Genomic DNA, 144,179 nt, shown 5'->3' with positions numbered 1-144,179 from the left:
AAGCATCTTTATTATGTCCTATATTTTTTAATTTGGGGAAGGAGGTTAGATTTTGAAGACTCTATCTGTATCTTTCTTCTTCACCTGCCATGGACAAATGTGTCCAATCACGAATTTGGTGACTTTGATTAGAGTTCACCTTGAAGAGTGGGTGGCTATGCTTAGGGTGTGATGAGGTGACAGAGACCTGACCTGCCACAACACTTTAGGACATAAATGGTATTTAGAGGGCTCTGGCCTGCAAGGGAGATGTTGATAATTTTACTGTCAGGGAACGCTTGTGAAAATTCTGAGAAAGGCTTGTATTAAGGCAATTTTTCAGATGGAAATTTTCCTCATCATCTTAGAATTTTACTTGAACTTCTTAAGACACATTCTCTAAATAGGTTCTGTGATCCACAATGCAACGAGTGTGATTTTTCCCAGATACAAAATACAACACTAAATGCCCTCTGCTTACAAAAATTGAAAAATAAAATTATTTAAACATCTGAAAGGAGCAAACACAAAATAGCAAAGAATATATCTCATAAACCAAAAATTTAAAGGAAAAGTATCTAGGCAATATTTGGAACCTCGTTGCTAATTCCTATATAGGACTTAACCATGATCTTATCCTTGACTGTCAAGCAGCATGTTCATTAACTCACCCTGAAACACGTCTTTGAGCCAAATTTTTGCCATGATTAGGATTTAGCTCCCAAATCTTTAGAGCAATTTAACATCAAACTCCCTTCAGATTGCTTCCCTTAGCTAGCATAGGCAGCTTATTTTCCTCCTTGGATTGTCTGAGTTATTTAAATGGATGGCATTTGTTCTTACTTCCAGGTATCTGATTTTAGGAAATTTCTACTGCTTTCTCAGTATCTTCTCTGTCCTTCTTCTCCTAAGAGCTGAAGGAAAAAATGAGAGGAAGGGACCATACGGGGTTTCTCTCTTCTTAAAATGAAGTTTTATTAGGTATGTATACTTGAAGTGAAGTAATTTTCATCTTAGTATTAAATAGGAGTTAAATATCCTTTCTTTTAAAAACAGTTATATCTAGTGAAGTATATTGGCTAGGGTAGCTCAAATTGTACAATAACAGTTCTCTTTAGTAAAAAGTATTAGCTCACAAACCAATTTTTATATAGCTATTTCCCGATTGACTCAGTTCTGTTTCTTATATACAAAGAGAAGACAAAATAATATCAGAATCCAATTTTATAAAACAGACATAACTAGCTTGGTGAATTAGATTATCAGAGAAATCAGAAGAGAGAGCCAGTTGAGAACAGGTTAAGAATAGACCTAAAGGTGGAACAGAAGTGCTGAATCTTAGATACTGTCTATCTCAGAAAGGGAAGGATGAAGAGGGTGCAACATGAGAGATGAAACTAAGATTTGGGGGACCAAAGGTGCTCAAAGTCTCTGAAGTAAAGTGGACATTAAAGACTGACTTACCTCTTGTCCAATCTTTTCAGTGTCTCTCCCTGGATCTATTTTATCAGAACATAATTACATAGTGACATGTGGAAAAGATATAAGAAATACCAATCTCTGTTGCTTATTTAACAGGGTTTATTATTTAAAACAATAGTGGTAGAGATAGTTTCCATTTATTGAGTGAAATCTCAATGATATATCCATCACTTAATTTCCTTATTAAAATCTTATTTTAAAAATCCTATGAATAAGGTATTTCCCCAGCATTAAAGATAAGGATATTGATGCTCAGAGAAGGTAAGTCTGTGCCTATGGCCATAGTGCAAGTAAGTGACAGACCGAGAACCTGAGACCAAATCCATCTGACTCCAATCTCATGACCTTAACCAAATGTTTGGTCACGCTCTCATTGACACTATGTCTAGGTCCACTCACAGCTTCTCTCTTGGGTTCCAGTGACATACTTATTGGAAAAGACAACAAAGACAATTGAAACCAAAAAATACCAACTGAATCTTTCCACTGATTGGTGTTGGCCAAAGCAGTTTTTCTTTCAATCCATTTTTAGACAGATCTTAACTTTAATGTTTTAATCACACAAATTTAGAGTTCAATTTAAATCTCTCCAAGATTAAAACAAATGAATAAATCAGGAAGCATAATGACTGGAAAACATCCAATTGTAATAAATCTGTCATGACCAACTAAAGGGTACATCACATTAAAGAAGCAAACTTTGATATTTTACCAAGTATTCAAATATGCAAATTGCCCATGTGCTGCATTATGTATATTTAAGAAATGTTGATAATAGGGCTATTTTAAAGACTCTGCAAATATCCTTTTTTGGCAATATTTGCCAAATATATGCCTATTTCAAAACACCTTTGGATAACACGGATAGGTTGAACTTCAAAATATAACTTGTGGAACATTTATTTTGGTGGGCAGAGAAGTAGGTCAGAATCCTGAATGTGACACTTTTAACTTGTGTGACCTGCAGCAAATTTTCTAATCTCTCTGAGCTTCAGTGTTATTGTTTGCATATTTGTCAAGATAATGCCTTTTTCATAAATTTCTTGAGAGGATTAAATGAAGTTATGAATGAAAGATGACTTGTACATTACAGGTATTCCATGATGTCTGTCTTAGAGAATTGCTGTGCAAGTTAAATGAGATAATGACGCTAAAGTGTTTGCACATTGTAAGCACTCAACAAAGTTATGTGACTCTCTTTCCTATACATTTTAAAAAATTATGTTAGCACATTGGATTTAAAATTCTTATACACAGACCCATGTTCTTATGGAACGCACATCACGTTGATATTCACCATCACTATAGCTCTCTGCTCATTAGTTTATTCATGCATTTATGTTTCAGGCACTATGCTGGCACTAGGGGTTGCATGTGCAGAGAGGAGTCAGATATTATTGTCACCATAAAAGAGATTCATTGTAGGCGTGTGATAAAGGTATGAAACATCAGCGAGAAGACGGAAAAGAGGAATGGTTAATTCTAACAGAAAAGAGTTTAAGAAATTTTTCACAGCAAAAGTCATAATGGAGCTGAGCTGTAAAAGATGAGCAGATGTTCTCCAGGCAAAAAAAGGAAGATAGGAAATTTGGAAAAAATGGAACAGCTTGATAAAATTCTCAGAGACATAAAACCCCCAATGGTACCCAGGGAACTTCAATGTCAGTATGGCCAGAACGAAAGTTAGAAGAAGGGTATTCAGTGCAATAAGTTTGGGAAGGTAGACATGGAGGATTGTGGAGGCTCTAATACACCAGCCTAAGAAGATTGTGTTTACCTTTTAGGATGGGGAGCCTGTGAAATCACAGTGGGTGTCATGAGCAGATTAATTTATCAGAAAATCTCATCAAAGCCAAGTAGAAGAGGGATTGGGTGTGCGTGTGAGGGGGTAAGTCGTGATGCATGGAGACCACTTGGGCTAAAATTGTCAGTCTATGAGAAAGATGAAGAGACTTGGCTTCCAATATTTGGAGAGGGGATGGACGGAGGTTGAGGAGGTCATTTATGACTCAGAATTCATAAGATGTGAGCTGAAGACAATCAGAAGAGGAGCCTAAAGGTCATTCTGGCATGGGTGCATATTGGTACTACTCATTAAGAGAGGAAGCCCGGAAATTTGTGGGGAAAGATGATGAGTTCAGTTTTGGACAAGTTTAATCTATGATGCCTGAGAGATATCCAAATGTGATGTCTGGTTGAAAACTGGAGGTGTGAGTCTGGAGCTCACGTCTTAGATGCAGATTCATGTTTGGGGGTTATCAGCATTAGGTTTGGGTGCTCTGATCCAGGCTGGGTATTGGGAGCGAGTGCAGAAGCCAGCCCACAAAAGACTGAGAAGAAATTGCCAAATGAGGTAGGAGATTCAGAGTAGCCCAGGGAGGGAAGAGATTCAAGAAGCAGCTCAGAGGTTCAGGATCATGGTAATTGAGAAGTCTACTGGATAAATTTTTGTTTGTTTTTAAATCCCTGTTGACACTCACAATTATTTCTAGAAGAAAAAAGCTTCCTAATAGAGAAGAGGTAATATAGTTGATTTGTCTATTCTCTGTTCTGAGGAAAATAAATATCTGGAAATGACCAGTATTTACAAGGAGACACAAGTGTTTAAATTGCACTGTTATCTCAATTGGTTGTTCTTTAATCTACATATTATCAAAATTCTTTTAGTGTTGTATCAAATAATGAATACTTGCATAATGTTCACAAGATTTTTTCACATTTGCTAGTTCATTTTTCTCACAACCACCTCATATCTATTTTATAGATGAGGAAATTTCTCTTAGGTTAAATGAGGGGGCATAGATCACAAGAATTGGGGTAGGAAAGCTGGAACAGAAGTGTCTTAGTCAGCTCAGGCTGCTAGAACAAGATACCATAGACCAGGTGGCTTAAACACCAACAGTTCTGGAGGCTGGAAGTCTGAGACGAGGGTGCCAGAGTGCTTGGGTTCTGGTGAGAGTTTTCTTCCTTACTCACAGATGGCTACTTTGTTACCAAATCCTCAGTTGGTGGGAAGAGAGAAAGAGAGAAAGCTCTGGTGTCTCTTCCTCTTCTTACAAGGGCACTATAATCCCATTACAGGGACTCTACTCTCACGACCTTATCTAAACCAAATTACCTACCAAAGGCCCCATCTCTAAGTACCATATCATTGAGGATTAGGGCTTCAATATATGAATGGCGGTGGGGGCACAAAATTCAGTGCATAATGAGAACAGTGGTTTAAAATTTTTAAAAAGGGATAAGAGATGTTAGTTATTGAAAATCTTCTAAGTATGGACAGTAGGACAGGGATAATTGTTTTGCTCTCTGTATTCCATTTGGCACATGATATATGCTTAATCAACATTTGTTGAACTAATGCTCAAATAAAGCAAAAACCTTCTTGGGAATACCAACGTAATTATATACAACAATATTTAGATTATAGAGCTGTAGGGTAAGTTCAATATTATTTTGCAATTTCATAAATATCCACAAAGAGAGATACAAGAATAGAAGACTTTCTCAATATTATGATGTAACTTGATACAATTTTAAGACCATTGCATAAAGTGCATCATTTCTGTCTGGTAACATTTACAAGAAAAGCCTGAAATAATATTATCTTACATTTATTAAGTGTTTCCAATGAACCAAGCCCTGTTTCTGGTGTTCTGTATTATCTCATTTAATCCTCACCACAACTCTGAGATGGCTAATTACAGATGAGGATTTCTGAGGAAAAGAGGTTAAATAACTTGCCCACGACTGTACAGAAATAAAGCTGATTTCAAAAACCAGGAAACCTGAGTCCAGAGCCCACACATTAGGCACTAGTTTATATATACTTCTCAGGTATGTCAAACAGGCTTTTCATAATATTTCCCCTTTTCTTTGATTAGATCACATTGCACAGATTAATCAGGGTGACAATTTGAATCATTTACAGTATTGTTTACAGGCCAATTGGCACCATCATACAAGGAATTAATAATTCACCCAATCATTAATGACTATATTTACCCATCTCTAACATCCAGATAAAAGCAAAGATATTAGTAAATTTTTTTCTATTACTCAAAGATGTCTAAATAGTTAGCAAGATGCTGACTCAAATCGGTGGAAAAAGGAAATTGAGAATTGAGGAATTTTCAGAAACACTATTATTAAGCAAACATTATTTGTTTTCTGAATTATACAAACTTTTTCTTAACACACTTGATTATTCTTAAATTATTTTATGCTAATTATATGAATAATAATAGTTCAGGAAGTATTATGCCTTTGCAAAGATCTGCCTAATACATTATAAATTGTTATTGCTAGTGTAAAAGTTCTTTCTTTGATGGAGATGGTTAGCCTGCCATTTAAGGCAATGTCAGTCTAAAATAGAAATCAATTCCTGACTTAAGCAATTGCTGCGTATTGTAGTTATTCCATTCTAGTTAAACACTCCTCCTTATCTTACAAAAGCTGTTCTTTGCCATAACTTCTCCAAAAATGTATAACACCCTGTCCTGTAGAGCAATATTTTGTTGTGTGGATATGATAATTGCAAACAGTGATTTCTCTAAATTATCTCTAGTATACAAATAGACTTGAACCTATTATACACATCTCATCATATTAAATATCCATGTACAGCCTCGACTATTGTTAAAATCCATGGCATTAAAGAAGTCTAACTGTATAGGGTAATCTCCATAACAATGGAGGTTTCTTATGTAATCATGGATTTCATCTTTCTATTTATAATCCATGGAACTTGTCTATTGCTTTACTGAAACTTTTCTTTAACCTATTTAATTTTTCCTGAGGCAGTTGTGAGGTAATTTTACCAGTTTAAATATTTCATAAATATTGCTGCTTTTGACTTCAATCAAACTTTGAAGAACGTTCTCTGGTTTTATTGTTCTAAAATTTAGTCAACCATGTTTGCTCTATTCAATAACTTAATGGTTTTATATACTTTAATCTCATCCTCCTCTAAGCCTTTATCATTCTGATTTATGAAATTTAATTATTTTTGGCCTTTCCTCATGAAAGCCTCAACTTCCCCTTCATTATCTTAGTTTCTCCGCCACAGATTTTTTAAGCTTCATTATTTATTTTATTGACTGCAGCAATCAGAAATATATCCATTATTCTGAGTCAGATACCATATTCCTGTTTTTTGAATAATTAAATAGATTTTTCTAGGAAGTTTCTAAAAATTCTTAAGAAAATTTTTTATAAAAAAAAAACTACCAGTGCTTTGCTAAATTTCTATAATATAATCCTTTTCTTTCACATTGAAATAAATTTGAGGAGACAAAGGACGTTTCAGAAAACCTGAGAAAGTGAAACCTTAACACTGGAGATGGTCAAGCTTGGGCTAAATGACCACTTAACAGAATCTATACAGAAGCTCATGCAACGATCTGTCTTATTTCACACTTAAACAGTCTAGGCCATAGACTGCAAAGTGAAATCTGTAAAATTTCAAACTCCCCGATTTTTTGGATATTAAAATGCCAGTTTTATGGGAATCAACTTTTGGAAGATTTACCAGGTTGTATGATTGGACAGAAAGATGGCCAATGAGCCTCAGCATGAGCAATAATATTTCAGGGGGAATATTACTCAAGGAGTACTAGAGAATTCTTGGTCCTAGATATTGAACGAATCTAAAGTCAGGGCCTGGGTATAAGTAGACTCCATTACCTGAATGCATCTATCTAATATGTTGTCTTGGACATGTGTGAGTCCTATCAACTCTGAGATTATATAATTCAATGAACAAACACAAACTTAATCTCCCTTCGTGCATTAGATTGACAAATTTTTACAATGTGTAAGGCACCATGTGTAAGCTGCATCTTGAAGTTAGAGCTCACTTATTAGAGGAGATAAAGTACGTGAACCTAAATTTAGATAAAACGCAGAATATGATCAGTGCATAATAGATGTGTAAATAAAGGGCTATGTGATTCAAAGACAGAAACTCATGTAGACTTGAGTCAATTCATGAAGTTGTTATCAAGAATTAAAAGATGAATAGAATTTCAAAAGGCAGAGTAGAGAGAGTAGTATTTCCAGGCAGCAGATGCAGCATGAATAAAGGTGTCCAGATATATTTTAATGAATAGCAAGTCATCCACTTTCCCTAGATATTAAAGGATTGGTGCTTGCAAGTTGGGTGGGGAGCCACTCCCAAAGATAGGATGAATTTAGCTTGACTACTAGATTGTGGGACTGGATTTAAAGTCAGTAATAAAATACTTTTGCTATATCTGCCCAGGGTAAAGAAGTGAAAGAGTTGGTAGGCTAAGGGTTGTGTTTGGTAGAGAAATTTGCAAGTGTGAGATCTTACAGGGGGTGCAGCTGTTAATTGACTGAGTGAATACCTTGCAGTTACTGTGAACTCAATGCTCTTTTTCTTAGAAGGGTGTTTAATTACACTGGGGGCTGTGGTAGTACTGTCCTGTGTTGATATCTTTGATCTCAAGGATTTATGGCTTTGTTGACTTGTGTGTGTGTGTGTATATTTTGTGTTTTTGTACAGCTGATTTTAATTTTTAGCTTTGAAAATATGCAGATCTTTTTTGCCATTGCTAACAAGAAACAAAAAAGCAAAAACCTCTAGGAAGATCTTGGGACAATTAGTTGGGCTCTTGTTGATTAAACAAACAAACAAATGCACCTATTTGCTGATTCCCAAGACAAGAATGCTGGACTTCAGGTTTCAGCTTCAACATTTTGTAAAGACCTTGGAGGTCATTACTACCATCCTTACAACAAGAAAAGTCCTAACAAATCGAAAATCAACAACTTTTCTTAGACCCATCAGAGAACTGAAATCACAGGGCAAACTGTCAAACCAAAATCTGGAGAGACAGGCAAATCCAGAAAGTTATAGCCAATATCTGCTTCCCTGGAATACAAGCCACATTAACTGGGCTCTCGTATAACAATAGTGTATTATAGCTGAAAGCTGCAAGACTCAGACTCTCTAAGGACTATTTATTCAAGAATACCAAGTCAACAGAGGAGACAAAAATCAAGAATACTAGAGGAATTTGAAGGCTCTGGAACCTGCAGCTACAGCAAATATTAACCACAGTCCAACTTCTAAAGACATGGATAGAAAACCTCACACTGAAGGTCTATTTCCCTCAGTTATTATCTGATATATTATGTCCAGCTTTCAACAAAATACTACAAGGCATTCAAAACCCAAGGAAAAAAAGCAATCTGAAGAGACAAAGCAGGCATCAGAACCAGACTCAGATATGACACAGCTGTTGGAATCATCAGAGGGAGACAGTCACGCTTTGCCGCTATTTGGCATCATTAGTCATTCCTTGAGATTTACGGTGTCACAAATCCTGACTCATGTCTGAAGCACTAATAATTACAAAACAAGACTCTCTTAAAAGCCACAAGTATCTGAACTATTATATACATGTAGAAACATCACAGAAACCAAATTCAGACGCTCTGCAGAGAAATTGCGCACCTGCTTATCTATACAACAGCTGTTATCTAAAGAAAAAGGCAAAAACGTCCTGGGATAAGCCAGACCAAAGTTCTGGAGTATAATCTTGTAGAGTTTGCTGCCCTCAGCTTTTTCCCAAAATCTTGGGGGAGGGGGAGGGTGCAGTGTAGAGGAGAGAGGGAAGGAAATGATTCATTTGGCATGTTGTAAAGCTAGATGTGTCATCACTTTCAATGGTTTAGAAACTTGAAGCAAATATACTTATCAACACATAGGAAAGGGTTTATGTTTAATATCTTTTCCTCTGGAAATAGCCAGTTTTTCCAGCTAAGATTTGTCCTACTGCTCAGTTGTTTTTGGTTCACTCTGATTTATTGTGGGGCTCATGAATCATTGGCCTCTCCTACATAAGAAAAAAATATCTCTTTTCCATTGATTTCAATTGTATCTCAGAGTCTGTGTGTGACACACTAGATGATAACCTCAGCCATAGGCCATAAGCCTGAGACTAGAGAGACTGATGGGTAGAGTACAATGACAGGAATTCAAGTTAGCATGTAACAGAGTTTTTATTTCCCTAGAGATAGTTGTGTGGAAGACAAGGGAAATACACTGACGTTATTAGTGATGTATTTATAACAGTCGGCACTCCCAGTCTCAGTTCCATTGTTGAACTGCCATTGTTGTTTCCATAAAAATCACAGTAGGCAGTTTCAAGTTTATACAAGTGATTTATTTCCACACTTGTAAGGGTGAGAAATGGTTCTTTAAAGCAAGCATTTACTTGAGAAAAGTTTCAAGCAAGTCCTATGGGGTTACAGGATGGAGAATGCTATCTAAGACCATACTTAAAAAGCCTTAACATAATTAAATAAGCTTTTCTAAGGAAAAAAGCATTTTATTAAATGTCAACATTGCTCACAACTCTGAGTGTAACAAATTAAAGAATGTGTATGTAAACTGGGGATTTATTTGAGCCCTTTATTATAATGACCAATGACCACGTGTATAGTAATAATAACATTAAAGACAATTTCATTGATTTTGTACTGTCTTTGCATTCATCTAAGAATAAAGAGTTTGGTTTTTATTGTATTTTCTGTTGGATGACCACCTCAAAAATTTTAACGTAAATCAAATTCATTTTTAGCTCTCTAAAACTTTCGAAAAATATCTTGGTCAAACATAACTGGTGAACTTCCTAACTTTCTTAATGGCAATTAGAAAAGAGTAGGTACTGGTCATGAGAGAATATTTAACTGCTTTTTTCTTAAAAGTACCTAAGCCTTAACTAGACTACTTAATGGTGTCTTGTAAGTCACATTTAATATTGCCTTCAGGGATCAACTAGTCTAATGTTCCCCAAAGTCTCTGATGTGCTAGAAAAAATCTTCTAGAAAGGTAGAAGGCAGATTTGCTTTTGATTGAACTAGATTTCTTTTGGGTTCAAAAAGAATTTTTAAAGCTCGAGTCAATGGTGTTATGGGAATAACATACTTGGGTTTGGGAGTCAAAGAAATTTGGCTTCAAATCTCTGCTCTAAAAATAGGATTTAACTTGGCTTTAGACACCCACATAGCCTCCCTGAACTCCATGTTTTTTTGAGCTTAGGGATAATTAAACAGTACAGTGCTTGGTACATGATAAGGTGCTCAATCCTGCTAATTCTGCAGTTCTCTATGCCTTCATATACTAGTAGTTTTTAATGAGCTTTTCAAATGGATGATAGATAATGAGAGAACCTAAAGGTGTTCATACCTGATATATGGTTTCTGTTTTCTCAATGAAGTGGGAGCTTTTCAAGACTGTCTAATGCATTGAAGACTGAAATGAAGGTTTAGAATAGCTATTGTGCCCCTGTCTACATGAACTTGATATCTTTATTATAAGAACATTGATGTTCTGGTTTCTTTTGTTCAAACTCGGGACTTGTAGCAGTTACACTTCCTTTTCAAAATTTTACTTTTTGAAGCACTTAATGGAGTAGGAAAAACAAGTAAACAATAAGTGACAATATTATGCAATCTGTGCTATTACAGGGTATACAGTCATATGGGTACATCGCTTAGATTTCTCTTCATGAGAAAACCTGAGACAAGGAGGGCATTTAGGTGACAATCTTCAATTGCAGCAACTTTAGGATCTGTTATAGCATTTGAGCTGATGCTACACTCTTTCTAGACAGCCTCCATCATTGACTGAACACAGCAGGAAAAGTAGGGCCTAGCCACTGCCCAATGGGAAGCTTTGCAATGGAGTCCCCTGTTGCACTGGCTGAAATCTCCCCGGAGCTGCACTGCAGTCTGAAAGTCTTCTTACCCAGTCTTCTGCATCCGTAGTCTGGATCTCCCTGCCTCTTCCTGCACCCTCTGCCCTTTATCTTCCAGAGACTTTTCCCCCAATAAATCTCTTACACTTCAACTTGGTCTTGAAGCTGAATTGACACACAGTGTTCTATGGGAACATGGAAACCAGAGCAGCCAGCTTTACTTGAGGAGGTAAGAGAAAGCTATTGAAATAATGTTTGAAGTCTTGAAGGCCAAGTGAGAGCCCACCTGGCAGACAAGGGAGAGATGGTGTTCCAGGCAGTTGGATCAGCGTATTAAAAGGCCAGATACAGAGCACATTTTCTGTGGGTAATTGTAGGTAACTTAAAGTATCAGGAAGTAAGAGTGCCTTTGGGCTAGCAGCCGCAACAGCAGATGAGACCAAAAGGAAGCAAAAGCTAAAGATAGAGATCTTTGTTAACCATGCTGAGAAATTAGAACATAATCCATCTTGTGCTAGAAGCCTTTTTGAGAAGACTTAAAGACTTAGTCCTTGACTTTTCTTGGGAATTGGTTGTTTCTAATTTCTCATCATTTTTTAGTACTGCTATACGGAACAATTTTATGCATAGTTTACATTGTATTTTTGGATGTAAAATGTAATTAAATTGTGGGAAATCTCTATGACACAGAAAAAAATAAAATAAAAAATAAAAATCACCTCCTCCTTAGCCATTTAGCAGTAACCACTATTAAATTTTTTATCTATTTCTCTTCATTTTTAAAATAAATATATCTATATTTATCCATGCCTTTTGAAATTTTTTTCTCCTGAGGTCTTAGTGCTTTCTTTATTAATTTTCAAGAGTTATTTATATATTGTGGATAGTAAGAGAGGGTCTGTTTTACATATTCCTCTAGTTTGTCATTTGCCTTTTAATATTTTTTGTTGAACTACCAAAAACTTAAACTATGACTCGATTAAATCTTTCAATGTTATCTTTTAAAATTTTAAAAATTAGTTTTATACTTAACCTCTTCAGAAATGTAACTACTCACTAACAAATTACTATTTTCCTCATTTTCCTTTGTTTTAAATTTTTTATACATCTTTCTAATTGCATCTGGGATTGATTTTTAGTGACTTTTAAAAAGTGAAGACGTAACTTGATTTTCAGCCTGAAAAGTCTTTTCAGGGAGAAAAGAAAAGTCTTTTCTCCCTGAAAACCATTTATTGAATAATCTATTCCTGTTGAACTGAATTTTGAAGGAAAATTAGGAGTTAGAAGAAAATCGGTGAAAAAAGGAGTAAAAGTGGAGAGGTTCTGTTCCCAGGGAGGAGACAGAGGCATGAAAACTGGAGTCAGTGACTATAGAGAGGGCAGGAGTAAAAGAGAGACAGAGAAGGTGAGTGGGGTCCAGACCACGAAGGGTACTGAACTCAGAAATTTGGATACTACATGGAAAACTATAGGGAGTGTACACAGATTTGGATCCTATTTCCATTTCGTAATATTCACCCTACTAGCAATGATAAAGATAAATTAAAGCAGAAAAGTATCAAACCAGAGTTAGTCATATGAAGCTATCCTAATAAGCTAGAGGGCTTTTATAGCTCAGAGATTAGTAAGGAAAGAGGAATTAACAGAGGAAAGGAAGCCTATAATACATAGAGTGGAAGACTTGCCTGAGATGAGATTCCAAGACCAGATGGTATCACATAAACCAGGGAGTGACTTTCAAGAAGAGGGGAGGGGCTATCAACAACGATAAACAATAAATGAGAGTTGCTGTATGCTAAGGAAAGAAAAGTTTTCCATTTTATCTAGTAATATAGAGGTGATGTTGTCCTTTTCAGAAGGATTTCAGTTGAGTGATGGGAAGGAAAGCCACATTTCAATGCAGGTTCCTCTAGTGGATATCTGTGATACTGTCTGCTGGTATTTCTCTCATCCTTCTCCTTGGAATCACCACCTTTCACGTGGCCACCATAGGGCTGCCACCATAGCATATGACCTCTTCCCTGACCTCAGTTGTCAGGCCCTTGACTGACCAGATCCATTCCCCCTGCCTCAGCAATTTGCCCATGTTGAGTACTGGGGCCAAGCTAAGCCAATGGGTGAATTTTCCAGGGATTTTAATGTGATATTCAGAGAACAGAGGTTAGTCTCTTATTGATAATAGAAGCTGTATGTGGTAAAATTCGAGAACCTGGTGCCCAAAGACATGAAGAAAGCTCCCTATTAAGAGAAAACGAAGCCAAATGCAGGGAGATGTAGAGCCAAGATTGAGAATCCAGGCAACAACCAAGTCTCTGAATGTACCTGAGTCTTGGCTTAATCTCTACCCTTCTTACACTTAGATGGTTCACCACTTCCTTGGGTTGTAGGAGTAATAAATTCCCCTTTTCATCTAAGCCAGTTCAAGTTGTGTTTTCTTTCACTTGCAACTAAAGTGTCCTGACCAGTACAACCAAACGACGCTTGTAGCTTGCCAATAAATGGAAGTGTGATGGGGTCAAGAGAGAGTTTACTTTAAGATGGGAAAGACTGGAGCATGTTTATGCTGATAGGGAAAGCCAGCTGAGAGAGGGAGAGATGAAGGATACAGTAGAAGAATATGTATGAGTGATAGAGGGGGGCCACTGGAGGCAAAAGGAATGAGAATCAAAAGCACAATGAAGAAGTTAACCTAGATAGAAGGAAGGACCTTTCTTCTACACAGACAGAAGGAATGAGGATGGAGTGGGAACAGATGCCAGCACATTTAGGGGTAGAGAGAAAGGAAGTTGACAAGATCTTACCGATTGACTTTCATTGTCTCAGGCAATACCATTTTATGGGTGAAAGGGGATGTGGGTAAGTAGGAAATTTTAACAGAAGTCAAAGTTTAACATAGCTGGGGAGATGAAAGTAAAAAGGAGTCCATCAGGGACTTGCAGATCAACAGTGGGTGCCCAGCGGGTGTGAGAGGATAAGTGTCTAGAGGCACCATTAACATGGCTGTTCTGGTTTTCCGGCAGTGCTAAGCAGCTCTCTGCTGCATTGATCCAGAGTTTTGCTTTTTTTGTTTTTGTTTTAATTAATAGACTATTTTTTAGAGCAGTCTTAGGTTCACAGCAAAATTGAGCCGAAAGGACACATATACCACCCCTTCCCCACACCACCTCCCTGGCACCATCAACATCCTCCACTAGGGTGGTACATTTGTTACAATTGATGCACGTATATTGATACGTCATTATCAACCAAAGTCCATAGTTCACATTAGGATTTACTCTTGGTATTTAACTTTCTATGAGTTTTGACAAATACGTAACAGTATGTATCACACAGAATAGTTTCCCTGCCCTAAAAATCCTCTGTGCTATACCTACTCATCCTTGTGCCCCCAACCACTGGCAGCCACTAATCTTTTTACTGTTTTCATGGTTTTGCTTTTTCCAGAATGTCATATCGCTGGAATGCATACAGTATGCAGCCTTTTCATATTGGCTTCTTTCAGTTAGCAATATGTATTTAAATTTCCTCCATGTCTTTTCAAAGCTTGATAATTCATTAGCTTTTATCACTTGTTAAAATGGAGAAAACAGGCTCAAAATGGAGTCACTTGTACTAATGCCCAAGTCAGCAAACCAAGACTTAATATCTAACCTACTTGCAGTTTCAGCTTCTCCCAGGAATGTAACCTTTAATTAGTCAATCTGGAATTACCTGGTCAGCACTAGTGAGGTAATTCGCCTGATACATAGATCCCTTCCCTCTCTCTTAGGAAAGTGACTTGCCTGAAACACGCACTCTTTGGAAATAACTTCTTTTTCCTGCCTCTTCCTGCCTTTATAAAGCTTTCCTTTTCTACAGCTCTTCAGAGTTCCTTTCTACTTGCTAGATGGGATGCTGCCCAATTCAGGAATCATTGAATAAAGCCAATTTGATCTTTAAATTTACTCAGTTGAATTTTGTTTCTTAATACACTGAATAATGTATCCATCGTCGCAGTTTGTTTATGCATTCACCTATTGAAAGATATCTTGGTTGCTTCCATGTTTTGGCAATTGTGCACAAGTGTGCTGTAAACATCCATGTGTAGGTTTTCATGTGGATGTAAGTTTTCACTTCATTTGGGTAAATATCAAAGAGCAATTGACTTGTCATATGGTAAAAGAATGTTTAATTTTGTAAGAAATTGCCGAACTGTCTTCTAAAGTGGCTGTGCCATTTTGCATTCCCTCCAGCAATGAATGAGAATTCCTGTTGCTCCACATCCTCTCCAGCAAGAGTTGGTAATTTGAGAAATAATTTGAAGGTGATAGAGTATCTCAGAGGTGCCCAGGCAGAACACCGCAGGGAATGAAACCAGGAGAGAGCTGGTTGGGAGAAAGTAGGGTGCTTGGTACCTGGACCAGGTAGAAAAGTAATTGAAAGCGAGCAAAGTGAGAGCTTGTTGGGCACATGTCAAGGACTATATTCTTTAAAAGTCAACAGGAATGTGTGGACTGAGAAAGGAGTTGAAAGTCAAAGAGATAGGAAAAGAACAAGAAGAGTAATGTCAAGGATGCCAAGGGAGGAGTTTACAAATAAAAGGGAGGTTAAGAAGGGGGGCTCATTAAATTGCATGTAGAAGTCACTCTAGGGCTAGATAGAGGTTTTCAAAGTAGCCTACTCACCCATAGAGCCCAAGGTTGTTCACAAATTTGGTAGATCTTTGTCTATTCAAGTAGCCAAATCCTCAAGAAAAGCAAAAAGAGTGGTAAAGCCCATATGCAAAAAGCGAATGTAAACAAATAGAAATTAAAGTACTATGATATTTTGTATTTCAAGAGTAGAAATATTGCGGGTAAAGCAAAATTTTTTAATGAGGACAGAGACCCTTTATTAGATAATGTGATTGTGTTTTTAAGTAGAAATCCAATTTTACCCTTAATCTCATGATGCCCTGGACCTAAGAAATTGTTTACCCTATCAAGGGGCCCTTGTACTGCTTTGTAGACTGATATTGTACACTCTGCTACATTGTTGATTTTCATGGATGTGCTGTAGAGGTCCTGGCCCCAGGCAAACTGCATTCCTTTGAGGTTAACCCAGGCAGGGCTTTATGGAAAGCATTGTACAAGGGACAATGGCCCAGAATAAATGAGCTTACTACTTTCTAGGCAGCCTCCATCCTCAGCAGGCAAAGGCATCTCAAAAAGGCACTAGATTCCAAACTGTAAAACAAAGAAGAACATGTATCTTATACTTTTCGTCATCTTTATCGTTTGGTTGTTTGTGCTTACAGACACTTTGAAACAACCAAAAGTAAACCTCTACCTCTAAGCAACACCTCAAAATGAAAGAATTTATCATGTTTGGTTTAGATTTAATGCCAAAAACTAATTTGAGGCAGCAATCTATTAGGTCCTTTCATTTTGAATATGCAAATGATCATTTCCTGAGTAATTGACACTATTAAGCTGGTCTAATTAAGTAAATATCATAGACCTATTAAGATGAAAAATATGTATGTTATGTATGTATTTTTAAGATTAAAATATATAAATATATATCTGTTATAATCTATTTATTTAAATATCTGGAAATAAAACAAATAGTCAGGGAAATGAATCAATCTTAAAAGGTCAGAATTGGAATACATGGAGACGAGAAGAATTGTCCATTTACAACAAGAATGAACATGGCATCTTTAGAAGAATGAGGACTCTGGACTTTCTAGTATTTGTTGGGTTAGAGAGAAGTTAAATAAATAGTTTGGGCCAAAGGGTGGAAAACTTTAAAAATAGGACAGAGGAATTTACATACAGAATGTCCTTGAAAAGTTTATGCATGTTGGAATGGCATAAAGACTATCATGGCAGTGGTGAGAGGAATGGATTTAGGGAGACGTTCAAGTAAGCAGTATTAGGTAGGAGTTGGTTGAAGGAATCTAGGGACCAAGTAATGCATATCTGAACTAGAGTGGCTGGGACAGGGAAAATGAAAAGGAGAGGACGGATTTAAGAATCAACGCATAGGAAAAAAATTAGTTATTTCCAACCTTCCTTTAAATTGGCATTAAGTAAAAAAATACATATAGTCATCCTTCCTAATGTGCGGTATTTTTTAAACTTCATATTGTGGAGAATTTCACACCTACACAAAAGCAGATAGAATATTATAATGAGCCCCAGTGCACCCATCAGCCCACGTCAGCAGGCAACCAGTCCTGCCCCTCCCTATCTATGGCCTCGTCTACTTCCGCTTATTGTTATATACCATTTGCCGTACTAATATTCAACAGGGATCATTTTATTAAACTTTTACTTCAAAATCTTGTTGCATTTTTATTATTTTCTGGAACTTAATGTTATAGAATAAGTTTATTTTATTCATGGTGCATATGCTCGTTTTAAATAAAGATTTGAGATGAAGAAACTAATAAACATGCCACAGTACTAGCTACATAAGTGAAAGTGAAAAATTCAAGAAAAGGGCTTAAGTTTCTCCTATTTGAGATCAAATATGTTATTTTACAGAATCTTAATTGGAAGTAAGAAGCCTCCATCTATATCTATTGAAAGTGTAGGCCCTCAGTAAACATTTATTCAATTGACAGTTGAAATGACAATGAAAATTGAATTCAAGTAGTGGCTGAATTTAAACAAATGACAATATGACTACTGACATTACCATTGATGACAGTTTTAAATGAGTATAAGGAATAGCATATAATTAACAAAAATCATCAGAACTAACAAAGGGATACATTTATTCCTGAAAAATGCTACATTATCTCTACTTAGAGTTGAAGGCATTGTGGTATGAAGACTTCTTCGGCAATTAAAGGTGTTATAGTGGCAGAACTAGGACTGTGTCTGTTAGATTTTATTGTTGCCACAACAAATTACCATGAATTTAGGGGCTTAAAAGAGTACAAATTTATTATTGTACAATAGATCAGAAGTCCAATACAGGTCTCATTGGGCTAAAATCAAGGTGTTGGCAGGGCTGTGTTCCTTTCTGGAGGCTCTAAGAGAAAATTATTTCCTCACCTTTACCAGCTTCTAGAGGCTGCCCACATTCCTTGGCTCATGTCCCCTTCCTCCACCTTCAAAATAAACGAAGCTGAGTAGAATCTTTTTCAAGCCACATCTCTCTGACTCCCTCTTTTGTCTCTTCTTTTAATGACTAGTGTCATTAGTCTGAGCCCACCCAGATAATTCGGGATGGTTTGCCATCTCAGAGTCCTTAGCCTTGACCACATCTACAAAATCTACAAAGTCTCTTTACCCAGGTAGGGTTATGGTACCAGGGATTAGGACATGGACATCTTTGGGAGGCCATTATTCTGCCTACAACAGTTCCTTTCTGATTTGAGTGAATGAACTTTTTCCAGTCAATATGGATTCAGCTGTAATAATAAAATATTGATTAATTGTTGAACCATGAATTCCATCACTGCAGAGTAGATCTTGTGTGTGTATGTCCTTTAAACATGAATCTACTACTCTGTAGAAATTTTGAGTCACTGTCTGTTTCCTTTGAACTCCATCTTAAGTCTTATCCACCAGCCCCACTGAGAGAACTAAGAAAATAATATACTTTGAGAAGGAAAGTTCTCACCATGGGCTTTGAGGTTTAGAAGGCAATGGATTTATGTGATACAAGAAATACAGTTAGATTGGTATTTTAACGTATTCACTAAAATGAAAGCAGTAAAATCTTGGCATTTATAGGCGTAAAGGTCATAATTCTGACTATTTTTGTTTTATCCTGAAAGTCAATGCCATGTAGTAATTTTTAATCTTATTTAAGCATCTAATTCTATGAAAATGATAAGTAGAAGTATCACTTAAATCTCTAAGCCTTATTTTCCTAGTCTTTAATGTGGAGATAATAATACTGTCTATCGCAGAAGGCTGTTGTGAGAATTAAATTTTATAATGCATATAAAGTTCCCAGGGAATCTTAAACACATAGTAATTGTTCAATAAATATTAGCTAATTTTTTTATTTGCTAATGAGAAATCCTGGATGAATGTCCTGAGGGTATGCTTTCTCATACTCTGTTATATATTTTACAGAAGAAAACATATATTTTGGCAGTATCCATGAATTTTGGTAATTTTGAAGGCCACAAAACAGGGCATATTGATCAGGAATATCTACTTATAATGAATGGAATGTTGGCCCCCCAAAAGAAATCACCTAGGAGGGTTATAAATGGATTCACACTAAAGCTACCTTTTTGTTTTTGCTATATTGTCAGGGTTTGGGAGAAATTTTTTAAAGTTCTGAAAGGTAGATTCAATTTTTGGAAAAGCCAAGATCCGTGTGGAGATCATTCCACTGAATAAGGCAGACTATTAATATTTTGGACCGATGATGAAGCATGAATGCAGAGTAGGGAATCTCAACCCCTTATTCTATGTTAGAATCACCTGAGAAGTTTTAGAAACTACAATTGTGCAGCTTTCGTCCCCAGAGATTCGTGTTCAGTTGTTTGGAGTTAGGGAATATGCGTATCTTTAAAAATACCCACAAATTATTCTGAGGCATGACCCAGAGTAAGAACCATTGCTTTAGCCCAATTAAATCAGAATCTTCATGTTGGAATACTGGTATTGGTAATTTTTAAAGCTCCCCAGCGTATTCCAAAGTTCAGCAAATGTAGAGAATCTTTGGTTTATACTAATGAGACTAAACCATTAGTCTCTTTGAAGATGTTCTACAAAGGTTTTGAGCAATGAGTCATCCTCATGTGAGTGCTATGGAGGAAGAACTTCATGTAAATGTGAAGGTTTATGTTCAAGTGTGCTTCGCCAAATATCACCATCTTCTTACTTCATCATTGTATTTGATCTGAGCGTTTTGAGTGGGATGTGGTATAGGATACGTATTTACAGGATGATTGTCCACTGCCTGCAGTTGAAACACAATATCTGTGGTGACAAAGCACTGTTCAGGGAGAAGGGGGGAGAGCGGAGGTGAGGAGGAGGGAACACACGATCTTCTACAGATATCCTGAATCATTGATGAAGGGAGATGAAGAAGGCCATGGATAATACAGGTCCTCCTATGCTCAAGTCTCTTCCCTTTTCCTCCATCATTACTGGAAAGTCATACAGATTTGGCAGTACCTCTGTGCCTGCTAATTTTCTAACTTTTTGGATTCTGGACTGCTCTCATGAATAATAGGAGACAAAGGACTAACATCAGAGAGAGAAAATAAATAAGTATTGAAAGAGAAAGGAGAACTTGATGAGAGATGGATCAGCATTGTCACCCATACAAATGATTAAGTGCCCTTAATTATGTGAGCATCATTACTTCTGATCAAATGATTCTTAACCTCTTTTCCTATGTCTTAGACCTCTCTGAGAATCTGATGAGAGCTATGGATCTCTCCTCCAAAAAATGCACATCCACAGACACAAAAAGGTTTGCATATCATTTTTTTTTACAATCCTCCTGGAGTCATTGCTAGATTACCCAATATTTCGCAACCCAAGTTGCTGGCTACTTCTTCTCAGTTTCATTACACTATTAGCTGTTGCTGTGCAAAGGATCAATACTCAAGAATATTTTGATCGTCGCTTTTGTGAAAGGTAAGCATCAGGGATGAGTATGAACATCAGTTACAATGATTTGTCTCATGTTTCCTTTACATTAATTAGTTCTTAAGGAGGTTAAGAAATGCCTGGGAGTACTGCAGTTGTGGTTTAGGCAGAGTGATGGAAACTTAGAACAGGAGGAGAAAACAATCAAGTGTGGAGAGAAGACAGAGATAGGAATGACTAGAGAACTGGATGGAGGCTCGGTAAATGTAATTCTGTTATTGTCCAGAACTCCAGGACCCTTTTAATTTGTTCTGGAGGTTCCAGCAACCTAAGTAACAATCAGAAGAGCCAAGACAAACCAAACATCTTCTGTTCCTTCAGATCCTTTTGTGAAAAGTAGGAGCAATGAAAGAACAGTCAGATTGTTGGTTTGCATGTGTTGGAAAAATTTTACCTGAATCCTGACACAGGTAAGAAAAACATGAGAAGGGGAAACGTGAAGATCTAAATATTGAGAATGACTTCTTAAAATGTAATCAAGAAAGGCTTTGGTACAGGAAGTAATGGGATTGCTTGATTGTAATGACTATCTAGGCTCAGTAAGAATCCGCCCTCCAGGACGTAGGGATGGAGCTCTTGCCCCAGGAGTCATTCCTTGATCTGCTCAGTCAGGTGGCGTTGAAGTGGTGCTCCTCCCCTGTGCCCCCCAGAAGCATCCTATCCTTCCTTTAATGTTGCGCAAACTATACTGTCCCAACATCGAGTGCATGTCTTTCTCCCCACTACAGCATGAGCTTCGTGCTGCCCCCTACACTTGTCTAGAGCAGCACTTACTCAATAAATATGTCTTTTGAATGGAACGGAATTGATCTGAACTAGATTTTAAGGACAAAATATGACTAATTCTAACAAGCAATTCTCAAAATGATATTATTTAGGATGCGCAAAATAACTAAACTCTTAAGAAATGAAATGCTAATTTTAAATAAAAACGTGGGAGAAATGTCCCATGGATGTCCTTTTGGATGCTTTTCTCATAGTGTTCTAAAAATAAAATTTGGAACTTCTTTTACGCAATTGGTCTTTCAACATAGATAAGGATGGGTCTGGCTGGGGTTGTTGCAGCAATAAAATTATTTTTCTATCGCTTATATTTATGTTTGTTTCTGAGAATGTCTAGCTGAACTGGTGACATTTGTGCCGTTTATTAGCAGCCAGCTACATATGTATTGAAGTAGTATTATGTAACCCTAAATAGTTTGAATTCCCAAAGGGACAGCAAAGATTTTTTTGGATGACATGTCGTATTATTCAAGACTCTTAGGAAATTCTCTAAATAGTGCACCCACTAAAAACTGTGGCTGAAAAATCCTGGTTTGTATTTTAAATGTCTTTCCTTTTCAAAGAGATACTGAATTAAAGTTTAACACCTTGTTTTCCATAAGAAAAGCATCCAAATGCCTTTTTATATAAATTTGAGACAAAAAGACGGGTGTGTCACAAACAGTTCAAGTTTATTGCCTCAATTCATGAAGAATTGTGTCTGAACTCAGATAAAAGATTGCCTTGTAAGTGGTATTACATTATATTAAATCAAATATTATATCAATGAAAGTCTTAAAATACAAAATAGATAATTTTCTCCCATCTATTTGTCTACTGTAATGAAATTATCTATTTTTTTTAATTGAAGGTTAGTTTACCAGAAACCTGTGTTCGACAACTCTGTTACATTAAGCAACATCGAGAATATTTGTCTGTTGGTTATACTAACAACAGCTCATTTTAATTATACATTTGCTTCATAAAATGCTTTAAATATATGATCTCATTTGATATTAAAATAACCTTGTAAAGTAGATAGTATTCCTCCCCAATTCACAGTTGAGAAAAACAAGTTCAAAGACTCATTCACTCCTTCCTTCAATAGATATTTACTAAATTTTTATTTTGTACCAGACAAGATCTAGGTCCTGGGGAACAGAAAGTTGAACAAAGCAAATGTGTTTTCTGCCCTTATGTAACTTATATATTTGAGATGGAAACAGTAAATAAAAAAGAAAATAAAAATAATTATGTTTTATTTAGTGCTGTGAAGGAAATAAAGAGAATGCATGAATGAGGGCGAGCAGGGAATGATCTTAAATGCAGCAATTAGCTGACGCCTTTGGTCACAAAGTCAGCTGGTCATTGGGGAGTCAGGTCCATCCTTGAGTCTGCTGTCTCCTGAGCTGGTGCTGTGTTAACTGCTTTATACCGATATTTAGACAAAATTGTGAACTGCTCCAGAAAAGACGTTAGGCACTTTGGGAAATGACATTAATTTTTTTCAGGTCCCAGATTGCCCTTGAAGTTGAACAAGCAGGCAAGAGTAACACGAAGCAGCCTTCACTCGCCTTCCACAACTTGGGACACCCTTAGAGTCACTTCAGCCCTTGATGTTGTAAAGTGACATCTCACTGGACTCTAAAGTAGGAGAGTTTGACACCTGTCTCATAAGAAGCACTGAGTTCCGTTTCTGCCCTGGGGTACCAGAGTCCCCATTAATTACATAGCTGCAACGTAATTGGACCTTCTGTGTCATTACCTCTCTTTAGTAAATATTACATTTCACTACGCATTTTTAATATTACGGAAATATTTTCAGGTAAGTGAGAATAAAAGATAAAGTATTTATTTCAAAAGTTAATTCTGCAGTCAGGTCTATGGTTGAACCGTAAAATTAGAAGCTAAATTTGCGTGCTTAGGATTGCCATTTGCAAAGACCATTTATTCTTTCCCGGCAGTCAGAGAAGCAGCTGAGCAAAATGGAATTCCAGTTTTTCTAGAGGGTTGTTAGAATGACAGGAGTTCGGTACAATAATGTCTATTTACTCGTCCCAACTCTTGGTTACCTCCCTCGTGACCCTGTGGAGCCTGAGGTAATGCATTCTGCATGGTAGCTTGGGTCTGAGAAGGTTCTAAGAGCTTGCTGACAATTCTGCATTGTGTTTCATTATTTATCACACTGGGGTAACGTGAATCTCTCTGATGTCCACTGCAGCCTGCTCTGAGGCCCCTGCTCACAAGGAAAGTCATGAGGAATCCTTTCCCTGCTTTCAAAGCCTCCCTCGCCTCTACCATTTTCATTTTATTCAGTAGGGATAATAAGAGTAGTTTTTATGACTGAAAACTACCGTCTTTTTTCCAAGAGCTTGACTCTGTTTTAACCTAGTGCATTTGCTGTACGTAAAGTATCTCGTCTTATCAGAAATTTGGGATTTTTGCTCTGGAAAATTTTAACAACTTCAAAGTGTAACTGAGCAGCCAGAAATGTTTCTACGAGGTCAGCTGCATTCCACCAACACCAGAAGCCTGCGCATATCTGGCGTTGTAAATAAATAAGGGACATGATGTTTGAAAAAATGTGGTTTTCCCTGACCTGTGCAATATCGATTGGAATGTTTCTGTAACATTCCTGCTTGCCTTTTCAGACTATGGATGAAGGCAAAATTCCAAGACTTTTCAGGAACTGGTGTATCCATTTTCTGGTGGATTTGTGGCACTCATTAAGATTGTTTGATGTAGAAGTTCAGAAAAGAATGTTTGCTTTATTTAAAACTTTTCTAAAATCGATAGCAGAACAAAATTGCCTTTATGTGCCTGCTGGTTGAGCTTGGGTGGTTTCAACAGAATTCTAGGCCGACTGAAAAACAAGGAATGTTAAATGTAAGAAATAAACAAAGATTCTAGAATATTCCTGTGCCCTGGTGGTATTTTCTGGGTAAAAGGGGGAGCTATAGAGTGTATTCCCATAAGTGTAAATCGGTATGGGGGTGTGGATTGCTCCCCAGGAGCAGGGACCAGCTGAGGAGTGCCCTGCTGAGGCAGAAGGAGAATGGCAGAGTGTTGGGTGTGAGTCAGGCAGGAGAGGTGAGGCAGGAGGCTGTCATTTAAGGTGGCCAGAGAGAGAACTGCTAACATGGAGTGTTGGAGCCACATCTGAGAAACATCAGAGGCTGTGTGACCAGGAGAGACAGGGCTGCCTTGAGAGATCTTCCTGCACTCTCGCTGCTCCTACAGTCAATTCTTCACACCCTAGCCAGGGAGACCAAATAAATATCTAAGTCGGTTCAAGTCATTCCCTAGCTTTAGACTTTCCAATACCTTCCAGTAACTGGTAAAGTCAAATATTAATTACCAAATAAGATCTTAACTCCTTGCCACTGCCTAAATAGATCTAAATGATCTGTCCTGGTGAACTCTCCAACCTCCTTTCCTAACCTCCCCTAACCCACTCCAGCCACACTGACCTCCTCGCTGATCCTTGAACATGCCAAACTTCATCCTTTTGGGGGCCTTCTTCCTCCTGAACCACCCTCTACCCCCTAGACTGAAACGCACTACCCCAAGGTTTTTGACTGTCTTGATCCCCAACTTCATTAAAGTCTCTCTTCTCATCTTCTCCTTAGAGAGGTCTTCCCTATGACACTCTCTAATATGGTCTCTCCACCTGTTAGCTCTCTATTCCCTTTTATCAATTTATTTGTTTTCAATTTTATCACTTTCTGATATTATGTTATATATTTATTAGTATGACTCTTTCTTAATTATCTTGCTTAAATTTTTAGCCCTAAGACCTAAAACAATGCTTGCTACATGGTAGGTTTCTTTTTCTTTGGTGAGGAAGATTGGCCCTGAACTAACATCATTGCCAATCGTCCTCTTTCTGCTTGAGAAAGATTGTCCCTGAGCTAACATCTGTGCCAGTCTTCCTCTACTTTGTATGTGGGTCACTGCCACAGCATGGCTTGATGAGCGGTGTAGGTCTGCACCCAGGATCTGAACCTACAAACCCCAGGATGCCAAAGTGGAGCACGCCAAACTTAACCACTACACCATCGGGCCAGCCCCAATAGGTAGATTTTTGATAAAAATTTGATGATTCACTGTGGAAATGGATATCTACTGATATAAACAGTAAGGGTAAACAACACAGCAATTTGGGCCATGACATTTGTAGCAAAAAAGTCATGAGAAATGGGGTAAGGAAGGAAGTGTAGAACTTCATGAAGTGTAGAACTATGAAGTGTAGAGTGATTCGAGAAGTTAATTTTGGAACAGTGAGTTAGAATGGGTTTTAGAATGAGCTAGAAGTAAGAGACCCATAGATTATGGCCCCTGATGGTCAAGAGTAAGCGATCCCACCTAAGACTTGCATAATGCCTGGTTTAGCTAGGTTTTTTTTTTTTTTTTTTTTTTTAATGCAATGCATTTACTTTTCCCACATGAAAATCCATTTTTTCCATGCATCCCAAGGCAAAAATAAAAAGGTATGTCTTGTATAATTTTGGTCAAATTTGGAAAATATCATATGTTTGGGTTTTTCTAATTTTGTATGCAATTGTTTTTCCAAAAGTTATGTGGGAGAGAGAGAGACAGAGGGATGGATTTTATTTTCCTTCTTTGATCAGCAGGAACAAGATGATTTGCAGCAGCAGCATTTGGAAAAAGGGACAGGAGGCTGGATGTGCAGAAGCTGAGAGAGGATACGTGGAAATGACTGTCTTTTCTGAGAATGTGGCGGAGAGGCACGTATGACTATTGACAACAAAATACTGGTAAGAAGGTAGCAAAGAAGCAGAAAAACTGACTCAGCAAATTCTGACGTTTGAAATTTTTCTTCCAAACAGAGAACTGGTAAAGTGAGATAATATAATAGAAAATAAGGAAAAAAAGATACAAATATACGATTTTGTTTACCAAGAGTTTTGGTTATATTTCTTTCTTTTAGTTATATTTCCTTCAAGGTAAAATAGTTATAAGGTAATGTACATTTAGAAATTGGGACAATTGATAATCAATGAAAATACATCAAAGACTTTGACTTGAACACTTCTGGGGTTTAATTAATTTTAAATGAATAAACGGAAAATCTATGGACATGGGAGCTTTCCCGTGGTTTGTGCCACATTTGAAAAATATGCCTCAGATGACTTTATCATGGGAAAAAAAATTGGTTAGATCAAAAGGAAAATTGTTAAGTGAAAGGGTAAATACTTGGGAGATTTAAATGGAAAGAAACGAGCTAAAAGTAACAGGAGAAAATCCATGTAGTACATCTTGCCATACGTTAGAATCTGAATGTGTTTGATAAACTGGAGCTTAAATAGTCTCTGAGAACTTTTCAAGCCATGCTCTGCAATATTCCCAGGATGACTCAGCATGGGAAACTTCAAGTCAGTGTAAGCAAGCAGGGCGTTTTGTGAGGGGCAAAACCTTTCCTTCTTCTGAACTTCATGGGAGAAAACATTAAGTATAGAAGATACTTGCTCTCTGAACTGGTGAGAACAAAAATATTCTGAAAGAAAAAATAAAGTGGGCTTCAATGAAGTGAACCTTATTACAGGGAGCTATATAATCAGAGCAAAAGTTCTAGAAGATCTTTAATGATATGAATGGTCAGTATAGACTATGGAACAACACACACAGATATCTAAGATTACTTGATATAATTGGAATATAAAACCATTTAAAAATGTAATGAGATAGCAAGAGATTTGGAGCCTGGCAGCCAGAGTTTGAATCCCAGACCTACCATTTGCTAGTTGTTGTTGAAGTATAACATACATACAAAAAACTGAGTAAATAATGATACAATTTAATGACTTTTCACAAAAAACACATATCCATGTAAACAGCACTCACTAAAGTTGAGAATCAGAATAACTACAAGTATCTCAGAAAGCCCCCTTGCACTCACTTCCTGTTACTGTCCGCAAGGGTAACCACTCTCCTGGTTTTTAACACCACAGAGTCGTTTGGACTAATTAGTCATATCTTTATAGGAATAGAATCATTCAATATGTATTCTTTGGTACTGGGTTTCTTTTACTCAACATTATGTTTATATGATTCATTCATGTTGCTGTGTCTAGCTGTAATCTATTGGTTTCCACTGCCTAATTATATTCTATTGTATACATTACCATAATTTATACAATTTACACTTGATGGGCATCTGGGCTGTTTCTAGGTTTTGGTTATTTTCAGCAGTGTTGCTAGGAACGTTCTTATACATGTCCTTTTTGTGAACATCTGAATATATTTGTATTAGTCTGAAATTTTATTTTCTCACAGTTCTGGAGGTTGGAATTCCAAGATCAAGGTGCCAGCAGATTCAGAAACCTCTCTCCTTCACTTGCAGACAACTGCCTCCTCTCTATGTCCTCACATAACATTTCTTCTGTGCATACACTCCTGGTATCGCTTCCTCTTCTTATAAGGACATCAGTTGTATTGGATTAAGGCCTCCCTCTATGACCACATTGAACATTAATTACTTCCTTAAAGATCTGATCTCCAAATACAGTCACGTTGGTGGTTGGGACTTCAACTTCGGAATTTTGGAGAGACAGAATTAAAGTCCATAACAGCATTTCTGTGGGTTGTATACTTAGCAGTAAACACTAGGTCATTCGATATGGGTACATTCAGGTTTATTAGATACTGACAGTTTTCCAAATTGGTTGAACTGATTTGCATTCCCAACAGCAGTATATGAGGGTTCCAGTTGCTTCATGATTTCGGTAAACTTGGTGTTGTCTTTTTTGTTTTAGCCATTCTGGTGGGTATGTAAATGGTATATCACTATAGTTTAATTAGCATTTCTTTGATGACTGTTGAAGTTGAATATCTTTCAGATGTTGGTTCGCCACTTGGATATTCTCATTTGTGAAATGTCTGTTTAAATTTAGATTTAATTTAAATTTAAATTTCATCATCTGCTGTTTTCTTATTGATTTGTAGAAGTTCTCATATAATCTGGAAATCAGTTCTTTGTTAAATAAATGTCTAGCAAATATCTTCTGCCACTCTGTGTCATGTTTTTTCAGTCATTAATCACGCTTTGATAAACATGTTCTTAATTTTAAGAGAAGTTTAATTTATAACTTTTTCTTTTGTGGCTAGCACATTTCATGTCTTATTTTAGTAATCTTTACTTAGTCTGAGGTCATAAAGATTTTCTATATTTTCTTTTAATAGTTTTATTATTTTCTCTTACATTTAGATCTCCTCTACATCTAGAACTGATTTTTGTGTATTGTGTGAGGTTGGAGATGGGATTGTGATTTACCTTTTTCCATGTGGATATTCAACTGACCCAAAACCATTTATTTAAAAAGACCATCTTTCCCACTGCACTGCATTGCCACCTTTGTCATAAATCGGATGACAGCTCCAATTATGGGTCAGTTTCTAGGCGTGCTATTCTTTTTCACTGGTCTCTATGTTTATCCTTGGGCCAATATCACACTGCCTTAAATACTATAGATTGGTAATAAGACTTGACTTCTTATAATAATCTTGTCAAGGGCTATTCTTGGCCCTTTGCATCTTCAAACATGTTTTAGAATTAGCTTGTCAATTTCCATAAAATACCTACTGGGACTTTGGTTAGGATTACACTCAATATATAGATCAATTTAAGAAAAACTGATATTTTAAAAATATCAAGCCTTCAATTTATGAACATAGTATACCCCATTATTTATTTAAGTTTACTTTGATTTCTGTCACTGATTTTTTGTAGTTTCTAGTGTAGAGGTCTTGCACATCTTTCATTAGACTTATTCCTGGATATTTTATGAATTTTTGTCTTATTGTAAACTAATCAAGTGTTTTAATTTAAGATATTTCCATCTATGCCTCTACGTATGGGTATTTTGAGAATTATGAATAATATTGATCCAAAGATGATCTAGACAAATCATAATGATCAAGCAATGTCTTCATTGCTTCCCTCATGGATTTGTTCATTGAATAATTGTTTATTGCATGTCTCTTCAATACCAGGTTCAGTGCTAGATGCTAGGCACACAAAAATAAGGCAGTCTTTAATCCAAAGGGGTTAACTGTTTGTAGTTAAGCAAATAATAATAATACAAGGCGACAAGCTATAATAGAGGGAGTTACAACGTGTTACAGAAGTACTGAGGAGATGAGACTACTATGAAACCAAGAATACTATGGAAAAGTTATCAGAATAATCACAGAAACCATGTTGAGAGGGAGTATCAGAAGAAGTCAATCACTTCACATGGGGACAATAAATCAAACTGGGCCACTTGAGTAAACTGAAGGATAGTGTGAAAGAAAATAATCTGTTAATATTATGTTTGAACTTTCAGTTGTAGCAAATAAAGAAAAACTATAAAAACTCATAGAATCACATCACACCAACTTGGTGCTCAGTTAAACTCAAGCAAGAAAGTAGGAGCTGGGGAATACTGTGTAATCAGCGTGGTCTCGATATAAGGGGTTTACAAACAGTAGGAGCGATAAACATAAATATAATCAGGGGTCTCCTCCAGGTGAGGTCACAGATGAAGGGGCCTGTTTAAGTCACTAGGAGACATTTTATCTGGAAACAGTGGGAGAGGGACTGAGACCAACCCAGCTCCAAAGTTTATTTATGAGGCTGCTGTAGGAAGTATGGATCCTTTTGTTTTCCAGAAGGACTATAAACAATTTCTGTTGTGTTTGTTTGTATAAAGGATACCATTGAATTTTTTTTTAAGTAGACTGTTAGGAGTAAAGATTAATTTGATTTAGGGTATGTGTCCATATCATACATTATATAAAAGGAGTTATGTTGCCCATTGACATGGGCAAAGTCAAGACATTTAAGCAAATGTAAGAACAATGAAAATTAAAAAATGAAAGTACAAAGAGTTGAGTAACAAGGATTTTGAGCTCCAGAGAGTTCTGAAAAGTATGTCCAACCTAAGCCAGAAATAAATGGATATAGTGGTAGGAGCTTTAATCTAGGAGTCAGAACTAGTCTCAGTTCTCATACATACTAGCAGAGTTATCTTCTAAAGTTACTTAATCTCTCTGACTCAGTTTCCTGACTTACCTAGCTCAAATGATTTGATGTATATGAGAGCCCTTTTAAATGATAAGGCATTATGTGTAAACGTAAGAGATAGTTTAGCACCACCTTCATCGTATCACGAAATTTATATAATGATCTTTTAGTAACTATCGTCTATAGCAGTAGTTCTCAAACTTTTAGGTATCAGGATCCCTTTACACACTTAAAATATTGAGGATCTCAAAGAGCTTTTGTTTGCATGGGTTGTATAATGGGATATGCTGTATTAGGAATTAAAACTGAGGACAATTTTTAAAATATTCATTTATTTAAAATAAAATAAAACCATTACATCATAACATAAATAACATATTCACATAAAATAACTATATTTTCTGAACAAATTTTTCCAAAACAAAACCACATTTAGTGAGAAGATTGGCGTTACTTTACATTTTTGCATATCTCTTTAATGTCTGTCTAAAACGAAGAGAACTGGATTCTCATCTGCTTCTACATTCAATTTGTTGAAATATGCTGTTTTGGTTGAAATATATAAAGAAAATCTGGCCTCACACAGATATGTATTAGAAAAAGAGAGAGCATATTAATAGATTTTTAGGATACTTGTGGATATTCTTCTTTGATTCATAACCTAACCTCTTAAAGGTTAGGTGCAATGTGGAATCTGAACTCATATCAATGAACTTTTCATGCCTGTTATATTAAGTTTGTTAGACAGTCTTGCTTTTTGAATGGATCTTTACCCACGCATGATTTGGTAACATCATTTATTAGTCAGTTTTAAAGATTTGCCAAACGTTGGCACATTTCATTATACAATATTTTAAAAAATCACATTTGTTGATATTACGACTATCTCATCAGAAAATCTTGAAGTATTATAAAACTATCTAATTCGAGGTTATGGAGACAAGTTTTCCAAAATTCTAATTTTCACTTGAAATCTTGAATTCAGTCACTGGCAACAAATATTGTCAGTTGTGTTTTGAAGCGATGGACTTACTTCATTCATTTTTAAGAAAATGTCTGCCAAATACTCAAGTCTGAATAACCATGGTTTGTCTGTTAAATGTTTTTCAAGTAAAAATGGTGTTCCATGAAACAGCTAGTTCAACTCAAAACTCAAACCATCACACCAGCGCTTTTCTCCAAGACCGTCAGCCTTCTGTAGGCTGCAGAAGTGCTTTGCTTGTACTTCCCATTTCATCCCACTTCTTAAAGATACAAACTCAAAAATCAAGATTTAACAAGATTAATTATTTTACTGCTTCATCAAGGATATTCTTAAGTTAAACTGGCTTTTCATTTTCCTCTCTATGAGTGCACGGGGGTCAAGACTTCAATGGTCCCGGTAGTTTGGTTCCATTGCCTGGATTTGTGCTAAGGCGCCAGCAGTTTTCCTTTCAGTGCAAATGTCAATACAGTGAAAAGGAAAATGATGTCTTTTTATTGTTATGAAAATAGTTTGATCTTGCAGACTTCCTGAAAGGGTAGCAAGGGACCCCAGGGGTCTGCAGATCCCTCTTTGAGAACTCCTGACCAAGAGCAGTGTTAGAGAGGACACTGAGGCAGTGTCTTCTGTCCTCAGCAGGAAAGAATGCTTTCCTTCCTCGGCCGCATCTTCCTTGGGTGTGTAAGGTAGATAAGCAATAGTTCACAGTCTGGTCCCACTCTTTTTCAACCGCATCTCTCCTTATTCCTCTTCTGGGTCTTCATTTCCAGCCATGCTGCTCTCAAGCTCTCTCGAACACTCTTTGGCATTCTCAGCTTTGTGTAGATACTTTCTCTGCCACTTTTACCCAGATTTCAGAAGCAAGCTCAGGGCTCGGAAGCTTCATCAGCTGTCTCAATGTGCTACATTCCACAAAAGTTTATCTCTTGTCTGAACATCACACCTTCGGTGAGTCCTACTCGTTTGACACTGTATGATATTTGCATTTATTACAAAATAAAATTGTGATGATGCAATATTAACATACTATAACAGAAATTTATTTATTTTTTATTTTATTTATTTATTTTTTTGTGAGGAGATCAGCCCTGTGCTAACATCTGCCAATCCTCCTCTGTTTTTTCTGAGGAAGACTGGCCCTGGGCTAACATCTGTGCCCATCCTCCCCTACTTTATATGGGACGCCGCCACAGCATGGCTTGACAAGCGGTGCGTCGGTGCGCGCCTGGGATCCGAACCTGCGAACCCCGGCCGCAGCGGAGCGCGCGCACTTAACTGCTTGCGCCACCGGGCCAGCCCCTATAATAGAAATTTAAATAAAATGTCATAGAGGCGGAGACAATAAAGAGTTTAAATTTAACTGCGGGGGCATGGAGAAAAAGTCACCCTGGGGACACTTCAGAGAGGTGCATTTTTGTATGTCATCAGAAAACAACAGATGAACTTTTCCTGTGGGATTTTGGGAATGAACCAGAGCACGGCCTTCTCACTGATGCTGCTATGATATATGCCCTAGAGACAATGATGAGAGCTGCGACATGGAAAAATTTGGGGACTTTTGGGAAAATATCTTGAAATTTGGGGTGTTACACAAGAGGATATGACTTGTCCAGTGAATAAAGCTTTACAGAAAACTTTTAAAAGGAGGCTCTGTCTGCTTTGACAATTTGAGACAACCTTCTAATATTGGCATGCACGTTCGACAAGCATCGTTTTCTCCAAATAGAGCATTTGAAAACAAAGTTTTCTAATTCACTATGTTTACCCAGGTATTGCTAGATGGGAGGAAGTGTGGAGAAGCAGGAAGCACTCAAGACCAAGTAGAAACAAAGGAAAGACTTGCTTGCGAGTTTCTTTTATTTCTAATTTAGGGCTAGAGTGTAGAAAGGTCTTTGTGATTAATAAGAAAACTGTTTTCCTCCCCTGAAAAGCGAAATTTACCATTAAAAAGAAGGCACTGATTGGGGCTGGCCCTGTGACGTAGTGGTTAAGTTCGAGCTCTCCCCTTTGGCGGCCCAGGGTTCACAGGTTCGCATCCCAGGCGTGGACCTATGCCCTTGCTCATCCAGCCATGCTGCGGTGGCATCCAATATACAAAAAATAGAGGAAAATGGGCACAGATGTTAAGCTCAGGGCTAATCTTCCTCAGCAAAATGAGGAAGATTGGCAATGGATGTTAGCTCAGGGCCCAATCTTCCTCATCAAATTAAAAAAAGAAGGCACTGATTATAAACACAGTGGTTATTCTGCTTCCCAGGAGAAGGGAGAGCTCTTCTTACTTTTTTTCCTTCATTTTTATCTGGCAGGATGGAAATTTTTCTAAGATGTATTGGGCCCTATCTTCCTCACACACAAAAAAAGAAGGCATTGATTATAAACACAGTGTTTACTTATTTATTTTTTTTGTGAGGAAGATCAGTCCTGAGCTAACATCTGATGCCAACCCTCCTCTTTTTTTGCTGAGGAAGACTGGCCCTGGGCTAACATCCATGCCCATCTTCTTCTACTTTATATGGGACGCTGCCACAGCATGGCTTGACAAGCAGTGTGTTGGTGTGCACCTGGGATCCGAACCTGGGAATCCCGGGCCGCCGAAGCAGAGAGCAGCACTTAACCACTGCTCCGCCAAGCCAGCCCCTAAACACAGTGTTTATTACGCTTCCCAGGAAAAGGGAGAGTTCTTCTTACCTGTTTAAGCAGTTACCTTTTTTTCTTCAATTTTATCCCTTAGAATGGAAAGTTTTCTGAGATGTATTAATAAATTCTCTGTCTTCCAGATGATCTAATTGAAACATACTCATCTCGAAGATACAGTGTCATTTAAAAAAGGAACCTGTCTGCTCTAATGTATGGTAGCACAGGCCTGGGCTTTTCCTTTTTCTGCCTCGTATATTTCAATATGACTTCTCTGTCTTGTCTCTAACAACCTACTTCCATCTGTGTCCCAACACTATTATTCTAGTTCCCCAGCTAATTGGGTGAATAAAGCAGATAAACAAATTAAGAGTTTAAGAATCAGCGAATTGCATGGTTAAGAGAACCTATTCTGAGCACAACATTTACCACATATGGGCAAATCGCTTAACTTCTCTGTGTGTCAGTTTTCTTATCTGTAAAATGGGTATAATAAGAATATGAACCTCATCATTTTGTCACCGACTAGGTGCCCCGGGGAACTCAAGGGTGGGTTTGGAAGCATTTAACTGTTGTTATGTTAAGGAGACAACCAGTAGCCACCCTGAAGCTAACCAAGCCTCCCTACAAGAGCTATGCCCATGACCTTGCCTTAATTTTAATATGAGGATCTCTTCAGGAGGAGATAAGCCTCATTCCCGTAATCTGCAGCATATATGGAAGCATGTTCTCCAACTGAGCCTGCGCAAGCAAATACCTGCCTCTCCGTTTTGAATATTCATTCCCCAACCAAATAAAATTTCCTCCTTCCCTTTGTTCGGGGACGCCATGACTTTGGAAATGATTCCTCATGGCCTCCTATTTGCTGCAAATACACTTTACTTTGTGAGACAACTTCCACTGGTGTAGAGTCTTATTTAACTGGCCAGGAGGCGAGCCCACTTGGTTCGGTATCAATTTTACTATGAGGGTTAAATGAGAGCTCTTAGAATGGGCCTGGCACACAATAATACTAGATAAGTGTTTACTATTATAATTGATGTTGTTCTTAATTTAGCACTAATGGCTAACAAAGTGAGAGGTCTTATTGTGGTGGATCTGCAGAGGTAATCTGTGCTCTCAGAGGCCTTTCCGAGTCTCCTTGGCATATAGGAGTCTTAGGATGAGGTTCATGCAGTCTAGCCTTGGGAGAGGCAACGTGCCGTCTTCTCCCGCAGCCCCCAGTACAGTATCTGAATCTTTCTGTCGTTCAGGGTCTTCTATATGGGACTGAGCAGTCTAAATGGAAATCGCTAAGTGTGGAAGAAATGTTACCACATCAAGTCGGAATGGAAACTGTACGTTGAGGAGAGAAACCGAGATCTCTCTTCCAGGTGAAGGTTAACTGAGGGATGAATGCAGAGCTCTTGCTGTGGGCCGCCTCTGCCCTGGTTCTGCAGCGGGATCTTTAACTTTTGTCCTGCTCCATTAGCCTTCAGTATCCGTGCCATGGTAGGCAAACTGGACCGCAGGCCACTCAGAGACCACACAGCGACAGCTGGCACGCTGACACACTTTGGGGATCGCTGCCACTGCTCTGGGCCCTCTGGGGCGCTGCAGGGCACAAACAAACCCTCGGTCTTAGATGCTCATCAGAAATTTGGATCCAACCCACACAAATCCTAGTCAGGTAGACAGCCGATCTCCTGCCACCTGTTGCTTGGCAGGAGAAAGCCCTTCCAGAAGGGCTTTCATAGCACTTTTGGGGTGCTCCCAGGTCATATGAGAGGTCTAGCAATGGCGGAGGCAGACAGTTTCCCCACTGGATCTGAGTGAACGAAAGCGGTCCCCTAAGGCTGGGTGCAGAAACGAGCGTGCCTGGCCTGTGCTTTGAGCAGCCTCGTTCTCCTCTCCGCCTGCTCCTGCAGGTGGCATGAAAAGGAGCAGAGTTCCTCTCAGACACTGACCAATGTTGGAAATTGGGCTTGTGGTACTTTATGAAAGTGCAGAATTTTAACCCTGAGTGTGTAAGCTTGCGTATTGTAAAACACCTTCACCTATTAAAAAAACAACCTAAAAGCAATTTCATTTTATTGAACACCTGAAACTATCTACATATACATAAAGAAATCTTTTTAAATTAAAAGACAGTATTTCCAAGAACTAAGAATTGAGTGTAAACATACTAACTAGGATTCAGTCTATTAGCTATCCCTTCTAGACACTATTGCTGGCATCATCATAATTGCTTGGGAATTTTAATAAATGTATATGTATTCATGTACACGTCATATACATAGTCATAGTTTGTGTGTATATATATGATTACATCATAAATATATATTTTTGATATCTCTCATATTTTTCTTTTAAAAAATCATTTCATCATGCTAGTACTAATACCTAGACAAAGCATGTATTTAAGGTTTAGGCTAATGTTTAAGAGTAGCAGAAAGCTATAACTCTGAAATACTGATTACGAAATAAAAATTAGTGGCTCTGCAGCTAGCCTTTGGCTTTATTTCAATACTGAGTTACTAGTGTTCTTCTGCTTGCTGGGTTTGAAAAATTACCTAAAAGTGTATCCCTTGTTACTTATTAAATTCATCTGTATGTTACTGTCACAGCTGTTACAGGAGAAACTTAATTTGCTATCTTTAATTCAGTTCAATTTTTTGACATGTCACTAGACTGTACTTTCTTGAACAGGAGCTGTTTTTCTATCTTCCTTACTCCAGTGCCTGTTAGATATAAGGGCTTAGTGCATGTTTCCTGAAGAAATATCCCTAAATCCTGCTTCTTGGTGTTAGTTTCCAGCCTTGGGAAGGATGACAGCCTCGGAAAAGTAAATTTAAAAATTAGAAATCGTTAAAAAGCATGTGAAACATCCCCAAGTAAGTTTCCCATGTACTCCTACCATAAGGCTTATCTTTCTCCATCTTTATGGTTTGTCTCTAGATGCCCCATAGAAGCTACCCTAACTGTACACTCCTATCTTTCACCCTTTTATAACCCTTTTGCTAAGTTGATGAAGAGTCCCCACCTCTTAGAAATAGGAAATGACTGTTGCACATATTAGAATTTTCGAAAGCCAGCAAACTCCCATGATATGCCAGAGAAATGTATCCATGAGAGTGGAATTAGTAGACTCCCCTTCCCCAGCCCCCACCACCATGGCTGCTCTGTCATCACTAGTGTACTGTAACCCCTGCCAAGGCAGGACAGGGGAAGATGAGTATCAACTGGGTGCCAGTCCATCCCCTCAGGCGTGAATGAGAATGCTCTATTACCAGGAATGGATCAGGGCTGTTCAAGGCCACAGTAGGCAGTGGGCTCTTCAGTCATTGTGGCTACGTGGTCCAAACTCCCAGCACTCTAGGGACACTCAGAAGAACACAAGCAAAACATCACAGTAATGGGTGCACACGACTCCGACAGAACAGGAACATTTAAGGGCCTCTCCATTTAGCCTTCCTAAAGGGCTGGGTCATGTGGCATGATAACAAAACTGTCATCAATAGTTTGTGATAGGTGTGGGTAGAAAACAGAATGGATATTTTCAAATTTATCAAATGGAGTAAACGCAGGAAAATTTGTTTTGCAGTTGCTAAAGATTAGCTTCAGAGAAAAAAGCCTCTGGTAGTCACATCTATTATGCTCTAAAGGCCATTGTCTATTTATATACTTACTAGAGCTATTGTCTGCTGAATTTAAACAGTAAAAACACCAAAAAAATGTTTCTCTGTTGAAAATGTGAACGATTTGCAACACTTTCTTACGTTCATGACATTATAGCACAAACATATTCCCCTCTCTTTCTCTCTCTGTCTCTCTTGAATTTATAGCAGAAAGGAACAATAATCACATGTATAATTTATATTAGATTATGTTCTAACTTAGATGACTGAATTACGTGCAATTTAATGTTTAGAAAGTACCCAAAGTGCTACTAAAGTCAAGTCTCTATATGTAAGTTGTTAACCCTCATTCATCTTTCATGGTGGTCCAACTAGATATTGCCCATTGTGACTGTTGACAGAAGTTTCTTCCATTTTCCGAGAAACCACAGTTACTAGTTTTAGCTGTAAGAGCGCCTTCTCTTCCTCATCAGCAAGCCTAGGCAAGTTTCCACAGACAGTATTTTTTCCTGTTTGTCCTCACCCAGAAGTCCTTAATCTATTCAAGGAATAAGAAAAATGCAGGGGTCCCCTTTGTGAATTGCTTGGAATCAATAAAAAATCCTTTTAAAACTGTGATCAGCACAGGAGTGAGAGCTGTAAAGAGAATGAAGCAAACTTGTGGGAACTGGAAATAGCAAGGAATTGAGTTTTTCTTCTTCTTCAATGCAAAATTCTGAAAATTGTAATTTTCAAAAAAAATTGCACTTTTTAAAATCATATCCAATTTAAAAAACATGAAGAGTCATAAAATAAAAGAAGAGGAACACAAGATATGCATGCAACTGAAACATTTTGAAAAAAAAATTGGCAACTATTACTTAACAGCAAATATAAGATCTCATCAGCAAGGTAGAAAAATGAGGAATTATCTTTTAAAAGTCATAGGCAAACCAGCACAGTGGTTAAGAGAATGGATGTTAGAGTCAAACTGTCTGGTTCCGAAGTCTGACTTTGCTACTGAGCTCTCCCTGTAATCTTGGGCAAGTTGCCTCAGTTTCCTTACGTGTAAAATGCCAAATACTCATTGTACCTACTTTACCAGGTTTTGATGACACTTTGATGAGTTAATAATAGGGAGTACTTAAAAATGAGCCAAGAATATAATAGTATTTAATAAAATTATTGGCACTATTCTTCAGTTTCTAGTATTGTTTTAATAAATACTGATCCACAGGGAAGAATAATTGTATTTCTAGTCTCTGAAAGTTTCATTAAATAATAATGAATAATGTATTCCTTTTTCAATTTGGAAACCAACTTTAGCAAATCTCAGATCATTATGGTAAACTGTGTTTCAGAATTAAAACCCTTCCCCACAAATGAGGATATGCTTTTCTGTGCTATCGTTTGAAAGGAGGATGCTACTGCACCAGGTGTTGAGAGCTCCGCACTCAGAAAGTCCATCCATGCTGAGCCAAATGTTACCAGTGGGAGGAAAATTCTAGTGTATCTAATTTCATCACTGATAAATCTGTGAGTGACAACAGATCCACCTGGGGATTAGATCTAAGAAATTCTCTTCTCATAGGCAAATGTTTTTGTTTAATTTTATGGTTAACAGCTTGAGGGCCATTTCTTATAGTTTAGAATTGACAAGTCATCCAGTTTCTTGCCCTAGAGATTTCATCAGATAAAATCAGGTTTTGTCAGATTTCATCTTATTTTATCAGATAAAACTCAGGTTTCCCTTCAACTTAAGTCCTGCTTATAATCTTCCCTGTGCAAGAAGAAGGGAGTATTCTTACTACATCATCTGTGGTAAAATTTGTGACTAGTTTCTCTGGAAAAATTTTTAAGTGTTGAAATTATTTCCTTTATCCTTCAGGAGAGTATAAATAAACTTTTCTTAAGAAACTATCTGGTTTTCTTCAAGATATATTAGACCATAGTTATCACGGCCGTATTCTCTATTTCAAACAGTGAAGGTGCCACGTATCTCTTAATAGCAGCACTTGTTCTGATTTGCAGAGAAGACTCAATATAGGCTTTAAAGATAAAAAGGGTAGGCTGTTTCCCACAGAGCACACCGGTGTTCATAGGATGAGAAACCGGCCCTCGTGCTGTTTGATAAAAAAGGAATTCCTAGCATGGAGATATTTTTAGCACATCTGATGGAACATCAGTTCCATCCACATTTCCTTAACGTGTTGTGCTATATTCTCCTTCTAACATTCCAGGATTGGTTCATTACCCGAAGTAACAGGGAGAAGTCATTTAAGATTTTTCTTTCACCACAAGGAGAAAATGAAAAGCTGTTGTTATTACTATATTAAAATATGTTACCGTTTCTTCATCAAATACACAGCAGCATTTGTGCCTCTACTAAAAATTGTCACATACACCAAGAGATGGACCAGGCCCTCCTGAAATGTTTTATTTTGTGACTGTAACATCAATATGTTTAAATTGCCTTTGTTTCTGTCTACATTTTGGAGATGGCTGCTAATGACTAAACATTACATTTTATTTACTTTGCAGCATCTATTTCTTTTCCTTAGCAATTGACTAACTATTAGCAGTTGACTTCTTTATACGCTGAGATCTGATAAAAACAATATTTTCTCTCTTTTTAAAATAGAACATAAAAACAAGTAAAGAAAGAAATTTTTTAAAAAATCTGTTAAGCAAACCTTGGTCAAAATATAAGCTGATTGCCCATATATAGAAAGCTTAGGTTATTATTATAATTGTTCTTGAGCATGATTTGTAACATCTCTCCCCCTTCCCAAATATGCAATTTTGATTTAATACCAGGTTGATAATCACCTGACCAAAATTAGAAATTATAATTTCTAAGACATTCTTAAAGAGATTTGTCAGACAGAAAATCTGCGTTATAGGTAAGAATATTTGGAGATACATATATCTAGAAGTTGGAGTTGTCCATGCCTGCATGTGTATGTGTGTGTAATAGTATATAGGATCACACAATAAAACATTTTTCTAAAGTTAAGAATTTGAAGAGTGAATATTATATAAGGCCCCAGCATCTGAGTTACAAAAAATGTCACTGAATTTTATAGATTTAAAGCTTAACATTTTCAGTTGCATTTTTTTTCATTCTAAAAGAGTTGACCACCTGGTTTTAAAAAGAAGGGTTTAAAAACATTGCAAAAGTGAAATGACTCATAAAACAAAATCTAGACAAAGTAGAAATAAATAAAAAAATTTAAAATTCAAGTTTATTCTAAAAGTGTGTATGTTTTGCATTAAGGAGAAGGTGTAGCCCTGCCAACCATCTTTTCCTCTCAAATAGTCAGAGGACATTTTTAGGACATTGTGCCAACACTTAGATGCTAGTGGTTCACTACTTTAAAAAGATCATCTCTTTTAAATGACTAGTATTGAAATATAGATTCTATTCTTAGGGCCTTGGACACAAAGCCTCTTTTATGGCTTAATAGAATCATTGCTAGGAAGATTTTAAGTGTTCTCTTTGGAATTCTGGGAGGCAAGACAATTAAACGTTTTTTTTTTTTTTTTTTTTCTGCTGGAGAAATGTTACCTGAGAGGGAAGCACTTTTTCAACTATTGTGACTCCTTAAAATATGTTTCTTCCCTTTTGTTTATAATACCCTTCCCAGCATCTCTCAATATCAAATGTCTCCTTTATGATTCACAGAGGATTACCATTATATTAAAATGAGGACCATAGTTGGTTCCCAGTAAGAACGGCCTGTCCCGGGGATATATTCACACCTTGTCAGATGTATTAACCACAACAAGGACATAACGAGGGACACAGGGATGAATAACACACTTGAGTCCTTTCTGAGGGTTAGAAAAACATCCTGGCATGTTCGTTTGTGGCTCATTGGCTTCCTGAGCTAAGTTAAGGATTAGAACGAGAGGCGTGGCTGGAATCTCTTCCTGAAGATTGTGATTCTGAGACTCAGAGGAATCGAGACCCAAGGTTCCCACAGCAGAGCCAGAAAAATAAATAAATAATAATTATGCCTGCACCTCTGACATTTTAGCCACTCCCATGCGTATTGTTTCTTGGGCCTGATATATTTTGTTTTCCTAGTTTAGGCAGTAACTGTTTAGAGCAAAGAGCAAATATTTTGTTCTTGCTAAATACATTTTTTCTGAAGTCTTCAGATAATAAATAAGAATAATAACCATATCCTTAAAGTCTACTGAAGATGCATTGCCTCTCTCCCTTGCTAGATAATCTATATGGCAAGGTGTTCTTATAAATTGCTTCAAAAGAGATTAGAATGATAAACTTGTGGATTATGTCAGAATGAGAATTGGTGCTAAAGATTTAATTAACCCAACCATTTCGGGGAATCTGTTTTTATCACAGCAGAGTCAGGAAGCGCTTCAAGTTGGCCAGAAGTTTACCTATTAATTCAAAAAATAAACAGGCGCCTATGATGTGCTAGGCTGGATAGCAGCTGCTGGAGAGTTTAGAAATTTATTCTAGTCTCTCATTTCTCTCTATAGCTGGATCTCAACTTATTTCAAAAATAAAAACGCCCACACCCTTGAGGAAAATATTCCAGGGGCTCTGGAATCAGATAGATTTGTCTAACTCCACCACTACTAGTTGTGCAAACTTTTCATTCATCAAGGCTGGAACCAGTGTCCACATCCCAAAATAGAAGGAACTCAAATTCTCTATACATCTTGAATAGCTACAAAAGTCATTCTTTTTTAAAGATATGGTTAACACTCTGAGCAGAGCTGAACATTGACTAAAATAAACTAGACTAGTAGTTATCATAGCAATTCTGAAAAGATTACTTGGTATTCGTTGTATTTACAAGCAGGACCTGTCCTAGATAGAATTGAGAACTTACTTAACTCTGTTTTTGTCACTTTCTCATCTCCCATTCAGGTTTCCTTCACTACTTACTCCCTGACTTGCCAGAAACTTCTTTCTCTGGCCTGACATTGTGAGGTGGCATATTTCAGTAGGAAGCAGAGTCTCTGAAGTGTTGGCTGATGCTGGTTAAATCCCTGTTAGCTCCCCAACTGCTCTGCATTTTAATAGGGGTCTCTAGAATACTCAGCAGTTTTCAAAGCCAGGGGAATCTTGCTGTCTTGTGAGGCAGACTTTCTTTTCTATACCCCCTCTCTCCCCTAGAAAGCTCATCCGTTCTTATGACGTTAACTTTCATTTCTTTCTTTATGATTCTTAAAAATATGGGTCTAGGTTGCCCCTCTCTCCCAAGTTCAGGTTATACAACTTCTTATCGGACACTTCAATTGATCAACAGATATTTGTGAGTCATCTCTTATGTGTCAGGCTGGGATCTATACCTGATATGTATTTAAAATAGAACACTGTCTCCCTGTGTCTGCCAAGGGATCTGTTTACTCTATTCTCCCTCATCATTGTGTGGTATGATTTGTCACCAAATCCTATCAATTCTTCCTTGAAAGAATTACCATCACCTTATACTCAGAAGATGCACTAGCTGGCTGTCTCAGAAACAAGAATCCTACAGCTCCAATGTGTTCCATGCAGCATACTGGTGTCCTTCACTTTCCCCTCATCACTTCACTGCAGTGGCTCCGGGCTCAGCCACTTTATAGCCCTGTGACCTAAAACAACTCATTAACTTTAACCTTGGTTTACTCATCTGCAAAATAGATACAGTAATACCTGTTCTACCTCCTTCTCAGGATTATTGTAATGATCAGTTGAAATGTTGCATAAGAAATAATGTTATAGTATATCATATATTTTTTATATTACACTGATAAGAATATAAAGTCTTCTGGTTTTCTCCCTCTTCTTGACTTGAGTCAGACAGATTTGAGTCAAATCTTGAATCCTCCACTTATTAGTCATGTGACCATTAGGTAAGTTACCTAACCTTTCAGTTTTCTCATTTATGAAATGGAGATGCTAATCTCCCTGCAGTTTAGTCTAAGGATTAAATGGAGGAACACTTGGGAAAGTACCAAGGACTGTGCTCAGTGCCAACTTGTGTGCCTTAATGCTGGTTTTTCTTTCTCGTTTCATTGATTCTGTTCTTTGTCTGCACAGGTCTTTCTTAAGCCTACCTATATAATTTTATTGTTTTTTTTAACCAACCTTGTATTTGCTTGGAAGACTGATCAGTGAATTAATTTTCTGTGGCTGCCGTAACAGATTACCACAAACTTAGTGGCTTAAAACAATACAAATTTATTTTCTTACAGTTCTGGAGGTCTGAAGTCTGATATCAGTTTCGCCAGGCTAAAGTCAAGGTGTTTACTTCTGGATGTTCTGGAGGGTAATCTGTTTCCATGCCTTTTTCAGCTTCTAAAGGCTGCCTGTGTTCTTTGGCCCTTCCTGACATCATTCCAGACTCACGCTTCTCTCATCGCGTTTATTACTCTGAAATCTCGTCTTCCTCTTCTAAGGACCTTTGTGATTACATCACTAGCCCATCTGGATAACCCAGGATAGTTTCCCCATCTCAAGATCCTTAACTTTATCACATCTGCAAAGTCCCTTTTGCTGTATAAGGCAACATTCACAGGTTCTAGGGTGGGGGCATGGATGTTTTTGGGCAGGGAGGTCATTATTCAGCATACCATAGTCAGCTTCCTGAAATCCACACAGGTCTACTATGATCATTGTTACCCTTTTTCCTTTACCCATTTAAATTCTCCTTTCTCTAATTTTTCCTTTTCCCCTTCGTTCAAATTCTACTCATTCTCTCTGTAGCGTACCATTAAATCTGTAGATCTCCATCTATTAAAGTTAATCACATAAATCAATACCACATAGATCAATGCTTAGTTATGTGCTTTCTGCCTAATGTTTACTGTTTCTAACTGGATTTAGGCTTCTCAGGCAGGGACATGCCTTATACTATTTTTTTTTAAAATCACACAACACTCCTTCATTCATACATTCATTCATCAAGGGATTATCAAGCACCTACTAATTTACTGAAAGCCAGGCCTTACATTCTGTTCAGGAGGTACAGAGTTGAACATATCTTTTGAGAACTCATTGAGTGGTGGTGGTGTGGTAAAGAATGTAAAGCTTACTGAGTATTTCCCTAAAGCTGTCAGCCTCCTTACAGGTAGGCAGGCCCATGTGATATGATCTGGCCATGAAATGCGGGCACCAGTGATATGTGCCTCTTCTGGATCGAGGCAGTAAATCACCCACGTGTGTTTCTTTGCTGTTGCTCTCTGCCATTGTGTGCAACTGCAAGATGGTGGGACTTCCAACAGCCTGACTTCCTGAAAGACTATGTGCAGCAGAGCCTCCTGCAAATTCATGTGGAACATGGAACCCGTCTGAGAAGCAGAATATCGTCGTGTTAAGCCACTGGGATTTGGGGGTTATTCGTTATTACCGCATAGACTAGTCTATCCTAACTGATATAGAAAAAGCAATATGTGATCCTTTATGGTATAGCATGATAGTATGTACTAATAGTAGGAAGTAGAAAACTCTTTGGAAAAAGGGCAGGGGGAACATTTGAGTTGGTTCTTAAAGGGGGACTAGAAGGCCTGAGATGGATAAGGTGTGAGAACAAGCATTTCCCTACAGAGCAACTAGCACATGCGAAGGCTTGGAAGCCTGAAAGAGAAGGCAGTTGACCAAGAAGGGACACAATTTCTGAGGAAGTGAGAGGGAGACTGAAGGCTGAGACTAGAAGGTGGAGGGTCTTGTATGACATTGCAAGGCATTTTATTTTCATTCTGTGAGCTAGAGTTTCCTGAAAAGCCTTTTTTAAATTTGTTCGTTTATTTCTACTTAAAACAGTAATACAAGTGCATTATATAAAATTGGAAACACATAGGAAAGCAAACGGAAACATTATCATTACTGCTAATATTATCACATTGAGCAACTATTAATGCTGCTTTTGTTTTTTCTTCCAGATATTTTTCTATGGATATGTGTGTGTGTATATATATATATATATATATATATATATATATATAAAATATGATTTTTTTCTTAAAATTGGCATCATATTGTATAGGCATTATTTTGTTTGTTTTTTCACCTTTCCAATTAAAAGCCTTCAAAACAAATCTCTTTGAGCTGGTAAAATTTCAGTGACTAAAAGATATATAATAATTTATTTAGCTATTTAGCATATAGGATATAGTCATTGTTATAGAGACTGTCTTTCTAAGTAGATATTTAAAAATCAGTTTTATTGAGAAAATAATTTTTATGGAACAAAGTGTACCTATTTTAAGTGTAAATTTGAGGGGTTTTGACAAATGTATGCAGTTGCATAACCACCACCAAAATCAAGATATAGAAGATATTTATCACCACCAAAAGGTGCCCTTGTGTTCCTCCACAGTCAATTCCTTTCTGGCATCTCCTGCCCCTGGCAATCATTGATCTACATTCTGTCACTAGAGCTTTGCCTTACCTAGAATTTCAGATAAATGGAATCAAGCTATACATAGTCTTTTGTGTCTGGCTTTTTTCACATAGCATAATGTTTTGGAAATTCATTCATGTTGTTGACTGGATGTTCCATAGTTTGTTTATCCATTCAGCATTTGAGGGAGATTTGACTTCTTTCTAGTTTTTGGCTATTATGAATAAATATGCGATGAACATTCATGTAAAAGTCTTTGGCCACATGGTTACATTTCTCTTACGTAAATACCTAGAAGTGTGATCCCTGGGTCTTATAAGCATATATTTAACTCTATAAGAAACTGCCAAACTGTTTTCTACAGTGGTTGTACCATTTTGCATTCCCACCAGCAATGTGTGAGACTTCTTGTTGTTTCATATCCTCACCAAAACTTGTTACTTGCAATCTTTTTAATGTTAGCCGTTCTAGTATGTGGGCAGTGCTATCTCCCTGTGGTTTTAATCACTTTCCAAATAATTAATGATAGTGAGCATCTTTTCATGTGCTTATCTCTCATTTGCATATCTTCTGTGGTAAAGCATCTTTCTAATTTTTGACAATTTTTTATTGAGATGTTGTGTCTTCTTGTTGATGTGTTAAAAATTTTTTATTTATTTTAGATTCAAATCCTTTATCATATATATATATTGCAAATATTCTGTATTGCTTAGGAAAACCATTAACAATCATAAATTCTAACTACTCACCTAAAGCATGGTAGTTAGCATCACCTATTTGAGAAGCAGCTCATTGTCAAATAAAATATCATGATTTATTACAACTTCTATTTCGGAACATATTCGAAACCACTATTTGCTATCTCTTTCCATGGTATTTTAATGTTCATGACATGTCTTTTCCAATCTGCAGTCACTTAGGCCTCTTGTACCTCCTTCCATCTCAAGTGCTCTGGGAAATGAATGCCTAACTCAGTGATGTGCTCAATATGGCATCCACACATTTAATTTTGTGAGTGCCATGGAGACTACATGTTTTTTTTGTACATTTTTTACAATTGATGAACCTATGTTCACACATTATAATCACCCAAATTCCATAGTTTACCTTAGGGTTCACTTTTGTTGTACATTTTACGGAGACTACATGCTTTTTTAATTCGGTGAAACTCTGTCAAGCCATTTTTTGCATAGTGCAAGAGTAGACAAAGATAAAAGCACTATTTTATTCACATAAATCTTTATTTTTCTGTTTCAAAACTCACTGATAATTATCTTACCCTACTTTGCCTTAGCGTTCCGTTTTTTTCCCTTTTGTAACTTCTTGCATTGAATACTTAGCTCATTAACTTTTCATTTTTAGTAATGAAAACATTTAAAATTATACATTTACTTTTGTTATTAATTTCTAGCTTTATTTTGCGTTGTGGTGAAAGAATGTGTTCTTCATATATTCTTGTTTAGGGAATTAGGGAGGCAGTTTCTTGATGGTTTCATTGTGACCTTATATAAAATTAATGCTTGAAAATATTCAAATAATACTTTAAAAGGAGATGAATTCTAAATATGTGTAAGATACAATTCTCCATATGTGTCCTTTTTGTTAATAGAATCAAATATTAAATTAACATTTTAACATTAAATTAAATCATTTAAATTCTTATTTTGCTATTTACTTTTCTATCCGTTTTATGTATTTTTTAATAAATTTTATTTAAAGCGTAAAATATATAGAGAAAAGTACATAAATAGTAAGTATATGTTTCCATAATTATTATGAATAGAACATAGCAAAGTAACCTCTATCGTCTATGGGGTTGAGACTGCAAGTGACTCTATCCAGGTCAAGAAATTGCTCCCCGTGTCTTTCCTATCTATGTGATCTGTGAGACCCTGAGCAATGTATGCAATTATTGTTCCCAAACCATTGTTCAAAATGGAAACCCAGGTCCCTCTCAGGAGCTACTCATCCGAATCTTGGTGGTACATCCCAGCACCTGGGAAATTCTGGGATAGCCTATCAAGTGACAGAATTTGGGAACATGTGTTTTTCTCCCTGAATTTTAACTGTTTTGATTTATAGTGATAATCAAACCTTCACCAAATGATGCATATTTTACTGAAGCTGTATTTATGCTACTGCTGTCTTAGTCTGAGGGCTTATTATTTTTTGCCAGAACTGAAATGCAAACTCATCACACTGTCTCCAAAGTTATCTTCCAAAAAGAGAGTTAAGTTCCATTAGTCCCCTCTTGAATATTTAATGCTGACTGGTCCCTGTAGAATAAAGTTTAAATTTCTCAGAATGGCACCCAAAGCATGTCTTTATTTGGGCCCATTCTGCTTCCACGGATTTCTCCTTTCACTCTTTGCTTGCTTGTCATTCTTCAAACACAACTTTGTCAAATTCCTCAAAATGGTACCCAGGGCCTATCACCATTTGGGTCCATCCTTCTTCTACTCATCTCTCCTCTCACCCGTTGCTCAACCACATACTAAAACTTGTCATTCCTCAATAACAACTCATCATTTCATTGCTTATTAGTCATTCCACCTGGAATGCCCTTTCCCTATCTTCCTTTCTTATCTCAATTCCACTCATCCTGAAAAACTTCCCCCCAACACCATCTTTCCCATTCCTGGGTGAGAGTTATACTTTTATCTAAGTTTCCGCTGTCAGACCTTAACAAGTTTCCAACATTACACCTGCCTCTTCCCATGGTTGGGGCCCCCTAGTTGTCACTTGCAGTCTCAATTCCATTCAAGTTTCTAAGATTTATCTTAATCTTGTTGAGGAAGAATTTCAGAGGGTCTGGTCTATAAAGGCATTCTTGTTGACATTCAATATAATTCTTTGACCCAGTACTGGAAACTAGGTTTTGGCCTCATTCTGGGAAGCATGGTTTCCATTTATGAGAATTCGATTCCAATCTTGTTACTGATATTCTGGGTCCTATTACCTCTCTCTACCTATATCTCTCTCCTTGCTATTGCCAAACTCACTCCCACCTAAAAAGGTCCTAGAGGCTCATCCCCAAATCCCACCCAGAGGTTTGGTCTTTTGTTTTGAGAGACCTCCCTGTTGCTCATGACAGCTCTCCTAGTTTTCCAGGTTTTCTAGCTTTCTGAGGATTGGATCCTTCAGCTGTGGCCAGCTGTTGCTAGTCCTGCAGCTGTACTCTGGATTGTCACATTGGTATAAAGTAATATCCTTCCAGAACTCATATTGAGCATTGTCATGTGTTTCAAAGCACCACACATTTTTTTGTAATTTAGGGAAATGCTATAATGCAATGCTAAACGGAAATTTTTTGAAAGCTTTATTTTGCTTTAAGGAGTCAAAGCTGTGAGCTCTCTATTTTTTTTTTTTTTTTTGTGAGGAGATCAGCCCTGTGCTAACATCCGCCAATCCTCCTCTTTTTTTTTTTGCTGAGGAAGACAGCCCTGGGCTAACATCTGTGCCCATCTTCCTCCACTTTATATGGGACGCCGCCACAGCATGGCTTGCCAAGCAGTGCGTCGGTGCGCGCCCGGGATCCGAACCAGCGAACCCCGGGCCGCCGCAGCGGAGCGCGCGCACTTAACCGCTTGCGCCACCGGGCCGGCCCCTGTGAGCTCTCTATTTAACTATGGCTATTGAACGTCATAGTTCATAACGTCAGGTTTTTTGTTTTTGTTTTTTTTTTTAAATATTTCTTTCCTTATTTCACACATCTCTTTTTAAGAGGGAAAGTTGAGAGCATAAAGAATTTACAAGAATAAAGTATTTAAAATTAACGGTTTCAAAATAAGTTTTTTTCCTAAAACGCTATTAGTCATAGACACACAGCTTTATATTCTTTTCAAAAATATCTGTATTTTAACATATATTAGAATTTTTAAAATATATCAAAATTTGTATTCTTCCTTAAGCAGAATCCTTGAAAGAGAATTTGATGAGTTATAGATTTTGTTTTTAAAAATCTGCCTCTATTAAATAAAATAGAAAAACAAATTAAAGATGAAACTTTAATATACTGTAAGTTAAAAATTATATGACCATTATCCAGATACAACAACTACAAAGACAGAAAAGTATGAGCTTCTCTTTCCTTTTTTAAAGCAATATAGGCAAAGTTTTTCACAACAAAATACACCTAAAGACATGCTAGATAATAATCAGAGCCCCTCCCCACTCCAGCCCATCCCGAACTACTGCATGTATGAAGCACATCCTCTTCTCACACCTCTCATTAGAGGAGAAAGAAACATTTTATGTGTAGTAAGCAAAAAATAAAATCCTCTTTCTCTCCTATTTTTTTCTCTCCTGTTTCTTCATCCTCTCAGAAGTTGTCACCAGCCCAGTCTTCACCGGAACAGATGACGGAGGAAGCCATCATAGTGATCTCAGGGTGTCCCTTCCCTAAAATAGCTTTCCCACTACCTGCCACATGCCGGATTTCTACCACTAGAGATTAATTCCTCGGGTAAGGCATTGTATTTCCAGGAATTATCTATAGTAATTATATTTTTAAATTTTTATCTGTCATAGTATAAGACCTTGAGGTCCTAAAACGTGAGAGAGAGGAACTTTAAATGGGCTAAGAGATAGAGCTGAAGCAGAAAGGAAAAGAAGACCCAGATAATATTCCATTGAGAAGGGCTACACAGAGAACATGCAGGCAGCAGGGGACTCAGAAGGACAAAAGAGTCTCTTTCCTTCTTTTCTTTCCTTTCTTTCCCCTTCAGTATGAACTGAGTGGGTGGTCCTCACGACCACCCAATCACTCCACGACATTCAGGCTTTTCACAGCCAGATAGTCGCAAGTGAATTTCTATCCTTAAAACTCTTTTGCTCTATTTTCCATCTTTAAAGCAAAAGTCCAGAGATTACAAAGAAACTCAATCTGATTATTTATGGTTTATGGCTTGATATTTTAAATTACACTAATGGAAAAGAAGTTGGAATTCATAATTATTTGAAAAAAAATGAGGGGAGGGCAGCGAGATCTTTACCAGGCTCATGTCAAGACATAACTTGCTTTGAAATTTCTAAAAATGGAAAATTACAAGTGCATTGCACATATCTTTATATCATTATAATAGCTAGCTCTTTTCAGAATATGCTTTCTAAACATTTATTTCTTTTAAAGCACTTGAAAGTAGTGTCCTTTCAGAGCTCATGTTGAGCATTATGTATAGTTTACAGCACCTGGCATACCTTCTGTCTCAGAAAATATAATCGATGTAACACGAAGTGGAAATTAAACACTAAGTGAAAATTGTGGGAAAGCGCTCATTTATCTTGAAATGTCACAGCAGTGAGCTAGTTGAGGGCATGCATGCACTTAATGCCACGGTTAGTGCCATATATGATTCTGAGGGCTTTACGTTTATAATCATGACAATGACCAATGAGGCAGGCACCGTTACTGTTCCCATTTTACATGTAGGGACACAGAGGATTGAACTATTCATCAAGAGTCCCAGAGCTGGGGTTTGAACACAGGCAGCCCAGAATCATAATCAGGAGCAGTACTTTATGTCACCTCTTTTGCGGCAATCTTGTGACCATGGAGGAAGGAATATTCGAAAATGATTCTTATTTCATAATGAACTTCCTCTGAAGTGAATAGAAATGTACTCTTGTATTCAACTCTATAGAAAAAGGAAAAAGGCAAGAAAAATGGACCAAAGTTTATCATCACATTTTCTGATGTATATGCACATTTACCACATTTCCCTGATGTTTTTCTAGTCGTTACATATATGTGTGTGTGTATCATAGTGGTCTCCAAGTTCAGCCCAGCCTTGTGATGCGGTTGTGTCGAGATCTGACTGTGGAGGGGGTGGGGGACTAGTTGCATAGCAGACTGGACAACTTCCTGGAGAAGGACTTCCCACAGGCAGACAAGATAGCCAGTGAAAACCAAAATGAAACAAAAAGCCTCAGCTCTTGGCAGAGAGGGACAATTGCAAATACAGTGTGAGGTTTGCCCCAACTTCATTCATTTATCTCCTGGCCCAGACCCTCCTGGAATCGTGTCCGCATCCTCTGAGGGCAGTGGGGCTGTTTCATTAGGAACTTTATAAGACTTCAGGGCACCAGGAGCGCTGCTTTGATTCTCCTCCCTTTCTGAGAAAGGCATTCTCTCCCCACTGGGTGCAGAACCCCATGTGATGTGCTGACGCAGGATGAGTCAGGCAGCACGTGCTATTGGTACCGAGAGGCAAGCACACTGGTGGTGGCTGCCCCAGGATGATGGCAGGCTGCCCAGTCAGAGTTGGGATGGAGAAAGAACCACATCTTGCTTCAAATTACATTTCATCTATTAAAAGATATACGCTCTTGGCTGCAGGCATGGCGATAGAGGCGTTGTATAGTAAGATGGTTAGGAGTGGTGGCTTTGGACTGAGAAAATGCAGGTTGGAATCCTGAATTTGCCACTTTCCACCTGTGTGACCTTAGAAAATTCACTTAACTACTCCAAGCCTCAGTCTTGTCATCTGTAAAATGGGGGTAATGACAGTTTCTACTTCACAAATTGTTGATTAAATCAGCCATATGCCAAGAGACAGAATTGAGGCTATTACATAAATACCCATGTAACCATCTAAAATGTAACTATTTAAAAATTTCAAAACCGTTCTTATATATGGCTTATGGGTCATACATAAACAGGCAAACGACCAGATTTGGCCTGTAGACTGTAGTTTGCTGACCCTTGTAATAAATGAATGAATTACCTCAATACCTGGCGTGTAATGAGTAGTAGCTTATATGACTATCATTATTACTTAAGGCTCTTGCACTCAGGTAGAACAAATCTTAAAAGCTTATTCAGTGGCTGGTTAAATTATGTATGTGTCAATGATAGAGAATTTTTATTTTCTCAGCAATAGAACCTTCCCTTATTTCCCTATTCCCTCAATCCTATGAAGATTTTTTCTTTTTTTTTGAATGAAGACTTTGATAAAATAAAGTTCTGAGACAGAAACTCCCACGAGGCAGACTTAAGAAACAATAGGTGACATGCTTTTTAAGGTGGAAAGGAACAGCTAACTTCTGATTTCCTTTCCTTTCCTTTTCTTTTTTTTCCCCCCACTTGTTGGGTTTTGCCAGCTGCAAGTGAAAGCTGAATCACTCAGTACAACAGAAGAAATGATAGAGGTTTTGTGTGTGTTGGGCATATGGATGTAGAGTTAAGGAGGTGGAGAGAAACTTGGATTGGAAAAGGGCATTGAGGAAAGACCAAATATGGTTTAAATGAAATTTTAAAAATATTACAGTGAAAATTTTTCTCTATTTTCCCATAAACTGTGTTACATGCTTATGTTTTATTGAGCCAGATAACTTTTAAGACGAGAGGATAGGGAATGTGAAGCCACAGTCAACTGCAGAGGCTGGTCACCTGTCTGAGTTGCATGCAGTTTAGTTCCTTGATTGAGAGCGCAGTTTAAGGGTCAGCTGGAACTGGTTCTAACCTAAAACTCCCGTTTTCTTTAAAGAGCAGTACAAATTGGGAAAGATATCTGACTCTGTCAGTGTCAACAGCTTTACTGGTAAAATAAGGAAAACATTGTTTTGCTCTAGGAATAAATAAAATAATGTCTGTAAAACACTTAGAACAGAATCTGGTAAGGAATACAAGCCCTTGAAGGGCTGATTATTATTGTACAACTTAACAAAGCGTACTTGGAGACATTGCTGGTGGGAACTGCAGGTATTTGGGGCAAAGCACCTCCTCTGGAGGCAAAGGCTGTGGACTCTACTGGAGGAAGTCAGAGGCAAGAAGACTACGATGCATAAGCTATCAGTGATGAATGTTTCTTAAACTCTTCCATTAAAGTGCACACAAGAGCAAATGAGGGGAAGCCTGTAGCCCTGGGTCTGGAGGAGTAGCTCCAAATGGCTCCATAGATGGATGTCAGATAAGAAGAGGTCCCATGTTGAGACTTGTCTGATCACTCCAGAAGTACCAGTGGTGGCTGACAGCGCTTGTCTATTGACACTTTGGACTGGATAATTCTTTGTGGTGGAAGCTGTCCTATGCATAAAGAGCATTTAGCAGCATCCCTGGCTTCTACCCAATGGATGCTAGTAGCACCCCGTCCAGGTATGAAAAATGAAAATGTCTTATTATCAACATAGCGAAATGTGCCCTGGGGAGCAACTCATCTCTGGTTGACAGCCACTGATCCGTGAGGACAGTTTTAATTTCTTCTGAGGACCTCAGAAATAACTGCACAGGGTGGACTTGATGGAAAACTAGAAGCCCTTCAGTAGCAGGTAGGGGACAAGCTGGTGAAACACAAGTTGCACATGTAGGATACAAAAGCTGAAGGACATGCACACATGAGTAGGATGTATGGGCCCTTTCAGAATGAGTGATTCCTGTTCTCAGTCTTAGCACATAATGGAATATTCTGAAGTATAGGTTGGTGGATGTTACCTTCTGAATCCTAAAAGTCTAGAAGACTCCCAGTGCCATCTCTGGCCCTTAGGCCCTTTATACTTGCTGTTGTGTTGCTTGCAAACTTCCTCCCTGAGGACCAGTGCCCCCACAGCCATTCTTTTTTGCTCTGCCTGTACACCTCCTGTGACAGTTAATTGTATGTGTCAACTTGACTGGGCCATGTGGTCAACATTTGGTCAAATATTATTCTGGGTGCATCTGTGAGGATGTTTTTGGATGAAATTATCATTCGAGTTTGTAGAGTGAGTAAAGCAGACTGCTCTCCCTAATGTGGGGTGGGGTGGGGAGCTTACCCAATCAATTGAAGACCTGAATAGAGCAAAAAATCTGACCCTCTTTTAAATAAGAGGGAGCTCCTCCTGCAGGAATGGGTGAGTTGGGACACCAGTCTTTTCCCGCCTTTGGACTCAAACTGAAATATCACTTCTTCTTGGGTCCAGAACCTGCCAGCTTTTGGAGTAGTACTTATACCATTGGCTCTCCTGGTTCTCCGGCCTTCAGACTTGGACCGGAACTACACTATTGGCCCTCTTGGGTCTCTAGCTGCTCAATTGCAGATCTTGGAACTTGTCAGCCTCCATAATCACATGAGCCAATTCCTTATAATAAACCTCTCTACACACACACACACACACACACACACACACATACATATGTATTTAGTTCTGTTTCTCTGGAGAATCCTAATATACCCTCCTCCCCTTTCCTTGACCAACTCCTTTGCATCATTTCTATCTCAGCCTAAATACTATCTCTGAGTATCCTTCTCTGAACCTTTAGATTGACTGGATACAACTTCTTTGGACTCTAGCCTACTTAGTGGTCTATTGTCTCCTTTAGACTAAAGTTTCCTGTGGGCAGAAACCATATCTTGTTCACTCACGTGTTCCCAGGACCTAGCATGGTGTCTGGCATATAGTCAGCAATTACAAGGTATTTGTTGAATAAAGGTGTAATTGCTTATCGGGAAATAAGCATGGCTAGAGTAATCATATGTATATTTGGTTTAAATCTGTTTATATTTCAGATACTACTTAGGAACAAATACTATTTTATTAATAAAGCATCATTGAAATCATTGCTATTTCTTGAAACTAAAGAAAGTGATATCAGATTTAGAAGTAACCCGGTTGTTGGGAAAGGATCAGGTAGTGAAGCTAAAACCTACTGTATAGTGTGAAAGGTGAAGAGAGACTTTCCCTCACTTCGAGTAGAATATTGTTTTGTTCTGTTTGTTTTAAATATTGTACTTGGAAACTGTTTTCCCCATTTTATGCCCTGTTATTTGTTGTCCTGCTCTGTGGATTTTTTCATTAGAGGTCTATTTGCGCCTTGTTTCCCCTGAGGGGAAGGATGATTCAGAACTCTCATCTGTCTCTGTTACTATGTATTATTACTTGGGAAACGTCAAGGCAAATGCCATATAAATAAATAAAATTCTCCAGAAGCTTTAGCTTTCACTCTTAGGCAGTGGGGAGAAAGAGCAAATGTTTAAGTTTTAAGAGATAGACATAATAAAAAGGTGCCATTTTCCATAGTGTGGCAGAAAAAGGATATTCTTCTCAAGCATATGTAATTTGGCACAGAGGATTAATAATACATTATTGAGTCTGGGTTTGTTATCTGTTTGTAACAATGGTTATTTTTGGTTTTATCACAGCTTGGCAATCAGTTCTATTGGGCTTAGTGTACATATTCAGCTATCAAGTAATAAATTAATCTACTGAATGGCATATAATCTTTTATTAGGGGAGGCTAGGCAAAGCTGATTCATTTTCCATTGCTCTGGGGATTCATTTTTAGTTAATCTTTTTTTGATTTCCCCAATCATGTGGAGTATCAGCAAAATCCACGTGAGGACTTACTTTCCTCTAAACTCCACGTGAGGAAACTCAATTATTATCAGACACTGGTGAATCTCCTACCAGGTACTCTCTTTGGGATAGGGTATGAGGAGGCTCAGTCCATTTATATCTTCTGCACAGGTGATGGCTGACACATAAATGTGGAGATTGTCAGCACAAAGAAGAGAGTGTAGTTATTTGAAGAAAATTACTGAGTCCACTTTCTTTTTTTCCCCCGGAATTGAGTGTTCAAGTCACATACTATGTGGTAGTGTTACCACACTCACCAAAGATGGCCCCTAATGAGCCTCCCAATACCCATGCTCTTGTGCTGTCCACTTCACACTGAAGCTGGGCTAATCCTTCGACTTTCTTTCCCGACAGAATGGGGTAGAAGTGGCAATGTGTTGCATCCTACGAGCTGAGCTGTCATGTAAGAAGTCCTGTTGTTCTGAAGGAGACACCACATTGAGATACGATGTAGAGAGGTTAGATGAAGAGGAGATACCTTAAGTGTATACAGAGAGAGAGAGAGAAACCCAGCTGCCCCAGCATCCTAGCTAAGCCCAGCTGTCCCTGCCAAGGTGCCAGATGCATGAGAGAAGCCATTTTGGACATTCTATCTTGAACACTGAATATGCAGCCTGAAGCTGCCTAAGGAATACAAGCAAAACCAGCAGAAGAACCATACAGCTGAGCCCCAGTTGCCCCACAGAATCAGGAGAAATAACAGAATGAGTGTTGTTTTAGGCCACCAGGTTTTGAGATAATTTGTTATTCAGTCATAGATAATCAAAGCAGTTACCCTGAAATAATTTAGTTTAGTCATCATATACTATAGGTGAGGAAACTGAAGACCAGAGCAGTGAACTCATTTGACCAATGTTACAAAGTAATTTAGAAAAAATGCTGGATTTCAGTTAAGATGTCTGTTCACCTTACTATGCTGAGTTACTTTGAACACATGAACCCTCAAAACATCTCTGTGACCCAGTAATTTCACTTTTTTTTTTTTTTTTTTTTTTTGCTTAGGAAGATTTGCCCTGAACTAACTTCTGTTGCCAATCTTCCTCTATTTTGTATGTGGGTTGCCGCCACAGCATGGCCGCCAATAAGTGGTGAAGATGCGCACTTAGGAACCAAACCTGGGCCTCCAAAGTGGAGTGTGCTGAACTTAACCACTAGGCCATGGGGCCGGCCCAGTAATTCCACTTTTGAGAATGTATCACTAGGAAATAATAAAGAGAGAATATTGTGTCTAAAGATGTTCATCACAGTATTATTTGTAATAACAAACAATTGCAAACAAAACAAACTGTAAGTCAAAATATAGAGGCACAGTTAAGAAATCCGTCTTCACGCTTCAAAAATAACATATAGCCATTAAAAATAATGCTTAGGAATAGCATGAAAAATACATGATATAATGATCAGTGATAAAAGTAGAGCACAATGAAACCAAGACACAGAATGCTTTATGTAGGATCTCTAAAAATTAGGGTTTTCTCTTCCGAAGACTGGATAGAGAAAGCAGATTGAAAAGATACTGCCAAAAAATTAACCATAATTATTAAGAAGTAGTAAGATTAAAGGACATTAATTTTTTCCATGTTTTTTCTGTATTAATTCTATATTTTCATAATAGGCACATATATTGGAAAAAATAAATGTGTACTGGAGTGTGAAACTATACTGACTTTAATTTAAAGCTTTTTGACTATTTAAAAGGCACTTTTGGGTGTTCAATGTCCTTTGAACAATGCTTGTCATTTTACAGTGCTGTGTGCTGACAGAGGAGAGAAGGAATAGTTTCTGTGCACTTTATTACCTCTCCTATGAGTTCTTTTCTTAACATGATCCTGATGTTAGCTTAATTTAATTTGCATTTTTCATGCAAAATAATGGAACAAAATAAAATTACATTCTAGTTATTTATATTCTTTGCTTTTTTAAAAAAAATTCTACATATCAGAATTATAAATAGTATTTAAAAATGTCATTCATTGTATGAGAAAATTAAGATATTAAATGATTACTTTAACTTGATATTCCTCTTCCTATTTTCCATTTCCAGTTTCTAACTTTAGAATGGATTAGTTCAAAAATGAAAACTGCCTGGATCCTTAGAGAAGAAGTTACTGCTGTTGAAAGCTGTTACTAGCCTCTTATTCATTCAACTAATTTATAGGTAAAGCTTCACTTAAATACCCACACAACAAACCTATTTCTCAAATGGTTTATTTTTATGTCTAAAATATTATAGTTGGTATGATATATTGGATAATAAAATATCAAAAGTAAAGCTACTTTTATTTTTTAGCAATTATTTTAACGTGAACTATGATAAAGACTTTCAAAAATATAATTTAAATGTTCTAAATCAACTTTTTAATATGGATTCTCAAGTCCCATCTTTTACTGCTTTTACTACACTTTTAACTTCTCCAGTGCCTGCTTGTAACCCCGAACAAGTTCAAATACAGTTCAAATATCTGAAAAGGCTGATAACTTGAAACATAACACTAAGGGGTAGTAAGTAAAACAGGGGAAGATTACCTCCATTCATCTCCAATGAAACAAAGCACATTAAATTTATGTACTTTATTAATTTTATGTGTCACCAAAACTGGCAAGTGTGTTTTTTCCTCCCTGACTTTCAGACTCATAACTATCATAGATGGCTGAGATGCTGGATACTTTCACCTGTAGATAAACAAGGAATAACACAAAGTAATTTGGAAAAAGTAAACAAATCTATATAAACCAGCATAATTACTTATCTCCAGTTAATTCTTTTTTTTTTTTGCTTGAGAAAGATTGGCCCTGAGCTAACATCTGTGCCAATCTTCCTCTATTTTGTATGTGGGTCACCGCCACAGCATGGCGGCCAACGAGGGATGTAGGTCCATGCCCAGAAACCGAACTTAGGCTGCTGAAACGGATTGCACCAAGCTTAACCACTAGGCCACAGGGCCAGCCCCTATAGTTAACTTATTTTAAAGGTCACAGGCACTATTCTCAAGAAGGTTACATACTAGTGAGAGAAAATATACATACACAAAAATAAGTCATAATATTTTGATAATCTGTGATAAATACTTTATTCAGATATGTTCAAATTAATGGTTTACAGGGATACAAAATATGTCAGCATATGTCATCAAGGTATTCAAGAGAAAAAATCTCTTTGTTATAGAACATATGAAAATATTTTGAGTTTGAAACAATAGCAAACTCATCTTTGTTAGTTGTTAATCTTATGTTTAAACATAATCTAATCTTTTAGAATGAACTTGTTTCCATTAATAGCTTATGAGATGTATGAGATCTTTGGAAGATTTCAAGTTTAATCAGCAGCCTGAAAAATTATATAATGAGGAAATTAAATATACTTTGTTTTAAACAATTTACAGCTTAGATATATTCTCTTCTCTTTGTAGCCTAAAGCAACCCTGTATATCACTACATATATAATAAGAGTTATTTATCAAAGAAAATATTTGCTAAAAGTGTGGAGACTGGACATGATACTTCAACAACTTCTTGTGCCTCTCTAGTTCTTTTTCCTTCCAGGAGAACTGCCATCCACACGGGAGGTGGGGGGTGGGGTCCCTGTAGCTGCATTTGTAATACATGACTCTACCCCTCAATACAGATGATTGGAATATAGGGAAACATGCTCAGCTGGGCCAATTATGTTCTCTCCTCTGATTTTGGAATTGGAACACAACAATTCAGATCAATTATGGGTGTCAGACATTGAAGGATATGAAACTTAATGAATATCCTGGGGCTGAATCGGAGACTGAGGCAGCCATTTGGGAACCCACTTTGGGATGATATGCACTGAGAGATTAGCAGAGAGAACTGACCTTCAGCCAGAAGCAGGATAACTAGGAACAATTGGAAAAAGGTAGCTAGATTTTCAATTCTAGAGAACAACCTTTGTTCCTGAAAGCTTCCAATTTCTAGCTCTAGCTCTTGGTCAGCCCTGGCTATGTTCCTGTTACCATGGCCTCAGAAATTACGCTGATCTTTATAATATTTTCTATTCTTCTTCTTAACTTACTATGAGTGAGCCTCTGATTCTTGTCACCCAAAAGCCTCTTCTAAGTCAATAGTCTTTTTCTAATTTATAGCAAAGTGTAAAGGCCAGTTTCACCAGTGGTATTCCATAGGAGACATTAGGCTCTTTGGTAGATTGTAAGCTTTTAAGAACAGGGTGCTTATCTTACCAATTATTCATAGGTCATTGCAGAGTGCATAATATAGAATAAATGCTCCATAAAAGTGTGATTATTTAAATCAATGTGGAAGATTAAATGAGAATTTGGTATATTTGCACCATTCATTTTGTGATTTGCCCAATGACTTTTGATACTGTTGGGGAAGAGGGAGAATCCCCCTCTGCCCTTTCCCTTAAGGTTCTTATGGCTGGCTAAATAATTAGCAGACAGGTTAGCAGGATAAAGTAATACCAAGTTTAATAACATGTATACATGGGAGAAACCAGGGAAACTGAGTTTCCCAACACAATAGCAGCGATTCTCATCTTAAATACTATCTTCAGCTAAAGACAAAGGAGGAGGGGGTGGGGAGGGAGACAGAAGGGAGACAGAAATTACAGTAATCAAGGGTATGTAGATTTAAGCCTTCTCCTTCCGTACTGATAAGAGTTTCCACAGATAAGGCCATCCTCCCCTCTTTTTAATACAGAGAGGGAGATACATTTACAAATGGAGATTTCCCTTATAAACGTAAATGTTTGTCTGGAAACTCTCTGTAGGGCCACTTAGAGAATGTGGCCTGGAAGAGACAGAATTTTTGATAGGATGGGCTCGTTGGTGCCTTTCCTATTGTAACATCTATTTTACATTATATTACAGTCATCGTATGATAGTAACTCCTTCCTGAAACAGGCATTCTATGTTAAATTATTTAGGCAGTTTGGGGGAGGTCAGATGTCCATCAGAGAAAATAATCAAGGTAAAGAGACATATTTCAGGGTGGCCAATTTTGATCTCCCACAATACCAATGGATTGCTTTCACATTTTTTTACTTGTTTCTTTACATTTGTAGAAGCACAATACTTACTCTTAGCTTCAAGGAAAAACATCAAGCCTGCTGGCAAATGAACTGTGGGTAAGGCTAAATATCTGACAATTATTAAGTACTGGCTTGAACTTGGTCTAGGGCATCAGCCAAATAGCAGCTGACCAATTTTTGATGCTTTAAGAGAATCTGGTTATTGATTGTTCTTTCTATGTTTCATTCTTGGTTTTGTTCTGTATTTTTTCAGGTGATTGGATTCTAGGAATTTCTAGAATGACTATACAACTGACTTGTGCCAGCCATCTCTTAAGTGTAGATTAAATCACACATGAGGGAGAGTTTATGTTCTCATTTAACTTCCAATCTAGACATTTTTAAATGTCCTGAAACACAAAGAACCCTAAAGGCTACTGCAGTATTCACAGCCTTTCCCCACCTTGCAGGTTTTCATAGATTCCTCAATTGAAGTTTGTTGTAGATCAAATGAACTGAATGGATGAGATTTTCTTTCTCCCAGAATGAGAAATCACTATCTTCTATAGAGAATTCAGTCAGTAACAACCGGAATTGAAGGTTCTGCAATATTACTTGCCACACCCTTTTTCTTTTAGGTTGAATAAATCATGGTCATGATAATTCACCCATTTTTACTTTGATCCAGATCTTCATTGAATCATGCTATACTGTTTCCTACAAATACTGATTTTTCTGCAGCCAGGGGTAGAAATAGTGGCCATAGGAAAGGAGAGGGAAGTGGACAAGGTCAGGGGAGGAGAGGTTATTATTGAACTTTACTTCTTTTTTTTTTTTGTGAGGAAGATTAGCCCTGAGCTAACATGCAATGCCAATCCTCCTCTTTTTGCTGAGGAATATTGGCCCTGGGCTGACATCCATGCCCATCTTCCTCCACTTTATATGGGACATCGCCACAGCACGGCTTGACAAGCAGTGCACCCATGTGTGCCGGGATCCAAACCTGAGAACCCAGGGCCGCCAAAGCGGAGTGCGTGCACTTAACCGCTATGCCACTAGGCCGGCCCCCATGAACTTCATTTCTTGAAATGTAAAGAATCACTAGAGAAGAGCAATGGAGATCAGTGGAGGGAAGTTTTAAAATTAAGAAATCAATTTTTTTTTACTTTTCCTCTGCTCTCAAACAGTTATTGTGATCAGCTATCTTTATACAGTCATATGTTTTGATAAGTATTCAGGAAAGGATGCATTAACATTGATAATTCAGCACTGAACAAGAAGGAAGATGTTTGTTAACTTGTGCTGAATCAATTCTGGGTCATTTTGTCCATGAAAGTCACAAAATTAAAGACAAAATTTTGGAGCTGGAAGAGACTTTAGTAATTATATAATAATTATTAATTTTGTCATTAATATTAACATTTGTTTCAATTCCATCTTATCCAAACATCTCATTTCATTTTGTATATGAGAAATACAAGGAAGACTTCAAGACAAAATGATGTTAAAGTCAATTGAAAGAAATACAAGACTTCACAATGAAGTAATGTAAAAGTCAATTGAAAGTTAGTGGTTAAACCCAGATCTTCTGAATCAGTGCCATTCCCAGTACATGACAATAATATTTCCTCAGATTTTTTGAGGTTTATTGGCCATAGCTAGTATACACAGTATATTTTCATGTTTACCTGAATGTATAACATTAAATACTCATGAGTCTTGGACTTTGCTCCATTAAGGATGAATTTATTGCTCTGGAATCAGTCTATGAATTAATTCTGCTAGTTGGCATATTTGTTCATGTTAGACATTTACTCTGGTTTCTTGAAGAAGAAATCTGGTTGAAAAAGAATGTGTGTGAGGAAGTTGAATAACAGATCACTAGAAAATTCTACATGTACTTTTCTTTTACCGCTTCCTGTCATTAAAAATAAGTTTTGAGATTTTTGGCTAAAGAACTATAAGTGAGAATATATATTTAGGAAAAAAAGTCTAAACTAACTCAAACTTCTCGTAAGGATATTTATTTCAAACATATGAACTAGACACTTATTCCAGGCAAGATCTGGAATGGATATTTAAAGGACTATGAATATTTAACAAATAATTAATAATCCATAATTATCACATGGATTCCCTAAACCATTTGGAAAAGTCATATCAGACTAAACTCATGTCCATCTTTCATGGGCTTACCTGACTGAATAATCAGGAATATATAGCAGATATATGACAAATATGTAGAGGTATTAGCCAGGCATTTGATAAGTTTTCCTATGAGATTTTACTGGAAGAGATTGTAAAATATGGACTACATTTAAAACAATTAAATAGATTTGAAAAGAATTGAATTATTTTATTCAAAAGTTGCTCACATAATAATAATCTAGTAGCTATCATTTATTGAACACTTACCATGTGCCACACATTGTACTAAACATATGTATTATCTCATTTAATATTTGATGTAACCTATGAGAGATACATTCCAATTTTACAGACCAGGAAACTGTGGGTTAGAGAGTAAGTACACTTTTCCACGGTCGCTCAATACACAAAAGGAGATGTCAATATATGAGCACAAGATGTTTGACTCCAAGACCATACTTCCTACCACTAGATTAATATAATCTTAGTGGAATAGTCTAGTGTTGACCTTGGCTCTATTTAGTTCAGTTGAATTATCCTCCTTGAATGAAATATGGAGGACATGCCTCAATGATGAGATTGTACTGTCATATAATTTTAACCTACTGATATAAAATTATGAATCATTTATTTGTATTGCTGGTAGTTTTGCTTAATTTATTCCATTAATAACATTTTATTGGGCACTTATACTTTGAATGACAGAATAGAGATCTAGAATGATATTGAAAACTGGCATTATTCAGTTGAAATGAACAAGATGAAATTTAACTAAGATAAAAGTAAGAACTGGCATTTGGGTCCAAGAAAGAAAGGTAAGAACACCTGAGAGAAGCAATGTATGTGGCTTAACACGTGTGACATTGTGATTTATAATGAGAAATATACATTTGGTTTTCGTCCCAGGTGCCCCAGGTACAGAGCTCCTAATACCCTTGGAATTTCATAAGTAGTGAGAGTGACAAAAGTGTCTTTTGTTATGGCAATGAGGTGACTTTTTGGAAAGCCCCTAGACAACCTAAGAATGGGGAGCTGGTTGCCAGGGGAACCAATGGAGTGATTAGAGGGTCAGAACTTACAGTCCAATCCCCTTGACCTCCTGGGAGGGGAGAGGGGCTGAAGGCTGAATCAGTCGCCAACGGCCAATGATTTAATCAGTCTTGCCTATGTAATGAAACCTCCATAAAAACGCAAAAGGACGGGGTTTGGAGAACTTCCAGGTTCGTGAACGCGTGGAGCTGCTGGGAGAGGGATGTGCCCGGAGAGGGCATGGAAGCTCCTCGTCCCTTTCCCCATACCTTGTCCTATGCATCTCCTCCATCTGGCTGTTCCTGAGTTATATCCTTTTATAATAAACTAAAATGTTTCTCTGAGTTCTGTGTGCTGCTCTAGACAATTAATCCAACCCCACGGGGGAGTCGTGGGGACCTCCGATTTACAGCCAATGGGTCAGAAGCACAGGTAACAACTTGGACTTGCTTTTGGTGCCTGAAGTGGGTGCAGTCTTGTGGAACTCAGCTTTTAACCTGTGGGATCTGATGCTATCTCCAGGTAGACAGTGTCAGAATTAATTACTTGGTCAGAGTTAATTGTTTGGTGGTGTGCAAAAAAACACACATTGGAGAATGTGTGAAAAAGACTTTGAGGTTTTTGGTTTATAGTAAATTCCAAGAGAGGCAACACTTTGATGTGGGTGCTCAGAGAACTCTGTGATCACAGCCTATTAATAGAACAATAGAACAATGAAGGGGACAGTGCCAGACTGTTTTGCATTAATCAGAACACCTCTGGAATTTTGTTTTAAGTTCTAGGTGCCATAAAGCATAAGGATATGTGTCTATATGAGATTGCTAAAAGAGTTAAAATCATGTCATAGAGAAAATAAACAAGGAATGTTCGGTTGGGGAGGGTAGCAGTATAACTATCCTTAAATATTAAAAGATTTTCCAAGTGGAATGAGGCCAGAGACTGCTATACAAAACATAGAGTTAGGGCCAACGCATAATAACTGGAACAAAGCTTTTTGTTTTAACATGAAGAAGATATTTTTAATGGCCTCGGCTGCCTCAGCTGGAGGTGGATGTTTAGCCGTAGAGTCATTTAAACAGACATAGAACAAGCAAATGTCAGAAATTTGGTAAGCAAATACAAGTCATCTCATCCCTGAGAAAACTCTAAATTGTGTGGTAAATCTACAACTTCGGATAGGGAGAGCGGAAGGTGCTAATAATTTTGCAGACCATCTTAAAGGCAGCCAGGGCAGACCAACTTCCATGGGCAGTTCTGTGCTGTTCAGCCTACTTAATTTGCTGTTGTAAAACATTTTGTATGTTTAAAAATGGGCTTTAGAAATATTTGCCCAGAATAACTGTGGTTTGCTCTAGTGAACAGTTCCTCCTTCCTAGACTGCAAAGTAGTCGGTCGATCTGGTAAAACATATTGAAAAATATAACTGCATGTCATATTTCTCCCAGTCCCAATCTGGTCCGTAATTATTATTGTTTATTTATTTTTTGTTTAATTAAAATGAATCAGTAACAGTAAACAGCATCTGCACAAGAACTTCTGGGAACCATAGTTTCCTTCCTTTTATTTATTAGATAGTCACATAGCCTTTGGTGTATCTATCTACTAGAGTCTATGAAATTAATGTCTTCATGGAATTTTGAATAAGAGGATGGTTGCTCTCCAGTGTAGTTTGATCACCTTATTAGGGAGCACACATTACAGCCATGCTTTTTTAGAGAAAAATATCAAAAAGCAGTTTGTCTTGTGACTTTTTGACTTCTCCTTATCCCCTTCCAGCCGAAATCATCTCCCTCCTTCCAGACTCTGGGACTTGAATGTATAATTGCAGTCTGTTGTCTGCAGAGTAATTATAGCCTAATTTGACTTGTTGCACAGCAGATGACAAGAGTGCTGGCTGTCAGGCGGGGTCAGAGGTCAGCCATTACCCCATGGACTGTGGCAGCAGGCTCATAGGATTCTCTGGAAGGCTCTTCTCAGCTGTGGGATGGGTCTGCAGCTGTCTGTGTGTCTCTTCAGATGATTCTTTGGATGAAAACATGGACTGTTTTCAAGACACAACATCCCAGCATGCAGTTTGGCTTCTTGTTTTCTTATCAAAGACATGACACTCATTCTGAAGTGAAAGGAGCTGTTTTCTTGTGCTTTCCATATCAATTTCAAGTGGAATATGTACATAAACCAGGAGTAAAATATTACATCTATTTTCCTTTATATACTTGAGATTTTAAAATTATATTTAAAAAGAATATTAAATCAGTATGCTACATTAGGATGGAAACTCCTGTGTATAAATAGGAGAATAACTTGGGTGCAAACAAATGAATTGCATTCAGACTGAAAATCCTATAGATCCTATAAATAAAAGATCGTAAAATCACAAAGTGAAAAAAAGCACATCGTATGTCAGTTAACTTAATCCTATAGCTGATAAAAGAATATTCCTTAAATAACATTTCTTATGTTTTGTCTAGTCTAGATTTAAGTTTTTGATGGGATGTAAATTCAGATATATTTCTAGAGATAGAACATTTTACTATTATTCAAAGGTTCTCCAATCCCATTTTCAAATATTTGAAATATTTGACATAATTGATTTTCTCCAAACTTTAGGCAGACATACTGATTTAATTCATGGTAATTTCAGTGCATAAATCTAATAGAAAATATAATCGAGAATTTGCTCATTAAATTTGCAGATATTACTAAACTAAGTGACAATCTTAACGTTATAGAAACCAGAAATAAAATATAAGATAATTTTAATAAAATTGGTTAATCTAAAAATGATGACATTTAGTAGAGGTCAGTATAAGGTGGATAGGGGATAAAAAAGTCTAAACACAAATATACTGGGGGGAAAAAACCCTAGAAATTTTGTTGTCAATGCACTAAATAAAAGGTATGGACGAAATGCTTTTGTGAAATATGCTGGTGTGATATTGTGACCTACCAAATGGATTAGACACCAGGAAGCATTCCTACTGCTGCTCTATTTTACAAAAGGAGAATGTTGTGTTTCATTTCTATTACTCCACTTCATTATATTATTCAAGTCTGGGAGCTGTAGTGTACTTATTAATCAGAGTTTAGGGCAGAATTTTAAACCCTAGAAAGCTAGGAGGGCATCAGAGAAAGGTTATTTTTAGGTTATCAGGCTGAGGTGAAGACATAGAAATCAGGATGTGGTACAATACTGAGTAAGCAAACAGGAAGTGAGAGCAGTAAGAAACAGAGGCAGGCTGAGTTAGATTGCCATGACAAGGTCAGAGATGGAGGAAATGAGAATCAGGCTGTCAAACCAGAGGTGTTAACACCAGCAGTCAGAGTGGATGTGTGGGAAGCCCCCAGTCCAGTTCCTTGCCTGCACTGGGGGGATTGAGACTCATGACAATTTCAGATATCTAGTTGTATGGCTTTCTTCACCTGATCCTTCTGGTTAGTCCTAAGAAAACTACCACTATTTTTATCATTATAAAAAAAGTTTCCTTTATTGAGGATTTGCTATATGCCAGGACATAGTATAGGGATTCATTTGCTCATTCCTTTATTATATAAATATTATTGAGCTAGAATGTGCCTGGTACTGTGATAGTTACTAGGATACAGTTGTGAATAAAACAAACATGACTCTCACTCTCACAGCAAGGGTGAGGCAGATATTAATCATGTAGTATATGCAACTTAAATATAAATATATGTATAATTAAAAATATGATAAGTGCTATTAACAATAGAAAGGGACAGTAGGAGACCTAGAGGCCCAACTTCATCTGAGAAAGTGCTGCAGTGTGAAGGATGAGCAGGAGAGAACTGGAGGAAGGGGAGAGAATAGGTGAACAATTCTTGAAGGATGTGAGAACTAGTGAGGTCCTGGGAAGAGTTCCATCAAGGGGGCTGGGGACGTGGAAGGAGGCCAGATCACACAGGGCCTAGCAGAGTATCTTAAGGAGCAACAGGAAGCTGTTAAAGGTTTTCAAGTACCAATATAACATGATCTAATTTTTCTTAAAATAACCCTGGCTACAGTGTGAAGAATGGATTGGAACAAATGTACAAACTAGTTAAGGGGCCAGTTGCTTTGACCATCATGAGAAAGATAGCGGATAATAATTCATTCAATGCTCACAACCTAGTAGGATCCTCATTTTACAGAAGAATAGACAGAGGCTTAGAGAGGCTAATTCCCAAAGAAGTCATACACGTACAACACGAGAGATTAACTCTATCATGCTCTGTCTTCCTAGTCACATACTCATTGAAGCAAGAGTTATACAAATATAGAACAGGAACAGAAATTTAAATCCTATGTAAATTAATTCATTGATTTATTCAAATATTATTTGTTGAATGGCAATTCTAGGCACAGGAGATTCAATATTGAAAAAGATAGAAAAAGTCCCTCTTCTAATAAGGCTTACATTTTTGTGGATGAGAATGATGATAGATTAACAAACTAGCTACCTAAATATCAGTGATAAAATGATAGCAATGAAACAGGGCATGTAATAGGCAAGGATGGAATGGGTCTTCTTGTTCAGTGGCACCAGGAAAGGCCTCCTAAAACTAGAATAAGCCAGCCTGGCAGAGGGCAGTGGGAAGAGCCTTTCAGGCAGAGGGGATTGCTGGGACAAAGACCCTGAGGTGAGGACAAGTATGGCTTCAAATATGAACAAGCATATTTGAAGGACAGAAAGAACCTCAGGGTGGTTGGAGAACTGTGAGCATGAGAGAGAGTAGTACAGGATGCCTTTGAATAGAGCATCAGGGTCCAGGTTACAAAGGACCTTGTAGTCGTAGGGTTTAGATGTTATTCCAATTGAATGAGAAGCAGTGGGAAGGTTATTAAAGGAGCCAAGGTGAAGAAGACAGGATATGATTCCAGTTTTAACGATCACTGTGACTGCCACAAGGAAGGTGGATTGAAGGGGGCAACACTGGCTGCTGGGAATGCCATCAGGAGGCTGCCTCACAGGCCTCTTGGGTAAGAGATGGTGGTGGCACTGGCTAGGTGACAGCAGTGGAATTGGAAAGAAGTGAATGTTTGAAGCCCCTTTTATTATGGAAAACTTCAAATATATACAACATTAGAGAAAATGGTAAAGTAAAATCTAATATACTCATGACCCACATTTAACCATTAGCAACTCATTGCCAATTTTGTTTCTTCTATACCTCATCAACTTCTTTGGATTATTTTGCAGCAAATATATTATGCCATTTTATCTATACACATTATAATATACACCTCTAATAGACAAGGATTTATATTTTCAACACAATACTAATTTATATATAAAAGTGAACAATAATTCCTAATGTTATCAAATATTCAAATATTCCTATCAGTGTTCAAATTTCTTTGTCTTATAAATTTTTTTTTTACAGTTTGAGTCAAGGTCCTTATGTTCATATATTGCTTTTGGTTGATGTGTCTTTTATCTCTCTTTCTCTCTGAGCGTATATATATAGATATACATTTATATCTATATATATCTTTTATATGTTTGCTTTTCCCTATAATTTATTTATTAAAGAATTTGGGTCACTTCCTGAAGGGTGTTGATCAATTTGGATTTTCCTAATTGCTCACAGTGTTGTGATTTTACATCTTCATCTACCCCCTATTTTCCTCTGAAAATTGGCATTTACAGCTAGAAGTTTAATTGGATTTAAGTTTGGTCTTTTTCTTTTCTTAGGCAAGCGTCCTTCCATCAGGAGGCATATAATACCTGATTGTCTCTTTTCTTGATGTTAACAAAGCAGTTGTTGATAATCATTGCTCAGATACCTTAATTAGTGATAGCGATAGTATAATAGTGATAATATAATTCAATTATTCAGAAGTCGATTGTTTTGAAATATATTTTAGAGATAATGTGGACAAGGCTTGCTTATGGACTTTCAATAGCAAGGAGAGAAAGAGATAAATTGGGAATGATTCTAATATTTTTGGCTTGAGAAATTATATTGATGATGTTGACAATTATTGAGTTGGGGAAGGCTGAGACAACAGGTTTGGAGTATGTGAAAAGTGAAGAGTGAAGGATTACATACATTTTAAATATCGAAGTGTGTCTCAAGAAGACAGTCTAGAATTCAGAAAAGGGATCAGAACTGTATAGCATAGTCATAGTGTTTACTGATAGTCAAAGCTGAGGGACAGATTGAGATTGCCTAGGAGGAAAACTGAAGGAGAAGAAAAAAAGTTTTGAAGACTTTTAAGGAATGCTGAGCAATTAATTCCTATGTAGAACCATGTTGAGAATTGAAAAGAAATACCAACCTGTCTCAGGAGGTCTCTTCACGTTCACCAGTGTAAACTGGAGAAACGTATGTCTCCTATTCACCACAGAGTAGGAGCACACTAATTTATGCTTACTCGGGGAGGATAAGTAGTACTAATCCACAAAAGACAGAACAAGCACTTGTGGAATAAACCTGAAACTTGAACACCAGGAAGAATTTTTTGTTTGTCTGGAAGGTAATAACCACTAGGAAGCTCTACGGTGAGAGGAGTCATAAATCCAATTCCTACTGTGGTAAGCAGAATTCTAACATGGCCACCATGACTTTTGCTTTTGGTGTTACTCCTGTGATTATGTTTCATGGTGAAAGCCATTTTGCAAATGTAACTAAGGTTACTAATCTGTTGACCTTACATTAGAGAGATTCCTGAGTAAGCCTGACCTAATCACAGGAGCCCTTTAAAAGCAGAGTTTTCTCCTGGGGGCAGAAGAAGTCAGGGAGATTCTCAGTGTGAGAAGGGTCTGAGAAGGTATTGCTTGCTGGAAGATGGAGGGGGCCCCATGGCAAGGAATACAGGCCACCAAGAAAATGATGACCTCGGTCTGATAACCACAAGGGACCAAATTATGCCAACAACCTGAATGAGCTTGCAATTGTGTTCTCTGTGGAAAGAGAAGAGGTGTAACTAGACCGCATGTCTTGAGAGTTCAAGCAGCTCTTCTCTTCTATGTGCAAACAAGCAGCCACAGTCCCCGTTCCTTCGTCTTCTCTTCCTCTGTACTGAAAGGACACATTCTTGGAAGCTACATGACTATCTGACATATATCACTTAAATTTGTTGTCTCTATCGATATAGAATCGTTGACTTAAGCTAGAATGTTGTATGAAGAACAATATCTAACATTAAATCATAATTTTAAAAAAAGTATCCAAAATCTACAATAAGCACACCATCATCCAGATACGATATTTTGGTGTTCTCTTCTCGATGTACAAATATGAACATGAGGTGAAAAGGTATGCCTGTCTGGGTCTTACTTAGCATTTAGTTGAGCATAGCGTACTGGGATGTGGTAATGTTCTTGGGTACACTATTTTAAGTCAGTAAATGTGTGTGGTTTTAAATTTTTTTAAAAAAGAACCAATGCAGAGCTATGGACTTTGTAATCAATGACATAATATTCGCCCACTGATTGTTTCTAATATATTAGGATTTGGTATATAACACACTTGAGTGGGCAGTCTACATTAAGTACTTTCAAAATCTCTTTCTGGAGGAAGCACGATCATACCATCAAGAAGTGACGCAAACTTGTTACTGGTAGAATAAAGTCACATTCTTTAACAGCACATCAAAAGAAATATATGTGTCCATGGCCTCTTCCTGCCCCTTCTCCCCAGCAGAAATGGCAACTATCTACCAAATATTCATGCTTCCTCTTCCAAACTTGTCAGTAAGAGGCAGCTACCTAGCCAAGAACTACATTTCCCAACCCCCTTGTATCCAGGTGTGGCCATATGACTTTTTCTTACCTGTGGACAGTATGCCTCCTCTGATTTCTTTTCTTCATCTGCCAGCCACAGGCAGAGGACCCTTGGGCCCTAGAGTGGATGGGACAGCCACAAGATAGAAACAACCTGAGTCCCTGAATCACCACAGCAGGCTGACCAGGTACACCCACAGTGGATAATTCGGAAGTGTCAAGTAGATTTCATTGTGTGAAGCTAAGAAGTGTGTGTGTGTGTGTGTGTGTGTGTGTGTGTGTGTAAAGCATAAATGGTAATAATTCTGCAACATTTGATCTTTACAATCTGAAAGTTTCGTATATTTGTTCAAAATCTTATATAACGTTAGGATGTCACTAGTACTTCAAACCCGTGTTATAAAGAGAAAAATATAGCAAAAATTGCATTCAATATGGCTTTTTATTTTGGAGAAATAAAGTATATCTTTACTTGCAGTGTGTCATTTTCAGATCATTGTTTGCACCTCTTTATTTTGTTATAAAAAAATTAACCAGATAATTTTTTTAGCTCTAAGTAAAGAACTTCCAAGTTTATTGAAAGCAGTTTTTATCTGTTTTTGATGCCATAACACATAGTTAAATTTAAATATACTTTAACAAGTATTTGGTCTCCCAAACCAAACGTGAAATAACAAGTAATTAAACAAAATTTGTAGTCAACAGGTAATGTTTTCTCCTTACATAATTAATTTATATTAAATCAGTAAACATACATCACTTAAATGGAAAAAAATCAAGAATTTTCTTTAATTGTAATGAGTATTATGAAAGGTCCTAAATAAACTCTATAATAAATCTTTAATAATGAACTAACCTAAATGAAATATTTTATTTTCTTACCAAAGGTCACTTCTTTCCCATATACCACACAAAAATATGAAATGACTTAAAAAAACTTTTAAGTGAATTCACAAGATTATATATTATCATGAAAGAGGCTTAAGAACCAGAAAAAGTGAAGTATGATAGTCTGATAAATTCAAATGTATTTTATTAGACAAGAACATCAATGATAAGAATTGATAATAGTATAGTACAATAGTATAATGATATACTACTATTTGATTTTCCTTAGGATTTTATTTCCTGATTCATTTGAGCCTTCTCTGAAAGGGTAGGCATCTCCTTAACATGATTTGACTTTGGTTTCTCTAGGCCGGCCTGCCATACTCCCTCCTTCCCATCCTTCCATATTTAATGAGCACCCACTACAGATCAGGCACTGTTCTAAGCCTTGTCATTACCACAGTGGATGTGGACTGTGACCACAAAGAACTTTAGGTCTCGTGGGTAAAACAGACAAGTAATAACTAAAGTGGCAATTATAATGCGGTGCGATGATAGAGACACCATGTCTCACCACAGGCACCATGATAGACAGCAAAAAGAATGATAAGGAAATATACATGGCAGGTGCAGCTAACTCAGACTGAGGTCAGAAAGTCTCCCCTAAAAGACTGTCTATGTTGAAGCCTAGGTACTGATGAAGAGTTGGCCAAGCACAGAGCTGAGGAAGGAATTTTCCAGATGAGAGTACAACAGGGGCTGCAGGGGCAGTGTAGAGCATCAAAGCTGAGTTATTAGCAGGAGCCAGTTCACACAAGACCTTATAAGCCATGTTAAGAAATTTAGACTTCATCCTAGAGGCAATGAGAGCTAAGAAAGGATTTTAAGCAGGAGACCAACACGTTTTGTGTTGTAGGAAGATTACTCCTGCGGTAGGTAGCAAAAGTGGAGATGGGCTGTCTGGTTAACAGCCCATGTTTGCATTTCGAATAATGCTGTTTGTGGTAGTGTATGATTGTTCCTCATTCTTGTTAGGTACTAGAAGTTTAAAAGTTACTCGTAATCTGAGATGGTGGATATGATGCATCCTGACAGACGGAGGTTTTGTGCAAACTTTCTCCTACTCGTTTCTGACTCATTCTGTGCTCTCCGATACTCCATGTAACAGCAACTACATTTTAATGCAGTGACAGCTATGAAAAAATAAAACTATCAGTCATTGTCAAATACTTTATAAATGGAGACAGAGGAGGGGCTCAGTTCTCTGTGTAACGAGGACAGAGGAGAAAGGTCACTGTTATATCATGTGGTATAGGATTTCCCCTTAAGCAATCCTCTGCTAAGACGTGCTCATAGTGTGGAAGCTTTTGTCTGGTCAGGGCCTCTTAAGACTGCTCCTCAACTTAAGGTTAAAAATATTCAAGTGTCTGCTTCTGTGTAGTATTAGAGAAAAGAAAGACGGCATCTCAAATGGATTTTGGGAAAGAATTAATTTTTGCCATTTATGAAGGCCAGGCACTAATATTAACAGTTGTTTAACTTATGAAAAATTAATTAGATGACTTATAAATTATGTATGTGGGAAAAAGAAAGTCTATCAATGGGTGGTTTGTGGATTCAAAAAGAGCACTCATGTTGATAACAAAAGGTATTTTGTGCAGCAGGTCACGTTCGGGGTGGGCTTTTGTTCTTGCTTTGTGCCTGCAAATGGTGAATACAGAATTGTTCTTATGTAATTCCCTGGTAGTGAGGGAACTAGTTACTTCAATAGAGTTTATCACTGTGTGCTTGTCTGCTGTTTGGAAGCATAGAAGGCAATTGACAAAAATTTAATAGGAAAGTCAGAGAACTGAAAAGCGTCTAGAAGAACTGGAATGTCTGAACACTGAACCCATGTGCCTAGCAACATGGTGCAACCTCATAATGAGCCCTTTTCCAAGATCTCTTGAGAAAAGAATAAACACAGTGCCTCTGAAAATCAAACCTATACATGTAATGTAAAAAGTAAACAACAGATCTGTTATCAAAACAAGTTTAGATTTACTTTTAATTTTTTTATTTTTTTTGTGAGGAAGATCAGCACTGAGCTAACATCCATGCCAATCCTCCTCTTTTTGCTGAGGAAGACCGGCCCTGAGCTAACATCTGTTGCCAATCCTCCTCCTTTTTTCTGCTTTTTCTCCCCAAAGCCCCAGTAGATAGTTGTATGTCATAGTTTCACATCCTTCTAGTTGTTGTATGTGGGACGCTGTCTCAGTGTGGCTGGACAAGCGATGCATCTCTGCGTGCCTGGGATCCGAACCCGGGCTGCCAGTAGTGGAGCGCGCGCACTTAACCGCCAAGCCATGAGGCCAGCCCCTAGATTTATTTTTTAAAATCTTACAGAGTAGTAAAACATATTTTCTTATGTAGTATCAGTCTGACTTTTAGACAAATATTTAATTTACTATACTTTGTTCTGATTAATTTTATCTTTTCCATACCAAGACATATAAGCAGTTGCAACATCCATGCATAGTTGCAAATTAGAGCACAATGTGTTAGAACTGTTTGATCTCACTTTGAAAGACACGTTAAAATATGACTATCAATTATGTACGACTATCAATTATGTTTTTTTTTTAAGTTCCATAAATCTATTTTTGGAACAATGTGGGGCTATAATAATTAAATATAAATGAATATAGTTTAAAATCAAAATAATTTATTCTAGTTTACACTCTATAATGAAATAAAAAATGACCAACTATAACTCAGGAAATAGTAGCTGTTCTGAATTAGTGATACATTTGTCTTTGGCTCCAATCTTGGTAAGTATGACTGAAACCTTTAGTATAAATTAAATCATATTCTTCAATTAGTATACTATAGATGATTAAGCATTGATTGAAAAAAAATCAAATTCCTGGTACTATCTGGTATTTTCTACATCTGTTTTCCGTTTACTCTTTTCCCTAGTCTTTCTTGAAAAAAGATATAGTGTTTTTTTATTTAAAGAAAATAGCTTAACACTAAGCAGCAGTCTGTAGTAAAACTGGAAGAAATTAATGTTTGGCCTGGAATTAGAGAGATTTCTTTTTTTTTTTTTAATAATTTTATTTATTTATTTTTTCCCCCAAAGCCCCAGTAGATAGTTGTATGTCATAGCTGCACATCCTTCCAGTTGCTGCATGTGGGACGCGGACTCAGCATGGCCGGAGAAGCGGTGCGTAGGTGCGTGCCCGGGATCCGAACCCGGGCCGCCAGCAGCGGAGCGCGCACACTTAACCACCAAGCCACGGGGCCGGCCCTAGAGAGATTTCTAAAAGGAAAGTACAACTATATATTATGGGCAGTCTAAAATCAAGAGAAGAATTTCCTCCACATATTTTAGCAATCAGGTAGGTATTTACAATCTCAGCTGAGTGCGGCATCTTTTATTTTGGGGAGAATTTTCCAAGGGCTTCACAGTAGTATGAAATGTACTGTGGTATGCCACTGATTTTCATGGTGATATTACCCTTGAGATTTTATTTTATCCTAATGGTTCTACAGAAGAAAAATTATGATAAAAATATTAATTGCAACTTATTTTCAATTCTAAAGGCATCTTTTAATTCAAAGATGCGCATATATTAACTTAAAACTGAGTGACTGAAATGTGTCTCATTATATTCTAGGTATTTGCAGTGTCAAATCTACAGAGGTGAGGGTACCTGGAGACAAATGACCAGACTACCATAAAACAGAAGCTTAATTATGTTCACTTACATTTTCAAATTATTCTCAACAAATTATCTTGGGTACGTGACACATCCATCAAGACAAGACTCTAATTTCATATTCACAGTAATGTGCTCCTGTAATCTGCTCTAATAAGGCTTTAACTAAGTTTTCCTTGTGACCTCACTGAGCTGAAATATTGCAGGCTGTGTGTTTTGCAGTGTCTCCAATTAATTTCTGACCTTGGTGCTGCCTGGGCACAATGAGGCAAGTGAAGGGTGGAGATCAGATTTAATTTTGAATTTCCTGACTGCTGCTGGTTTGTATCTCAACTTGAACATTACTTAAACATGTTATTTTTGGTCAATGACTTTTTATGCAGCACTCTGGGCAAATGTAATTAAGTGAGCTAAGTTTTGTTCTCAGCTGTCTTCTGAGTTCTTGTATGGGAACTTGAAGTCTCAACAGGAAACACCTGTATGGTAGTTGTATACCAAGCCTTCCCAGAGAATTAATATGTAACATTGTTCCTGAACCTCACAGGCTCTTCCCCAACTAGAAATACCCAGCTGTATTTGAGGGCTGTATTTTTAATTACTAGTGAAAATCCAACCTCTTGGCTTGGAAGTGAACCTTGTTATAAGAGTCTATTAGGCTTAGCTATATCAAGGGTCAAACACATCATTCGTTTATTTCATCATTCAATTTTAGAAAATTTTTCTCAACCAACCTTTGTTGAATACCTACTCTGTGTGAGGATTGTGGGGGTATACAAAGAGAAATCAGATGTAGATCCTACCCTCAAGAGAGATTAACGAGAAAAATGTTATTGTCTTGAATGGAACCCAATTAATTCCTTCTTAGAGACTACCAGCAGACATTTGGATAGGCTGTTTGCTTTGTGAAAAAAAAAAAAAAGTTAAAATCCCATATGACATTTTGTTTTTGGGAATATATGAATTACACATAATTGAAAAAACAATAAAAAATCTAGAAATGAAGGATAAATATAACAAAATTACTTTGAATTTCATAGCTGAGCTCCTGATGAAGTTGGAGAAATTCTCAGAGACAAAAATGTAAGAGGGTGTTGAAAACAAAAGTGGTAACTGGAATTGAACATGAGGATGTAGTCATCCTGGTAAAACTTGCCAATTTGCCTCACTCAGAGGTTTGGGTTTTATTAGCTTAGTGGGCTCAGGAAATAAGGCCTTGAGCCCAATAAGATGAGGCTTTGGAACTGAAATCCCAGCATAAAGCTGAAGGTCTTAAAGAGTTGCCTCCCTAGTGAAAGGGAGAAAGCTCATCTGCTGCGGGAGGGAAATGGCAGGGATATTTATCAGAGTCAGCCTCAGCTCAGGATAGGGAAAAATAAGTTTTCTCCAAGAACCTGCAAGTACAGATTGCCCTCCTTCGAGTTTAGAATTTGAATTTACTATGACAGAGATATCTAGATAACATCAAGCTAAGAAATCAATTTAAAGTGATGAGGAATCGATAGTGCTCCATTGGAGTATAACAGAAGCAAACACAATTCCAGCCCATACTAATAATTGTTCAACCTAGACCTCACAGCATCCCCACAGATAAAGCATCAAGTTATAATAAAAAGAATTAATATTTTTATCCAAAATACACAAAGAACTGTTAAAACTCAACAATAATAAACAACCAATGCAATTAAAAAATGGGCAAAAGATCTGAACAGGTGCCTAGCCAAGGAAAATATCCAGATGGCAAAAGAGCTATGAAGAGATGCTCTATATCATATGTATTACGGAATTGCAAATTAAAACAACAGAGAGATACCATTACACATCTAATAGATCAGCAAAAATCCAAACACTGACAGCACCAAATGCTGATGAGGATGTGGAGCAACAGGAACTCTCATTCACTGTCGGTGGGAATGCAAAGTGGTACCGCCATTTTGGAAGATAGTTTGGCAATTTCTTACAACACTAGACATAGTCTTGCCATGTGATCCAGCAATTGTACTGATGTCCATAGTGGGCTGAGAATAGTGTCTGTCCCCTTAGGCAGACTGGAAAATCTCAAGTTTCACAGGGCACTTGGTAAAGTATACAGAAGAGTCTCACCGCAGTAGTGTGGAATAAACAGCCCTAAACTGAGTGCTGCTGTATTTCTACCCAACAAATCTTTAAAGTGAGACCAAAATGATCAAACTGTTTCCAAGTAACCTAACTGTATCCCAGCTAGAGCTCAAGAATATTTATAGTAATACAAAATATCCAGCATCCAATAAAGCAAAATTCAAAGTGCCTTGAATCAAATAAAAATATACCAACCATGCAAAGCAGCAGGAAAATCTCATTCATAATGAAGAGATAAATCAATCAGTTGAAACTAACCCAGAACTGACACAATGTTAGAATTAGTAGACAAGAACTTTAAAATAATTATTATAACTGTATCCCAGGTGTTCAAAAAGTTATATAGAGACATAGAATGGACCTAAATCAAACTTCTAGAGACGAAACTTACAACATATTGAGCAAAAAATATATTGGATGGGATTAATAGTGATTAGACATTGTAAAAGAAAATATGAGCAAACTTGAAGTGATATAAACTATGCAAAATGAAACCCAGAGAGAAGAGAGAATTCAAAACAAACAAAAACAAAACAATGAACAGAGTCTTAGTGAGCTGTGGGAATTCAAGTGGCTTAATATACGTATAATTGGAGTCCTTTAAGAAGAGGATCAAGCAGGAGACAGAGCACATATTTGAAGAAATAATGGCCAAAACTTTCCCAAACTTGATGATAATTATAAACTCATAGATCCAAGGAGCTCAATAAACCCCAGGCATTAAAGAAAACTGCACCAATGCACATCACAATAAAATTGCTCAAAATCACTCATAAAGAAAAATCTTAAAAGTAGGCAAAGAGAAAAAAGCACCTCTATCTAGAGGTACAAAGATTAGAGTGACAGCAGATTAATGTCATAAACAATGCAAATGAGAAGAAAGTGGGGAAATATGTTTAAAGTACTGAAGGGAAATAAAAAACCTGTCAGCCTAGAATTCTATATCAAATCAAAATATCTTTCAAAAATGAATGAAAAAAAAGACTTTTTCAGATATAAAAAGCTGAGGGAACTCATTGTCAACAGAGTCTCACTACAATAGATGTAAAAGGGAATCCTGAAGGCAAAGGGAAATGACAGAACAAGATCTATGAGGAGTGAAAAGCACTAGAAATGGTAACTGAATAGTTCAATACATAACCAATTTTTCTTATTACTTAAATCTCTTTAAAAGATAATTGACAGATTAAACAAAGATACAGTGTTGTGTGGGCTTTACATCATAAGTGAAAAATACAAAGGGGAAAAACTGACTATACTATTGTATGTTTCTTATACTACATGTTCGGTGGCATAATATCACTTGTGGGTAAACTGTGAGATTTAAAAATGTATACTACAAATAAAGACAACAGTAAAATAGCAAAACCAAAAGAAGATAAAATAAAATCATTAATAATGTTCAATTAATGAAAAAGAAGATAGAAAAAGAGAGAAAAGGGAACAAAGAACAGATTGGGACAAATAGAAGACACTTAACAGGATGAATGATTTGAAATTAACCATTTAGATAATCACAAAATAAGTGTAGAGAGATACATCGTGTTCATGAGTCAGAAACCGAATATTGTTAGGATGTTAATTCTCCCTCAACTGATCTCTAGATTGAATACAATCCAAATAGAATTCCCAACAGGCTATTTCATAGAAATTGACAAAATGATTTTAAAATTAATATGGAAATGCAAAGGATCTAGAATAGCCTAAATAACTTTGAAAAAGAAGGACAAAGTTTGAGGACTAAAACTAACAGATTTTAAGACTTATTAGAAGTCTACACAAATCAGGACAGTATTGTAGCAAGATAGAAAAATAGATTAATGGAACATAATAACATAGACCCCAGAAATAGAACCACACGTATATGGACATCGGTTTTTGACAAAGGCACAAAGGGAATTCAGTGGAGAAAGTACAGTCTTTTCAACAAGTGGTGCTGTAACAATTGGATATCCATATACAAACAAAGGAAAAAAAGGAAAGAAAAGAAAGAACTTTGATCCATAATTCACACCATATATAAAACTTAAAATGGGTCATAAACTAAATATAAACCATGACCTATAAAACTATTGGAAGAAAACATAAGAGGAAACCTATGTGACCCTGGGTTAAGCAAAAATTTCTTGGTTACAACACCTAAAGCACAATCCATAAACAAACACATTGATAAACTGAACTTGACCCATATTAAAAACTTCTAATCTTTGAAAGACACCACTAAGACAATGAAAAGATAAGCCACAAACTGGGAGAAAATATTTGCAAATCATATGACTGATAATGAACTTGTATCCAAAATATGTAAACAAACTCCTAAAATTCAATTAAAACAAAACTACCCATTTTAAAAAACGGACAATGTATTTGAATAGACACTTCACCAAAGAAGATATACATATGACAGATAAGCATGTTTAAGCTTGCTCAACATTATCAAATAAATGCAACCTAAAACCACAAAGACATACTACTACACACCTGTAAGAATGGCTAAAATTGCAAAAGACTGACTGCGCCAAGAATTTGCAAGGGTGCAGAGGAACTGGAATTCAAATATGTTGGAAAACATTTTGGCAGTCTCTTAAAATGCCAGACATGTAAGTATTGAAATCACTCAAAATGATGACAATCATATAGAATAGAGTGACACTGATCTGCTAAAAAAGAAACTTTTAAGGAATGACAGGAAGAGCCCAGAGATTTGTAGGTGTGTTTAACAAAAGCACAGTGACAAATCATCTAATCTGATGACAAGAGCTTCAAAAATGAGGCTTTTTTAGGAAGTAAGGAAGGACAAGCATCTGGAAATAGCAAGGAGGAGCAAGAAGCACACGTAATCGTCTCCAGATCCAAAGACGAGAAGATTGTGGGGAAAAATCTCCACTTGAGAGGGCTGTGAGGGGAGAGAATCTTAGAGAGAGCCAGGTTTCCCTTTGAGCAGAAAGGTGAAGGGAATGTTCTGGACAGAGGCTGAGTGTCCAGAGATTTTCGATAATGACATCGTGAGTTCCAAGAAATGTTGATAAAATTGTTGAGGAAGAAACCTTGTTTATCTGAGGACTATGAATAGATTTTATTTTGTAAACTGTGTGAAGGCAGTTGTTTATATGTGGACGGTACTCATGGTTGCCTCCCCATTCAATAAAGACATTTTCTAAAACGCTTATCTAAAACATTGAAAGGAAGAGGGTTCTGTCAGAGCACTTATACATAGCCCCACCCCATAGCAACTGTATGCCTGTAATGTGTATTTTGATTGCCCAAAGAGAACATTGAATAGAGTCCTGATATCTGTTGTTAAAAGCCAGGCTATGAAATTGAAGTGTATTTGTGAAAATCAAACATTTTCTTTGATTTAAGGGGGCTATTTTAATCAGTGCAGCAAATGCTAATAAAACAAATGACTAGCCTTGCCTGAAAAAAAATAAAGACTTTTTAAATAATAAATATCATCATTTACAAACATGAAAGATCTCTTTTTTCTTCCAGTATAACGTCTGCATGTACATATGTATAGCTAAAATCTTTAGCCTGGCTAAAATTAACTCAATTTAAGACTAATATATAAATCATCGCATAGAGAACAGAAGTGTCAACATAGGCACAATATAATTGGCATACCTCAGATGGGAAATAGGCAATCCATCTTACAGAACTTGTAAGAACATTCGTTTCCATAGTTTTCTGTTTGCCTCAATTTTACCAGTATAGCATCTCTATACTGACATTTCTCAATACACAGAATAGGATATGTTCATTATGATTTACTGGAAGGTACCATTCCCTGTTAGTGAATCTCAGTCCCCTGTTGCCTCATTTTACACACTGCGATGTACACTGCAGGTAGAAAGAAAGTTTGAGGGGTGGGGTTAGGATTGAGGTCCACTCTGCCAGGACACTGCTCACTCAACTTTTCCTGAGATTTAAGTAAGGCAAAGGGCGCTGCCGGTACCAGGAGCTAGCTCCCACATCAACAGCCCACCACTCACACAGGCGTGCTCTGAAGAGGAGAAAGTTCATTGCTCTCTAACCGTAGCCATGGCTGGGCAAATTCACTTTCAGGCAGGCCATGGAGGCAATGAGCTTCTGTATGTCTTCCCACACGACTGCATTCACAGTGGGATGGTTTTCTATGGTTTTGGAAATCTATGAGGATCAAGAATCCCACTATCTTATTCTACATATGCTCAATACACTCTAAAAATTCCTGCATTACATAAATTAAATACTAGAGCTTATTTCATTGAACTCTATATAAAGCAGCCTTTGTATAGGTATAGGATCTAAAAATTCCAGCATCACATGTCCCAAATTTTAATGTGACTAGATCAAGTCAGCATATTGAAAACTTTAAGGAATTATTTCAAATATATATCCTTTCATGAAACTTTAAAAGTGACCAACAAAGCAGTTCACTGAATCAATTTTCTACATAAGTTCTTTTGGAGTGCACCTGTTTTTTTAGAGACAGCTCTTGAATTTCACTATTTTACAGAGAGAAAAAATGCAACTCTAATATTAAAGAGTTGTTCTGAGTTTTACACTTTCAGAATATCTTTATACACTATAAGATGAAGCTATATTCAGAACAATACATCAAGCCCTTCTAAGTAGCTGCTAAAACTAATAGTAAAAAAATAGTAGTCGTGGCTGTGTCATTTAATTGTGCGTATTATTCTGTCATTCGGTCAATTTATGCTTTATCATTATGATTCTCCTCAAAATCATAGCAAATGTTTAAGAATTTTTTTTACCAACCTTTGAGCAATAATCATGGTTTTACACATGCTTTTATTATGCAAATTATTGTTTGAGGTTCTTAGAATAAATATGTGTGTTGTTATTTTTTTACCACCTCTATCACCATAGGTATCACAGTAATGAGTGAAACTTAAGACATCTTTAAAACTGTTCTGAGTTTTAATAACACTTTGTAAGAGAAACTTCTTTTTAGGGAAAATAAAAGAAACATTCATGTTTGAAGCCTAAATTCATTCAACAGACAATAGGGGTGCAGTATATGCCTGGTACTCTACTAGGCAATGAGAATGTGGAGATGAGAAACAAAATCCTTAAGGGCCAGAAGACCTCCCTCTGGTGGTAGTGATGGCAGTGAAGGGGAACAAAGAAGTCAACAGTTAACATAAAATTAATTAAATGTCATAATTGAGATATGTACAAAGAACCAGGAGAACCCAGAGAGGAGCGGTAGAGAGGTAGAGAGAGAGAGATACATAGAAAGAGAGATTCCTACTCAAGGAAAGCTCCTCAATGAGAAGGGATATTATAAATTGAACTAAATTTTTAATGTTACTTTTGCCATGTAGAAAAATCGGAGTGGGGAGAAGGTATTCCAAATGAAGTGAATGGTATGTGGAAAGGTGATATGCAGTGATGAGGTACGAGAATAGTGGTTCAGTATGGCTGGAATATGTGGTTAATACGGGGAGAAATGGTAAATGAGGCTCAAAAGGAAGATACCAATCAATCATGAGGGGCCCTGCATGCTATGGGCTTTGTTCTTCATCTCTTGATGTTGGAGAGACATTGAAGGATATTTTTTAAACAAGAAAGGGGCAGGACCAGATTCATATTTCAGAAGATCATTTTGGCATACATCATCATCACCACCAAGTTATTGACTGAGTACTTGCTTTAATTATATAGTTAATCCTGAAAATCATACTGTGAATGAAATACTATTATTATCCACATTTTACAAATAAATGAGTTAAGGAACTTGTCCAAGTTCACTCATCTGTTAAGCTGCAAAGCAGATATTCAAGTCAGGGTAGTTTGAACTAAGACCCTTCATTCTTAACCACTACATTTCACTGCCTCCGAGTAAATTCTAGTGTAGTGTGGGGGATCAGGAGCTGGGCAAACAGACTATTGAAATAGAATGGGTGAGGAAATGGTTGATGAGGAACAAACAAATTCAAGAATTATTTAAGAGTGGAGTCTGCCAACATTGGTTTTGAACTGGATCCATCCAATTTTCCCAGGATTTGAAATGTCTGGGGAATACGTTGAGAAATATTTTATATTTTTAATTAAAAAGTATTATTATTCTGTTATGCTAGAACTTGTATGCGAGTCTTCTTGCTCAATCTCTGGGGCCACATTGTGAGTAACTCAGATTCTTTGCTGTCTGGTTAGCTTGAGTCTTATTGTACACTCAGTGCAGGTCACTACGGCCAGCTGTGTTATTCTGAATTTATATGAGCTTGTCTAACATGAGGCAATATACAGACACACTATATTGCTAAAATTTTTATTTTCATAAATATAATATTCATGTTTTTTGTTCAGCTTTCATCTTTCTCATATCTGTATGTGCTCCTTTTGGGAAAGAAATATGTGCTGGCTTTAATGGCTGGCTGCCTTAAATCAAGCATTTTGTTTGATACTTGCTTGTGATCATTAGGAAAAAATGTAATCGTTTGTTGTTATGAAAGTTTACATTTCCATTGTAGGAGGACTTTTTCTAGTTTTTTATAGTCAATAAGTGTAATTGTAAATTTACATCTTAAACACTAAATGTATACCCAAGAGTGTTCAAATAGCTGGTGATCTGGTTTCCTTCTGATAATTCACTATAGCATGCCCTAAATAACTGTCTCTGGCTCCCAGATAGATTCCCACCTACCTTAGTGAAAAGGCGTTGTTCTTACAAAGGCTTACATGCCTTACATGACTGACCTAGCCATTCCAGCCCACCTGTTACCCATTATCTACCCAATCTCTTCTTCTACCCCACCTCCCCTTCCTCATTCTTCCTGGCCACACTGACTGCCTTGGTTTTCCTCAAACGTGCCAAACACCAAGGGCCTTTGAACTTGCTATTCTCACCATCTGGGTTGCTCTTTCCTCCAATATCCATATGGCTGGTTCCCTCACTTCTTTCAAGCCTTTTCTTAAAATATCCCTTGATCAGACAGGCCTCCTAAACCAGTCTATACATAGTACTTTTCTCAAAATTCTCGTTCTTACCCTGTTTCATTTTCGTTCATTGCACTTATCCTCCCGGGATATGTTGTATATGTGTTTGTATATTTGTCTCATAGCACTAAGATGTTGAAGAGAAAAAATTCACTTCTCCTGTGTGTCTCTCCTTTACTTCTCACACAGAACATTTCATTTCGGATGCTTCTGGTCACCAAATGTGTGCGGGGTTTTCCTCCACCAAGCAATTCTCGTGACACCAGCTGGGTGTCCTACAATTCAATTCAATTCTGATACTATCTACCTGGAGATAACATCAGGTTCCAGAGGATAAGGGCTCAGTCCTACAAGACTGCTGCCTCCTCTTCCCCCACTTTAGATGCCACTCACAAGTCCAAGTTTTTACCTGGGCTTCTGAGCTGGCTATGATTTGGAGGTTCCCAAGACCCCCTCCTCAGGTTTGATTCATTTGCTGGAGGGGCTCACAAAACTCAGGAACACATTTTACTTACTAGATTACTGGTTTATTATAAAAGGATATAACTCAGGTACAGCCAGATGGAAGAGATGCAGAGAGCAAGGTATGCGGGAAGGAGCTCGGAGCTTCCATACCCTCTCTGAGTGAGCCACTGTCCCCGCACCACTACATGTCCACCAACCTGGAAGCTCTTGGAGGCTTCATCACATAGGCATGATCAATCATTAACTCAATTTCCAGTCCCTCTTTAGAGAATATGGGGGTAGAGCTGAAAGTTCCCAGCTTCCAAGTTCCAGGCTTGGTCTTCCTGGTGACCAGCCCCTACCCAGATGCCCACCAAGAGTCACCTCATTAGAACAAAAGATATTCCTATCACCCAGGAAATTCTAAGGGATTTAGGAGCTCAGTGTCAGGAACCAGGGTCAACGTTCAAACATTAGAACAAAAGATGCTCCTAATGTTCTTATCACTTAGGAAATTACTCCAGTTTTAGGAGCTCTATGCCAGGAACTGGGGGCAGAGACCAATATATATATTTTCTATGATCTCACAGATGTAATCTTCTTTAAGTCAATATCTAAAACATAATATTCATTGACTTTGAATGGAAAAAACATCTATTAATAAATGAACAACAGGAAATCTTTTTATCCTTAAAAACACTACTCCTCTAAGTTTATTTAAACTGGTTCGATATTCTTTTTCAATTGCTGTATCCTGGCAATATAGAAGGGTTATGAATAATCTATGAAGGGATAATTGCAAATATTCGAGGTTAAGTTAGCAAGGCATGGACTTCATGTTGTTTAGTTTTTAGTATACCATTCGCCTCTTTGAAAGCAAAATGGAGTATTTTTGAAAAATAAAAACCAGAATAAATCTATAATATCTAACAAAACATAAAGAAACTGTAGGCTATCAAGAAACTTCTCATATTGCCAGCACATATTTTGTGCAATATAGTTTATTAAGTATTGAGTATTTTTTCTTGATAGCTAGTGGAAGAATCCACAGAACCAAATTACCAATTTGATGGAGGCCGGGTGAGAGAAAGAATTAATTAAAGTTTCATCTATAGGTATCTGGGCATGGGACCATTTCATTAACCCAGACTGAAACTCAGAGAGAAAATTCAAGAAATGATTGGTGGAATGGAGAGTAGAGATGGTATAATATGTTGGTTTTGAGATACTGTTGTGCGTCCAATGATAGTTGTCCAGTAAGAGGTAATCAGAATTATAGGTCTACATCTTAGGAGTGTGTTCTGGAAATAAAAGTTTGACGCCTTTCAGAATATATACAATTATTGAAATTATGTGCATAAGGGAGATTGCTTATGGAGGGTGTATATGTCAAGTTAAGAAGGTGGAGAATATTATTTCATAAATGTTTAATCCGCCAACTGAATTATTTTTATCCCCTTATTGCAATAATTTATTTTTCTTTATTGTACCTACATTCATATTCCTCTGTTCTTTGTTATATGTTTTTAATTAATTCATTTTTTTCTCAACCAGTGATGGTAGATGTTTTTATTTTATTAATTTATTCAAATAATCAACTTTTAGTTTTTAGTTAACATCTCAATTGATTTTTCTTTTGCTTTCTATTTCTTTTTACACTTATTTTATAATTTTATTCCTTCTACTTTCTTTGTGTTTATTCTGTTATTCTTTTTCTAGATTATTGAGGTGAATACTATGGAAAGAGAAAATTATAAGTCCCATTTTCTTTAATGTGGAAATTATAAACTCTGTGTTCCTTCATTCAGTTTTTAGTTTGTTAAATTCTGTTCGGTTACTAAATCATGATTGAGGCCAAAGACTGGGAGCCTCTAATTAACGGTTGTCAGTGAAAAGCTTTGGCAGAATAAAAGATTGTTGAAAATAGGGCAGTGTATATTGGTTAGCTGTTGCCACAAAAATGCTGTATAACCAGCTACCTGCTTAACTCAGGGACTTAAAACAACCATCACCTATTTTCATAGATTTGTGGGTTCATTGATTTACGCGCTCTGCTGAGTGGCTCTGTTGGTCTTAGCTGGGTTTGCTCTTGTGTCGAGGGTTCAGCCGGAGGTTAGCTGATCTAGGCTGTGTGTGGCTGGGGTGGTTGAACTCTGCTCAACCAGGCGTGTTCTTTTCATAGCAATGGCAAAGGTGCAAGAGAGCTAGTGCAAAAATATGAGCACTTTCCAAGTCTTTGGGCATGAGATGATAACATGCAATGCAAGTCATGTGACCAATGCAAGTCACATGACGCACCCAAAATCTAAAGGTGAGAACACATACTCCCCTTTCGTCAGACTGCAAAACCTCTTGTCACAGGTCATGGATACAGGGAGGGATGGAGAACCAACAGCCATTTGCCTTTACTGCAATCAATCTAAAACACAATGCAACCATATATAGTTTTGAGAAAAATAAAAGCTTGACAATATGAAAAAAATAAACCTAATCTATGCTAAAATAAAGGACATTTTGTATCAAATTTTAAAATGCTTTAAATGTTGTAACTATCTGTTTTTATGTCCCTATCATCATGAGTGTCTTTGCTCCTTTTTTCTCAGAAGTCTTCTTGAAATGCACATCAAAAGTTTAATCTTACCTTCTATGAAATTAACAGTACATCTCAAAGCCATACATGTGAATTGCTGGTGAAGAAAACACCATTAAATCAGTATCTGTAGTTGGACGTAGAAAATTGGTATTCCATTGTCAGAAAGAAATACGTTAGACGCTGTCTGTGATGTTAATATTGATAATTCAACTCTTGTTTCTTGGTATTTGCCAGGTGTATTGTTTTCCTTTTCTTTTTTCTACTTTTTGAGTCATTTTATTTTAGAAATGTATTCTTTTTTTTAGTCTGATCTGATAAACTTTTAATCAGAAAATTTAATCTACCAATTTGTATTGAGGTTACTCATTTATTTGGAATTCTATCTACCTTCTAATTTTTCTATTTTCTCTTTGCCTTCTTTTTTTGTTTATTTGATTTTTTTTCCCCTCTTCTTTCTTGCTTTGTATTAGATTGGTAATTTTTGCCCCTTTATTTCCTCTGCTAGTTTGGAAGGCATAGATTGTATTTCCAGTCTATTCTCACATACATACTTGACTACAACTTTCTCTAACTCAAAAGCTATTCTCTATTTCTTGCTTCTTTTTTTTAAGCTTCAGTGCGTGGTTGTGTATTCTAGTTTTAGTTTAGTTCTCTATGTGAGCTGCCACCACTGTATGACAACTGACAGTCAGGTGGTGTGGTTCCCCCACCGGGAAACAAACCCAGGCTGCAGTGGTGAGAACGCCGGATCCTAACCGCTAGACCATCCCGGCTGGCTCTCTCTTGCTTCCCTTGAGCAAGACAAGGTTCCCCATCCTTACCTCCATCTGATTCGTGTGCCTTTGAATGTCATCCGTCTCTATCACTTTACGAGATTTCTCTCTTCATCTTTGATAACCTGCATTTTCACCATGTGTATTACATTTGAGCTGCTTGATACTCAGTGTTCATGGTCTAAATACTCATATCTTTCTAAATATCTTAAAAATTATTAGCCACTCACTCTCTAAAGATTGTTTTCCTGCCATTACCTCTAATCTCTTTTTCTGGAGTCCCAGTTAGCACATATAGAGCCCTCTCAAACCATTTTCCATCATGATTAACTACTATTCTTTTATATTTTTAATCTCTTTATGTCTCTGCAATGCTCTGATAGAACGCCTCAGTATTTTCTCCTTGTTCACTAATTGTCTCTATTTCTAGGTCCAGTGTAGAGATTTTCTGGCTTTGTTTTTTTTATTTCAATCACTCAATTATTTATTTGTAGTATTTTTACTTCATTATTTTTCATTTTCTGTTCTCTTTGTCTTTATTTTACATATTTTTAATTTTTTTCCAGTGGACTTATGTTTTCTTATATCTTTTTGAGGATCCTTGACATATGTACGTTCAATAGATTTTCCTATTGCTCTAAGATATTTTCATTTTTTCTGGATTGAATTCATCTCACGGCTGTTGTTCCTAAGTTGGTTTTCCTCATGAATTTTGGAATATTGATTTCCAGGTTCATCTTGACTGGAAATCTGTCATGTTTTGTAGTGTGGCTTGGGGCCTCTGTCTCACAGTGATACTGTAAATTTTATAAATCTAAAGCCAAGCTAGTGGGTGGTGTAGTCTCTGGGCCTTATCTACTTCCTCTTGTCCCACGAGGAGTGCAGTTTTTTAAAAGCTCTAACCATCAGTTCACAGAAATGGTGACGGTCCTTATTCTGAGCTCCCACTCATGGCAGGGAGAGCCCCACAGCAGCTCCTAGTTTTAGGCTGTGAGTTCTGGCTTAGTCCCATCTCCTACAGGGCACTTTTAGTTTTTACTACCCATTGGAGCCAAAACTGCCAGCGGTCTCTACCCCCTTCCAGTTCTGGAACCAGCAAATCCCACCTACTGCTTTGTATTTCTTTTCCATTTCTGATCACGAAGATGTATACCTTGTCTTTGAGAGTAATTTTTTACTTTCCAATTTTTAAAATTTTGTTTCAGTTAAAATTCGTATGGGAGATAGCTATGAATTTATCACACGTGGACTTAACATTGTTCATTTTGTGATAAGATGGAAATGGCAGATATATTTAATTAAACTAATTTGTATTCTGAACATCACAGTTGCTCTTATTTAGGCAAATGTTCAGTGGCCGCTGGATAGGCAATAAAATAGAGTTTGGTGCAATTCCTCTACTTAATAAAAATAGGCTAGCTGAGTTACTTTTTGAAATATATAGTTTATTGCATATACCCTGTTCAATTCAAATATATGTTTACTGAATTTAATGACATTCTCTCTCATGTTATTCATTGGAAACCCGGGCTTAATACTCATCATCTCCCAAAGACTAGATGGTCTCAATGTAACGTTCAGGGAGCAGGACCAAAATACGCTTTGAAACGTTGTTATAAAAGATTAACGATCTTTCATTCAACAGGTTCTTTTTTTTGGTCTTCCTTCAAATGTTCACGTGACCGATAGCTTATCCATGTGCATTGTACGTTACAAATGAACTTGTCAGAAAAGGAATTATAGATGTCCGGGAGCCGGAGATAACTTAACCTCAGGGCCCATTTCCCATGCCCCACCCCTGGATAATGTGCAGAGTTTTCTTTCCTTAGGAAGAAAAAAGTTTTCATTATTGTTAGACAATGATTACTATGGTAAGTTGGTCCCAAAATTATAGAGATTTTATGTATTTTAAGGTCTACTTTGCTTTTTGCTGGGAGGAATACAATTGCAATAAATGCAATGTAAGAAGTTGTCATTATACTCCTAATGTTGTGAGAATAACATGTTTAAGGACATGTTTGCAATAGAAAACTAAGGAACACGGTTTGGATTGTTCTCCAAAGGGGGCTGAAAGGTGAGGTGGTGGGTCAATTCTTATTACACTATGCAAACATCTTCCACCCAGAGCAACTTCATGTATATTATTTTAAAATGTCTCTTGTTTCTCTGAAGTTGACAGCTAACATTTTACATAGCAGAAAAGTCATCTTTTCTTTAAACAAGAATTCAAATTGTTAAACAGCTGTCATTATTGTACAGAATTTTTAGCAACAAAACCAGGGAAAAAAGTATTTCATGGGAATAAAATAGGAAGGACAAAATTTACCAAAACTCAGATTAAGTTAAACTAGGACACTTTCCTTTCATTCAATGAGCTCAAACTTTAGATGCTCAAAAAAGGAGAAGAAAATGAGACATTCAGAAAATGCATATAGCTCTCTACACGTAACATTAGTCAGGGAGAGAATTGTCAGACGGGGGATAAAAGAATCAGAAAAAGGGAGCCTGGGATTTCAGTTCTCCTAAACATAGTGTTTGCATCACAATTTCTGAAAAGCCGGATTCAAAGCTATTTTTCTAACACTTCTCTTCCAATATAGAAAAACGTCAATTATCCATATCAAAGATTGTGGGGAAGGAGGCAGTTAGAGATTACAAGCAGACTATCTCTCACTCTCTTCCCCCATCTAATGCTACCAGGTGCTGCTAGGTCTAAACACAGCCGAGCCCAGAATAGAGTGTATATACTTTGTGTCCTATAAGCTGCCCTTCAACCTCACACACTGAGTGGTAAGAAAATGCAAACCGTGTGTTGAGAGTTGAACACTCCAGAGCCATTCTATGAAACAAGACAAGAGAAAAGATCCCGACTTGGGGCATCTGAAATATGTTTTTGGGAAGATTAAACCAGAATACGTCAAGCCAAAGGCTGTGTGGGCCACCACCAGTGCCAAATAAGCAGATGTGGGGCCTCCTAGTCCTAAGTTGCTATAATAGAGGAGGTCGGCCTGGAAAGCAATAAGTCCATTTCATGAATATTCACATGTACCAACCACAACCAAAAGTGTGGGAGGAAAAATATCTAAAAGACTTTTTTGGATTATGGGAGAAGGACTACATTGTTTAAATTTGGACTAGATGAAAATCGAAGTGTTCTCCTGACTAAATGGGAAAGGTTTCAAAATAAATTTGGTTACTCAAAAATAAAGATTTTTACATTAGACATGAGATAACTCTTAGGTAACAAATGAAATAACTTTCTAGTAAGTATAGATTTAAAAAAAATTATCAGCATTCGTGACTACTTGCAGGAAATTTTTGTTTGTCCTAAATGAATGATTGCTTGGAAGGCAGCTACAAAAAGTATCCACAAAAAGCTCATAGATTCCTGCCATTAATGAATAATTTTGAAAATAAATATGAAAGAACTATTAAGATTTACACTCTGTTAGAAAGTTGGTGGGCTTATTTTAATAGCCAAGGATGCTGGATATGTCAAAATATTATAATCTTTTTAGTATCTTTCACTACTTATAATTTACTGTGTTTAATTAATTACTCTTCTCTCTTTTTCGAGGTCCCCCTATGTCCAAGGCACTGTATTAGAGGACATATAGCCTCATGGTCAAAAGCACAGGCTCTGTAGCTAGACCACTGCTCTGTGACCTTCAGCAAGTTACTTAACCTCTCTGTGCTTTATTTCCTCATCCATAAAATGAGGATAATAGTACTTATTTCAAAAAGTTGTTGTAAATAGTCAAAGTTTTAATATACTTAAAGTGCCTGGCACATACATAAGCTTTAAATAAATAAGAGCTACAAAGATAATTGCATTTTACCTTCATATATAATTTTTTAGTTTTTAATGAATATTTTATGTGTACTATTAATTGCAATATTCCTGTGAAATATCCATTGTTAACTATTTTTCAAAGATGAGGACTGAGCCAAACAGACCACTCAAGGCCACTCAGCCAATAAGAGCCAAATTTGGAAGCCGAGTTCATGTCCCATGGCTCCCGCATCAAGATGCAACCCACTGTGTCCCACTGTCCCCTGACAACTGAGTTTTAATTATCTGTGGATAAGTTACACACAGACACACACACACACAGGTAATGTGAGACAGAACTTTAGATATGCATGGAAAATAATCTCACTGAGAACGTACTTCAGAGAAGGGAAGTAGTAATTTAAACACGGCCCAAGTGGTGAACGGAGCACAAGGAGGAGGCAATTAATCAGGAGTCCACCAGCTTGTTTCGTTTTATTTCTCAGTATCTTGAGCACAGTGTCAATCAGTGGCTAGGGAAGAAACCTAGCCCTAGAGTCTGTGCTGAGGGGAACCTGGAAGTCCAGGATCTCAGGTGCATCCAGTGGAGCTGGGACACTGCTGTGAGGCAGGCGGAGCCACAGACCCTACACCCACTGGAGAAGGCAAGGCAGTGACTATCCACAATTAAATCATCTAGAACACTTTATCTTGCTTGAAATCTCAGAAACAAATCAAGGACACACAAACAGAATGTAAATTGGCCTTTGTAGTCTTGCCCTCAGGTATAGTGAAATATGCTATTTCCATGTTCTCTGGAAACTACTTCTTCAAGTTCATGTGTTCTTCTTGTTGGGATGACTTGGACAGGTGTGCTTTACCATGTTGATCCCTGGCATAGAATTCCTTCACCTGGAGTCCTCAAAATATAAAGAAACATTTAAAATATGTCAATAAGTACCAAAACCAGACAAGGATGCCACAAGAAAAGAAAATTAAAAGCCAATATCCCTGATGAACATAGATGCAAAAGTCCTCAACAAAATATTAGCAAACCGAATTCAACAATACATTAAAAGGATGATACATCATGATCAAATGGGATTTATTCCAGGGACGTGAGGATGGTTCAACATTCACAAATCAGTCAGTGTGATACACCACATTAACAAAACGAAGGGTAAAAATCGTATGATCATTTCAATAGATGCAGAAAAAGCATTTGACAGAATTGAACACTTATTTATGATAAAAAAAAAACTCTCAACAAAGCAGACATAGAGGGAATGTACCTCAACATAATAAAAGTTATATATGACAAGCCCACAGCCAACATTATACTCAATGGTGAAAATCTGAAAGCTTTTCCAACTAAGATCAGGAACGAGACATGGGTATTCACTCTTGCCACTTTATTCAACATAGTATCGGAAGTCCTAGCCAGAGTAATTAGCCAAGAAAACAAATAAAAGGCATCCAAATTGGAAAGAAAGAAGTAAAACTGTCACTATTTGCAAATGACATGATACTATAAATAGAAAACCCTAAAGACTCGATCAAAAAACTGTTAGAACTAATAAACAAGTTCAAGTTGCAGGATACAAAATCAGTACACAAAAATCTGCTGTGTTTCTATACTCTACTAATGAATTAGCAGAAAGAGAAATTAAGAAAACAATACCATGAACAGTTGTGTAAAAAAAATACCTAGGAACAAATTTATCCAAGGAAGTAAAAACCCTATATACTGAAAACTACAAGATATTAATGAAAGAAATTGAAGAAGACACAAATAAATGGAAAGATATTTTGTGCTCATGGATTGGAAGAATTAAAACTGATAAAATGTCCATACAACCCAAAGCAATATACAGATTCAATGCAATCCTTATCAAATTCCAATGGCATTTCCACAGAAAAAAACAAAAAATCCTAAAATTAATATGGAACCATAAAAGATCCCATATAGCCAAAGCAAACTGGAGAAAGAACAAAGCTGGAGGTATCACCCTCTCTGATTTCAAACCATATTGCAAAGTTGTAGTAATTAAAACAGTATGGCATTGGTATAAAAACAGACACACAGATCAATGGAACAGAATACGCAGCCTAGAAATAAATCCACACACATATGGCCAATTAATTTATAACAAAGGAGCCAAGAATATACAATGAGGAAAGGATGATATCTTCAATAAATGGTGTTGGGAAAACTGGACAGCCACATGCAAAAGAATGAAACTGGACCACTATCTTACAACACACATAAAAATTGACTCAAAATGGTTTAAAGACTTGAATGTAAGACCTGAAACCATAAAACTCCTAGAAAATAAAACATAGGCAGTGAGCTCCTTGACATAGGTCTTGGCAATGATGATTGTTTGAATTTGACACCAAAAGCAAAAATAAACAAGTAGGACTATAACTGAAAAGCTTCTGCACATCGCTGCTCAGCCTTTTGGCTAAGATCAAGTGTAAAAACCTTCTGCAAAGCAAAGGAAACCATCAAAAAAATAAAAGGGCAACCTACTGAATGAGAAAAAATATTTGCATATCATATATCTGATAAAGGGCTAATATCCAAAATATATAAAGAACTCATACAACTCGACAGCAGAAAACAAACAATCTGATTTAAAAATGGGCAAAGAATCTGAATAGATATTTTTCCAAAGAAGACATGGCCAACAGGTACATGAAAAGATGCTCTATATCATCAATCACCAGGGAAACGCAAATCAAAACGACAGTAAGATATCACCTCACACCTGTTAGAATGGCTATCATTAAAAAGACTAGAAATTACAAGTGTTGGTGAGGATGTGGAGAAAAGGGAATACTTGTGCACAATTGGTGGGAATGTAAATTGGTGCAGCCACTATGGAAAATAGTATGGAGGTTCCTCAAAAAATTAAAAATAGAACTACCATATGATCCAGCAATTCCACTTCTGGGTATATCCAAAGAAATCAAAAACACTAGTTCAAAAAGATATATGCATCCCATATTCATTGCAGCATTATTTACAATAGCCAAGATATGTAAAGAACCTAAATGTCCAGTGATAGATGAATGGATAAACAAATTCAACCATAAAAAAATTCAATCATAAAAAAGAATGAAATCTTGCCATTTGCGACAACATAGATGGACCTTGAGGGCATTGTGCTAAGTGAAATAAGTTAGAGAAAGAAAGACAAATTCTGTATGACCTCTCTTACACGTGGAATCTTAAAAAAAAAAAAAAAAAATGAGCCCATAGATACAGAGAACAGATTGGTGGTTGCCAGAGGTGTGGGGTGGGTGTGGGAGAAACTGGTGAAATCTTTGTTTTTTTTTTTTTATTTTAAATAAGTTGAAAAAAAATCAACCAATGAAAAAGAAATGTAATAAGTGTTGTAATCCTAAAGCTTCTTTCCTTTGATTCACAATCACAAAACAGTGACAGCATGGATGAAAAACAATGTAATTTCAATATTTAATAAATATACTATCTTTTGAGAGAGAAAATGTTTCAAAAGTTGAGGTACATAGAGGAGAGAAGGAGAGAGAGACTTTATACTGAAAATGTTGGGAATCTTTCCCTCGTAAATAGACCAAAGGAGGTCATTTTCAGATGGAAGAGAAAAAGAGATGAAGGTTCAGGGAATCATAAAGGAGGAAAGACTAGAAGAATAAACTCTGTTGGCATTGTCGCGAGGTCTTCCCTTGCTTCATATGCCAAAGTACACATCATTGAAAAAGATGGAAGAGATTTCTAGCAAGTATTTTGTAGGATTTCTTTGTAATAAAAATGTTCAGGAGTACAAGGCATAGCCATCTGTAATTTGGCAATCTGCCAGTTAATGGAAAGTTTATAAGCAAATTTAGCTATACATAAAACAGTAAAATTTAAAATGCAATATATTAAAGCTAAGAACATAAAACTAATAATTTTTAAAAATAGCAGCAGGCTGGCCTGGTGGCGTAGTGGTTAAGTTCACGCGCTCTGCTTCGGTGGCCCGGGGATCAAAGGTTCGGATCCTGGGTGCAGACTGACGCACCGCTTGTCAGGCCATGCTGTGGCAGCGTCCCATATAAAGTAGAGGAAGATGGGCATGGATGTTAGCCCAGGGCCAATCTTCCTCAGCAAAAAGAGGAGGATTGGCAACGGATGTTAGCTCAGGGCTGATCTTCCTCACACACACACAAAAAAAACATAGCAGCTGTGCAGAGAGTATCACAGCCCAGGTGGTAGTACTGAAATATCAAGAGTAAAGATTTGTGTCCATGTTCAGTCTTGCTTACAGTATGATTAAATAAAAAACTCCAGACAGATTTTTTTTAAACTTGGATAAAATGGGTAATTTTATAGAATAATACTCCTTACTCAAATTGATCCCAGTTGTGAGACAGTCTAGAGACCAATTGCCGTAGAATAAAGGGGAAAGTAGTTAAAAAGCACCAGACCTCAATGGCTGCACAGAAGACTTGCTTCATCTTCCAAAGTACACTTTAAAAATCATATAATCTCATTTTTCCTTAATTATTCCAGTGCAGGGAAAAATCGGTAAAATTTTATTTTCTGAAGTGAGTAAAAAATTTTTTCCTCAAACTTGACAGATTCCACCAAAAAAAAAACACAACAGAACGCAGACCAATCTTACCTATTAATATCTTTGTAAAAATTTTAGATCAATTACTAGCAAATAGAATTCAACAATGCATTAAAAAACTATACATCCTGACCAAGTAAGATTTATTCTAGAAATTGGAGGAGTTAAATACTAGAAAATCCATTAATAAAATCTAACACATTAATAGAGTTAAGATAAAAAATATTTTATGGGCATTTCTGTGCTTCATAGATGCAAGAAAGACATTGGACAAAATTCAACACCTATCATGCTTTAAAAATAATTACTCAATAAAGTTAGAATTGATGGATAATTCCTTAATATGGTAATATATATTATGTGCCTTTGTTGAGCTGGGCTGAGTTACATATGCTTCTCAATATTTCATAAACTTATTTTTAAAAATCAGGTGAAAGTATCACATGGATTTAAAAAAATGGAAAGCAATATTTTAAAAAATATTTTTTAATATTAAAAAAAGATGTTCAGCAACAAATCTTTAAGATCTTTTAAAAGTGCACTGGTGATCAGGCAGGGCCTGGAGAGTGAGATAGACCCCAAGAGAATTTGAAGTGACATCAACAGGGCCTGGAGGCCTTCACCAGAGTTAGTCCCAGACGGTGTGTTCATAACGAGTAAAGGGGAGCAAGGGGTGCTCTCTGCCAATTTAAACTCCAACAACAGTGTGGAGATTCTTTCTGGTTTTTTTCCCTCCAGTTTTCGATCATTTGGATGTCTCTAGAGTGATATCAGTAATTTTTGATATATTACTTTTGACAAGAAACGGCTTCTGAAATGCAATATAATGAAAAATCCACACATTTTTAATCTGATTACCCTGTCAATAAGATCCAGGTTTGCCTCTCCCAACTCTACTTAAATCTTTTTTCCCAATTATTTTGCTCTGATTTACATATTACTCTGAAACTTTTGTCTTCCTGGAATTCTTTTTAAAATGACAACCTCTTATCAATAACTTCTAAATATCACAATTTTATTTTGCAATGAGGAACTATAAGAGTATTTTTTTTTTTTTGGTGAGGAAGATTAGCCCTGAGCTAACATCTGTTGCCAATCCTCCTCTTTTTTCTGCTGAGGAAGATTGTCCCTGAGCTAACATCTCTACCCATCTTCCTCCATTTTATATGTGGGACGCCTGCCACAGCATGGTTTGATAAGCGGTGCATAGGTCTGTGCCTAGGATCCAAACTTTCGAACCCTGGGCCAATGAAGCAGAGTGCGTGAACTTAACCACTACATCACAGGGCCGGCCCCTGTAAGAGTATTTTGAGAATTTGAAAGTGGTATATAGGAAAAATACTTTTGTAACTGTATTTCAATTTCACATACAATACACGGTAGAGGACAGCAAGGATGTTGGTAATTTTGCATCAGAGTATATTCTATTTGTCATGATTGTGTAAACACCTATAATCCATGACTTCATTTTTCTAGCCTATTTTGGCCAGACATATAGAGAAATGAGGATGAACATTTCTCTGAATATAAAGACTTTTGATATTCTTTCCCTTCAGTTGAGACAGAGAAAAGCAAACTGCACAGGCACAGAACAATAATCTGCAAACAGACATCTGGTCAGGGTGACAGTTTAGTTGGCCGTAAGGGCAATGTCCCTGGACAGTGCAATCCCTGAGTGTGGGCACCATGTCTATCTTAGGCACTGCCATGTTCCCAAGGCCGAGCACTCTACCTGGCACATGTGAAATTAATGATGTTGGATGATTGAATTAATGTCATCTCCATGATTGTTACTGATTTGCCTACGTTGATAACATGTTCCTCCTAAATACTCCCCATAAGCCACACTGAGTATCACCCTGAAAAATATCGCCTTTGCAGAGGAATAGCTTTCCTCAGTCAAGGCTAAATAAGCAATGGGGACAGACTACAAACCTCTAATTTAAATTAGAAGGAATTTCACCAAGGCCATTTGCCTCAGCCGTATCAAAGTTGGGAGCCAGACAAGAGGTTTCCATTTTGAGGAAGCAAATCAATGAGGATTTAAAGAAAATGCCTACTTAATACACTCAAAACTGTAATCAAAAGCTGAGCATCACCTGAAAGTTGCAAGCTTTTTAAACAAATGAAAGGACATGGAGGTAAAATGAGGGATCTAATTAGATTCACTTATCTAAAATCTTTCACTTTCCTTACTAGTCTGATGTTCACAGGCATAAGGTCACTGTGAGATTAGTGATAAGATATACAGGGCTGTAGAGTTCATAACACAGCTGACTTGGGAAGATTTCACATGTCCAGTGCACGGCCCACAGGCAGGAGTGTTTATTTCTGCCAGTAACAAACATGACTAATGGTGTGCCACTCTGACATCATAACTACTGGTCACTGGAAATGCTGGCTGAACATCAACCCACAACCCAATTCCCACAGGTCCCCTGCCAAACTATTTGAATAAATCCAGGCAAGTTTATAATTTTTGCCTTGGCTGAACAATATCTCTTTCACTCGGCGGTCTAAGCAACTTTAGAGCATTTGAGGGCGAACTGTGACTTCCTATGCCTCAAAAGTTCTTTGAGTCTTTTTTCTTTAAAATCTTTATTGAAATATAATTCACCAACCATACAATTCACTGATGGCTTTTAGTATATTCACAAGTGGTGCAACCACAACCACAACCAATTTTACAACATTTGCATTACCCTAAAAAGAAACATATACCCCTGATCTGTCACCCTCCCCAATCTTCTCACCTCCCCCAGCCTTAGGCAAGCAGTACTGATTCTCTCCTCCATGCTTGTTTTTGTTGTTATTTGCTTGTTTATTTGTTTAGTGACATGCTAGACTATTTTTAATGAAATCTATCTCCCCTAAAGTTTGAAACTTTTGGTGTCTAAGATGGTGCAGCCTTGGGCATGCACACAGTTGCCTGGGGTGACAGTGGTTTTAGCAGGGTTCTTTTTGAGAGTCTCCTTTCCTGATCATTCTGCCTCATTTAGTATCACACCCACCAGTTGGACTCCACTAACTACCAGCTGATTGCTCTATTGCTTTGACAATGCCCTGGGGCATAAATTGCTCTGCAGTTTGATCCAATTAAATTCGGGCAGGAGTATTTTTTGAGGACAATCTTTGTCTTTGTTCTGATGCCAGGAGGGCACTTCTTAGCTATCTCTTTCTCTGTTTCTTTCTAGTGAACTAGCTGGCCTACGGTTAAGCTTTTTACTTCTAATTAAGAGGAACTATTGTTTCCAAGAACACCCTTATGCTTGAACTTCACCATACTCTGTTTCAAATAAAGTCAGTTCCTTTGGGGAGAGCTTCAGAAGTCTCTTTTCTTATAGACTGCCTCTTAACTTGGACAAAATCTCAACTCTTTTCCAGGACTGGCTGGAGCAATTAGCCTCTGGTCCTCTGGTCTTTTGGCCTGACTCCCCTGGTGTGGAACTTCTGCTCTATGATTGAGTTGATGACAGGGTGATCAGAACCCCAGGATTCTTGCCAGCCATGCCTAGAGTAGACTTTCCATCCAATGAGTGAGGGCTGGGTGGCAGAAGTTAGCCCCCAAACTCTTGGTAACACTCACTTAGAATTTATTCTCTTCAACTTGGAGTCAGAGGGGATGAAGAATGCCAGTGACTTGCCCTCCCCAATGAAATATGGTAACCCTTGATTGGCAGCTAAGGGGAGAAGGAGCCTATTTTCTTGGCCACCTTCACCTGGATTGGAGCTTTTGTCAGGCTGCACCGGGGTGGAGAGAGAGAGCGCAGGCCATGGCTCAAATACCACAGACTTTCACTGTTCTTACTGAATTTTAGTAAATTTTCTTGAATAAATGTTTCTTCATTTGCTGGGTGTCATTAGGAAAATTTCCAGATACTATGTGGGGTTTTTCTGTTTTTTTTTGTTGTTGTTGTTCTTAAAATACTGTTCACTGGTTTTGCTTTTTTTGCTGGAGAATGGGTCAGCAGAACTCTTCATGCTGTCATCTTGGAAATGGAACTCTGATTCCTTTCAGGTCTTTTTCATGAGGTTCCCTTTTTTATTGTTTGTACTCTATGGATAACTGATACTAATAGCAATCACAAGAAAATTTAGCATTTCTTTGAAATTCTTCAAGTGTTGCACTTTATTCTCTCTATCGTTCTTATTTTACAGATGGAGAAAAACCACTATTAAATGATTTTTTGTGGATAGATAAATAATGAAATTAAAAAGAAAATTAACATAAATAACAATGTATTAACTCTAAAACAATTTGGTACATTTAAAACTATTTTAAGGATTCCAAGTTACGTCATTCCCTGTGTAAAAAGAAAACCTTTTATTTCTGTAGCTTGAGTCTCAAAGTTGGAGGAAAAATATCATAGCTGTCTGTTGTCCCCATCTCCTACAGTCCAAAGTATAGAATCCTGGAAGGGGTTAGGATGAGATTAGCACCTTGAAGAGCCGTTAAAATAAACTTAATTGGTTTTGCATATAAAATAATGATATTAGTTATTTTTACCTCTCAGGGTGTTGTGAAGATTAAGTCAAATATAAGTTTATACACGAGAGTTTGACAAACCCAATACCTTGCCTATACTAGACATTAATAAATGTTAGCTTACTTTCTTTCCACTGCTTTCTTTCAAGACCTTGAAATGTGAACTGAGACTCATATTTCTCTGTCATTCTGAGATTATTCTAAGGCCAGGTAGCTGAGGTCATGACTGAAGGCAACCTCTATGCCATTTTGTAGTGAACTGAGCTGAAGTTTGTGTTGCTCTGATGATAATGAGAGGATTTATAAGTCTGTTCCTTTCTCCCAGTTCCTAGCACTTCACTTTTAGTCCTGAATGAAATGTTTCAAAGCAATCTTCTTTTACATTTTAAGTTGCCTGATGGTCCTACTCATCCTTCACACATAGATATAAATTTACAGTGGCAGTTCAGTTTTATAAATTTCTTAAAAGCCCTTGTTGTTATGAAGACTCACATATTCATCCATTCATTCAGTCATTTATTCAACAAATAAAACAACATGTTAAGTGATGGATCTAATACAAATAAGACAACTGCACACTCTGGAACTGATGGGAACCAAAAAATGAGATAAAAAATGGTCTATCTTCTAAGCCTTGGATGGCCATGACATTGGAATGGACAAACAGCAATAGAAATTGTTGGACGAAACAATAATAGAAATCCAACTCAACATGCGTTGACTGAGTTTTCATTGGGTTCATGTCTATACATTGTAGATATTGAAGAAGAGAAAAATACAGTATGGACATTTCAACATGTTTTCACCTCTCCTGGTCTTGGTTTACTGTCAAATTCATGAAAACAGTACTTTCTAGATACAGAGGGAAGGTAGACCTTGTCAAGAAGAGATTTTCTAGATATAATTCACCTCTATCTTGTTTGCTCATATTTTCCCAGATCCTAGCACAGTGGCTAGCATAAAATAGGTTTTAATAATCTTTAATGAATAAATAAATGAATAGTGCAAAATCTTTGTTGCATATTTTATATCGTATTGTATCGGTCCTTTGTTATGTGTTCCCAAAAGCTTTATTCCAATTGACCTCAAGGTTGACTGCCAGAACTTAGCCTTTACAAAAGTTTGTTTGACTTGCTGGATTCATTTGATCATTCACTTAACATAGTCCATATACTCTACCAGATGCTAAACACACAAGGAGATTTTGGACATAGGCAGTTATTCGGAGGCAATTAAGTCATAAACAGTTAATACTTGTAAAGTAATATATACATATATATATACACATATATACACCAAAATCAATGACAGAGATTGAACTTAATGAATTTGTCTAAATTGGGAGTGGGAGGGATACTTCTTGGGCACATTTTCACTGAGGAGATTATACTGGATTAATGAGCTAGAATTTGCAGGGTAGGAGCAATAGACAAGGTACACTAATTCTACATCCAGGGAGAAAATTGTGCTATTCACTCATTAACATTTATGGAGAAAGAAAACCGAGCCAGCCCTGATGGCCTAGCAGTTAAAGTTCGGTGCACTCCACTTCTGCAGCTTGGGTTCAGTTCCCAGGCACAGAACCACACCTCTTGTCTGCCAGTAGCCACACTGTGGTGGCGGCTCACAGAGAAGAACTAGAAGGACTTACAACTAGGATATACAACCATGCACTGGGACTTTGGGGAGGGAAAAAGAAAAAAAAAAGAGAGGAAGATTGGCAACAGATGTTAGCTCAGGGCGAACCTTTCCTAGCAGAAAAAAAAAATTACCCAATTACTAATGGCCACAGAGCACGTTCATGCTAAAAGAGATATATATTAATATTGATTCCCATTGATGAATTTTAAGTTTAAAAACATTGGCAACTTCAAGTTTTTAATGATTACATGGTAGTGATATTTTTATTTCCTTTTGAGGCAAACATTTTAAATGAGAAGAGCTTCCCTGAGGGCCTGAGGGAGACTGTGCCTGAGTGATCACCATTGTATCCTTTCCCATTAGTCTAGTTTCAGGCACATATTGGAAGTGTTGTAAATATCTATTGAATAAAGGAATGACAACCTGATATGATCTACCATGTGTTTAAATTGATGGTATCAGCCAAAGAGAAGCATTGAACTATATGACAGTAAGTAACATCGATGTTGATCTATGATGACGATGAAATTGCAGGGTCCATTCCAGCAAGTCTTTGGAGAAAGTTTAGGCAGAATTGACAGATGGCAGGGCCTAAAAGATTGATTACATAAATGGACATTCTTTAGAGAACTTCTTCCTGTTATCTCTCATCAATTAAGGAAAAGATTTTAATTTGGGGCCTATCTATCTTCTATCTGGAATAGATTATCAATACTTCAAAGAGGCCCAGAGGCTCCAGGTGTACGAGTAAGGTCAAGCAGTAAGATTTGGAAAGTGCTTGGCTAGATATATCTGGTATGAAAATAATAAAATATAATAGCATTTAAAACTGTAGTTTTTTCTTCCTATTACAGCATGATCTTCCTGATTGTAGGGGCTCTATTTTTAAGATAATGTCATCCTTCTAGGCACTTAGTACAGGGCTATGCAGACAATTGGCTTCCACTAAACATTAATAATTAGACATTTATTTAATAAGAATGGACAGCCATCTAACTTGAATGCTTTAATTCTCTCTTTAATTGGAAGCAGGACTTCCCTGGTTTAGATTATTTACTTGTTTCAGAGACTGCAAACATTTTCTGTGTCTAACATAATCTAATACATATAATACCCTATGAAGACAGTACTATTATAGATATCTCCTTTCATGGATGAGAAAACTAAGGCTTAAAAAAGTGTAACTGTTCGAGAACTCAGATAGTAAGTACTAAAGCTAGCCTTTGAATCCAAGTCTCCTTGATTCAAAAGCACTTAACATTCTGCTATAGTGTCTCATGCTACCTATCTTGTAACAATCACGGTTTCTCCTTTCTCTCCTCTGCACAATAGCCCTCTGCTTCTTAGAGGTGCCAAGCAGAGACTGACACAGTTGAGACCCAATCCTAGGGTCAGCTGGGGAAGCATATGAGCTTCACTCTGCTCTGTTCCACAGCCTTTTTGAGGACTGGCTGATTGACAAGCTCTATCCTATTCCTCCTACCACTGTCAACTTTTGCATCTACCTCCTTCACCTCCCAACATTAACCCTGAACTCACTTCCTTTAATAGAGTATTGTTAGATATCTATACCTGTGAGTATAAGCATAATTAGTGTTTAATGCTATATCATACATTAATTTCCTGTCCTTATCCTCCACCAACTTTTTGATGTCTAAGAAGAGTATTTCTCAAACATCCTTGATAGTAAGAATCATTCGGGACTTGACTGATCAGAGCTCCAATGACCATTTCTCCCCTGGTTAGGGGTTTTCAGTTGTTAAAGGATATCCCCAGAGCACACTGTTTTCATCAATAGAAGTATTGCCATACCAAGCTATTAGCTCATTGTGGATAATACACTCGGAGCTGACAAAGTTCTTAAATATCTGTTAGTTAAGTCCTCAAACTGGAATCTCAAAGCTGGAAGAGTTGGTGTGAGAAGTAAGACAAGAATACAGTTCTCTTGCCTCCCAGTTCAGTGTTCCTTCTAGTGCACACCATTCCTTCTAGTGCACAATCAGGATACGGTGCCGTTATACCTGAAGGGCAGTAGAATTTAGAGGTATCAGGCATGAGATTCCAGTTGTTGACTAACCTTGCAGTGGTTCAATTTTCTTTAATTCCATTTCACTAGGTCTATTGCCACTGTTTCATTACCACACTCTTAGTTTACCTGGATCAAATATTTAGCTGTACAAAATAAATGGAGGTAAGTGGGTGAGACATCTTGTGGACAGAAGCTCAAAGTTGAAATAATGAATTGCACATTTCTGAGGCTTAAATTTCAGATATGGGTTACACAGTAGTCCCTCACATCATGATTACGAGATCATATAGTGGATCTACATCCATTCATGGTGATCAGATGATCATACTTGTTAAGCATTCACCGTCATGGTTTAATTACCACAGCCGTATGCCTATGGCTCCCTCTTTCCACTCTCCTCTTCAGGAACCCCACACTGTCTGTTATCCCTTCTCACAGCTATATTTTCAATCCCTTTGACTCTACTGCTTCCATCCCAGTAGCAATCGAACCTGCTCCAGCCTTATCAGTTTTTTATTTTTTGTGAGGAAGATCAGCCCTGAGCTAACATCTGCCAATGTTCCTCTTTTTTTGCTGAGAAATATTGGCCCTGGGCTAACATCTGTGCCCATCTTCCTCCACTTTATATGTGACGCCGCCACAGCATGGCCTGCCAAACGGTGCGTCCGTGCGTGCCTGGGATATGAACCCGGGCCGCCAGCAGCAGAGCGCGCGCACTTAACCGCTACACCGCGGGGCTGGCCCCCCAGCCTTACTAGTTTAAAAACGAAAATAAAATAAAACCTCCTTCAACTCCACTGTTCCATCCAGCTATCATCCCTGTCCTCTTTTTCATAGCCAAGCCTCTTGAGAGCATTGTTTATGCTTGTTATCTCCATTTTCTCAAATCCTGCTCACTCTTGAACCTACTCCAGTCTGGCTTTTATCACCAGTGCAGCACCACAAGCACTCCTTGAGAGGTCGCTAATGTCATGCTTGTCACTAAACCCAATGTCATTTTCCCATATTCCTCTTACTTGATCTGCAGGAGTACTGGGACAGTTCACCACACCCTTGTAACTGAAACATTCTTACCCTTTGCCTTTCGTGACCTCACATCCTTTTGGTTTTCCTCCTCCTTCTCGCTTTTGCCTGTTTATTCTTTGCCACTTGGCCTTAAATATTTGAGATTTCTCAAAGTTTTATCCTAGGCCTGTTCTCTATGCTTTATTCCCTAGTTAATCTCAACTATAATCATAGCTTCAATCACCATCTATAACTCTCTGCTTTTTCTGTTTACTCTAACTGTTCTCTGGACTCTAGACCCATAGAACAAACTGCCTCCTTGCCATCTCTACTTGTTTATCTGATGGGCATCCTATGCTTCTTATATTTCCAAAACCAAGCTCATAATATCCTCTCCACACCTGGCTCTTCCCCATTATTGCTTATCTCAGGGAATGACTCTGCTGTCTATTCATATGCACAAGGCAAAGGAATTACCTTTGATATCTTCCCTGCCTTGGTCTTCATATTCGACCAATCAACAAGGCTTCGAATAGGTCTTCTAATTATTTCTCAAATTGACCTATCTCTTTTTATCTCCATGACTATTATGCTAGTTCAAGTTACTGTTGGCTCGCACCTAGGCTGCTTTAATACCCTTCATACTGGTCCCTACATCTGCTCTTGCAATCCTTAATACTCTCACTTCATTGTGGACAAAATAAACGATCTTTTTAAAATGCAAATCTGTTCATGTAATTCCCCTGCTTTAATGCCTTCCCTTTATATCAAGATAATATCCCAAATTCTGAATATGGATGATAAGGTCCTGTATGAGATGATGTTTGCATCTCATCAGTCATATCTAGAGCCACTCAACTCTCCATTTCTTCTACCTCAGCCGTATCAACTTCCTTTCAGTTCTTTGAATACACTTCTTCTTTCTGTCTTAGTGCCTTTTGCACACTATTTCCTCCACCAGGAATAATCTCTGTCCTAGTGATCAGCTAACTCCCTCTAATACACATATTGCTTATTGTTTGTGTATCACTTCTGCATTTCCTGATCCTCCCAAAATAGTTGAGTTTCCCCTGTAAGATGCTCTCTTATCTCCATCATAGCACTTATTACAGCTGCAATTAGTTAGTTGTTTAATATTTAAATTCTCCATTAAAAAATATGTGTTGAAAAAATGACTCCAAAATCTGTATTTCTGGTTCTGTCTCTCGCCTGGAGCTTCAGAGCTCTTTTTCCCCCTTCTTCCTGAATATACCCTCTGAATGCTTCCCCTCTTATATGCCCAATTTCAGCTAACAGTCTCATCATCTACATTGTCCCCCAAATCAGAGACGTGAGACCCATCTTAGAATCCTCTTTCCTCCTCATCTCCATATGCAATCAATCTCCAAGTCCTGTTGGTTTAGCTTACAAGGCATTTACTGCATCTATATTGTTCACTATCCTTACAACCACTTTAAGTCTCTGTTTGTCTCATCCTCTCACTCTTCTCTTCTTCAGTTCTAGAGATCTTGTTTGTTTGTTTGTTTTTCAGTAACTCTGGTAGAAAAGTTGACCTATCGAACCACTTATCCTTTTATAATTCTATGTTGAAATTGGATCAACCTAACCAGATACTATTTGGACGGCTTTTGTTTCCAGCTCATAAGCAAAGGATTTTACTCAGTGGAAAATCTTGTACTACTTTGATGAAACTTGTTTCAAGATAATGACTTCTTTTGAGCCAGAAAACCAAGGCTTTTCTTTAAAATATAAATGGTTCTAGAGTTAATATCTAGAGATGAATTTATAGTTTGTTTCTACTCTTTTCAATGATTTCCTGGATATTATTTCATTTAAAAATGAACAACAACAACAAAAACCCTGTGAGAGACCAAATACACAAACAGACAATGCTATACTTGGCCAGACCACATATAGAATAGAGCTCTGACCCACAACCTCTACAACAACCAGCCCAGGAAGCGAGACCACAATCTCTGCAGCAACTGGCCCCAAACAGTCAGGACTTGCTCAATAAAAGCCAGCTTCCCTTATTTTTGTCACTGCTTGCAGCTCAAGATCAACCAGAAAACATCAAATATGCTCCCCAAACTAATCATAGAATGCCTTGCTTCTAGTTAGCCTGCTTCCAGCTTCCCCATTCCAAAAACTTGTAACCAGACGATACCTGAAGCCCTCCTGTTTTTCACTATAAAATTTTCCCTCTCCTCTGCCAGCTTACATTTGAGTCTCTGTCAAATGCTAGTGATGGTGGCTGACTCCCTTGCTATATAGCAAGCTCCGAATAAATAGCCTTGGTTTGTTCTCTTTGGGTGGTCTTTACTTATTTCCACACCTGAATGATGCAATAGTCTTAAATCCACCTGGTCTACATACATGTATCTGGTTTCAGTTACAAAAAATTTATAGTTTCAACAAAAGGAGGGAAGGTTTTATCTGAAACAATACATTGTGTTTAGAATCTGGCTGGACTGGCCAAGGTCAGAGGGGCTGGTGCCCTGAATGTATGGCCACTTCCTAGGAGATTTGGGAGGCCCAGAGTCCCTTGTGTAAATTTCCTCTGCCCCAACCTTCTCTAATAAACTGAAGGCAACACCCATCCTCAGATAAGGCAAGTAAATAGTCCATTGTTTGCTCTAAATTTAAGAGTATCTTAAGAGCTTTTATAGGTACTTTTATCTCCTTAATATTTCTGAGAGGGCTCCTAGGCTTCAAGGGTGGGAAATATAAACACTAGGCATTGTGCTTCCTAAAGGGCTAGGAAAGGCTAGAGGAGGAGAAGTTAGGAGCAGGGCAAGCTTTATCGATGTTTCAAGGCTGAGTATAGGCCAGAATGCTTTTAATGACAGTAGGAATTTTCCCAGACTTCTGGGTCTTAGGTACTACTTAGTACTGCTTTCGACATAAGTGAATTGAAAGGGAAAAATCAATTTCCTAATGGAAACAACTAGATAATTACTAAAGAAATCCAAGATATAAAGGTTCTAATAGATAGCACTTCTTAGCGTAATTGCAACACAGATACCGATTATATTAGGAACATGTGAAATTTTTGCAAGGCCTTGCACCTTCTGTTGGGCCAGATAGCATTAGGGCAGCTCATATTGGATGTGTTTCCTCAGGAAACCAGGGCAGATAGAGCAGGAAAGCCAGCCTCAGAGGCTGGTGGCAACTGATGGGTCCTTGCTACACTACACTATTTTCCCTTACTCACTAATTGGGTGTAAATTTTGTAATACTTTTTTGAACTTGCAGGGAGAGGTTCTTACTAAGCTCTGTCATTACTCTGGGTTTTTGTTGTTTTATTGGGCTCTTTTGTCTTCAAATTTTGCTTAGTATTAGACTTCCTTTGTCACTACAGATTTTTTTTATTCTTGTTCAATCATCTGAGTTGGATAAATATCATCTTCCTTAGACTATCCACTACCAAACATGCCTATTTACATGCTGAAAATGGAGTCTGAGAAAGTGCTAATATATTTAGGAAGAAATAATATTTTAACATTGATCTAAAATCTTTTAGAATGTTAATATAGTGTAAGAGCTTCAGTTCTTAATTATACTGTCAATTAAATTCAAGCCAAGTAAATTCAAGTTACCACGGGTAACATACTCTATGAGATGAGGGGCTATAATGAAGGCCACTTAATATATAGACAAATAATTACAAAGCAGATTTAATGATGTCAGAGATATAGGAACCAACTATTACGGCAGCCCAAAGGATGAAGATGTTACTTCTGGTGGTGGGGGGAAAGGTTTCAAAAGAGGTGACGCTTAAATTGAACCTAAAGGCATTGGTAGATTTTGAAAGACAGCAATGACGAGTAAGGATGTTGATGATGGGAAGGACAGCAAGAGGGAGAAGGGAATTATAAATCAGAAAGAAGAGTTTGAGCCAAAGCAGAGAGATGGAATGAGCTTGAGAAGGTTTGGAAAAGAAACAGTTGTCAGCTTTCTAGGACACATGGACTGTAGGAAAGGGACTATAATGCCTGGGAGGTAGGTTGGGTTCAGATAACAGCTGGAAATAGCATGTTAAGATTTAATATCATGGGCATAGAGGAAAGTCATTGAGGATTTTTGTGCAGAGAAATAACACAATCATTTGCATCTTAGAAGTATCTTTTTGTGTTGTAGGAAGATCATGTTATATTTGGAATAGACTCATGATAGATATGCATGGTAGATTTTGATAGATATGCAGTGATTTATGAGTAGCAATAAGGATGCAGTCATGAGAAAATGTGGTAAATCAGCATAAATGCAAGGAAATTTCAGGCCTTGGAGGTACACTAATTTTATTTACTTTTTAGTACGTATCACAAGATTATTTATAGAGCCTCATAACTGTACTGTTAAAAAAAGAGGGATTTGAAATTAATCTTCTCTGGATTACTGCATAAGTGGTTTTAAGAAAGAACAACTTAAAGCACAACTTCTTGCTTTTACAATTTGTTCATTCTTCTGAAGCATTTATAAATATAGACTCTGTGAAGGCAGGCTTCCAGCACTCAGATTTGCCACTTCTTACACCCCAGAAAACTGAGAAATTGGTAGATTTCTCTTACTTACATAAAATGAAGAGAAAAATTGGACTATTTATCAGTTCTAGTTGAGTAATCTTTAAATCAAGTGAAGAAAATGTGTTGATTTGGAATTGTGGTAATATGAAAGTACAAAGCAATGAAATGTAGTTGGTATATCACCTGCTGTGTCACCCCCTCAAAATACTGAGTTTCTTTGGTTTCCCAGGGCAGGTTGTGATGACCTCATGGGAAGTTCCACTGGGGTTCCCCTTTGGTCAAATCTGGTACTGTTGAAGTGGAAAGGGAGCCCTGAATCACATGGGTCTTAATAAGCATTGTTAAATGGATCTGCTCTCAGGTTCAAGGACCTAAGGAGGTTATAATTAAAGGCCTGAGGCCTTTCACAGATCTACTTTATTCAGGCTGCTAGGAAGTCCGTTATTTGTAAGGTGGTTGGAGTGTCAGAATACACCAAAACTTCAGAATGACTCATGAAACATTTATTTAAAATATCTCTGGTTGGATTGATCTGGAGATGTGATGATTCTGATGTTGGGTTCTCACAGCCCCTGAAGACCTTCCTTTGCTCCTCTTTGCTGAGCCAGGCTACCCTTTCCTCTCACCTTTCCTTCCAACTCCCAGTAAATCAGCCACGTGTACACAGCCCAGGCTGGCTACTTGGTGTATTGGAACTGCTCAACGGGGTTAGCCTCCCTCAGCTCTGCACGCAGACGAGGAGGCCTCCATCCGATGCTGCTGTGTAAATTATATCTACCTTTACTTGTTTCTTTGCCCTTGAATAAATTTACTGATGTAGTTCAATTAGAAAAGCAGCCTTGCTTTCACATTTTTGACAGTCCCAGTCTTGGTATAAAAAATTATTGATGGGAAATCTCTGTACCTTCCACTCAATTTTGCTATGAAACTAAAACTTCTCTAAAAAATAAAGTCTATTAAAAAATTGTTAACAAAACACGATTACATTTTTAATCATGTATGATAAACAGTTTTCCTTTTATGACTTTGATGGAAATCATCCAGTAAACAACTACTACTCATGGCTATATATTTAACCACATCACCATCTGTCAGGGGCTATCCTGGGAACCAGATTTTATGGTGAGCATTTGTCTCAAGTGGTGCTTAAAAGACAAATGGCTCCTCTTCACAGATCTACTATACCATTAAGCAATGAATGTAATTTAGTTTTTTCTCTCTGTTAATACACAGAACAGTACAAACCAAGAAAGTAAATGTAATTTTTTTCAAAATATGAGCTAAGAATTTCTTAAGCTGCTTAGAAAATATTAACAAAATTAAACTGTTGGCAGAAAGTTCCATCCATGTCAGTCAAATTCTATCGTTTCTAATTATATCATTGCAATTAACAATGATAAATATGTTTGGAGATATAAAGTGCTAGGTATAATTAAACCCTGATAATGATAAAACAGCATATTATTCATACAGTATATCTAGTGGAGCAAGTGAGACTGATGTCCTGAAACAAAGGACACCAGATGATTTACTGATTTTAGATTGGGAGAAAGGTTTTAATGAAAAATAAAAACAACTTAGAAGAACAGGAACATATGTTCTTGTTCTGTGTTTCTGTTGCCTATACAAGAAAACTCAGATAATTACAAAATGTGTAGACCTCATTAATTTTGAATTTATGTTTTAATCAAAGGCTACAGCAGATATTGAAGGATGTTCATCTGCTTTCTAACTTCAATGTGTGGTTTAATCAGAAGCTACATTGTGGTTAAAAATGGAAATAAAGAATTAGATGATATATTCATTTCTTCATATAAAAGACTATTATGCTCTGAAGAGATTCCATATTGTAAGATATTTTAGAAACTGGAAAGACACATTAGGTCATCTGGTTGACTCTGCACTGAGGACAGCATTGTTTGGTACAATATACTCTTCAGTGTTTTGTAATGTCAAAATGTTCTGAAAGACTAAGTCCAAGCAAAAATATCTTGTAACCCTGGAGTTGTGAAATAAATCAAAGTGATAGGAGATGAGATTACTTCTCAAAGCACCGTCTATGCCCTAGCAGTCTACTAATGTGTGAAGAAGTCATTGAGGAAAGCAATTGTTAAAAGAATAAGAAATATAAAACACTGCCACAGCAGAGTATTGAGCTGGAAAGGGCAATGTCTAAAAACCCAGAGTCAAGAGAACCTCAGACATATCCTCAAGATGTAGAAGACGTCCCCTAGGGATACACATTGTTCCTTTAGAGGTGATGAAAATGATTAGAAATCACACTGAAATGTGAAATGACTTCTACAGCTATTGTGTGTGTGGGAGGAACAAGAGGAGCAAAGACATCAAAAGATCCGGAAGGAACAGCCAGGCCAGGCCATGTCCTTCCTGTCATGTAAACAGCTTCCAACAAGCCATATCCTCAGTGAAGCCCTACTGTGGGGATTAGAGAGCTGTCAACCTCTCAGTCAAACCAATCCAGACATGGATATGCAGAGCTACTCTCCCTGGTGTATACCCGGGGTAATCCCCTTTCCCCTTCATTTCCTACTCCTAGTGAGGAGAAGAAAACGCCTAGCAGGGATTCATGTATGTCTTCTAATCCATCTTCACAATAACTCTGTGAAGTAGATTAGTCCCATTTAACATATGGCAGAATTAGAGCTTCAAGATATGAAGGAACTTGACCAAGGTAGACAGTCCCTGGTCTGTCTGATTCTAAAATTATGCTGCTTCACTAAATGCATCTATGTGCCTTCTAACATACTTTTATCACGAACTTGAAAGGAATATATATCAGTGCCCACACATGAATTAGTTAATTATTATTGGCCCCTCTTGTCTGGATGCTCTGTGAATGCATATCCATATTTTAGATTACTTGCTTTACCTTATTAGCCACTTCAAGACTCTGGCATCACACTCTCTCTTGGTTTAACTTCTGTTTCACTGGGGACGTATTCTCCGGCTCTTTCATAGCATGTTCTCCTTTCTCCAACCTCTAAACACTGGAGTTCTTCAAAGATAAATCCTAGGCCCTCTACTAAATTCTCCCTAAACTCTCGTGCTAGATTTTATCTGTTTCCATAGCTTTATACTTCATCCATAAAACATAAATCCAGGGTGAATTTTTATTTATATCTCTATCCCAAAGTTTTCCCCTAAGCTTCAGACTGACATATCCAACTGCCTACTTGGTATATCCATTTACATGTCTCACAAGCATTTCACTTTAACCCATCTAAAAAGAAAAGTTTGGTTCAGGGATTCAATCACAGTAAACATCAGAGAATTTTTCTGGAAATTCTGGACACAGACTTTTCTTTCTCATCTTCCTGAACCACGGCAACGGGGCTGCCAAGAATGCAGTCAGCACTAATGAAGCAGAGTTGTGAAATTGAGAGAGTGCTGTTTGCAGCTAAGAAACGGTTTCCTGGTGACATCACATGAGGCACTAGACCAAGTCTGGACTGAATCTGAGTCTCCTTCTGGACTTTTTCAGTGACTTTTCAGTTCATTGGATTTTTCAATAATTCTTCTAATTGTTTATCTATTTCAGTTGAGTTTTTCACTACTTGCAACCCAAAGCAACTAACACAGTTGTATAAAAGTGAAGCCTCAAGTTAATAAACGGTAAGATAGGGAACTAGAAGGTAATTACATCAGTGCACAGATTTAAGTGTGACAATGGACCCATGTGTATATAGAAATCTAGTATATAATCAAGGTGAAATTTGTGTGTGTGTGTGTGTGTGTGTGTGAGGAGGATCAGCCCTGAGCTAACATCCATGCCAATCCTCCTCTTTTTGCTGAGGAAGACTGGCCCTGAGCTAACATCCATGCCGATCTTCTTCCACTTTATGTGGGACACCGCCACAGCATGACCTGACAAGCAGTGCGTCGGTGCATGCCTGGGATCCGAACCCAGGCCACCAGCAGCAGAGCGCACACACTTAACCGCTACAGCCATGGGGTCGGCCCAAGGTGAAATTTTTTAATCTGGGCAGAAAGGGTGGACAATTCAATAAAACAGTTTTGAGACAATTAGCTTTCCACTTGGAAAATTATTTTTAGTTCTTCACCCTCACTATTAGTAAAAATGCATGCAAAATGGCTTAAATATCTAAACGTAAATAGATAAATGAATGAATAAGTAAATAAATTGACAAATCTAAGAAGCAAACATAGAAACGTGTGCATATTAATTGGGGTAGGGATAGCTTTTTAAAACAAAAAACAAAGTTATAATGGAAGAAACATAAAGGCAAAAGATAAATTTGATTCTATAAATCAGAATTTAAAGCTTTTATATGACAAAAGACATACTAAAACTGTTAAAAGAAAAAAAAACCAGGAGAAAATATTAGCAGAATATATAATAGACAAAGAATTAATACTTAAAACATGTACATAACTTCTACCAATACATAAGAAAAAGACAAGTAACACAATAGAAAAAGTGGTTAAAGAATTAAACAGATAATTGGCAAATATGGAATTACCAATGGTCAATAAGAATACAAAAAGTTATTCCAGCTTTCTAGGAATAAGGGAAATAATGAGATAGCCCTTTTCACTTGCTAGAATGGCAATAACTAGCTAACTAACTAACTAAATAAATAAACGAATAAATAAAAATCGTAAGTCTTGACCGATGCATAGGCGAATACTCTGCCGGTAAGACTATAAATAAGTTCTACTTTGGGATTAATTTGTTACTATCTAGTTAAATTAAAATACATATAGCTTATGACCCAGCAATTTTACTTTTGGCAGTCTACTCTAGAGTAATATACATGATGTTCTCACGTGAACAAGTAGTCATATACAAGGGTGTTTATTGCAGCCTTAGTCTTAATAGAAAAACAAAAGAGAAACTTTGTTATGGAAATGGGACTGGCTGAACAACTTATGGTATACTCATGCTGTAGAATGCATTGCAGCAGTTAAAAGGAATAAGATGTACATTTAGTCCCAGAAAGTTCTACTAGATGTGTTGTTAGAAGCATAATGCAATTTGCAGCATGATGCAGAGTGACACTATTTATGTATATATACAAAAAGAAAAACCTCACCAAAGTCTACCATATATGTAAATGTGTAAAAAGAAAAGCAAACACTAAACTATACCATATGGCAGGAAATATGCTAGAAAAATAAAGGCATAGAAGGCATTTTGAAAGGGTACACACCAAATTCTTGTTTGTGGTTAAACCAGAATAGAGACTAAGACTAGCAGTGTTAGTCAGAAGGGATTTAGTCTAGTCTGTTATATTTTAATACTTTTTTTTTTTAACTAACAGAAACTCTATTCTGCATTTCCTGTGGAATTAAAATCAATAATTTCTAAAAGAATCTCTCTTGGTATTTTTTTTATATACTTGAGCAACTTGAACCCAAACTGGAAAATAGAGTCAAGAATCTGTTGCCAGAATAGGCAAAATATTATGCAGTATCCTTTACAATGTTCTGTCTTAGCTAATTTTTTCTGGTTCTGCCATACGCTGTGCTTGAGTGTTGGGGAAGTAAGTTTTGACTGTTCAGAAGATAAAGCCCAGAGAGGAGCAGAATGAGGATTTTCCAGGGGTGATACTCATTTAGAAAAATTAGAGTCACCTTCTGCTGGGGACAGTAGCAGAGCACGGCCAGGCTTGGATGACCAGCTTTTAGGAGGTATTTAACACCTTCCCTGGAAAAGCAGCCAAGACTCAAGAATTGAAAGGTCCACAGATACCATCATAAGAGATGTAAACAAGTGTTGATGAAAGCCAAGTTCATTGACAAAGAAACCATTCCTTGCTTCAACTTATTTTTCACTCTCAGCTTTAACAAACTTAAAGATTGACACAAAGTGCACACAGCGTTTTCATGTATTTTACTTTATAATTCCCTATCCCCCTGTGTCCACTGTGGACCCTAAAAATCTGTTCTCCACACAGCATCCAAAGTGATCCTATATGAATGCTACTCACTCAGGCCACTCCCATGCTTCTCATCACACTTGGAATAAAATCCTAATCCTTCACTTCGTCTCCAGGCACCACTTGATCGACACTAGGCCCACTCTCTAATCTCCTGCCTGTGTCTCCCCAACACACTCACTCTATCTCAGCCACACGTGACATCTTGCTTTTCCTTAAACAAGGATGCATATTCTATTATTCCCTATTCCTGGAGTATTCCTCCCCTAGACGTTCCCATCTTCACTTCATTCTCGTCTCAGAAAAGCCTTTGTTTTCCTTCCTATCAAAATGTCACCCCCTAGAACACAAGACACCTTACATTGTTGTACTTTTATTCAGGGTATTCATGGCACTTACCACTACCTGATATTATATTTCTTAAATGTCGCTCTTGTTTTTGTGATTGTAAACTCCAAAGGAGCAGGAAATTGTCTCTTTACTTCTCTTCTGTGCAACGAAGCTGAGAATAGTGATTGGAACATATTGGGCATTCATTGAATGAATTATTTAATACATAAAGAACTAGAACTGGGAGACTAGCCCAAGGTCACAATCCTGTGAGAGCCAGAAGCAGAATTTGGCCTCCCATTTTCTTAACTCAAACTCAGTGTTCTTTATACTATACCAAAGATGCCACAGTATACAGTCATGTGAAGGCTTTTTTGATTATAATAGTGAGTAATTTTTTTTTTAGAAAAATAATATACGAATAGGCTATTATTAAATACCTGCTTCTGACAGGCATCTTTGGGGAAAGGAAGGGAGTGGCTGGCTGGGGCGTGGGAGAACCCATCATCAGTGGTGGTGTCGAGATCTGAAACCTAAAAGCTGACAGGTTTCCAAGCCACTGTGTTCCATTTGCAGAGCTTAGATCCTGAGTGTCTCCTGAATTATGAGGTTGAAGAGATCTACGGGATATGAGGATGATTTGCATCCAAATAATTCTACCACATATCATTTTGGAACTGAGGCAATGGGAACATCACCTTCTCATGCTGAGGTAACCTGAAGCTGCAGTAAGAAAATAGCACCACTAGATGATATCACCTGTCACCTGGGGGCTATCGGTTTTCAGACTTAGTGCATAGGGAGGTATCTTACCTTGAAACTCCAATCCTAAATATAGTGGACTTTCACCAGTTTTGGAATACGTTATCAGCTTCTGGTTTTATAATTCATCTGCAAAACAATTCAAACAATTCCCTAATATCTGGATTTTTACCATGAAAACATACCACTGGTTTTGAAACAGTTGGTGTTTTGCCCACATGAAAAATGAAAGCAGGAGAATCAATAAGCAACCACACTCAGACAAATAACCTGGTTCCTGAAAACAGATGCTTAACACACTTGCCTGCTGAGGCCCAGCCTCACTGTACCTTTTCTTACTATCGCAATTTACTAAATACATCATCAGCTAATGCACTGTATATAAACCCAACTGTACTTGTTCCAAGGGTAATCTCTTTCCCCCCCTGGCTAATTTTCCTATGGTAGATTTATTCCCTTTTTGGGAAAATGCATTTACCTCCTTTCCAAATATTTAGGTCAGTGAACTCATTTCTGGAATTCAGAAGTCTGGAGTCTTTAAGATCTGGCAGATAAAAGATGATCCCTTCTGAGACTATAGCTTAAATACAATGAGTTTTGCACATTCTAATGGAACCAAGACGTGAGCTTGCACGTCCAGACTTATTTCAACATTCTGTATTACCATTTAAAGAGAGCAGTTTGTGTCAGATCTAAGAGGGAGGGACCTTCTATTACTTTGGTTTATGACTAAGTCAAATGCATATCTGCCCTCTAAATAATATATCTTATTATATCACCACTTGAGAGAGCTTGAAGACAGATGGAAATATACCAAACGAGTTGATTGGCATATTATAATAAAGTATATTTGCAGTTAAACAATTTGTTAGAGAAAATTTCCAGAACTCATTGAAAAAACAATTGCTCTTCTTTCTTATATATACATAAGTTCAAAGTTAAATACATCTGATAATCATCACAAAAAATCATTACATTTTGCTTCAAACCTGCGAGGTACCAGATCCTCAAGTCAGTTTAGTTCCTTAGCCAGAACGTTTATTCCACCATTCCTCAACATGACCCCAAAGTGCAGAAGAGCTAATATTTATTGAGTGTTCGCTAGGTATGACGTACTCCACCGTGCTCTTAATCCTCGAAACAACTCCGGGGGCAGGTACCATTAATATTATCATCCCTGCTTTTCAGATGAGTAGATCAAGACGTAAAATGAGTAACTGTGCCAAAGGTTGCCGGCTGGCCTGTTGTGGAGATCAGACACGAACCCAGTTCTGTCAGCCATAATTTCAGGCCTTTTTGAACCCTTTTGTGTCGAGACGACTGTATTTCCTTCCAACAGTCAGGACAGCTGCAAAGGTTAAGAGATGGGGGTGTGCAGAGAGGGTGGTGGATTGCAGGCCAAGTGCGACTTCCAAGCAGCCCCTACTGTCCCAGGGGCTCCCCCTGCTGTGCCTTCCTGGAATTACCTCTGACGCTGCCAAGGGAGCCGACCTAGCTGGAAGCTTTGAATGCTAATTCCTGCAAATTATCATTTCTTTCCCAAACATCTAGATCAAACAGGGAGAATAGATAGAAGGATTAATTACAGCAAACAGGAGGCATACATCTACCCTTTTCGTATTTAATTCTGAGTTGGCCACTGAAAGCCTACTGACTCACTCTCATCATGCTTTCTTTTCTGTAATTGCTTAAAAATTGTATTCCAACACCTGTTTTACTAATTTGCTTCATAAATGCTGCAGAGATACCAGTTTTCATATTCTATGAAGAAATTCTTACCTCCGATGTTATCTTTGGGGGCCGCGTAATTTATTAATGCAAAGATCAATTGTCAGACTGTGACTTTCCTTATCTCCGTGCTTATAGGGCAGGGCCTTCTCTCTCTTTTCATTGGGGAGCTTTAGTGTGTTCTCACGTCAGGGAGCAAGAATTGGAGCTAGTTTTTTCTTTCCTCAGTTAATATGTTGTAATCAGAATCATGAGACAGAGTGCCATTGCCAACCCAATACTCCTTCTCTCCTTCCTTACTAACAGAACGCCAATTTTTAGCTTACCATAGGGCCACCTGGAATGAGAATGACAATTTCCAGGCAGCCTGAGGCTGTTAACCTATTCAATTTAGATGTGTGAGCGTAGATGTGTTGTAGGAGACTTCCAAGAAGACCCTTCCATGGAACCTTAGAAGCAAACTCATTTTGCTTTCTCCTATTCTTCTTTCTGCTGTCTGGGATGTGGGTGAGATGTTTGGAACTGCAGCATCCATTCTGGATGCTGGAGGTCACCTTAAGTGTGGAAGTGACACACCAAAAATGGTAGAGTAGAAGTATAGAAGAGTCTGGGAATCTGATGACTTCATGGAGCTGCCACACCAATCCTGTACTTTCTAACCCTGGTTTTCTTTTACATGACAAAATATATACTTGAGTGTTGGAGCCACTGTTATTTTTGTATTACTGTTATTCCTGACTGATATGAAACTCTTGTAAAAATAAAAATAATTATAATTTTTTGAGGGAGGAGCCAAATGTAATACATTATATTGGGTTTGTTGTAAATATTAAACTGTACAATCCCCATAATAGCCTTATGCAATAGCAGTAATATAAACCCTATTTTATGATTACAGACAATAAAACTTACAAAGGCTTATTTGAGTATTTACTCAGTTTATACAGCTAGTGAATAACAGAGCCATAATTTAAACTCAAATCTATATAATTAGATTCCGCATCCTATCCTTTTCTTCTTTTACTGCACTGGCTACCTGTGGCAGTTTGTCTATGTCTCTACAAACTCTCTAACTTGATTCAAATCCTGCCTCTGACTTTTCTGACCTTGGGTCACTTAACTCTAAGCATCAATGTCCCCATCTATAAAATAGGACTATGGAGAGTGCTTATTTCATAGGATTGCTGGGAGATCAAATACACTAATTCATGAAAAAGAACTTATCAAAGTAGCTCATACATATAATGTTGTCAGTAAATATTTTTATTGTATAACTTCATTATTTCTACCATTGTAGTAGCATTAAATAATTAGTATGTCTGTCTTACTTAACATATTCTAAAGGTCTCAGTGGCAGGAAATATACTTTTGTCCTCTCTGTGTCGACTGTAGGTTTTATACAATGCTTTGCTCTTGTAAAATGCTCTCTATATATTAGTTGAATTTAACTTATCTGAAAAACAGTATTAAAAACTTACCTGAAAAACACTTTGCTTGATGGTTTGTTTAAACTTTATTTCTATGGTTATTTAGCTATGTGTTATGGTCATTTTCATGATCCAGATAAATAGTTAAATCTGAAGGACACAGTTTGCCTAAGTGAAACGGACGTCAATTATCAGTCGTTTCTTTAATCTTGTGGTCATTAGTTAATGAGATTTAGCCATAAAACATTAATTTACAAAACATTTTAAGAATTAAAACTGTTTCATTGCTCATAGTAACCGTTTTGAAATACTTAAGGCAAATTCTATTTTAAATTATATCATTGACATAAGAAATAAACACTCTGTGCTATTTATATTTCGCTATAAAATACAAGAAAATCTTTGTTTTGTCCATGTGAAACAGTTCTAAAACTGACAAACTCTTCCTTTATACTCAAAGCTCGATTGTTGATGTCAAAGTGTGTTAAACTAGTTCTTTCTTCAAAACCCTGCTCCATAAATGTATCCATGGCAAAACATAAATAACTCAACAAAATTTGCATAAATATTTATTTTTCTCTTAGACATATTTCAACAGGACATTCTTGGACTGGACGTGAAATGCTTTAAAAAAAAAATCTTAAAACTGAAATGTAGTTCAATGTCCCTTAGGATCTCACATTTTAGGGCAGAATCCTCCAGAGTTATCTGCAGTTATTTGTTAAAGTAACGTGAACTTTGGAAGAGATGACATCTTTTAGCAAAGGAAATGGCAATGCTGAGAGCATGAACTTGAATTCAAACCAATTAAAACATAATTAGGTTTACTTGGCAAGGAAAAAGTTATTTTGGTAAGTAAATAAACAAAATGTTACTTAATCTCACTCTTTACAACTAACAGAGGCTTTGATTATAGCTATTTGATAGTCTGCAACAGGATTTTTCCCGATGATACATTTTGTACACAGTCACTAGAAAAACTAGAGGATTCTCTGTAGAGCTCCCTAGGAGGTGGTAGACTCCAATGTGAACAGTTTACAAAATACTGTTCTGGGGGCTGGCCCTATGGCATAGTGGTTGTTTGCACGCTCTGCTTCAATGGCCTGGGTTCGAGGGTTCCGATCTCAGATGCAGACCTACACCACTCGTCAGCCATGCTGTGGGGGGGACCCGCATGCAAAACAGAGGAAGAGTGGCAACAGATGTTAGCTCAGGGCAAATCTTCCTCAACAAAAACGACAACAACAACAAAAAGACTGTTCTGGTATACCCCTATATTAAAGACTTAGTCATGAAGGTTCTTTGCAATCAAATTATTACATGAGTGGGACAATATTTTGAAAATAGTAGTTTGGTGTTTGGCATTCTCCTCTCTCACAAATCCTTTTCCTTGGAAGCCATTATGCCTACGGAAGCAGGGAGAGTGGATATTTCCAAGGGAAGGAGATGCCAGAACAAGGGGCAGTGACCAAGAAAACTAGTGACACCATCACTTCAGCGGTTCTCTGAGGAGCACAAGTCCCTCACTACTGAGTCACAAAGACCCTTCACTTTCCCTCTGCCCAGAGGAGGCTTCCAGGGGCTTATGAGACAATTTTTGGGGGGAAAGGGAGAATTTAGGGTGGTAGGATAAAAGGTAGAAAACAAAGAAAGGAAATCTGTCCTTACCACATACATTGGCTCAATTATTTTAAGGAAATTTCATTTTAAATTGACCAAACCTCCATATTTATGGCCAAGAAATTCCTAAGATAATTTCCATATGTTTTCTTCTTAGACATTGTATTTTTTTCTCTTTGGAAATTTAATTTGGGTCTTTTTATATCTTCCATGTTTCTCCGTAACATACTTATGTTTTCCTCAACTTTCTTGAACATATAAAATATAGTTATAATAACTCTTACAATAACTCTTTTAATGCTTATGAACTCTAATCGTCTTGGCATCCCTGGACTCCCAATTCTGTCTCATCAACTCAGAGAGACCACAGGCTCTAGCAGCACTTCCCTTCCCTGCGCTAAGTCCTGGCAACATTTCCAGGCCATAAGTTGGTGCAATCATAGGACTCACCTCATTTTATCACCTCTTTTAGGGATCACAGTCCTACACTGCCTGTTGTCCAATGTTTGAAAACTGTTATTTCATATCTTTTTCCATTTTTTTTTTCAGTTGTTTAAAAAGGCAGAAGAGTAAATCTAGTTTCTTTGACTCCATCTTGGCCAGAAATGGAAGTCTCTCTTTTCTTAATATTTAAAAAATAATCAATTTTATCTGGAAAATTTTGAAAATCACTATGCAAAGCTCTGTGTAATATGATTGTTCATAATCTTCAGTTATTTTTTAACACTTACTGATAACTTTTGTTCAATTGGTCAACAAACATTTGTTAAATGTTTACTATATGCCTGGTATTATGCCAGGAACTGGATATTATTGAGATAAAAAGTTAACTCTTGCCGTGTTCACAGACTTAAGAAGTTTCTAGTATTTTAATCATTATATCTCAAAAGTAAATTTCTAGTTCGTTTTTATATACTTAGAGATTTCATCATTATTAGTATGAATTAATCTATGTGACACTACATACCAGAATTAATTTTGCCTGTTCCTAAAGTTGTTTGGGTTTTTTCAGTTATAGTTGGTCCTGCCCATGCTAATAAAAATTTTAATTTCCATAAATTTTCACACACCATTACTAATTTTGGTTGAAAACACAGAAGTAAGTAAATACTTCAGAATTCACAGAAAAAAATGATCAAGACAGATCAAGACAACTAAAAAATTAATTTTAAAGAGAACTTGTGTAAAAAACATGTAAACTCTTGGCTCAATGAGTGTGTATCTTGGCTGAGAGACAGTTGGGAAGGGAGGGAGGAATCATGCCTGCTCAGTGAAGTTTGCGCAGCAATAGTGGTATCTCAGCTATGGAATGGGCTTTTCTATCTAAACTAAGACCTCTAAATACTCAGCACTTCTCAGTTGTTTTACCTCGCAAAACAAAAAAAAATAATAATTTTCTTCATTTTTTTCCTGGTTACATAAATAACATATCTTCATTTTTAAAAAGTAAAACAAAACTTAAAAGAATGTATATTTGGAAAGAATCATCTTAAATCTCAGACTCTAAAATAAACATTAATTTTTGATGACAATCATGTTATATGTTATTTTATGCAAGCATAAAAATAATCACACTATACATATTGTAAAAATTATTTATAGATTTATGGTCAGTTTTCATTTTAAAGTCTCTCTCTCCCTCTTTCATTTTCTGATTTGTATTTATTTATTTGGATGACTTTTGCTAGAACCAAGAGTTAGGTTAGCAAAACCACATGGAGTGAGAGTGGGGAAGGCTTATTTCTCCAAAGGAATTCCGGGATACTGTTAGCAGAACAAGACAGATGGATGCTGGACACTTAGAAACAACAAATGCCCATCATACAAAGAGTCTGGACATGGAGGAAGGAGATGTAGGCATAAACCCTAACAAAAGACTTAGGTTTGTGACTTTGAACAAGATTCTTTAACTTTTCTGAGCTTTGGTTTCTTTATCTGAAATACGGGCTTGTAGAAACTAAATGGAAAGTGCATATAAAATGTGGAGTAACCTTTCATTAATTGTTCGCTTCACCCCTACCTTCCTGCACACATTCAGGTTTTCAACAAATATTTTGAGTGCCTATTGTGTGCCAGACCTTCTAGTAGGTGCTAGGCATGCAATGTGGAGCAAAATTAGATGCATTCTGTCCTCAAGGGGCTTACAGATGTGAATAAGACAGGTATTAATCAAAGAATCACGTACATAAATGTTAAATTACTTAATAAAGGGGCATGAAGGAAGGTTACCTGAGGAAGTGATGATTGTCCTGACATCTGAAGGAAGATCAGTGGTTGACTGGATAAGGAGGTAGAAGAGTGTTCTGGCTTGAGAAAAAGCATTTCAAGGCCCTCTAGTGATAAGGGGCACTGTGTAGCTGAGGAACTGTGGGAAGGCCAGCACAGCACAGCACTGTGAGTAAGGGGTTGTCCAGTGTGGACAAGGCAGGAGACAAAGTTGCCTTGTAGGCCACTGTAAGAATTTTATTCATTATCCTAAGAACAAAAGACAATCATTGATGTATTTTAATCAAGACAGTGAATAATAAGATTTGCATTTTGAAAAGATCACTTTGACTGCAGTATTGGAGAAATGATGGTAAGAAGGTGGCTGGCAAGGGTGGATATGACTAGAGCAACTGGGAGGCAATTGGGGTAGTTCAGACAAGAGAATTTGGTAGCATAGACCAAGGTTAACGTCAGTGAACATTCAGAGAAATGGATGGACACAGGAAACATTTAGAACGTGAGAATGGCAGGACTTCGTGATAGTCTTGACATGGGAGACAAGGGAGAGAGTGTGGGTGCTGAAAACTATTCTGATATTTTTGCTTTGGTAATGGGCTGGAAGATTTTCCATTCACCAGTGCGGTTTGAGGATGTGATGGGGAGGATAGCCAGAGATCTTGAATTTGATTCTGAACATACTGAGTTTTAGGTGCTTTCAATGAATTCAAATGGTGTGGAGTTGACAGGTGGAAGTATGAGTCTGGATCTCAGGAATGAGATCTGGGCTGAAGATATAAAATGGTGATACATCTCTCTGTGTGTAATAATTTAAGCTATGGCTGGAGAAGAGATCACCTCAGGAGAATAGGAAAAGAAATCCCTTCTACTACTCATATTTGCATATATTAAAAAGTAGCACACGAGATGTCATGATAAAAGCTAGGTTGTCAGTACTACTTAAGTAATAAAAGTACTTATAAGTACTATATATAAGTACTAGATATAAATATAAGTATTTAATATATATGTATATAAATATTACATGTAATCACATCACTATGTGTATGTATACATAATACATAAGTACTATAATTATTATAAATACTACTTTAAAGTAGTTTCTTTACCCCATATTAATAGTCATTGATTCACCTATTGAAGATTTAGCCTATAGGTCATTTTTTTCATTACTTTCAACATGATGACACCATTCTAGTTTTGTAAAACAATGCAATATACAACATTCTTTCTATGTTCTAAAGATCTTTTAGATAATCCCTTGATAATATACTTTGGAAAACTAGTAACTGTGGAAGTTATATTCTTCAAAGATTTATGCACTGAAACTTGGCTGTAGGTATATTTTAAGAAATGATTTATTAATGTCCTCAGTTTACATTATCCAGTGTTGGTGGTCTACAGTAGATAGTTTCTGCTGTGTTTTTCTTTTCCTTTTATGACAGGCCTGAGGGTGATATTAACATAAAGATTTATAATTTCCTGTTTCCCTTCTCTGTACTATCTTCTTGCATACTTTAGCTCATTTGTGACCATTTCTTCAAACATACAAATTTGTAGGGGTTTATATTACATACAAAATTGACAATAGCATTGACCTTACTCCTTACTTGGAGTACTGCAATTTGCAAAACTTTCATTGCAAACAAATGGTCTTTGATGGCTATGGAAAACATCCAGCAATGCAATCTAGAACCTTTGAATTAAATCAGAAGCAAAATAAGTAAAGCAGATCAATAAAGGAGGATCACACATATCTAAATTATTTTATTAAATTTAGATTTCTGATAAAACTCCAGAGCAGGTTTGATAACGTCATGGCGGGGTCATGACAAGTTGGTTGATTAAATCTCCCTCCCACAGCACATAAAGGCCTGCTGGCGTGTCTGTATTCATGGACTCTAGACCTTTGATGATTGGGTGGAAGAAATGTGGGGAGAATATGGAAGTCTCTTGGATTCAGATCTATAGAGTAAAAAGCATTGCAGACCATATTTTCTGATGGTTTCAATTTTAATGGATTAATTATAACAGGGAAAAATAACTTAGGGATGCCCTATGCAAACTTTTTCACCAAAATGTAAGTGTCTAGGAATTTATAGAAGCTAAATCATCTCTTACACAAATGAGGATTTTTTGAACTCATTTTTAATCTTAAAAATTCACATGAAATTTGCTTGTCTAATATAATAATGAGTTTTAATATAAACATAACATTAAAATTAGTTATTGATACAATTATATAACTTTTCCCTCAAACTCTTAAAGTAAAATCGGTGTGTTAGGAAGATATAATATATGCATCTTGTAAGGCTTACATATTCTGTGGTACACAATAATGGAGTATAGGTCACGATGTTAGGGCACTATATACTGCTTTTGGGTACACCATTCTTAGGAGCATAACCTTAGTTATAAAATTATAGCTACATTGACATAGCAAAATACAATAAAGACATTGCAATTGTCTATTTCATTCAGGCAAATAATATGGACAATAGACTTATGTAGTGGTATTAAGTTGCACACCTAGATATTGAAGTTGCACTTCTAGATTATGTTATCCAGAGTTTTCTTTGCATTCTGTAGCATGAATTCTTGAGGAATAAGAGTTAGTTATTTGATGTTTTAGCATCTAGCACAATACCTGGCACGTAAGAGGAGATCAGTAAATAAATGAATGAAAATGGATAAATGAATTACCTGTGTACATTACTCTCCAGCTGTAGTGATTTCTGACCTGCTTTTAAACTGGCTACTAATAGATGGACTCCTTTTCAACAGTATTAAAAGTAAGAATAATGTTTGAAATCTCAAGGGTATTTTATAGATTTTCAGATCATGCTGAATAGCGTATAGCTATTGGACATCAGAAAGAAATGGTATTTAGACGATGGAGACTATCCAGCTAAATTTCTAAATTAACTTTTCTTTTAGATAAGAAAATGTTGAAATATAGGCTTCAAGAATAAACAGGACTATGGTTTTCCAATTAAACAAAATTCATTCCTAAATTTATGCCTCTTATTTTTTCATGTAGTATTTGTACATGAAGTTGTATTCTTTATTGGCTTTATTCTTGTTTATTTATTCTTATGGCTTTATTATTAATTATTATTTATATTTTTTCTTCTATCTCTCATTGTTGATGAGTTCTCGAATGGTTGCAAATTTTCAATGACTGGACTCTAGACATTTAATTATCTGCTTAAGGTGCTTGTCTAAAAAAAGTTACCTTCTAAATTCAAATGTAATTTTAAATTAAGGCAGAAGAAACAAGATTTGAAGTAAATACCTTTTAAGTTAATTTTAGTTTTGATAGCCTGCAGCTATTATCTAATTATAGAGAGTTGCCTAACAGAGAAACTCATTAGTATGTGACGTAATAAGGTGCATTCCTCACATTCAGTGTTCTTACGAAAGAAATCGTGCAAGTAAATATATCTGTGGTGTTTTGAATTCACTAGTTTCTTGAATTCACTGGACTTTCAAATTTTCCTATGAAAGAGAATTTCCTTCAAGGTAAATTAGCTATTCCACTGCAGCTCCCTTGAATACAAACTGAAGTTGAAACAAATGGATCCCCAATAGGTCGGTTATGTTGTTGAGATTTTGTAAGGATTTGAAACATAGGGCATATCTTGATGTTAAAAACAATAAAACAACACACATATCTTCTTTTGTGTGTGTGTGAGGAGGACTAGCCCTGAGCTAACATCCGATGCCAATCCTCCCCTTTTTTCTTGAGGAAGATTGGCCCTGAGTGAACATCCGTGTCCATCTTCCTCTACTTTATATGGGACGCCACCACAGCATGGCTTGATGAGCAGTGCGTTGGTGTGCGCCCGGGATCCAAACCTGCAAACCCCAGGCCACCAAAGCGGAGCACGTGCACTTAACTGCTTGCACCACCTGGCCGGCCCCACACATATCTTTTTTATATCTTTATTATGTCTTGGTAGGGGGTGAATCAGTGAAGTAGATGAAAAAGATGATATATTAAGCCTCTACTGATTTTATAGAAGATATTAACCCATGTGTAAAAGTATGTCAAGTACACTTCTACTTCCAGGAAGATGGAATAGATACATTTTTCCTATTCTTTCCACTAAGTACAGCTAAGGAAACTTGGACATTATATATCTATAACAAACATAAGAAAATTTCAAAAGGTAGAGAGAAAGACAAACTGCTTAGGGATCTTGGGACCCAAGGAATCAATGTGGTGGTAAGTTTCCAGGGTTTTCTCTTTGCCTCACATATTCCAGACTTGGAGCTGAATAAGCTGGCGACCCAGAGATGCCAAGGAGCTCAGACCAAAAATATCAACAGAAGCCTGCTTTTTCTAGCCAGGGACCAGGAAAGAGACAACCTAGCAAGACAGAAAACATTTACACAATAACTGCTCTGCTCCAGGTAAACAACAAAGGATAAATTGTGACACCCCCACCCCCACCCCACCAGCAAAGGCTGAATGGGGCCCCTAGACTTTCATCTTTGCCAGGCTATGACAAGGTACCCCCAAAACTCCATCCATCTAGAGAAATGAAAACTTGGGGTCACACAAAAACCTGTACACATATATCCATAGGCTTTATTTTTACTAGCCCAAACCAGAATCAGCCCACAAGTCCTTCAACTGGTGAATGGTTGAACAACCTGTGGTATGTCTACACCATGGAATACTACTCAGAAATAAAAAGGAATGAGCTGTCCATACACGTGACAATGTGGATGAGTCTCCAGAGAATTATGTGGAATGAAAAAAGCCAATCCCAAAAGGTTACATTTGGTATGATTGCATTTAAAACATTCTTGAAGTGATACAAGAATGAAAATGGAGAAGGGCCAGCCCCATGGTGTAGTGGTTAAGTTTCGTGCACTCCACTACAGTGGCCCAGGGTTCGTGGTTTTGGACCTGGGCGCGGACCTACACCACTCGTCACCCATGCTGAGGTGGTGACCCACATACAAAATAGGGGAAGATTGGCAACAGATGTTAGCTCAGGGAGAATCTTCCTCAGCAAAAAAAAAAAAGGAGAACACATTAGTGGTTGTCAGGGGCTAAGGAGGAAGCGTGGAAGAGGAGAGGGAAGTGAGTGTAGCTAGAAGAGGGCAACATGAGCGGTCGTGGCGGTGATGGAAATCTTCTCTATTTGACTGTATCAATGTTAATCTTCCAGTTGTGATATTGTGTTATAGTTTTTCAATTTATTTCTATTGAGAGAAACCGAGTAAAGGGTACAGGGGATCTCTCTGTGCTATTTCCTAAAACTGTGTGTGAATCAATAATTTTACTAAAATTTGAAGGTAAATTAAAAAACTGTGTTAGGCAAAAAGTAGACATTTCTCATGAATAGGATCAGATACCAAAATTTCTAACACAAAGAGGAAAATTTCCCACTTCCAGTGATTTTTTAATATGTTTCTCTTATGAGCTGTTTAAATTTATTTATTTATTTATTTTTCCCCCAAAGCCCCAGTAGATAGTTGTACGTCGTAGTTGCACATCCTTCTAGTTGCTGTATGTGGGACGCAGCCTCAGCATGGCCGGAGACGAGGTGCGTCAGCGCGCGGCCGGGATCCGAACCCGGGCCGCCAGCAGCGGAGCGCGTGCACTTAACAGCTAAGCCACGGGGCCGGCCCTTATGAGCTGTTTAAACCCCTAACCCTCATTTGGCTCTCCCGGTACTTGAAACGCATGGGGGAGAGGTAGAGATATGGCAGGCTTAAAAACTAGGGGACCATATTGCCAAGATCTCTCATTAAATTTTCTTTAAGATTCATTGGATGTCATTCAGCCAAGCTTTTAAGAACTTTCAAATCCCAACTCTCAGATGTTCATTCCCTACTGTCTTAACCAGCTTCCTTCTGGAAATAGTTTAAGGCAATCTATAAAGAGCACATAGAGACAGCCCATTGCTATAAGGATAAAAACCAAGAGTCACGCAATGCAGGCAGGGAGAAATGGAGGAGGAGGCATTGCGTTAAAACATCTAAGCATTTTTTGGAGGATGAAATTGAAAAAGAATTTAATCTCAGCTTTGGTATCTTTAGCAAAAGTGGAACCATGATGGATTACATAACTTCTATTCTAAAACGAAAGTGAGTATATTAGTTCATCTGGAGAGAGAGAAACTGTGCCAGGACTAAATTCTAAGTGCAATTTTTTGTGTGGCTCTTAATTAGTGATCTTTAACAACAAAATTAATTTTTTACAAATGTGCTTTTACAAAAACTGCATATTATAAGCCATGTGGTTGGTTAAAACAAAACAAAACAGGGGCCGGCCCTGTGGCATAGTGGTTAAGTTCACGTGCTCTGCTTGGGCTGCCCCTGGTTCGTGAGTTCAGACCTCAGGTGCAGACATACCCACTGCTCATGAAGCCATGCTGTGGCAGTGTCCCACATACAAAACAGAGGAAGATAGGCATGGATGTTAGCTCAGGGACAATCTTCCTCAAGCAAAAAAAAAAGAGGAAGATTGGCAACCCATGTTAGCTCAGGGCCAATCTTCTTCACCAAAAAAAACCAAAAAGCCTTAAACAAATGATAAGGCCATAACATTGAATTTTGACCGGGTGGATTCTTCCCATGGTGTATAGAGTGGGTAGGGTCTAGACTGGGTCACAGAGCCAGAGTATCTGTCTGTCTGGTCATAATCCTGAACTTACATCTAACCATCATATGCTGGCCTCTGCAGTCAGGCCTGTGTCCCCACTGCCCTCTGCCTGGGACAGTCAATCACACATCCTCCCAGCACAGTGCTTCCCTTGAATATGGGGTCCTCATCACAGCTCTCCTCTCCTTCTCTATATCCCTCCTTCCCCTGTGTTTCAGCCAAGGGTCCTTCTGGAGTCATCATTGTCTGCACAGATTCCCAGATACCCAGGTTACTTTCACTTCCCTAACTCCTGCTAATGTTATTTCCAGAGCACAGTGCACAAGACCTGACTATATATATGGTTTACTATTTCTTCCATGCATGTTGATTTTATATTCCCAATGAGACTGCAAATGTCTTGAGAGAAGGATGTCTCCACCTGTCTCTTGATCTATCTCTCTGCTTATAGGTGCAGCCTCTGGAGTGAGTCTAGCCGGATTCCTGGCTCTGCCACTTGCTAGCTATGCAAACATGGAAAAATTGTTTCATTTTCCTGGTCTTTGCTGCCGCATCTGTGTGGATGTGGGGATAACTGCATTACATGCCTCAAAGCCTTGTGAGAATTGAAGTACATAGTCCGTTGTGAACACTCAGTAAGTATTACCTAGTATCATCTGTTCTTTGTATTACTCAGTGTTGTGTGGGAGAATCTTTATCGAACCTTATATAATTAAAAGAATATCCTAAAGACAGAGCCTGTTAAGCTGCTCACCAAAACAAATGCCCTCTTTTTCTTTCTGGGTCCTTAGTTGGAGCCTGTTTCCCAACTCCTTTGGGGGCTGAGTGTTGGCCAATAGAATGCAAGAGGGAGTGATATGTGCCATTTCAGGCCTGATTCATTAACAACGTCCCACATGTACTCCTCTGTGCTTCTGGCCAGCTGGAATGGAGATGATTCAAGAGAGGGAAGCCACGTGTTGAAGATGGCAGAGCCTCTGTCAGCCTGTCACCATACCAACCTGTTCATCCACCTGGTTAATTGTGTCAGGTTGCAAGAAATAAACTACTATTGAATAAGATCCATAGTGTGTTTCTTGGGTCTGTTTGTTATAGCAGTTCATACAATCCTGCTGTAACCGTGCAGAGCTCTAACAATTGTGTGTGTGAGCAGCAGCTCGACATGAGTCAATCAATGCCTTTATCTTGGAGTGTCTGCCCATTCATCTTCTAATTTGGGCCTTCCATTCAAACAACTGCTCATTTCCTCTGTCCATGGTGTGTTGACACGCATGGCAAGTCTCCCCTACTCAATGATCTCATGGGATTCCAGCTATATCTTAATTTTAGCTCTATTAAATATAATTGCCTATCTTTTTTGAGTTTATATCAGGATCTCCTAAAGCAAAAATTGCATTTGCTGTGCAGCCTCTCTTCTAAGAGCATCTCAAACATTAAACTTTACCCCCAAAATTTGTTTAGCATTTTTCAAACGACTTGATGACAACAGAGAGACACGTGTGTGTGTGTGTGTGTGCATAAGCATGTGTATTGATGTGTTTGTGACTTTCCTAAGACATCTAGCACAGGGCTGGCTGAACTCAATAACATGTAAATTCACTGACTGATTAAACAAAGCCTCCTCTATTTCCCCACATCTTCCAGAGCTGAAGTAAAGTGTGCTTCTGGGTAACAGAGGAGGATCATAGTTTGGAAAGGCAGGTATTCATGAGTGAACACTACCTTCCGTTATTGAAAGGAAACTTATCTGCTTATTCATGTCTCTTGATTCTCTCTCACTGCTTTGCCCATGCAACAAACTTGGCTTTATGTGAGGTGATGGAGAGAGAAAGATGCATCAGAGCCCATGACATTCTCAGGAGAGGCGCTGATGCAGCTATACCCCTCTTGTGATGGCAGATCAGCGCTCCTTCACTGAAGAAACTATTCAAGAACCACTTTATGGAGCATTTCTACATGGGATTGGAATTTCGGAATAAGAAAACAAGTAGGATAAGCCCTCAAAATAAAATGGAGTGAGAAAAATTAAGTTCCAATGTGGGGAAAAAAATAACAACCTTTAGTCAGAGTCAGAAGTAGATGCTTTCCTTGAGAGATGGAAATATGAGATCCCATCCTGCACCATTGTGGTTTGGGAACTGAACTCACTGTCCTTGGAAAATGGAGAACATGAGCTATTGCTTTCTGTGAGGCACCTTATAATAGAGTAACTCTAGAACTGCTACCAGTAATGACTCAGTCCAACCTGGAATGGGGTGAATTGTGCACCCTGTCACTTAGAATTCTAAGATTCCTGGGGTAGTGTTAAAATGCCAGTATCTTGGCCAATAGAGGCTTGTTTCATTGCTTGTGCTTTATGGAGGATGAACCAGCAACAGTAGCCAAAGTAAGTCAAGATTGAGAAATAGCGTCCTCTTTTTCTCCTCTGATTTCCCTTCAGAACTGCGTCCCACACCCAAGTCCCAGCAGAATGTTGGTGTTTGTGGGATGACCTTGCAGACAGCTGCATCAGGGAAAATTTGTGAGTATGTGAGTTCCTCTCTTTCCAGTCCCTCCTCTTCCCTGACAGCTGACAGTGCTCAGTAGAAAGAGAAGTATCCTGACCGTTTGGACAAAATAAGAAACAAGTCATGAGTTGGCTAGTTTTTGAGGAGTTGCTGCTACGTCACACATTTTTCTTCATTAGTCTAGGAGTCTTGGGATGATACAGCATTTTTTGGTCACTTAAATGCAGTCTTAAAAATTTTAATACCGCTTTAAATTGCTGACCATAAGACTAAAGCTTGACGCCTCCTGATCCAACAAAACACATGAGTCAGGTACCAGCTGTCTAGTAACTTTTTTTAAATTCAGGATCTTGGTCATGAGGGCTTAGATACAAAGGAACTGATATATACCCATTTGGAAATTTATTAAATGCTAGACCTACACACACTCTACCACATATTCTCATATAGTCCTTTTTAGCTCCAAAAGTTAGTTCTTATAGAAATCACAGATAGTTATTCTAGGAGTAGCCGGATCACATAGGACAATCATGAAGTTGAAGAAAGTTAATCTGTTGGCAGTCTCAGTTTGAATGTGGATTCTCCTTCAAATAATCCTTTAAGCTTACTTCTTGGACTTTGTCTAAAGGACACAAAATCAATACCATAAAATATGATGTATAAGCATGTGTATCTGAGCATTGTTCACAATAGGATTCAATGGAAAAAATCTAAGTACCCACCAATATAATACTGGTTGAAAGAATTATATTAGATTCATAAAATGAAAGGTCTTGGATTTACTGAAAATAATATTTTATAAATATAAATTCATTTAAAATACTATTTTATTTTTATTATTAAAAATTGACAAAATCAATTTTTAAAAGTGCTTTAAAGTGACAAAAGGGTAACAAACAAAAACTATATATTTATGTGGTAAAATAATGTATATAAAAAGTTTATTAAAATATAATTATATATATTAAAAGCTCTCTACATTATCATAGAAAATACTATCTCAATGATAATGATTATCACTTTATGGTAGAATTACATATTTTTTTCCTTTTTCTTACCTCTAGTGTGTATGTGTGTAAACATGTATTTCTTGTGCCATAAAGTTACATTAAAATATTATAGATTTCAAGTTAAAATGGCAGAAAAAAGCTAGAGCACAGAAGCTTTCTCCTTAGCAGCTAACAAAATAAATCAAAAAAAGTAATAAATATATAAAAGTATAAAATCTACCCAAGAATCAAACAAGAAAAGATGACCAACCACATATCATCAAGTTCAAAATGTCATGTTTGAGACAAAAACCACAGTTTCCTGAGCCAGCCCTGATGGCCTAGTGGTTCAAGTTTGGCGCCTTCACCACTTTGGCAGCCCAGGTTTGTTTCCCAGTCGTGGAACTACACCACTCATCTTTCAGTGGCCATGCTGTGGTGGCGGCTCACATGGAAGAACTAGAGGGACTTTCAACTAGGATATACAACCACGCACTGGGGCTTTGGGGAGGAAAAAAGAGGAAGAAAAAGAGGGAACAGATTTTAGCTCAGAGCGAATCGTTCCCTGCAAGAAACAAAAACAAAAACAAAAAAACACAGTGTCTTGCATGGAACTGAGTGCAGCAGCTCCACACTTTACCCCCATGTTCTAGTAGTGGTATTGGGTAGAAAAGTTGAATCAACAAAATTCTCAGCATTCTCATTAAGATCTGTAGCCACCACCACCAGGTCAGAGAGTAGTAAGCAGGCTGAGGACGGGAGGATGAGAAGGTTATTCCAGGAAGAGTCAAGGACAAATCCTGTAGAAAAAAGGCCACGTCAACAGAGCCAAGAGAAATGGACCCAAAACCACTGAGCGCCTTGAGATTATCCAGGACTTCCTGATGAATTTTGGAAAAAATTCAAAGCCCCAGTGGCTTCCCTTTCAGGACTAAAATCCTTTCCCAACTCGGTGAAATGATACAGAACATTTACAAAAATCCCAAAGGAGAAAGCAGAGCTGGTGGCCTCAAAGAAGGATACACAATGACCCAGCAGAGCTCCTCCCCACTCCCACTTTCCTCCCACAGCACTCCCCAGTGCCTCTGGGCTACAGGAAAGCAGATGGAACACTACAGTCAGCCTTCATGGTAACCAAGAAAGACAGACAAACAGCTTCTAAACCTAGTAGGGTGGGTGTCAAGAAAAATTTAAGTACTTAAAGGAAAAACCATTTTTCTACTCACAATCCTTCTGACACCCAGTGTGTGGGTTTTCCACACCAAGCAATTCTCTGCAGACTTCAACTTGTGTCCTACAATTTAATTCATTTCTGACACTAACTGCTCAGAGTTAGCACAGACTCCAGAGGTTAAGAGCTCAGTCCCACAAAACTGCCTCCTGCTTCAGATGCCAATCACAAGTAGTGGGTGCCCCGGTTACCCACACTCCTGGCTACAAATCACAAGCTCCCGCAACCCTCTCCTCAGTTTCAATAATTTGCTATAAAGACTCACAGGACTCAGAGAAACACTTTACTTACATTTACCAATTTATTATAAAGGATATTATAAGGGATACGAATGAGGAGCCAGATGAAGAGATACACAAGGCAAGGTCTGGAAGGGTCCTGAGCACAGGAACTTCTGTCCCCATGGAGTTGGGAACACCCACCCTCTCAGCACGTAGTTGTATTCACCAATCCAGAAGCTCCCTGAACCCCATTGTTGAGGGTTTTCATGGGGATTCTATTATGTAGGCATGATTCATTAAGTCATTGGCCATTGGTGATTAACTCAATCTCCAGCCCCCTCTCCCCTGCCTGGCATATAGTGGGCATCCTTACTGAATATTTGTTTAAATACTACTCAACAAATTAAGGGAAACCAAAGATATCCATTGAATCTTTAAATATCTAGTCAAGTACATCAATGTAATAGTAAACTATTTTAGATCGAAGGAATGACAAGAAACATACAGTTTATCCTTGTAGCTTTGCCCATATGAAAATGAGGTCCAGAGATATTGAATAACTTGCTAAAAGAAGCCCTGAGGTGTGAGGGAAAGCGTGGACTTTGGGGTCAGGCAGAACTGGAGTTGACTGCTTCTTAGCTGTGTTATCTTAGGACAATAATTTATACTTATTGTCCCTTTACTTCCTAATGTGGAATATTTAGACTTCACACCTTGCAGAACTGTCCAAATAATTAAAAGTAGTAATGAATGTGTAATAGAGTATTGTATAAATTTTTCTGTTGCCATAGACTTGAGACAGGAATCCACAAATGAAAACAAAAATGCATTAAGGGCCCCCATTGTAAAGAGAAACGGAATTAATTCAGTTTCTTTCTGAGCGAGGGAGCTCCCGGCCCCAGCCAGTGTTTACTGAATGCTGTAGAGTCAATACAGCCACTCCCAAGCCACCATCCTTTGTTTCCCAGAGTGGGAGAGGAATCAGAAAAGAGAAGGCCACTGGGGACATGGGCCTTGAGCTTGGTGTTACTAATGGAAGACTTTACCTTCCCACCCTATGAAGGAGGAGAAGGGGTTCTCCTACCCAAGTAATGGAATCCTACAGAATCTGAGACACTGAGGCTGTTCACAAGAGAGGCAAGTTGGTTTCTACTGCCTGGCTGGATGCTTGCTGAGCCATGGCATCTTCAGGCCCATCATTGGTCAAGTGAAATAGAATATGGTAAAGGAGTTCAGTATCACCTGGAGTTGTAAATGTTGCATTCAATGCTGTTGATTGCTGTTCTAAAATCCAGAGACTTTAGGAGGTTCAAAGCTTATTGTTGCAGACCATGCTAGCATGGGTAGTGGATCTAGAAAGGAAAGGATACTCAGCCCTCTTCTCCACAACACTTGGAAGACCTCAGTGGTTCCTATGGCTCCATTTGAAGGAGAACAGAGTTCAGAGGAGGAAAAAGAAGATTCAAAGTTGACCAAGTGGTCATCACACAACAAAGATGGTGCTTACCAGGGGGGAAGGACCAAAGGAAGATAAGTGCTACTCTTTTTCTTATAGATGGACAGGACACAGTGAGCTGCATGTCATCTCAGAAAAACCACAGACAAGGTCTATATAAAGATAGCACATCAGCAGAGGCCACCAGCAGTGATGGAACCAGACCAAGTCAGAGAATACCAGAGATGCCTTTATCCCACTGATATGGGTGATTATGAGTGGCGATGCCTCGTTCCTCTTCCCTCCCCTTCCTCTCTCCTCCTGCCCCCTCCTCCTTCTCCTCCTTCTCTTTACTGTGGATATATCAGAAGGAGAGAATGCCAAAGAATGATTTGTGAAAAGTTGAATAGAGGTGTGTGTGTGAATGTGTTGGGGACTGGGGAACCAGAGTTGCCATGGAGGAAGGTGGCAAGAAAGCAGATAGATACTCCTGACGCCATGGCAATAGTCTGATGTGGGAAGACTGCCGAGCCAGGCTCAGATATTTTAGGCTCCAGCTGTAGGAACAGGTGTTCCCACTTTGTGGAAGCTGTTTACATGTAACCAAGGACTATTTAAACTTTAAAGAGACCATAGTCTGAGGTTCTCTTCTTTTAAAAGCTAATGTGCCTGTCATAAGACTTCATTCCTAGCAAAAAGCATTTAAAGCAATCCTTTTAAAAGAAAGTAGAAAAGTTGTGGCAAATTCCAATTAAAACTTGTAATTTCTGAGTAAAGATGTTAGCAAGTAAAATTATTTTGATAATATTTTCACCAAAATGATACATGATAGAATATAGACTTATTTAGTCAGTTTAGCTTTTTTGAAAATGCATTTTTAAATTCTGAATAATGGAGAACAACTTTTTGTAATTCTAGCATAAAGGTATTTTCCTATGTATTTATTCAACTCATTAGATAACCCCATAATCCACTGAGGATGTTAAATTTCTTTCAAATGAAGAAATGGACAATATGCCAAGTTCTAAATTGGGTATATAGCTTATGACTGTAGAGACAAAATGAGATAGAAGGCTTAGGAAAATACTTGGCTAAAATTGCCATAATAGTTAAGTGCTATATTATACGAAAAAAAGGAAAAGGTGGTGCTCTGATCTGAATTATTTGAATTGATTGCACAAAATGACAAATAAAAAAAGAAAGAAAAGTGAAAAGAAAAATCACAGTAAAATAGTTCCTAATTTAGACACAAATTTTATTAGTATCTCTTTCCTCTACTCTAGCTGCTTCTTTTCTTTTTATCACTCGCATTTCCAAATTTAACTAATAAGAAAAAGTGAAAATTACATGTTAAGTCAGATACCATTTTTTATGATCCAAAGAGACAAATCTCTTCCATTAAATTCCTGAATTAAGAGACAGGAAGTTTATCATGTGGGATAATGTGTTCACCTCTTAACCACAGAGGATGGGCTTTGATGAATAATCATCTGGACAGCGGTTGTGCAATCACTTAGGAGACCTCAGAAGTCACTGCTGGGAAAGCAGAAGGAAGTTTGAAGAAATGAGGATGGAGGGAAGCTCCCCAGTGAAATCATGGAATTTACGGGTTCAAATAAAGGTGGTGTTTCAGTATTTCTAGATCAGAGATATGGAGGAGATCGTCCAAAAAATGTGAGTGGGTCTATAATCACAAATTTTATTTAGGAAAAACAAAACTGATGGAGAAAAACTTGAGAGGTATCTTTACACAACAAAGGTTTCTTTTAAAAGTGCCCTTTGTTACTTTATTGAACGTAATATTCAAAAGCATTCCAAGATGTCTTTGTCCCCCTGCAGGAAACCCTGCTGACGTAGGGAAGTGATTAATTTAAATCTGTACCTTTTTTCATTTCTTTTAGATCCTCTTTTTAGCATCAGAGTGGAGAAGCTTTAGAGTTCTTACAACTCCCCCTGCTGGCAGCAAGTAAGAAGTGCGGCTTTAATATGGAAAACCAGCATCTTTACCCTGAAAATAATGGCTAAATATAACATCAACTTTTTATTCTAAAAACAAGATTTCTTTCAGCTCTGATCTCTGGATAAGTTTGAAAAATAAATTAAAAACATGAAAAGTAATAATAAAATTCGTTGGAGATACTAATTTCCAAAAGTCAGACCAATAATGAATCTTATGTTAAAGCATTTAATAGCACAGCTTCAAAAATTTGTATTTATGAAATCTGACTCAGAAAAACTTTATGATTGTTTGGACTTTTAGATTGTACCTCTGCTTGCTGCCGTTGTCTTTCATAGATCCATCACTATCCATGGCAGAAACAGAAAGTTCTCCATTTAATCCACTCTCACACAGTTCCCAGCCCCCTTGCTGTTCTCGCAGTTGAGTCTCAGCGATGTGTTTCACTTATTGGTCCACATACAGAGGAGCCAGCCCATAACCCCCAGCTGTCTCCTTCACTGCTGTGGTCACTGTGGACGTCCCAGATGGTGTCCGTCGGCCTATATACTTGAGTGACTATATGGAGCAGAGTCCCCCCACGTGCCTCCTCTTCCCATTGACCGACAGTGGACTTCGTGTGAGTGAGAAATACCTGTTAGGAGTTAAGCAATTGAGATTTTGAGGTTCTTTGTCCTGAAAATAACAAAGTAGCTGATGTTTTTAGAACACTTGCACCACATTAGGCACAATCTTGAATACTTTGTCTCACTTGATCTTTACAACAGTGCTGTAAAGTATTTTAGATATTTTATTAGCCACATTTTATAGATGACAAAACTGTGGCAAAGGTAGATTAAGTAACTGATCCCAGGTCACAAGGCTAGGAAGTGATGGAACCGGGAATCAACTCAGTCTCCAAATTCCCTCCATTTTTATTTCTATTCTATACTGTCTCATAAACCAAACATCACAATTATTGAAGGTTAATTACATTAAACCGAATGTCATCATTCTATTTAAAAAGTTATAATGGCAAGTTATTATGCATGTATCCATTTAATCAAAAAATATTTATTAAGAGACAAGACTATTTAGTTCTTTTGTTGTTGTTGAAAGCACAGTCCTAAGCATTGTGAGATATTTTAAGAAGTATGAAATGTGGTCCTTTATCCTCATAGAAGTTACATTCAAACTAGGGAGACCAATCAGAGAAACATGGAAAGCTCAATAACAATATAGGAGACTTTACAAACAGTCCATGATTAGTTGTCAAATAGCCTTTCACACAGTAGGTGGTCAATAAATGTTTGACGGAGAGAAGGAAGAGGGAAGATCAGGGAGGAAAGGTGGAGAAAAATTGGCAGAGAAGGTAAATGATAGGATTGCAGTGCACATTCCCATCCTACAGGGTAGGGTAGTCAGGCTCCATGGAATAGGTGGGGCTTCAGCATAAACCTGACGGATGGGTAGGTTTCGTATTGACAGAGAGGGTGAAGCAGAGTGTTTCAGGTGAGCGGAGAAGCACAGATACATGGATAGGCACGCAACATCTCTAAAGGAAGTGAGGAGTCTAGTTTGGCGGGAACAGAGAACTTACGTGTTGTTGAACATTGTAAGATGAGGCAGGTGAGGACAATTGCCACCAAATTATGAAGGTTCCTACTCAGGAAATTGTATTTACCTTATAGGCAGAAAGACATCCCCTATGTTTATAGAATATTGAGCCGCCAGTGAAACTTAGATAGTGCCTAAAGAGGATACAGGCAGAGAGATCAGCTGGAGGGACCATTAATACACACACAAGGGGACACGTGCATGTGATTTTAGCTATGGCAATCTTCTATGATGTCTGCAGATATGATTTCTCAAATTTTGTCTGAACCAACTATTCACCTATTCAAAAAGTGTTACCTGTTAACAGTGTTTATGCTGTTCTATTCTATTTGATTTCCATATTCATTTTTAAAAATTATTTTATTGAGGTCATATTGGTTTATAACATTGTATAATTTCCGGTGTATATTATTATATATGAGTTTCTGTATAGACTGAATTGTGCTCATCACCACTAATCTAGTTGTCATCCATCACCATACATATGTGCCCCTTTATCCCTTTCGCCCACCTCTCCAATCCCTTCCCCTCTGGTAACCACTAATCTGTTATCTTTATCCATGTGTTTGTTTATCTTCCACATATGAGTGAAATCATGCTGTATTTGTCTTTCTCTGACTGGCTTATTTTGCTTAATGTAATACGCTCAAAGTCTATCCATGTTGTTGCAAATGTGACAATTTTGTCTTTTTTATGGCTGAGTAGTATTCCATTGTACATATATATACCACATCTTCTTTATCCATTCATCTGTTGATGGACACTTGGATTGCTTCCACATCTTGGCTATTGTGAATAATACTGCAATGAACATGGGGTGCATAAATCTCTTTGTATTGTTGATTTCATGCTCTTTAGGTAAATATTCAGTAGTGGGATAGCTGGATTTTATGGTATTTCTATTTTTAATTTTTTGAGAGGTCTCCATACTGTTTGCCATAGTGGCTGCACCAGTTTACATTCCTACCAGCAGTGTATGAGAGTTCGCTTTTCTCCATATCCTCGTCAACATGTGTTATTTTTTGTCTTGTTACTTATAGCCATTCTGATGGGTGTAAGGTGATATCTCATTGTAGTTTTGGTTTGCTTTTCCCTAATAATTAGTGATGTTGAACTTTATCTGCATGTGCATGTTGGCCATCTGTATATCTTCTTCAGAAAAATATCTGTCCATATCCTCTGCCCGTTTTTTGATCAGGTTGTTTATTTTTTTGTTGTTGAGTTGTATGAGTTCTTTATATATTTTGGAAATTAACCCCTTGTTAGATATATGATTTGCAAATATTTTCTCCCAATTGGTGGGTTGTCTTTTCATTTTGTTCCTGGTTTCCTTTGCCTTGCAGAAGCTTTTTAGTCTGATGTAGTCCCATTTGTTTATTTTTTCTTTTGCTTCCCTTGCCTGAGAGACATGGTATTCAAAAAGATGCTGCTAAGACCGATGTCAAAGAGTGTACTGCCTATATTTGCTTCTAGGAAGTTTATGGTTTCAGGTCTTACATTCAAGTCTTTAATCCATTTTGAGTTAATTTTTATGTATGGTGTAAGATAATGGTCTATTTTCATTCTTTTGCATGTGGCTGTTCAGTTTTCCCCACACCATTTATTGAAGATACTTTACTTTCTCCATTGTATGTTCTTGGCTCCTTTGTCAAAGATTAGCTGTCCATAGATGTGTGGTTTCATTTCTGGGCTTTCAACTCTGTTCCGTTGATCTGTGTGTCTGTTTTGGAGCCAGTACCATGCAGTTTTGATTATTACTATAGCTTTGT

Source organism: Ceratotherium simum, chromosome 10 (assembly GCF_057802395.1).
Source record: "Ceratotherium simum simum isolate JZ-2026a chromosome 10, ASM5780239v1, whole genome shotgun sequence".
NCBI classification, from domain to species: domain Eukaryota; kingdom Metazoa; phylum Chordata; class Mammalia; order Perissodactyla; family Rhinocerotidae; genus Ceratotherium; species Ceratotherium simum.
This window is presented reverse-complemented; position numbering follows the sequence as displayed.